The 109,350-nt window shown below is 39.1% G+C and overlaps 4 protein-coding genes across 6 annotated transcripts; 3 read left to right on the top strand and 1 right to left on the bottom strand.

The window, feature by feature from the left end:
* Window positions 1-895: 895 nt before the first annotated feature.
* NGR-A22 (neuropeptide receptor A22) lies at window positions 896-12,429 on the top strand. The gene is made up of 6 exons (XM_028170201.2): window positions 896-1,539; window positions 1,867-2,065; window positions 2,735-2,803; window positions 2,885-3,043; window positions 11,118-11,205; window positions 11,960-12,429. The coding sequence occupies exons 1-6, from the start codon at window positions 896-898 to the stop codon at window positions 12,142-12,144; spliced, it is 1,344 nt and encodes a 447-aa protein (XP_028026002.2). The 3' UTR covers window positions 12,145-12,429.
* Window positions 12,430-31,669: 19,240 nt separating this feature from the next.
* Window positions 31,670-108,779, bottom strand: NGR-A19 (neuropeptide receptor A19). Of its 3 annotated transcripts, none has more exons than XM_028170092.2 (8): window positions 108,505-108,778; window positions 52,203-52,365; window positions 51,392-52,118; window positions 51,112-51,310; window positions 49,428-49,496; window positions 45,593-45,751; window positions 39,914-40,001; window positions 31,670-32,333 (listed from the first exon to the last, which is right to left on the bottom strand). In XM_028170092.2, the coding sequence occupies exons 3-8, from the start codon at window positions 52,039-52,041 to the stop codon at window positions 32,158-32,160; spliced, it is 1,341 nt and encodes a 446-aa protein (XP_028025893.2). In that variant the 5' UTR covers window positions 52,042-52,118; window positions 52,203-52,365; window positions 108,505-108,778; the 3' UTR covers window positions 31,670-32,157. The 3 variants fall into 3 exon arrangements, with proteins under 3 accessions (XP_028025893.2, XP_028025894.2, XP_089586213.1); XM_028170093.2 differs by having other exon boundaries at window positions 108,639-108,776; XM_089730087.1 differs by lacking the exon at window positions 52,203-52,365 and having other exon boundaries at window positions 108,505-108,779.
* LOC114239735 (uncharacterized) lies at window positions 47,230-49,133 on the top strand. Its single transcript, XM_028170094.2, has one exon. The coding sequence runs from the start codon at window positions 47,733-47,735 to the stop codon at window positions 48,948-48,950; it is 1,218 nt and encodes a 405-aa protein (XP_028025895.2). The 5' UTR covers window positions 47,230-47,732; the 3' UTR covers window positions 48,951-49,133.
* On the top strand, window positions 76,843-79,560 carry LOC149502384 (uncharacterized). Its single transcript, XM_089729992.1, has 4 exons — window positions 76,843-76,875; window positions 77,876-77,968; window positions 78,317-78,563; window positions 79,199-79,560. Exons 1-4 carry the CDS (start codon window positions 76,843-76,845, stop codon window positions 79,558-79,560), a joined length of 735 nt encoding a protein of 244 aa, XP_089586118.1.
* Window positions 108,780-109,350: the final 571 nt, after the last annotated feature.

Genomic DNA, 109,350 nt, shown 5'->3' with positions numbered 1-109,350 from the left:
CACCCTTAACATTTGGGGGGACGAAAAATAGATGTTGTTCCATTCTCAACCCTGACCAATATGCACGCTAAGATTCACGAAAATCGGTCTAGCCGTTTCGGAGGAGTTCAATCACGCACACCGTGACATGAGAACTTTATATATTATTAGATTTCATTAATTTTCGTGAATTAAACTTAAACGATTGCTGAACATGTTGGACTTATACTAGCTATCCAACAATTTTAACATCGAGGAAACAGTTAACTCTAACCATCTTAGTTAACTAAATAGTAGGGTTACGCCGATATATATGATTACAAAAGTTACACTAAATTAATGTAACATGAAATGTCTTGACATTGATATTTTTGGCTTAATAACTTAAAATACATACAATAAAATTAGCTTTATTATACCTACTTCAAGAACTTATTTCATTATAATTAAGCTTGATGATAAATGATTTAAAAAGTATAACAAATAAATATTTAAAATATAAAAAAAAAATGCCTGAAATAATGATTTAGTCTCATTTTTCTTTCCATAATCATTAAAATTCTGATGACTTTTTAATTAAATTATCAATATCATTGTTAGAAAATATTTTGGTTTAAATGGCAACTTGTAATTAGTTTATTTGTCTCTACTACTGAAACTACGGTGAAATTACGGTGGATACCGAGAAAAGTTCGCAGCAACTACGGGAACGATTTTCATAAAACAATGTTTCAACTCTTTTTTTGTAGAAAAATGCATAAGATTACATTAATATAGTTATGTAGTTAAGGTTATGAATTTTTATTTTTATCAGTTTCAGTTTGACTAAGTATTTTGAAGTTTGTATTTTGTTTCAGGTATCGATTGCAACATACGAAGTGTTACTAGAGATGGTGTGAAATCGTCGGCTGTATCTATGAGTATGGATCAATCCGAAGAACTATCAAATGACATCAATTATAAAGCCACATACGCCGCCAATGTCCACCACCGAAACGACACTATATTTAACCAGTCTGCATATAACGATACCTGGCCTTCTCATGAACTTTTTTGCATATATGAATCATCCTCGGAAGACTTCCTATCTTCTCCTGTTTTTCAAATTTGTGTATATTTCATGTATAGTGCAGTGTTTTTAGTCGCCCTTTTGGGAAATGGATTAGTATGTTTCATTGTTCACACATCTCCTCGTATGAAGACTGTCACGAATTATTTTATAGTAAACCTGGCAGTCGGAGATATCCTGATGACGTTGTTCTGTGTGCCGTTTTCTTTCGTGTCAATGCTTGTGCTGCGGTATTGGCCCTTTGGTGCGGTTATGTGCAAAGTTGTAAACTTCTCACAAGCGGTTTCAGTACTAGTCAGCGCATACACGCTACTCGCCATATCCATTGACAGATACATAGTTATAATGCGGCCATTAAAGCCTCGACTTGGGAAAGGTGCAGCTAAAATGGTCGTCGCTGCTGTTTGGGGAGGAGCCATTATAACGGCAGCGCCGATTCCTATAGTTTCTCAGCTACAGCGACCTTCGCCTTGGCATGAGGCTTGTAAAGTGTAAGTTTTATATTTATCATGTATGTATTGATTTCAGTTTCAGTTACATGATGTCAGATGATCTCAGATGTCAGATATTTCAGTAAATTTTTTTTCTATTGATTTTCTATTTTTGTGTATTTGAAGTAAGCTGTTTTATTCTTTGCACGAGGAGCACCTCTGCTTGAGATACAGGTTTTATCAACTAGTTCAAGCACAGATGAAAATTATGATTGTGTTTCTGCTTCTATGTTAACAATAAATAAAAAAAATTATTCAGTATGAATTTCACGTATCAAAATTATCATTTGTTTTCATATTTTAAGCTACAAAACGTTCATGTTTTAGCGACATCTGCAGCGAACAGTGGGCCGATGGAAAACAAAGCGAGCATTATACGTTTGCTTTATTGACACTGCAATTTACTTTGCCATTGACCGCTCTTGTTTACACGTACGGGCGAATAGCGCATTTTGTATGGGGCGGTCGACCTCCTGGAGAAGCAGAAAGTGGTCGGGACTCGCGGTTGCAACTCTCCAAAAGGAAAGTAAGTATTAACGTGAATTTTTTTGAATAGATATTAGTATAATAATAATTGAACGTTTTTGAAATTAAATTAATTATATTGAAATAAATAAAAAAGCGAATCATTAAAGTTATGGACATGGAAACTCTGGGTCTATGGAGGATCTCAGTGTATTTTGTACCGCATGTTCCGTGGCGAGTTTTTTTATTTATTGCTTAGATGGGTGGACGTGCTTACAGTCCACTTGGTGTTAAGTGGTCACTGGAGCTCATAGACATCTGCAACGTAAATGCGCCACCCACCTTGAGATATAAGTTCTAAGGTCTCAGTATAGTTACAACGGCTGCCCCACCCTTCAAACCGAAACGCATTACTGCTTCACGGCAGAAATATGCGGGGTGGTGGTATCTACCCGTGCGGACTCAAAAAAATCTTAAATAATTTCAATTTTTATATGTCCCTACTGGCGCTTGCCCAAACCGATAGTCAACTTGCGTTTCGTTCACCTTGACACATGGGTGATACCTACTATATAGTTGCACGACGGTGGAACGCGGTCGAAATAGGATTCTAACACCGACTAACTAATACGAAACTTATAGTTAATATCTATGTGAACTTTTCACCTATTTCATTATATCGATGATACAAATTAGTTGAGACGGTTCATAACAACGTTTTTTATTGCAGATGATCAAAATGATGGTCACAGTAGTGGCGGTGTTTGTAGTTTGCTGGTTACCGCTCAATATCTTTATTGTAAGTAGCATTTGTTTCTTAATTGTACTAGTATAGTAAGGGGAGAGATGTTGTACGAGTATATCTCATTTGTTTCGCTAGGTCCTATGGACATTGCACGAGGGAGATGAAGATTGGGCAGTTTGGCCGGGAATGCCCTACGTTTGGTTCGCGAGCCATTGGCTGGCTATGTCACATTCCTGCTACAACCCATTAATATACTGCTATATGAACGCAAAATATCGACATGGGTTTAAACAGGTACACACACACACACGAACACACACCCACACACACTATCTTACCCTTTTTTTATTCTGGGCAATCTAAATATATAGATACCCTGCCACGAGAGTAACCGGCCAGGATATGTCGGACACTATTTTATTTTTGGCTACTATTTTGTTAAACCTTCAATGAAAACGTTGTTGACAAAACAGAACTATAATTATAGCAACAGACCAAAAGTACAGCATTTCATCAAAAAAAGCACCTTTGCCAAAATAAGGGAGAACCTAAGGTTTCTTGCAAAATTTTAAAACAGCATTTCAAAATGAGAAAAAGCTGAAACTGGTAATTTCAATTTGGTCCTATATCAACATCTCAACGTGCCACAACAATTGGAATTTGGAATAAAATTAGGTTGGTTCGAATTATAAAAAAAACCAGCGCCGATCAGCCAGTGACACGTCATTCGCATTCACATTTACATTTAAATCGAACTTACTAAATGGCTGCTTTCTATATGTCAATAATTGAACAAAAAAGGTTTTGATATCAAAATAGGCCCTTTAACTTATAAACACAAATGAAATTTTGAAAGATAACTGCTCTGGGCAAGATACGTTAAACATACATCGAAATATGGGATATTCTTGCCTATAACAAAAAACTTTACGAAATTGTTAGTTTGCTTCGAATTTTAAGACTCGAATATGGATATTCACTGCTTACTCTGAGACACACTTTCTCGTTATGTTTTACCATTTGTACTCCAAAAGGCGCTATGATCTTATTCTTAAATACTTTGAAGTCATAATTTTGGTTTTAAAAAAAATATAATTTTGGACTATTCATTTCAAAGCGTTTAAGCCACTAATCTGGCTATATCATTCTGGTTGTACGATTATATATAATATTTATTATCTACTTATATGCACGTAGGTACTAATTATTTCTTTTAAAATAATTAAATTTTGAAAATATCTTACGTGAGCTCAAATATGTAGAGTAGTTTACACGAACATAATTATATGAACATGGTACCGGTATGAATTAAATATTTTGGGTACAAAACTGAACTTTTTAGGTAGGGTATAACAGCGCTACTAATACGAGTATACTCGTAAAAGTCAAACTTTTGTGTAACTATTTTCCCGTTCCCTCCAACCTCTATCCATGCCTCATATTTATCTAATAATGAACCGCTCCTGCTATCCTTACCTGCGTTTAAAATGTTCGTCTCTTCGTCGTCACTCATTAAACTCCAAACACGTAATTACGGATACTCCCGATCCATTAACGGTGCTTTTAGGTATCAAAAACCACCGGTCACCGTCCTCGTCGAACCCGTCGCTCGCGACGTAGGGCTCGACGAGTGAATTAATCCATAGACACAGCCCACTGAGTTTCTCGCCGGATCTTCTCAGTGGGTCGCGCTTCCGCTCCGGTGGTAGATTCTGCGAAGCAACGTCGTCAGGTTTGAGCCCCGCGAGCTCACCTACTAATTAAGGTTACGCTGAAATAGCCTCTCAAGGCTATCAGCATATGTAGGAAAAAAAAATGCATCAACATCAAATTTAGTTTTACTAAGGCACTAATTCAGAGAACTCGTTAAAATTAATACTGCAGTAGAACACAAAACAATATTCTCTGATACCTAATTGCCATATTATCAATTAGTGGAAATTGGCATGCAGTGTCGGGAAACATCGTGGAGGGGAGCTCATTCCATAGCCGGATGGTACGTGGCAAAAAAGACCTCTGGAAACGCACTCTGGATGACCGCAGTGGCTCCAGGTAGTATGGATGAACTTTACTCCGGTTGCGGGCGGTGCGATGGTAAAAACGAGATGTCGGTATCATCTCGAACAATTCCTCAGAGCAGAGCACTCCCCATGGAACATACGGTACAAAATACAGAGGGAACCGAAGTCCCTCCGTAGACCCAGAGGTTCCAAACGATCCGTGAGAATGGGATTCTTTCACGTGCACTTTTATAATGATTGTTACCTTATTATTGATTCAGAATGCAGTTTTACCACTGAGAAGAATCAGTATGTTTGTCTCCCTCTACCTATTCGCTGGTAGCCTAAGGCTATTCCAACATCTCGCGGACGGGGGGAGTTACTAAGAAACTCAAGGCGTACTTTTTCCTAAATATCTAAGCCACATTGAAAACTTACAAATTAGTAGATAAAAGGATGGCTGGAATTAAAACAGAAGCAGCTCTCCGTTACCGAACATCGGCCAAAGATTGTAGGTACTTGCTGTATGGAGCACAAATTCAAACCTATGTTATTTCATATATTAGTTATTACGTTCGTATATACTTTTAGGATTAATTCTATATTTTAGTACCCACTCATCGTCTGCTCTTATGGTACGTAATTAATAAAATAAATTATTTCACTACATCAGAACATTGAGGCCATAAGTCAGCAACTTCTCTTCCATAAATCAAAATGCTGGAAAGAATGGTCATTTATAATACACGCTATCCCCATTATTCGTGTGACATTTTCAGTGGTTCACATTAAGTTTGAATTTTTGCAGACCAAAATTTTTTGTAACAGTGACCGTCGATCTGGAAATAAAAAATTACTCTATAGTAATCGGTGTTGATCATTCTAAAACAAAACAAAATCGGTCTACCAAAATCGATAACATAAAATTTATGATATTCTCTAATAATACAAATATAAACGTGAAACAATGTCATCAATTTGCATATTAAATTATCAGACGCTTGATTCACACTCGTAATCGCGTTTCGACAAATACATACAAAACATTTGCGTGAACAAATATTGAGGTTTGGCTGGTATTCGGCTTATTGAAATTTAATGGATTAAATTTACTACAATAGAGAAATGTTTTTTTTCTCCTACCTACGCCGAAAGTTTGGTTTTCCTCCTGCTGTACAAGGAAAAAAGTCTGACTTTTCCTCCCGCTGTACAGGGAAGAAAGTGTAACCATTACCTCCTTGGGTACTGACAAGTGCGCATGCGCGTTAGTGTCTACGTCTGCTCTCACGCACCTAAAATTCTCCGCCATTGTTGTGCTCGGGTAATTTGCAATATTGTGTTTTGTGTAAAAGTGAAATAAAAGGCAATAAAATTTAATAGTGAAGTATTAAACAAAGATGAGTTCATCAGACAGTTCTTATTCAATTAGTAGTAGTTTATTTAAAAATTAAAAAACAGTTAAATTGTTTTTTTATGAGTATGTTTAGTGAGCACAATCTCCCGCAGCTTCTCAACTAGCAGGTCCGCCTTTACCTCTTTTTCATCCCGGTACACGTGCGATCCCCTGGGACGCCCTTGGGTCTGGTCACCCACCAGCCACTAATCTCCTCACCAGGCGTCGGAGCTTGAGAGTATGATGAAGGAAAAAGAAAAGGGGTTGAAAAAAAATTTGGTGCGCATGCAAATTGGTACACGTGAAAGAAGTGAAACTTCTTTTGGCGGTGTGTAATATCGTGGTTTTCTTCATTTTTTATCCTTAAATCAAATATCTTTTGTAACAGAGAATGCTGTACTTAAGAGAAACGACCTACCTCGCTTTGTCTTTTCACTCTTGTCAGTCGAGCGGTTCGCGAGACACTGTCTATTTTCTCACTTTCGCTCACCCTAAATTGTATCTTTTCTTACTAGCCGTAACGAAATTGTCGCGAGTTAAATTTTACTCTCAACGCGCCTAAAGAAGTTTCACTTCAAAAACAACGAAGAAGACAAACATACTCAAAACAAACGAAAACAAAATTAAAGCCAACAAAAAGACAGTAAAAACAAACTCAAAATAATAAGGAAGAACACCCCCGGAAGAAATAGCCTTCAAATAGGTGAAGGGTGCGGAGAGCCCGGTACTCCCTGCTGGTTTTAGTCCGCGTCGCCCAGTCTCTTTCGCCATGAAAACGACGAGAGAAACCGGGCGGTGCTCCTGGGATGCCCAGAAGTATGGACCGCGTCCGTAGGTGGCGGATACCGTTATCCGCCCAGTGGAAATCCAGTAACTCCCCTACAGACGGAACCCACAGCAATACAGAATGCGCACCGGGAGCCCGTCCACGACCGGGAGATCGATATACTTAAAGAAATAAATATACACCATTATTGTTATTATACATGGATGACCGTGACTATAGCCGTGAGGTATTTCAAAACTTTCAAAATATTATGCCAACATAAAAAGCGAGATTCGATTATAAGAATCGTTTCAATTTTGTTTACGACATGCGAAAATCGAAGACAACACTCTACATAAAGATATCTGTTTTTGTTAATTGAGATATCATAAATTAGGTATCTCAAAAAATTATTAGATCAATGAGAATAATAATGATTAGGAAGATTTTTTTTTATTTTTTTTATTGCCATTGTAGGCAGACGAGCATACGGCCCACCTGATGGTAAGTGGTCACCGTCGCTCATGGACGTCAGCAATGCCAGGGGCAGAGCCAAGCCGCTGCCTACCTATGGTTTCTTTGTTAGTTTAAATATGAAATATTTAATCGAAATATAATATAAACATAAAGACGAGATTACTTTCATGGGCAAGCCTTAATTTTTATGCGCATTCAATATATTTTTTAGTTACGAAACCTTTTTTTTTACATAATTATACATACAAAATGTACCGCTAGAATACAATTTATTTTTCCTATCCAACCTTAATATAACGATGTAAGTATGAGCGGGTAATCTCTAAATTTTGTACAAAACATAGGTATTTTATCTACATAAATTACGTTAAGGAAAACAGAAAGCTTAGAGTTAATAATGTAGTTAGTCACAGATGTTTGAACAATGACATTTTTGAGTTGTGAAATTTAATATTCAATTTAACATCATGTTCTTCGAATTCCATTACTCTTAAAAGGAAATTCATTTGCTTTTGGTGCCAAAGATGACAGGGAATGATATTTTATTAGATTTTGTTAAAATGTATTCAGAGCTCGTGCTCGTAATGTGCGACGCTAAAATCGCTTCACATTTCCTGATTTGTTGACAACTCGCAAATTGATGTTTTGGGGTGTGAATAAAAATATTAGGTTCGGAACAAATATTCTTTCCGGGTGATCTTGATTTTTGTATATTTGAAAATGTAAGTGAATCAAAATCAAATTACACGGTTCTTATACATAACGTAACGTTCGCAACAAAAGCATGGATAGGTATGCACATTAGCAACAGTACAATTTACCATCTGGCATAGTTAATATATATATTTTATTGTAATAAGTATTGTCACACAGTAAAAACTTTTCTTTTAGAATGCTGGCCACAAAAAAGTTTATTGAATTCGAATTTCGAATTGTTCATGAAAATAAAAATGTATACTTTTAGAACAGTGATTCTCAACCACTGTTCCGCGGCACTTTTGTGTGCCGCCAAATTTCAAAAGTGTGCCGCCAAATTTTGCGAATATATAATAATGTTAATATTATTAAATTACATCATTTGAAAAGAAAAATATTTTAAACATGGATATATATTTAAATCCACAAAAAAAAATACAGTATATTTTAGTTTATTTCGTATATTAAAATTTTTTGATAAACTATTTATGCAGTGTGTTGTAGTAAGTAAATTTTTTTTTTTTTTTTTGTGTGCCGACAAATTTTGAAATCTTTAAATATGTGCCGCAACAAAAAAAGGTTGAGAATCACTGTTTTAGAATTTTACTCAATTTTAAATATGGAGTGGACGCTTAAAGAAGACCGTGTTGCAGTTATTGCGTTGCATCGTTGCGGTTACGCGCCAATTGAAATTTTTAACATACTGAAAAATTTGAATATAACCAAAAGATTCGTTTATCGTACCATCAAACGATACAATGAAGACTAGTGTAGATGACAGGTCAAGAAGTGGTCGCCCTCGGTCTGTTAGGACTCCAGCAGTGATAAAAGCTGTGAAGGCGCGAATTCAAAGAAATCCCAAACGTAAGCAGAAACTGTTGGCCCTTCAGATGGGGTTAAGCAGAACCACGGTGAAAAGGGTGTTAAATGAAGACTTAGGGCTTCGGGCATATCGAAGAAAAACAGGACATCGTTTGTATGCTCGTCTAATGGACCTGAGACTGAAGAGATGCCGCGCTTTGTTGAAGCGGTACGCGGGAAAAATATATCGGGAAATTCTTTTTTCGGATGAAAACATTTTTACCGTAGAAGAGAGCTACAACAAACAAAATGATAAGGTGTACGCACACAGTAGTGAAGAAGCGAGCAACCGTATTCCGCGTGTCCAACGAGGTCATTTTCCATCCTCGCTCATGGTATGGTTGGGAGTTTCTTATTGGGGCTTAACAGAGGTACATTTTTGTGAGAAAGGTGTAAAAACGAATGCAGTTGTGTATCAAAATACAGTCCTGACGAACCTTGTGGAACCTGTTTCTCATACCATGTTCAATAACAGGCACTGGGTATTCCAACAAGATTCGGCGCCAGCTCATAGAGCGAAGAGCACACAAGACTGGCTGGCGGCGCGTGAATTCGACTTCATCCGGCACGAAGACTGGCCCTCCTCCAGTAGATTTGAATCCGTTAGATTACAAGATATGGCAACACTTGGAGGAAAAGGCGTGCTCAAAGCCTCATCCCAATTTGGAGTCACTCAAGACATCCTTGATTAAGGCAGCCGCCGATATTGACATGGACCTCGTTCGTGCTGCGATAGACGACTGGCCGCGCAGATTGAAGGCCTGTATTCAAAATCACGGAGGTCATTTTGAATAAACTTTAGTGTCATAAGAATCTATGTTTTGTTAAGTTCATTTTGGTATATGAATGGTTACATAATGAATAAACTTGTTTCAATTATTTTACATTAAACATGTGACAGAATTTATGACCTGACTAGGTACTTATGAGTCTACTCTGTAGTCCAACGATTATAAAACGGTGTCTGTGTAAATCTTTTTAAAGTGACATTGGTAATTCATGGTACCTTTTGATATAACTTAAAAATATAATACACAGTTGCCAGATGGGGGGGATTCCCTGCAAATTCGGGGGTCCTTCGACCTCGAGGGGGAGATTCGGGGGAATGATTTTTTGGGGGGAAGTTCGGGGGAAAAGGTTAGTTGGGAGAAATTTCGGAGGTTTTTTGAGTACCGATAATTCATCCACAAACACAATTCCCATTACTATTAGAATAATTATAGTCTACTATACTATTCACAAGTCCATATTATAAAGGACAAATTACGCAACCGAATGCCAATAAAAACTGCCGAAGCGGTTCTCAGGATTCGATTTTCACTGCCAAATAGATGCTATTTTGTTCCCACATCGGATATGTTAAATATCTTTAACTTCGAAAATAATAATAACGAAAATGCTTTAAATAATAATAACGAAAGTGAATATAATTGTAATAATTGCTTAGAGATGGTTGAAGTTATGAGAGAGCTTGATTAAAAAATAAAAGAATCCTTTTCGTTTTTATTTCTTCTTTGAAATAAGTAAAAACTGTTTTGGGGTTTTTTTTTCTTCAAAAAGCTAATTTTGGGGGGTTTTCGAAAAAAGTTGGGGTAAATTGTCATTGGGGTCATCTGGCAACACTGAGATAATACAATCTCCCACAACAACAAATACATCTTACAATTGACCCAAACTGAACGTATGTAAATAGGCATGTCCTGATTTTCCATAAAAATCTTTTTGTAATAGTAAGCACCAATATTGAAATAGTACACTTCTCTAAATTGACAAGGAGCCTCTGTGTGGTAGTGCAGTATATTTATTTCAGGGATTTGTTCCAGAGATTAACGGCAAATTAATGGCGACGAAAGATGCGAACGAACACGAAGTAACGTCGACTTCTTTTCCCCGCTCATGCCTTAGACAAATTATGATTGTTTCTGATCAAAATTGAGTTCAGTCTAGTTTTTTTAACTCTACCTCGAAGCAGAAGAGGAGATTTATTAATCTTCATTTTAATTAGAAAGGCAATCATATTTTTCACACATTTCGTTAACGAGTATGTACAATGCCAATTTTATTTATTCATGAGCTTTCGTTCAGAGAACCACAAGAGATTCCTTGCAAGTTGATATTTATTCATATAAGTTGTAGAGCATGACTTTGAAAAATAATGAAAAATGCTTTTCGTAGGTATTGAGTGGACTGTTTTGCTTGAAGCTGAATGAGTCAAAGCGTTCCTGTCAACGATCTAGTCTGTGTGAGAGGATACCTCTCTCGGGTGAGTTAATCATCTTTCATTCTTATTCCTTTTCATTGAAAAAATAATAATAAAATAGTTTGGTATTTAAAAAACGTCAAAACGTTTTCACCTTTTCTATGTTTTCATTAACTACACATTCAGAGTCAGTCATCTGGGAAATGTAATGTACATAGCAATGGCTACATCCGAAATCAACGTATTCTCGCGACCTACGCATATTATTACTGCAATTTCATACGAATTAGTTAAATTATTGTGTGCACAAACAATTAATCATTTCACTAAGTCATTGAAATGTTCCTCATAAATAAATAAGTGTTAATTTACATTAGAATCCGAACAAGTAATAGTAACAACAACGTTTTATCAATATTTTGTCTTTGACTTCGGAGTCAAGGCCTGTAATCTTTGAACGACATAATAATATTCTGTTTAATATTATTATGTTCGTAATTTCTTGGCTAACGATATAAATTTCCGTATCCTTTGTTTAAAATATCAAATGAGCAATCTTTTGTTGAATACAAGAGATGGCTCATTTCAGTTTTTATAATGTGTTTTTACAATGCTCTTTCTGCGAAAGTTCCTCCTCCTAAAGCATTGGGAGGTTCTGAATTACTTTTTCGTGAGTAACTTTGAAGATTTGTTTTTCATACTTATGACCTAACCCTTCAAATATGAAATGTTAAATAGCAGTTTAATGAAAGCAGAAGTGGGTACGGTAATAATAATGGGTAGGTTAGGTTATTTGTTTTATTATAATTATTTTCAGAAATCGTTGGTACCACTGGTTCAATGAATCGTCGGAGGATAACATGCAGGTGTTGTCTTCGAAGCGGACCCCATACGGACGGTGGCAAATGTTCGAACTGCATCTCTGTTCCACAGCTGAAGGTCGAAGGCATCAGAGCCACACCACCGACGCGAGTACTATCTGTTCGTTCACGCATCATCTAAAAGTACTTGTGATTGTTAAGGCGCTGTCTAATAGCTATTTTCATTAAGATTTGCATCCCCTAAGCGACATTAATTTAAAGCTAAAAATCGCATGTCCAAAAAAATACTGCACCTGAATTTTTTTTTTATTGCTTAGATTGGTGGACGAGCTCACAGCCCACCTGGTGTTAAGGGGCTACTGGAGCCCATAGACATCTACAGCGTAAATGCGCCACCCACCTTGAGATGTAAGTTCCAAGGTCTCAAGTGTAGTTGCAACGGCTGCTCCACTCTTCAAACCGAAACGCATTACTGCTTCACGGCAAAAATGGGCAGTGTGGTGGTACCTACCCGTGCGGACTCACAAGAGGTCCTACTACAAGTAATTACGCAAATTATAATTTTGCGGGTTCGATTTTTATTACACGATGTTATTCCTTCACCGTGGAAGTCAATCGTGAACATTTGATGAGTACGTATTTCCTTAGAAAAATTGGTACCCGCCTGGGATTCGAACACCGGTGCATCACTCAACACGAATGCACCGGACGTTTTATTCTTTAGGCCACGACGACTTCTGTCAATCTTTGTAGCATTAATTGCAACTCACTTATCAATTAAAAAAAAACCCTTAATCCAATACGCCTATCATCATCGAATTATCAATTTTTCTTTGAAAATTATAAGTAGATCGCAATTATTGAACCACATGCGCTTTGTGTACAGACGGCGCCTAGAGAAAGATTGCTTTAAACTGAGTATGAATGGATTGTCTAGTATAAGAGTTATTGGAGAAATATGGCATTGGTGGCTCAGGGTATCATGCGTGTGTTTCTTGTGAGAGGTCAGGTTTGAATCGCGATATATATGTATGTAATTCTATGTATGAAGGCCAGTGCATTCGACAAGGTTTTACGATCATTCCTTCACCGTTCAAGCTATTCGTTTGTGGAATGCACTCCCGGTACGTATACGACATGGTGAAACATTAAATTCGTTCAAGCCCCTCATTAAGGAGCATTTTGTTAATTTACAAATGATTATTTTCCACTTGATAGTGCGGTAGAGATCGCTCTTAGCGATAAGACCGCCAATTGTACTTTTTTTTTGTATTTAATGTTTCGCATTGTTTATTTTGTTGGTGTTCAATAAAGAACACTCTCTTTCTTTCTATCTCTCTCTCTCTCTCTCTCTAATGTTTGAATATGTCGCGTTTCGCGTTAGTTTTCAGTTATTATAAAAAACTATATTTGTGTATGGTGAATATGCATTATTATCTCTTATTGTAAGAAATAAAAAAAGGTAAGTCGAATTGCATTTTGAAAATATTTTGTTTTATTGCAAGATTTTCATTTGAATAGAATATCTATCGTCTTATATAAACTTTTGAATTTAATTTAATAACTTTACCTTAGTGTACATTTTGCACATTGTTAAGAAGTTTGAGAACGTATTTAAAAAATACGTTTTGAGCAATGACTAGTTCTGCCTTAAGAAGAACAAAAAAAAATCAGAGTTACATCAACAGGTCTTTTTGCAAAAATGCGGTATGACTACGCGAGCTGGTAATATTATTGTTAAAAGTCTTATAAAATAGATAAATGTAATTTAGGTGAGCATTATTAAAACATGCCCTAGTAATTTAAGCAGTTCAAATATGATTTTTTTTAGAATCGAATTAAAAAGTTACTGTCATGGTTTTCAAAACGCATTGAGAGTAATTTACTACTCCTGTAATTTATTTATAGGCGAGGATTTGTTAAAACCTTATGAAAATCTTGTTAAAATTCAACGAACGTTCACTAATTACCGTAAATTGTAATAAAGTAGAAAATGTAAATATCAGCAGTGACTATTGTTGGTTCGATGAATAGTTTATTCAAACAAAAAATATATTCTTTAGAGTTTATCGTAAAACCTTATTGCATTATATTTATATATCTGCAACAGATTCCGAATGTATTAAGTGTAATCCCAAGATAGTCAGGTCATAAATTCTGTCACATGTTTAATGTAAAATAATTGAAACAAGTTTATTCATTATGTAACCATTCATATACCAAAATAAACTTAACAAAACGTAGATTCTTATGACACTAAAGTTTATTCAAAATGACCTCCGTGATTTTGAATACAGGCCTTCAATCTGCGCGGCCAGTCGTCTATCGCAGCGTGAACGAGGTCCATGTCAATAATATCGGCGGCTGCCTTAATCAAGGATGTCTTGAGTGACTCCAAATTGGGATGAGGCTTTGAGCACGCCTTTTCCTCCAAGTGTTGCCATATCTTGTAATCTAACGGATTCAAATCTGGACTGGAGGAGGGCCTATCTTCGTGCCGGATGAAGTCGATTTCAAGCGCCGCCAGCCAGTCTTGTGTGCTCTTCGCTCTATGAGCTGGCACCGAATCTTGTTGGAATACCCAGTGCCCGTTATTGAACATGGTATGAGAAACAGGTTCCACAAGGTTCGTCAGGACTGTATTTTAATACACAACTGCATTCGTTTTTACACCTTTCTCACAAAAATGTACCTCTGTTAAGCCCCAATAAGAAACTCCCAACCATACCATGAGCGAGGATGCAAAATGACCTCGTTGGACACGCGGAATACGGTTGCTTGCTTCTTCACTACTATGTGCGTACACCTTATCATTTTGTTTGTTGTAGCTCTCTTCTACGGTAAAAATTTTTTCATCCGAAAAAAGAATTTCCCGATATTTTTTTCCCGCGTACCGCTTCAACAAAGCGCGGCATCTCTTCAGTCTCAGGTCCATTAGACGAGCATTCAAACGATGTCCTGTTTTTCTTCGATATGCCCGAAGCCCTAAGTCTTCATTTAACACCCTTTTCACCGTGGTTCTGCTTAACCCCATCTGAAGGGCCAACAGTTTCTGCTTACGTTTGGGATTTCTTTGAATTCGCGCCTTCACAGCTTTTATCACTGCTGGAGTCCTAACAGACCGAGGGCGACCACTTCTTGACCTGTCATCTACACTAGAGTCTTCATTGTATCGTTTGATGGTACGATAAACGAATCTTTTGGTTTTATTCAAATTTTTCAGTATGTTAAAAATTTGAATTGGCGCGTAATCGCAACGATGCAACGCAATAACTGCAACACGGTCTTCTTTAAGCGTCCACTCCATATTTAAAAATGAGTAAAATTCTAAAAGTATACATTTTTATTTTCATGAACAATTCGAAATTCGAATTCAATAAACTTTTTTGTGGCCAGCATTCTAAGAGAAAAGTTTTTACTGTGTGACAATACTTATGACCTGACTAGTTATAATTTATTTCGGAGAGGACTTTCATTTTATTAAATCTAGTTAATCGTAGGTCAAAAGTGTCATTTTGGGAAACATTATTTTGGATTACGGAAATTTTAGGACATGAGGTTAACTAACAGCAGTTTCGTAGAATTACCCGCCGCAAGTTATAATATACATAGTTCCAGTTTTGGGTTGGGGAATTCATTTTCAGAAATTACTTTCACATGCAGCATAATTTAATACCATACAATAAACGGACATTGTTTTCTAAGCATTTTATTCTTAAAGAAACTATATTAGAACAATAATATAAAACATAAGTATAGCTTTTACGTAGGAAAACCACATTTTACTTTTTTTTGTATTTACTTGCATATTTATTGTATTTATTTGTATTTAATCGTATATAAGTGTATATAAGTATTTATTTTTATGTAAGTTTATTAAGATACCACCGTCCAGTTTACTCATTCCTCTCCCTGCAAGCTTGCCTGGAAGAGATCGCTTTCAGCGATATGACCGCCAATTTATGTCACCGACTATTATTTGTTTCATATGCTTACTCTGTACATGTGGTGTTAAATAAATAGTTATATTATTATTATTATTATTTTGCTATCTTTGAAAACATTATAATGTTACTTTCTGAAAAAATCTTAAATGATACTAAAATGATTATGTATATGGTGTTTATGTTGTCTTACTATTTCAATTTCTCTTATGAACGGATAGTCTGACGAATTATACACATAATGAACGAGAAATATTTATTTAATTATTTATTACATTTCATGTAAAATTTACATTGTCGGACTTAATGCCTAAGGCATTCTCTACCAGTCAACCAAAGTAGTGCAGAGTGAATAGTGGTAGGTGCAATGAAATTTATATTAATTTACATACATACATACACACAAAAAAAGTATATACATACATATATACATACATGCATACATACACAAATACATACATACATACATACATACATATAATAGTTTATACGGTATTCAAAGGAATATATTAATAAATTTACACATAGAATGAAATCTATTTTATTTTCCATCAATTTTAAGGCAATAATAGTACATTGTGCCCATAATGTATTGAATTTATTTGATTAAACGGTGATGTACACTTTACCTTTACAGCGTTGTATAGAATGGTAAATATTATGTACCTACATTATAATTTTTTAATGTGATGCAGTTTTATTTGATACTCATTTTCTTTTTCCTGTGTATTAAATTAAGCATTACAAATGCGCAGTACTGAATAAAAGTTTGCGCGATTTTATTTTAAGTTTTAGCATCAGGTGACCAGGGTATTTGGGCCTATGATTGGCAACCTTGTCATCCAAAAGAGCCAAATATAGATAGTACGAGTAGGTACCATCACTCTGCCTATTTCTGCCGTGAAGCAGTAATGTGTTTCGGTCTGAAGGTAGGGGCAGCCGTTGTACTATAACAACTGAGACCTTAGAGCTTAGACGTCTCGAAGTGGGTGATGACATTTACGTTGTAGATGTCTATGAGCTGCTGTAACCACTTAACACCAGGTGAGTCGTGAGCTCGTCCACCCATAAGAAATATAAAAAAAGATGTGTGGTGTCGTGGGACATCGGATAGGAACGAAGTTCCTTAATATAAAAATATTAATTTTAAGTTCTATTCGAGGTATAAAGAAAATAAAACTGGAGGTTTCGCAACAACCCACAGACATTCGGTAACATGCGAACTTATTGTGGTACACTTCATTCACGGTTGTTTGCATAAGATTTAGTGTATTGCGCAAACGAACGCTCTGAGATCGTGGTCAATGAATCATAAAAAATATGTAATTTTTTGTACGTTATTACAAAGTTAAGTCGTACACTGTGTGCATTACTAATTTGTAGGTTATTACAAAGTTAAGTCGTACACTGTGTGCATTACTAATGAAAATCTTACGTTACGGACGTTTTTTCCCAGTTAGGGTACCCCTCCGCATCGTACCATAAGGAACTTGGTTCCAAAAAAACATCCACAATCTTTTTAGAACCATTTTTTGAAATATAGCCGTGCGTTTCAAAAATGTCTCGTCTCTTACAAGGCAAGATAATAAGATATATTACTTGGATGAACTAAGCATTTCGCGGAAGAGGTGTAGCCAACGAGTCAAAGAGCAATATGAGACTCGCAATAAGCGATAAGATAATGTGTAATTTCATGGAATGATCTGTCTCGGTTCTAATTCAAACTTCTAGTGAAACGCGTACCGACCACGTTTTCACGATCGACTTCAAAGATAAAGAAACATTATCTTTAAAAAAAAAAGATGTGTGGTGTCGTGGGACACCGGATAGGAACGAAGATCCTTGTTATAAAAATATTAATTTTAAGTTCTATTCGAGGTATAAAGAAAATAATTATTCGGGTATAAATTTTTTACTACGATTTTTTTATTGATAAAAGAAAACTACCTTACAAAGTTATCAACTTTATTTTATTCACAATGATTTATAAAAAAATATATAATAATAATATACAAAGAAACGGCTTTTTATATGAATAATAATAATAATCGTCATCACGTAGACTATACATTAGATACTGTATAGCCATCATACTAAGGCTATACATAAATAATAAAAATCTTACGTTACGGACGTTTTTTCCCGGTTAGGGTACCCCTCCGCATCGTCCCATAAGGAACTTCGTTACCAAAAGATATCTGTACAATTTGACTAACAAACTGCCTGTTTCTGTCACAAACTAGATGTGTATTCCGGTATGAAGAGTAAGGCAGTCGTTATACATTCGAGTTCAGACTTCAATCTCGTGTCTAAATATGGGTTTCAAGCGGCCTTCAAGGTGTGATATTTATTTGCACCGGTAACGACTTAACATCGGGTCGGGGAGTGACCTCCCCCACCTACTCAAAACAAAAATAAATATATTTCATTGTTCCGATTGCTCATAAAGCAATGTATTTTTCAAACTAAAGTGATAAGGGGACAAACTAAGTGAAATTCCTGTGTGTAAGGCTGTATATTTATTACACTAGTAGTGATCGAAATTCGACCTTAAGCAATGACTCCTCAGGACTTAGATTATTTTTATTTGTTAAAATACTTTAGGAAAAATCTTTTTTGTTACTGTACATGCAAAGTCAAGAAATATTTTAACATAGTTTATTTACATTTAATTATAATGTATGTGCCATTTTGTTCGATAGTTATTGAATTTTGTTACCATTTTGTAGGTAGTAAGTAACATAATCCCATTGTTGTGGACAATTTGGTAGGACACAGAGCCATCACCTTAATATGAGTTAATTGGGGTTCGCTATGTTCTATGGAGCTCGACTGCGCTTTGAGTATGTTTTTTTAGCACTTTTTTGTCGTAGGAAATCCTCTTTTTACATCAATCACCATTGATCAATCTCTTCGATAACGGTACGGTTTCATTACGTTTTAATTGATTCATTAGATCCGGCGAACCGCTATGGCACCCAAAAAATTTGCGATTTTTTGGAAATCTAGACTTTTTTAAACAAGTGAAAACTGTTTTGTGGTCTACTTCTACCTATGTTATAGCTATTGACTTGAATATGATTGACATCAATATTTTCGGAGTGAAAAGGCTAAAATTAATTCTGTGCCCCTTTTACTGAGAACACGTGAAGTCCATAAACGTCACATTTTTTCGCGTTTTCCGTCACTTTTTTGTAATAAATTTTAAAATGTATTGAACTCTATCGTTGCATTCGATAGCAAAATGGCTAGATATTGTTTTAAAATTTTGTATGTATATATTTGAAAATATCCTCTATATATTTAATGGAATCAAAGCCAACCAGATAGAAACAGAACAACTAAAGAGATTTTCGCTTTAAATTTTGTTAGAAAAAGAAAATGCTGTGTAAAAAAAATTATATGATATAACTAAAGTTTGCTTGTAGCTATTAAATAAAAAAGTAATTTGTTTGGTAATTAGTGTTTTGTTTTCCTACATTTGTATCTTATCATGGATACGATAAAAGTAAGAGTATCGATGAATACTAATTCCGTCGCGGTAGTGATACTAAATTTAGCGTTGAATTAGCTCTTTGGGAATTTGAAATATTTTGGCATTTGCGAAGAAAAATGTTTTTTTTATAGCTATGCAATACAGCAAACGTAACTTACTCTTAAAAAAGCTATGATCAACTTGGGTGATTAACTCCTATCGTCAACTGATATGGTGAATGGTGGCTTAGTGCCGAAATAATCCATCATAGCTTCTTACCAAATGGCACCAGTATTACTGTGGACGTGTACTGCGAAGAAATGGACACAATGATGGAGAAGCTCGCGAATCTCCGGCCAGCCTTCGTTAATCGTTTGTCCTCGCTGTCTCTACATGACAACGGTCGACGTCTTACGGCACAACAGACGGTCTCTAAACTACAAGAGCCAGGGTTGGAAGTTTTGCGTCATCCACTGTACTCACCAGATCTTGCGCCAACTTCTGCTTTTCGGAAGTTTGGACTATAACCTCTTGGCAGGAAACGAAATCAATACCAGAGAGGCTGAACAGAGGGAGAACTTTGAATAATTTGTTGTATTGTTGTTGTCGTGGCCTAAAGGATAAGACGTCCGGTGCATTCGTATGTAGCGATGCAACGGTGTTTGAATCCCGCAGGCGGGTACCAATTTTTCTAATGAAATACGTTTTTTTTTTATTGCCTTTGTAGGCAGACGAGCATACGGCCCATCTGATGGTAAGTGGTCACCGTCGCTCATGGACGTCAGCAATGCCAGGGGCAGAGCCAAGCCGCTGCCTACCATAAACAACAAATGTTAACTGTACTTAACAAATGTTCACGATTGACTTCCACGGTGAAGGAATAACATCGTGTAATAAAAATGAAACCCGCAAAATTATAATTTGCGTAATCACTGGTGGTAGGACCTCTTGTGAGTCCGCATGGGTAGGTACCACCACCCCGCCTATTTCTGCCGTGAAGCAGTAATGCGTTTCGGTTTGAAGGGTGGGGTAGTCGTTGTAACTATAGTTGAGACCTTAGAACTTATATCTCAAGGTGGGTGGCGCATTTACGTTGTAGATGTCTATGGGCTCCAGTAACCACTTAACACCAGGTGGGCTGAGAGCTCGTCCACCCATCTAAGCAATAAAAAAAAAAACTCCCTTACAACTGAATTCTTCAAGAAGGATATCGAACAATTACCATTGCGTTGGTAGAGATGCATCAATACCAAAAATAAAATATAAAAATTACTTTATTTTATAAAATTTATTTTATTTTCTATATACAAAACGGCAATTACGTAGGTCCTGTAAGGACCTAATAATATTGTACTCCAGAGTTAAGCAAAAGCTTAACAAGTACCTTTAAGCTAACAAGAAGTAAAAGATTTCTTAATTTTTCCTCCTTGAACTTACCAAGCTGTGCTTTAAACAAAACCGAAAAAAGTTACTCAAGCTACCTTTAGTTCTTGAAGCAGTGCCTCGCGATCCATAAATAATAATAAAACGCTACGCTGTCAGCAAGCAGCAGTACCGTGGGTTCATTTCGATTAATAGAAGAAAAATACTGTGTGGTGGTAGGACCTCTTGGGAGTCCGCACGGGTAGGTACCACCACCCCGCCTATTTCCGCCGTGAAGCAGTAATGCGTTTCGGTTTGAAGGGTGGGGCAGCCGTTGTAACTATACTTGAGACCTTAGAACTTATATCTCAAGATGGGTGGCGCATTTACGTTGTAGATGTCTATGGTCTCCAGTAACCACTTAATACCAGGTGGGCTGTGAGCTCGTCCACCCATTAAGCAATAAAAATAAATAAAAAAAGTAATATTTTCTGTATACTTAATGGAAACTTCATAGGTAAAGACCTAAAATATACATTATTCAACGAAAGTTTATACAGGCGTAATGAAAGCTAACAAGACAATGATCCGGGCTTAAAAGTGTTTCTATAAACGAAGAAGATTTTCCTTTTCTATTTTACCATATATACAGAAATTTTAGGTGTTTTAGACAAGTGCAAACAAAAATATATCCTTACATATTAATTTTCATTGTGTGCAACTTGGCAGTTGTATTTTAGTTATTGTGTTTAAGTGGGCTGAGAGTTTTGTATAATCTAAAGAGAAAATGTCAGCTGTCGTTTGGTTGAAATCACGGATTCACATAATTTAAACTTCCTTATTAAGAATCGAGAAACCTTAGAAGAATAAATATGTTTTCTGTTTGTACCGGGGCGTTGAAACAGTTCCTTAATACGGTTTAAATAAAAACTAATATAAATATTCAGTGTTCGCATACATAGATATCTAAATCTAGATATCTAAATTCAACCTAAAACTCCCGTGGTAGGCCAATTTTTTTTTTAAAATAGATGTTCTGGGCAGCTTCTGAAATTTACTTCACGAAAATATTTTCAAATTAAAGATACACTATCCCGGTTTGAGAGAAACTTACATATCTATAAATAAGATTACGTAATTTCCTTAAAACAAGTTTTCAGAATATAAGTTTGAGGTTTTTCCAGACGTATTAATTGCTTCAGGTGAGTGATCAAAAGCTTCTCAGTGTCTCGAGAATTGAGGCGCCAATGAATAACTGTAATAACTAAGAAGAAACTGTGATAACTAAGAAGAAAAGTAATAAAAATAGCGAAAGAGTAACCAAAGAAGAGCAATGGAACACAAACCAGAGGAAAAAAGTAATGACAATAGCAAAAGGGTAACCAATGAAGAGGAACAGAACACAGACCAGCGGGAAAAAAGTAGTAACGATAGCGAAATGATAACCAAATAAGAGCAATGGAACACAAACCAGCGATTTTTATTAGTAATTTCTGTTTGTGTGTTTGTCTGTACGCAGACATCTCGGGGATTACAGGACGCGTTTTGATGTAGCTTACACGGGTAACCGAGGTTTATTTAGATCCGAATATAGCATATTTATTTCAATTGCTGTTGGAATTTACTTTTCTACTGTAAGATGTTAGAAGTTACAAAAGTATAAAAAATTAAGAATATGACAGTACTGTCCGTGTGTCAGTTACGTCCCCCCACCCCCTACCAGTGAATCGTTTTTGACGAAATTCGTTATGAAAATAGTTTGAACGCTATAATAGAATATGGGTTATTTTTTTTATTCCACTGCTGAATACGGATCCTTGCCCATAGGATATAACGCGGGCGGGCGAAGCTAGTATGAAATACATACGTTGAACTCTGTGATCTTTGGACATTGTTTAGCGGCGACGGGGTAATATTATTAGATAAATAAAGGATACATACATACAATATTGTAAAAAGGATCAGTAACGCCTCGAGGCCTATGTCTCATCGAATCTCTTCGGAATTATGTTTAAAAACAAATTATGCGGTATTCATACATTTTTACTGGTGGTAGGAACTTTTGTAGGGCCGCATGGGTAGGAACCACCACCCTGCCTATTTTTGCCGTGAAGCAGTAATGCGTTTCGGTTTGAAGGGTGGGGCAGCCGTTGTAACTATACTGAGATCTTAGAACTCATATCTCAAGGTGGGTGGTGGCATTTACGTTGTAGATGTCTATTGGCTCCGGTAATCACTTCACATCAGGTGGGCCGTGAGCTCGTCCAACCATCTAAGCAATAAAAAAAGCATAAACTAACAATAATTTCTTTTTTCAAAATATTTCGGCAATTAATTTTCTCAACATAGGGTGATCCAAGATAGAGTATGGTAATTAAATTATACTCAAGTTCACGTACAATACATGAGTTCGTAGAATTTGAGCCAATTAAAATGAAACAAATCTACAAGCATTCCCACACTCAGGCACTAATGATATATTTCAGTAAAGTGCTTAGTTACTGAAAAGCTTATGTATGCATCAAACTTAATTTACTTGAATATTGAATTCCTAAGTGAGCTAGACAGACGAAATCAGTGAAATTCGAAATAGTTTCTTAATAAAACTTTAATGTGACTTGATTAATAATTAATTGAAATTAGTCTGAGCGAATTGTATTTTGGCTAGAGATTACAAACGTACGAACGATAACCATTCAAGTCATTGTCTCAGTGCGCAAAATGTACGCAAATGATATGCCCCCTCGGGTGGTTTGGCCTTTAGCCTTTGGTGTCTTGGGGAGTGGTTTTTGAGGCCCATCAATTCTTTTTACGGGTCTGAATGGATTTGTCGTTTTGGAGATAGAATCGTGTTGCTGTACATAGAGGAAAGCCATGGAAATCCACTCTATCATGTTACTGGAGATTCATAGATTGCTGAAACACCTTTGGCGACCCGCATCTTTACCACTTGGTCAGGATCGGACCCGATCGGAGGAGGAGTACGGCTTCAGTGACGACCTCACACTCGTAAATGCAAACATTTGCGTGCAGGCCTCCGCAGAGGAAACTGTCTCTCGGGGTAGGTTTTTTTTAATTTTTTTTATTGCTTAGATGTGTGGACGAGCTCACCGCCCACCTGGTGTTAAGTGGTTACTGGAGCCCATAGACATCTACAACGTAAATGCGCCACACACCTTGAGATATAAGTTCTAAGGTCTCAGTATAGTTACAACGGCTGCCCCACTCTTCAAACCGAAACGCATTACTGCTTCACGGCAGAAACAGAAGGGGTGGTGGTACCTACCCGTGCGGACTCACAAGAGGTCCTACCACCAGTTCTTGATCGTATTGCTCGACATCGCCAACAAATCTAACATCTTAGTCTGGTCTGTGTTAGGGGAGATTCTGGAAAGAAACAGAATTTCCTTACGTTCGTTTATTGATCGGTTTCTATTACGAGTTCAGGTCAACTGTCTGCACCGGACATAAAGTCATTGTGGCCTACCCTTTCTCGGAAATTTCCTGTCTATAAGGTATTTATTCCTGTCCTCGCTCGTTCGTCGCAATTTCATGAGTGCCTAAAATAGATTTATGTACAGATTAATGTGTTAAATATATTTATTAAGCGTACATCCTTTTCTTTCATTTATGTTGAAACGCTATTATGTCCAAAGAAAAACAAAATAAAGGAAAAAAATTCTTTATGTAATCCATACACCAAAGAAATTAACTTTTAGATAAATAAAACACTTCTATATTTATATATTTCACGAAGGTATTTAGGTTTTACGTTCACTTCATATTCCATTTATAAACTGAATTTTACCAGATATAAAGCTCTCTGGAAAATTCATTTCATCTTATCAACTTATCAAGTTCCCCGTTATGGGTATTAGAGCAGAAAAGCTTCTAGAAAAATTACGATACAAGAAGATATTAGTTAAAATATGTACCAAACTTTCAATAAGATTTTGATATTCTTTTCTGTCTGGATTAATCCGATCAACTAATTTCTTATCTTTAGATTAAAGAAGTAGGTATCCGACATTTCACTCCGCTTAAATTTTAATTAAGAATGAATTAAACACGTATACAAGTATGTATACACGGAAGACACAGTTTGGGTAGGCAAGATGGACCGACGATGTCAAGGAACGTTTGTGAGCGATGGTGATGATGATGATCACGATGATGATGACGTTACATTTTCCAAGAATAAATATTTGCTTATATCGCTCTCTGGTTTATAAAGTACAAGTTCATCGCTAATTGATAGCCGGGCGTATTGTGAATTCGATATCCAATCACCACTCAAGTTACTATAACCCTGCTTATTACAGCGGCGAATCTGTCAAGTGTTCCGGTTTGAAAGGTGGTGGCAGTCGTTAGACAATTCAATTGAAATTTCAACTTTATCTCTCAAGCCTGGCGGTGGTATTTACATTGTCACGTTTATGGATTGCTGTAATCGCTTTCACCAGGAAGGGGGGTGCGTAGTTCGTTCGCCAATCTAAGAAAAATAATAGCTTCGAATTAAATGCAATATTTATAACGTCTTGAATAGTAGACAAGCTGAAAATATGAAATGCAAATTCGTACCGTAAAAATAGTTTTAATCAAAGGAGAAAAATTTAGCTTGTGGCTTTTTAACATGGTACGCCAAAAAGGTCCTAATACCTTTTTGACGTTTTTGCTTGCAGCTTTGTGGGCAGCTTTTGTTTGTAAATTTAAAACTCGGTGAATACTCGTACTTTCACGTTTTTTAGAGTTTGAAATGTCTATACTACTGTCATGAAGTTGGCTAATCTCTATAATTAGTCGGGAAAAAAGTTTCTTCGCATATTAACAAACAAATTGCAGGTATTCTCATCATAGTACTTATACTTGACTTATAACTATACTTGAGACCTTAGAACTTATATATCAAGGTGGGTGGCGCATTTATGTCGTAGATGTCTATGGGCTCCAGTAACCACTTAACACCAGGTGATCTGTGAGCTCGTCCACCCATCTAAGCAATAAAAAATATAAAAAAATAGTCTATTTGATTGGAATATTTATGAATAGTTTTGTCCGAAAAGTTGTTGCCATTTTATTGGTAGCGACATAATCCCATTTCTATAGTAATTTTAGCAGTTTTCGGAATAATCAAAAGATAGGTAAAGATAAAATAGAGTAGGTTTGACAGTTCTGTTTTGATATTTCTCTTTTCAGTCTTAGGTAGTCGTACCACTTTAGGTAGGACTACTCTCTCTTACATATGTAGGTAAAGATTTAACGGTACAAGGTAAGGTGAATGATATGTATGAATTATAGGTGAAAACATTAACCATTCGATACATTAACCGTTTTGTGGCTATTTTCTAGATATTCAAGCTACATTATAACTAATTAAATGCAGAGCCTGCTCTACTTAAAAAAAGAAGCATGAAATTTATCCTTACATGGTTGAGCGGAGCGAGTTTCATTTTTGAGACAAAACTACTGGAATGAAACCGATTTTGAACGGATGAACCAATTTTGTGCATAAAAAAAAGGAAATAGAGAGACCTATAATACCACTGAGCTCTTATCTGGTTGTGTAATTACCGATCTATGAATTTCAATACCAGTCGTCACACAAGCTCGTAAGTCCGTAACAATGTTACGGTCTTGTGGGATGACTGTGGAACATGAAATTTTTATTTTAAAACTCATAAAACATCGTCGTAAAAACTAAAGACAGGAAGCACCTTATACTAATCAAAAATAGTTTTATTGATCTGTTTACGGTATTGAACAGCCGTTCAATGAGCAAGTGCTGTTAAATAAAAGGAATTGAAGACACAAGATACCGTAAATCGTTTTCGTAATTTAGATGTTATGAATAAAAACATAATTATAATTAATAATAAACTAAAACAGTATATTATAAAATTAAACACAATATAGTTAAAGTATTTCTAATTAATTTATTCTTCATGATAGTTAAATTATTAAGCAGGTGTGCTTTACTCGTGAACAGATTACGATAGATATAGTAGTATACTTAGTCTGGCCATAAATACTGTTACAATTAAAAATAAACAAAATATTACATTTGAATTTGGAATCTCTCATTTTTATATGGTTGCTCATTGAGTTTTCTCATTTTGGCGCCAATACATTATACAATATTTTGCGATATTAAAATGGAGTGGGGTGATAAAGAGAACCGAATCGCTGTGATTGCATTACACAAAGTAGGTATGGAGCCAAATGCAATTTTTAAAACTCTCCATACGCTTGGTATTAGTAAAATGTTTGTGTACCGGGCTATTAATAGGTGCAATGAGACCTCCTCTGTTTGTGACAGAAAAAGATCTGGCTGTTCACGTAGTGTTCGTACGAAAAAGGTGGTCAAAGCAGTAAGGGAAAGAATTCGAAGAAATCCTGTCGGAAAGTAAAAGATTTTATCTCGGGGGATGAAGATAGCACCTAGAACCATGTCGCGTATTTTAAAAGATGATTCAGGACTTGCAGCCTATAAGAGACGTACTGGTCATTTCTTAACTGATAATTTAAAAGAGAATAGGGCGGTACGCAATGGGAGGTAATAGAAAAAAATTGTTTACGGATGAGTTTTTTTTTACAATTGAGCAACATTTTAACAAACGAAATGATCATATTTATGCTCAAAGCTCTAAGGAAGCTTCCCAATTAGTCGTCAGAGTGCAACGTGGGCACTATCCGACTTCAGTGATGGTTTGGTGAGGTATTAGCTATGAAGGAGTGACTGAGCCATACTTTATGTGAAAAAGATATCAAAACATCGGCACAAGTGTATCAAGATACCATTCTTGAGAAGGTAGTGAAGCCCCTTAACAACACCATGTTCAATAATCAAGAATGGTCCTTCCAGCAAAACTCGGCGCCAGGTCATAAAGCTCGGTCTACGCAGTCTTGGTTGGAAACAAACGTTTCGGACTTCATCAGAGCTGAAGACTGGCCGTCGTCTAGTCCCGATCTTAATCCGCTGGATTATGATTTATGGTCAGTTTTAGAGAGTACGGCTTGCTCTAAACGCCATGATAATTTGGAGTCCCTAAAACAATCCGTACGATTGGCAGTGAAAATTTTTCCCATGGAAAGAGTGCGTGCTTCTATTGATAACTGGCCTCAACGTTTAAAGGACTGTATTGTAGCCAATGGAGACCACTTCGAATAAGCTATACTTATATAATAATATTATATATAGCTATACTTTAAATTTTTTTATATTGGTATATTAAGCTAACACACTGTAAAAGTAATAAATGTTATTTGCAATAGAATTTTTTTTTCCTTTGTCTCAGTATTTATGGCAAGACTAAGTAGATTACTACTGAAGACTGCTTGGCTGTTGCATAGGAGTCTCTTGTGATCTATAAGTGCGCGGGATCTCTTATCGACAATAAAAACTATGGAGTCTTTAGATTCTATAACATCTCAATCGTTTTATTGACCATATTTTTTTGTGGTAAGAATTTGTAGGGTTGTCGACTGCCATACATAACCGTGCAGGGATTTAAGAAGTTATTTCCAGTGACGAAATTACACTTTTTTGTTCCTTTATCATGAAATTCGATTGTGGACACGATTTCCTATTAGAATTAATAAGACCTACCCCATAATCCAAACCACAGTAAATTCCTAATTACATGCATCCATACACTCCAAAAATACGGTTTGTTAAAATAGATCTTAAAGGTCAATTTTACAAATCTCATAGAGTTCGTAACTGTCTTTAATAACTAATGAAAATAATAATTTTTATTATAGCTTATTTAATATAGCTTTTATGTAAATTGTTCTCGATTATCAAAGAATTATTAATGAAGCATTATCGGGGAAAATACCGATGTTTAAGAGGAGGACACGTCAACGAAGCCGTAAATATTAATTCTGTTCGGAAGATACTGGCTATTTTATTGTCCTATAAAAGTTCTTTGTACGCCTTCGAACGACCCAATAAAACCTAAGTCAAAATAATTAAATGTAATCTGTTAAGGGACCGACTTTTAGGGTACTTATCTGTAAAATGTAATGCTAAAAATAGTATAAGAAAATCGTTGTTCTTGAGTAGAAATTTACAACATTTCAACTAAAATGTTTTTTTTTATTGCTTAGATGGGTGGACGAGCTCACAGCTCACCTGGTGTTAAGTGGTTACTGGAGCCCATAGACATCTACTACGTAAATGCGCCACCCACCTTGAGATATAAGTGCTAAGTTCTCAGTATATTACAACGGCTACCCCTCCCTTCAAACAGAAACGCATTACGGCTTCTCGGTAGAAATAGGCAGAGTGGTAGTACCTACCCGTGCGGATTCACAAGAGGCCCTACCACCAGCTTGAACGACTCACTCGATTTTGTTGTGATAAGAAATTGGCAAGACTTCAGCACATGGGTCAATATAAAATTCTGTCAGTCCCGATTTTAGTAACCGAATCAAATTTTTTTTTTTTCCAAAAAATGGCAACACCGCGTACTATAGCAGCATTTTAACTATAGAGGTCTTAGACATTTTGAATGATTAAACAAAGTCTAAACTAATATCGCTTTATATCTTAGAAACTATATCTTTTGAAGGATTATTGGTAATTTTAATATACCGTCAATCAATTTTCTTGTAGTTAGTTAATGATTACAAGTCAATATGAATTCGATACCACAACATTCCTTTGATCTTTCAATTCTCATCCATAAATATCTCAAGATAAACGTAAACTAAATTACTTTCATCAAATTTTAATAACAATAGCAGAACGGATATGACGAAAATCTACATTGTTAACATTGTGAAAAACATTGTTATTTTGGCAACTAAATTATTTAAGGAATAAATCATTGAATCCACCTTAGTTTATGGGTGCTTAACTCACCCGTATCTCGTTGTTCCAGTATATTTAACTTCACTATCTTGCAATTTTTTTTCCTACCTAAGCTGATAACCTTGAGAGGCTATTTCAGCGTAACTTTACTAGTAGGTGAGCTTACGGGGCTCAAACCGGAGTGATGCTAAAACTGACCCTAGTAAGAGCAGTGCTTCGCAGAATCTACCACCGGATCAGAAACGCGACCCATTGAGAAGATCTGGCGAGGAACTCAGGGGGCTGTGTCTATGGGTTAATTCACTCGTAGAGCCCTTCGTCGCAAGCGACGGGTTCGACGAGAACGGTGACCGGTGCTTGTGGTGCCTAAAAGTACCGTTAATGGATCAGGAGGATCGGTAATGACGTGTTTTGGGCCTCGTCGACTGTTTACCATTCGGTCTACAGGATCGGGTATGTAGTTTCCAGCGGCCACGACAAGAGTGTTCTCATGTCGTGCCGCCTTTTCAAAGTAGCGCAATGGTGCCAACTGTAGATACTTACTGACCGAGTCAAATTCCAGGTCATCATGGAGATCCAGGTTCCACGTGCTCCGACGGCTATCCTGTAAAATCGGGATTGAATAACCTGAAGGGGTTTCAAGTTAGTGCGGGCCGCGTGAGCGAGAGAGAGCTACCTTATTACGGAGGGACAGTTTGCGTCGCTTGCAAAGCATAGGGTAAAGACGTCCTAATATGAAGGCGGCACGATCGCGTGCCGTTTTAATATGGAGACGGAATTTCATCCCTCTGTCGAGGGAGACGCCTAGGTATTTGACCTTCGAGGCCCACGGTATGGGCTGGCCAAAGAGAGTGATGGGGCTAACGGCAGAGGTGTTAACGCGCCTATTAGGGAGTGGTATGCTCGAAGTGGTATTCGGAAGGTGACCCCTTTTGATGTCAATGTGGGGTTGATGTCAATGCGATCTTGCAATTATCGACCGTTGATTGTACTAGATTTTGTTAACCTCACTGACGTTCCTGAGAATGGGATGAAGAGGTAGAAGAAGCTAAAACATATTCGACAAAATTCTACTGGTAGGACGTCTTGTGAGTCCGCACGGGTGGGTACCACCACCCTGCCCATTTCTGCCGTGAAGCAGTAATGCGTTTCGGTTTGATGGGTAGAACAGCCGTTTTATATAAAACTGAATCTTATCTGCCTTATCTACTCATGTCTCAAGGTGGGTGGTGGCATTTACGTTGTTGATATCTATAGGCTCCTGTAACCATTTACCACCAGATGGTATGTGAGCTCATTCACCTATCAAAGCAAAGAAAAGATCTTTGTCGTAAGAATATATGTCTGAATATGTAGTTTTTTTGTCTCTCCATGTCACTGCATCGCGCATCGAGCCCAGGGCCGCAATAAAGGTCTCGTTCGTATACCTAAAAGTTTCAAGTCCCCCTCTGTTGCCAATTTGAGGACCGATAAGGGAAACTATAGAAGACGGTGTGTAAACTGCTCTAGACGCATCTGGTGGTGGCGTTTAAACGGCGGGCGTCAGGGAATCCGTCGACCATGAGGCCCGAGGATCGTGGCACTAAGGCCTCATTCGCACGGGAGTTTTTTTTTAACGCGCGTTAAAAAAGCGTTCAAATAGAACAGATGCATTTCCTAGTATATGTTCATACGTTAGCGCTTTTAAAAAGCGACGCTATTTTATTGCGCAGTGTTGCATTTTGAGCGCTAAGCATTGGGCGTCACAGATTACGTCACATCGAGAAGGTTATAAAAGCGCCAAGGCCGAGTTTTAACGCAACGATTTTAAAACGCCCGTGCGAATGAGGGCTAAAGGTCATGACGCTCATGACCCCTTGTTCAGTATACTTATGGCTCAGTATGGTTCTGGGTATATATACAGTTGGGGAAGAACATGTGCTGCCAGCTTAGTGGATCACATTGCTCCTCGTCTACCTTGGTTAAGTTCGATGTCACCTGAGGTTCGGACTCAGGTTAGTGGCCTACAGGAGCTTAAGTCAGCTCAGTTCGGTAGAACCGAGACAAATTTTATTTTATGTGTTCCTTTTATAGGGCAATAATCAAATTTATGAGAAAAAAAAGAAGGTGAAATTTTAAAACTATTTATTATATTACAAGTACATTTATTTTCGATTTGCTTACGACACAAAATAACAGCACTAAAACCGTTACAACGTTCTTACAGTACATTCAAAATTTCTGGTCTTAATATCAACATTTATGAAACAGCTACACAAAAAAAATATAGATATATCACATAATTTGAGAGATTGTTCGTTTGATTATTGCGTGAGAATTCAGACCTCAAGCACTGGTCACCGTCCTCGCCGAAACTGTCGCTCGCGACGAAGTGCTCGACGAGTAAATTAACCTATAAACACAGTTCACTGAGTTTCGCGCCGGATCTTCTCAGTGGGTAGCGTTTCACCGATCCGGAGGTAGATTCTGCGAGGCATTGCTCTTGCTAGGGCCAGTGTTGGCAACACTCCCGGCTTGAGCCCCGTGAGCTACACGTCAAGAAGAAGCTGAAATAGCGTCTCGAGGCTATCAGCATAGGTAGGATGAAACAAAGAGGATTCAGTTGAAGTGTGTGCGCACGGAGAGGGCCCGTATTGGCGGCACGGGAGTCGTGAAGCCGCCGGCGACGCCACGTCTAACAGATGCACAGGAGGAACACGTCGGAGCCCGCTGCAGACGACTCACACAGCTGCTTGACGTGCCGCGTCTCACAATGCCGTTCACACCCACCATCTCTGTATATCATTTAGATTACATATTAAAAACATTTATAACTACATATTATAAGTAACGGTAGACATAACTAGTGAGTATGTGTAACTAAGGAATTTATAGGAGAATGGGAAGCAATGTTCTTTGAGCATTATATCAGTGTACTGCGATTATTGACAGAGATTGAAGAGATTGATAAGCCCGCGCTACTTCCATCTTCACAATTCTACATTCTTTCTGTTTCTAGCGGAAAGCAGTCATGCGCTCCAGTTTAGAAAGCACGTCGATTTTTATTCAATACAAATAAGACTGTAACTCCTTGTCTCAAAGTGGGTAACTACTATCAGATTGCGATGTGGTAGGACCCCTTGTGAGTCCGCACGGGTAGGTACCATCGCACCGATTATTTCTGCCGTGAAGCAGTAATGCGTTTCGGCTTGAAGGGTGGGGCAGCCGTTGTAACTATACTGAGACCTTAGAACTCATATCTCAAGGTGGGTGTCGCATTTACGTTGTAAATGTCTATGAGCTCCAATAACCACTTAACACCAGGTGGGCTGTGAGCTCGTCCACCCATCTAAGCAATAAAAAAAATAAGACGAATTACTTCGGTCGATCTTGGATAAATCGTATTGTGTAGACGATTGTACTCATTTGTACTCACACAACTTGTACTAATTTTGTACTTATAGACCCACCTAACCATATTAAGTGGATGTCTGAATCGTATTCTATAGAATGGTTAGATTATTTGGAACGGTTGGCTTAATGAATTTAAATTTTTATGATCGTCATATTATTGTAGTATGTTTTTGTACTTAATATCACATAAATATATAATCTTTTTAATTTTTTTTATGAGCTAAAGCAAATTTTTAAGAGAATCAGATTACGGATTACTTGATTGGTGGGTTTTAATTAAAATCGATTTTATTTATTTGTGAAACAAACAAGAAAACCTCCTTATAATGTGTTAAGCGTAGGTACAACACATGAGCAAATTTTGGAAATTACATAAGAAAAAACGATACATTAATAAGTCTAGGCGCATATTATTATCTCCGAGATGCCTATTTCTATTAAGAAATCGGAATTTCGTACTAGCGCAATTGATTGAAATGGGCAATCCGGCATGTTGCCTGCGATTTGCGAGTCTGCTACAATATGTACGAGAAACTAAAAAATCGATTCTTTGATGGCAAGCCCAACTAATAATAATCATTTTTTATCCTGAAGATTACGCTGAAGTAATAAAATAATTGTACTGTTATCGACCTTTGAAACGTGTGAAATTTTCAATCATCTTGTAATTGGTAAAATTCACGTTGAATTATTCCGTTATAATATAATAGATAGTTGAGTCTAATTTTTGTAACTGCGCATTAATTGTGGAATTATTCGAAACATATAAGATCTCTTAGTAACTGTGAAAAACCAAAATTCCAGTTTCAAATTGAAAACAATCATTCATCATTTTCATCAAAAACAATCACACAAAACGTACCTTTATTTCCTAAGATAAATGTCGCGTATTAAGCGAAATGTCGCTTAAGCCATATAGCCTTTCACCCCTCGATATGATAATTATATCTTCCTTTAAACGAGAGAAATTCTTAACCATCATTCTATCTGATGATTTGCAAGCGAAGTAAATTGTCCCTTCGTAATAAGGTGACACTCTAAAAAACTTGCATACGTTCGGTCATGACCTATGCAAATGTAGCATTCGCTCACGCGGCCCGCGCTAACTTGAAACCCCTTCAAACCATCCCACCGGACCGGAAACGCGACCCACTGAGAAGATCCGGCGAGAAACTCAGTGGGCAACACTGCTCTTGCTAGGATTAGTGTTAGCAACGTCATCAGGTTTGAGCCTCGTGAGCTCACCTACTAATTCGGTGAATCTAGAATAACCCCTCGAGGTTACTCGAGGTAGATACGAAAAAAAAAGCATCAAACATATTCCAATAAGAAATACGCTATTAAATCGGACAAGTACTTTCAACAATGCCTATTAGCCGTGAAAACCAAAAATATATTCATTCTATTACTACTAAGTAAAAAAGCCATTGATCAAACTAACACTGAACAGTCTAGCTGAACAATTCACGAGCCGTTGATTGATTGAAGGCGTCCTTACGTTCGTTTCACACATTTCATTGTACGTTTGTAACGAAATTTGAAGAAATATTGATACATACCAACCTCGATTAAACTTCAAAGGAAATCGTTCATCCATTATTTTAACAAGATCATGATGTACGTAGGGCTGAGATATATCTTAAAAATTTATTTTCAACGCCACTTAAATCACATTTGATTGATGTTTTATTTTAGAGAAACAAAATACTCTTTAAATACCCTTTTCAAGTTATCGTCGGTTAAATAAAAGAAAAAAAAAGACGTGTGGCACTCGGAGACTGCCGCGATTAAGCTATTGCATAGCATTTTTTATCAACTTATGCAATTATAAATCAACAATAATAATTTAATATTAAAACAACAATAAAATAAGGTGCGGCGAGAAACTCAGTGGGCTAACTTTCAATGAATCTGCTACATTTGAGTATTCCATTTTGATTGCGCACTCACTAGAGGGTGCTACATGGGATAGAGACACGCCTTTGGATGCTAGTTGTAACTATCATTCGGTTTACCTAGTTTATTTTTAATGCCACTCCAATCACTGAATGAGTAGTAGGAGTAGTAATAAAATTCTTCGACTAAGCGATAGAAAATGGCACACCCAACGCATTGTAATGTGATATAATTTTCTATTTTACAATTCCGTTTGTCGCCGATAGGTGGCGCTTGACGCAAACGCTGAATCGCGCTGTCGTTGTTACCCACGAAAATATATCACATATTTTGATAGTACATAAACCGGTGTTTAGACTTCTTACTTTAAACACTACACAAGCGCAACGTGTGAATGTGTTGAGTGAGGAATGGAAGGTTTTTTTTGTTACGAATTTCACGATTCTGCTCTCAAGCCGCGCTCAAGGCCCGCGATAAAATCTATGCAATAGCTTAGTAATAGTACTAGCAAAAACGACCGATGTACTAGCACGAAACGAAGCGAATATCTTGGGTCTCCCATAGATAAGTACAAACTTTCTCAAGAAATTAAGTCCATACGGATCCATCAGATCGGATAACTTGCATTAGATGCCTTCGGTTCTAACCACGGAATAGACTTATTTATCTATTCCGTGGTTCTAACACTACGAGCAGGCTTAGGGACTCATAAACGTACTCGTTTGAATACGGCAAAGAGTTCCTTCATAACAAACACAACTAAAGAAATAAGGTCGATTTCGATAATCAAGAAAATGGTTTGGCTGTGTGGCATCGGTCTAGCGTGGTAGAGCCCCAGTAGGCTTACTCCAGAAACCACTTAACATACTGATGTTAATTGGTTTCAGATCCAATTTCAGAAACCACTTAACATACTGATGTTAATTGGTTTCTGGAGCCCATACACATCACACCGTTAACGCCACTACCCGCCTTGTAACAAAATGTCGAATCTATACTAATATTATAAAGAGGAAAGATTTGTTTGTTTGTTTGTTTCGAATAGGCTCCGAAATTACTGGACCGATTTGAAAAATTCTTTTTCCATTAGAAGCCGACATTGTTCCTGATGAACATAGGCTACTTTTTTAAATTTTATTTTATTTTATTTTTTTGGTTTCATGTGTGTTTTAATATTTCCGAAGCGAAGCGAGGGCGGGTCGCTAGTTTAATTATAAAGCAGTTGTTTGTCTTTACGGCAGAAGCGACAAAGAAGTGCTAGCAACCTATACAGGCTCACGATACATGGATACAATACAATATTTATAATAAATATAAGTAACAGTTTATTTTTACAATAGATCAGACACTCGGGTTATTAGCATATAAAATAATGTAGAATATTACCAATCTCCTAAGAGATCGAACGCTTAGTTTGCTTTTAAGGCTTGAATAGAAAATTCATTGTTTATTCATGATTTCAGAATAGCCTTTTTAGCTTTTATGTGTAAATAGCTGTGCGCCCGAGTCTTAGGAGTCGTTTCACACTTTATTGTGATTTTTTATCGATACGAATATTGTTTGTATTTTAGACTTTTACGTATTAATAATAACGACCTTTCCATATTACTGTCAACATTCTTAAATCTTCACACTTTGATTTTTGTATATTGTGCTCTACTCTGTTATGCCCATAATTCAGTAACATCGTTCGTACATAAATAACAGGTATCTATATATTAATACGTGATGCAAAAACTTTGTATCCCTTTTTACGAAAATGAATTTTACGGAGAAGTATGAAATTTTCCACACTTATAGAGAATATAGAGAAGAATGCACAATGCAATGCAATTTTTTTTTAAATAATGCATAAAAAATACATTAAATCAATAAAGAAAACATTACACACACTACATACCATGTTTCTGACGCACACACGCATGCATACTATTTATTGTCAAACTTTTGTTCTTGACGTCTGTGATCAAATTGAAAATAGATTAAATATTGTTTGTCTTTATTAATATTTTTTATAGAGTAGCCTTGGCGAAATTTGTGATTATACAACTATAAAATACAATCATAATAGTGTACAAACTTACAATTCCAATTAATTATAGGCGAATTTCGACTACTGCGGGACCTCTAGTATACAGTATTTAGTGACAATTTACTATTAGAAAATAAATCGTATTTAAATTAAGAACTTATTGTACGGAATAGTTGTGGAATTTGAATAGACGATCAGTAATTATTTGGCCTCTAGCCAACATCGAATTCATTGAAATCAGAGATTCAGTTGGTTCGATTGTTTTCGAGGATTAGAATATATCTACAAAGTTCTTAATTGGATCTAGACCTTCAAGCAATTCAACCGTAATAGTAACTGGTATCAAACAAGTAATCCGTGAGCAATTCGTAAAGGTGATAATAGTGGAAAATTACGTAGCTCCAACAATTTATTTCTATATAACAAAGACGGTTGAATAAGTTCTTGAATCCAGAATATGTATGGTGGTGATCATGTTCAAGTCATGTTCTACATGGCATTCTATGTTTATCGATGCCAATGGATGTCCAAACGTAAATTCCGTCATCAGCCTTGAAATATAAAGGCATGAGACGTAAGGAAAACCTAATTCTCACGGATGACGGTTGTTACATATACTAGAGTGTGTATAAATTCTAGGATTTGGTGAATTAATACATTTGTGTCGTAGCAGTGCTCTTTGTCAAGAATGAAAATAAGTATTAAAGAAAAATTAAATTATAATATAAATTTGATATTAAAGGAGTATTCTTGATATTGATAAAATACGTAAATTATTATTTTTTTCTTTGAAAGCCATTTGTTCTAAAATTATTTATTTAATATAGATTATAATATATAGGTACACATTCTTAATAATTTTGTGATCGTAGTTTCCATATAGTCAAATCATATAGCCTTTACAACTAGCCAATTTCCTATTTCGTTAAACCGTTTCATGGTGATTCCGTCAGCTCTCCGGATCTGGTTTTCTTTCGTCTTAATAATATGTTGTGATTTATAAACAGAATGAATTTCTATAATCAACTTGTAATTGGTTTTCCAAATTACGAGATTAATATCAGTACGTCCTCAATGTGTTAATGATGGAATTAATTTAAAATCGGCTTTTTTCCTGACTCTCAAATTTTTGATTAAGGTTGTCCCGAGTGACATCTGTGTACCCAATTGTACGAGTCAAAAAAAAAGACGTGCGGCCCTCGGGGACTGCCGCGGTAAAGCTATTGCAAAGCATTTTTTACCAACTTATGCAATTAAAATTAGACAATAATATTTTAATATTAAAACAATAATAAAAATAAAACCACGCTATATTTATAAACATTAACAAAAGCAAAACATTAACTGTCCCCTTCACCATCATAAGCTAGACCGCGTGAGAGAGAGATGGGCAGACTTCTCATGATGCTCATGCAATGCGACGTCACGCCGCGCGCTTATTCACAAACACTATACCAGCGCAACGTCTGAATGTGTTGAACGCGAGCTACATAGTGTAATGTAATGGGGGTGTCAGGTTATTTTCGTTACGGAATTTCTTGATTCAGTCGCCGCGCTCAAGGCCCGCAATAGAAGCTATGCAATAGCTTAAAAAAAGTAAATACTCCTAAAAGATTAAGGTCGCCCCTTCTCTTCTCGGTGAATATTACATGGCGATCGGAGGGATTTGCAGCACACTAATTGCGTTCTAGAACATTGCACTAGTAGATCAACAACTGTTTAAGAGCGACCCGTTGGCGGTGTATCGCGTTTCGATCGAACAACCTAACTCCGGTCCAGCAGGGTGTCACGGACTGTCAGCGGCCCCCAGCGTTGGATGGGCCGCAGCCACAAAAAAACCTCAACCTCAGCTCTTAATCCCTTATATTCTAACCTCAACAACTCAAACGGAAAACGGTCATATGAAGCTACTTACGGACTTTACAGAAGCGAAAGACGTTAAATTACTACTTCTGGATGAATGCCCAAGAATCAAACCCAAACAATTCGAAAAAAATTCGTGATCAAGCAAATAGCGCTGCTGTTTTCAACTCTAAATGTTCTAATAAAACAGAGAACAAAATCTAATAGGAAATAAGTGAATAAGTAAACAAAAGCGTTCGGATAACTATATGAATAATAAATTGTAATGCGACTAATCATTCGGTCACTGACTTTAAACCACTTCATGGTTTATATGGCATAGATCATCATTAAAGAGATGTTAACCTCTCATCGGCGGAATTACGACCCTCAGTAATAAGGAATACGACGTGAGGAGTAGCAGATGTCACAATATTGCCGAATGAATTAAAATGAAAAATATGAAATGGTGGCTTATACTTGAAATTACAATAATAATCAAGAGACATTCGATGATGAAAAAAGCATTATCAATTTAAAGTGAGACTAACGGAGAGATTCGGTGTGTCGGTATACGACAAAAGAAAAGAAAAATCCTGGAAATGGTTTTGTAATGGGTAGAAAACGAGTAACAAATTAAGTAAGTAAGATAAGTAATAAAGACAAATATAACAAACTTTGTAACGTCACGATACATAACAGAGCAGCCCCGCTAAAACGTACAAGTTTGTTAAACATTGCCTGATTCTGGTTGTATTTTCATTTCGACTTCCACGAACAGCATAAGATTTATATTGCGAAAATTCAATCATTGATATTAGGAGATAAATTGCAACGTTTTCATTTCATTATCTCCGCGACTTTGTTATGACTATTCAAATTTCTGCTCTTTCGAAATCATTTATACCTTTCGCCGTGTTTGTTATGATTACAATATGATGATTGTAAAATACAAATATTTCTTTAAATCGTTTATCTGTAAAATTGATATTATAAAATTATCAATAAAAAAACGTGCTTAGAATTATATGACACTTGGATATTTCAGGTGGAAGTAACAACTATATTGTGTAACAACTGTCTCGCCGGAACCGGAAACTAAGCTTGCATCGCGACAGAAACAGACAAATTGTACTTGGATGTTGTTTTCTTATTTTTATTATATTGTGGATAATATAGATAACATCTCACCTGACATTTGCATTCCTTCACAGATGCTGGAATGATGACAGCGTGGAGATGTTGTTTCAAACCGAACGCGGAAGAACCATCCTAAGGCCTTTAAAAAGAAGAAGACTGTGAATTATTATTTTTTTGCCTAAAAGCGGAACAGGAATTAACCATCTTTTTTTTTGACGTAAATGGACCAATATTGTTGTGATGCTAACGTTGAAAGCTACTACTAACCCAGCGGTAGATTGAGTATCTTCAGTATCGCGTTTTGATTTTAGTTTCAGGGCGACCATGGGTTTCAAGGTTTTAAATCAAAATTTCCAAATCGGATTCTATACCAATTTCCATAACTTCAAACCAATAACGAGTCGTGCGTTCGTTTGTAGTGTTCACTCCGTATACGTCATCAATTTTGTGGTGAGCCGTGTGTACGGGATTGCTACCGCGACGGAACTCACATTCCATAATTACTCGTATTTTGATCGTGTCCATATTGATGAAAAAGGTACAAGTGTAGTGAAAACAAATCATATAACAAATAACCTACGAATAACACAATTTGAAAATAGAATTCCATAGTTTTAAAATAAAACTCATTTCAATTTAGCATCCAAACAAAATACCAGCCATATAATTTTTTTAAATGGCCACTATTTTAAAATGGCAACTTCATAGGACTTCATAGGACCTATGAACGATCATGGACGCTGTATTCGCGGAATTCCTCCGACTTCGCCACCCACAGCTCGCCTCAGAGTTTCTGGCCTTCAAGGCCAATCACACTGCGAGCCCTCTCGAGGACTCCGCCGCGCTCGCTGCTCCTGCGTCGCCTGTACCTGCGTGCAGAGCTTCTGCATTGAGCACCGCAGCCTCTGTCGTGCCTGCCGCTCCCGTGTCGCCTATACTGGCGAGAAAAGCTGCTGCGTCGTCCGCCGTGACCATCGTTTCAGCTGAGCGATCATCCGCGGCCTCCGTCGCGCCCTCTAAAACACCTACACTTGCTCGTAGGTCGCCTGCACCCGCCTCCTCGTGCTCCGACTCTGACTCGGACATGGAGGTCGACCTCGCCCCCGCCTCATCGACGGATGGATTCACCCTGGTACAGAAGGGTAAGAAGCGTGCCGCGGAGTCTCGAGCTCCCGCGGCCGCTAAAATTAGCAAAGCCGTGAACGCGTCGCGCCCCCGCCCTCAGACTCCCGTTGCGCCCCCAGCCCGTGCCACTCCGTCGCCGCGTCCGGTGGCACAAAATAAAACCCAGACCCCTCCCCCGGTTATCCTTCAGGAGAAGGCAGCTTGGGATCGAGTTTGCCTGGCCCTTAAGGCCAAAAATATAAATTTCACGAATGCCCGTAACCTCGCGAACGGCATTCAAATTAAGGTTCAAACACCTGACGACCATAGGGCCCTTTCTTCTTACCTCCGTAAGGAACGTATAAGTTTCCATACTTATACGCTCCAGGAGAAGCGCGAACTCCGCGTTGTAATACGCGGAATCCCTAAAGAGTTAGATGTAGAGCTCGTTAAGGCCGATCTGTTAGAACAGGGCTTTCCAGTGAATTCTGTGCACCGTATGCACACCGGTCGCGGTAGGGAGCCATATAATATGGTTCTAGTCACCCTCCAGCCTACCCCCGAGGGTAAGAAAATCTTCAACACACAGACCGTCTGTAGGCTCTCCGGTATCGCCATCGAAGCCCCCCATAAAAAAGGCACTCCTAGCCAGTGCCATAACTGTCAATTGTACGGGCACTCTTCCCGTAACTGTCACGCGCGCCCCCGATGTGTTAAGTGTTTGGGCGATCACGCCACGGCCCTCTGCGCTCGCGACCAAAAAACCGCGACGGAACCGCCTAGCTGCGTCCTGTGTCGAACACAGGGTCACCCCGCGAATTACCGTGGTTGCCCCCGAGCCCCTAAAATAAATCGCCGCGTCGCCCGCCAAAACCGCCTCCGAGCTTCCGGCCCAGACATCAAAGCCTCGGCACCCTCTGCGTCGCAGGCTAAGCCAGCGTTCGTTCCGGCGGCGGTGCCCAGTGTCTCGGCCTGGGCAAAACCGCTGCCGTACACGAACACGGCTACAACTCCCTCCTCCGCGATTCGTCCCGCCCCCGCGACTCGTCCCTCTCCCGCGACTTGCCCTCCGACCGCGTCCAAAAATCTCGCTTTAGCGATCGACTTCTTTCAGTCGATCAACTTTGAGCGCGTTAACGCTTTGGGCGACGCCATTCGCGCTGCCTCCACTGCACAACACTTTATCGCCGTTGTGCAAGAATACGCCGACGTATACGCGTCATTAAATACGTACGTCCTCCCCTCACTCCGCCGGTAATCAATGGCGTATATAAGTAGAATAAAGCCCCTATCCGTAACGATAGGATTTTTTAACGCTTACGGTCTCGCAAATCAACGTGATCAGGTTTCTGACTTTTTGCGTGACCATCAAATTGATATCTTTTTAGTGCAGGAGACCCTACTTAAGCCCGCGCGCCGTGACCCTAAAATCGCGAACTATAACATGGTCAGGAACGACAGGCTCTCTGCCCGTGGTGGTGGTACCGTCATTTACTATAGAAGAGCCCTGCATTGCGTCCCGCTCGATCCTCCCGCGCTCGCTAATATCGAAGCATCAGTGTGCCGAATCTCACTGACGGGACACGCGCCGATCGTTATCGCGTCCGTTTATCTTCCACCGGATAAGATCGTTCTAAGCAGTGATATTGAGGCGCTGCTCGGTATGGGGAGCTCTGTCATTCTGGCGGGCGACCTAAATTGTAAACACATCAGGTGGAACTCACACACCACAACCCCGAATGGCAGGCGGCTTGACGCGTTAGTCGATGATCTCGCCTTCGATATCGTCGCTCCGTTAACCCCGACTCACTACCCGCTAAATATCGCGCATCGCCCGGATATACTCGACATAGCGTTATTAAAAAACGTAACTCTGCGCTTACACTCGATCGAAGTAGTTTCAGAGTTAGATTCAGACCACCATCCCGTCGTTATGAAGCTCGGTCGCGCTCCCGATTCCGTTCCCGTCACGAGGACTGTGGTGGATTGGCACACGCTGGGCATCAGCCTGGCTGAATCTGATCCACCATCGCTCCCGTTTAACCCGGACTCTATCCCGTCTCCTCAGGATACCGCTGAAGCCATAGACATCTTAACGTCACACATCACCTCGACATTAGATAGGTCATCGAAACAAGTTGTAGCGGAGGACTTCCTTCACCGCTTCAAATTGTCCGACGATATTAGGGAACTCCTTAGAGCTAAGAACGCCTCGATACGCGCCTACGACAGGTATCCTACCGCGGAAAATCGTATTCGAATGCGTGCCCTACAACGCGACGTAAAGTCTCGCATCGCCGAAGTCCGAGATGCCAGATGGTCTGATTTCTTAGAAGGACTCGCGCCCTCCCAAAGGTCTTACTACCGCTTAGCTCGTACTCTCAAATCGGATACGGTAGCAACTATGCCTCCCCTCGTAGGCCCCTCAGGCCGACTCGCGGCGTTTGATGATGACGAAAAAGCAGAGCTGCTGGCCGATACATTGCAAGCCCAGTGCACGCCCAGCACTCAATCCGTGGACCCTGTTCATGTAGAATTAGTAGACAGTGAGGTAGAACGCAGAGCCTCCTTGCCACCATCGGATGCGTTACCACCCGTCACCCCGATAGAAGTTAAAGACTTGATCAAAGACCTACGTCCTCGCAAGGCTCCCGGTTCCGACGGTATATCTAACCGCGTTATTAAACTTCTACCCGTCCAACTCATCGTGATGTTGGCATCTATTTTCAATGCCGCTATGGCGAACTGTATCTTTCCCGCGGTGTGGAAAGAAGCGGACGTTATCGGCATACATAAACCCGGTAAACCAAAAAATCATCCGACGAGCTACCGCCCGATTAGCCTCCTCATGTCTCTAGGCAAGCTGTATGAGCGTCTGCTCTACAAGCGCCTCAGAGATTTCGTCTCATCCAAGGGCATTCCCATCGATGAACAATTCGGATTCCGTACAAATCACTCATGCGTTCAACAGGTGCACCGCCTCACGGAGCACATTCTTGTGGGGCTTAATCGACCAAAACCGTTATACACGGGAGCTCTCTTCTTCGACGTCGCAAAAGCGTTCGACAAAGTCTGGCACAATGGTTTGATTTTCAAACTATTCAACATGGGCGTGCCGGATAGCCTCGTGCTCATCATACGGGACTTCTTGTCGAACCGCTCTTTTCGATATCGAGTCGAGGGAACCCGCTCCTCCCCACGACCTCTCACAGCTGGAGCCCCGCAAGGCTCTGTCCTCTCACCCCTCCTATTTAGCTTATTCGTCAACGATATTCCCCGGTCGCCGCCGACCCATTTAGCTTTATTCGCCGACGACACGACTGTTTACTATTCTAGTAGAAATAAGTCCCTAATCGCGAAGAAGCTTCAGAGCGCAGCCCTAGCCCTAGGACAGTGGTTCCGAAAATGGCGCATAGACATCAACCCAGCGAAAAGTACTGCGGTGCTATTTCAGAGGGGAAGCTCCACACGGATTTCCTCCCGGATTAGGAGGAGGAATCTCACACCCCCGATTACTCTCTTTAGACAACCCATACCCTGGGCCAGGAAGGTCAAGTACCTGGGCGTTACCCTGGATGCATCGATGACATTCCGCCCGCATATAAAATCAGTCCGTGACCGTGCCGCGTTTATTCTCGGTAGACTCTACCCCATGATCTGTAAGCGGAGTAAAATGTCCCTTCGGAACAAGGTGACACTTTACAAAACTTGCATAAGGCCCGTCATGACTTACGCGAGTGTGGTGTTCGCTCACGCGGCCCGCACACACATAGACACCTTCCAATCCCTACAATCCCGCTTTTGCAGGTTAGCTGTCGGGGCTCCGTGGTTCGTGAGGAACGTTGACCTACACGACGACCTGGGCCTCGAATCAATTCGGAAATACATGAAGTCAGCGTCGGAACGATACTTCGATAAGGCTATGCGTCATGATAATCGCCTTATCGTTGCCGCCGCTGACTACTCCCCGAATCCTGATCATGCAGGAGCCAGTCACCGTCGACGCCCTAGACACGTCGTTACGGATCCATCAGATCCAATAACCTTTGCATTAGATGCCTTCAGCTCTAATACTAGGGGCAGGCTTAGGGACCCCGGTAACCGTACTCGTCGAACTCGACAAAGAGGTCGACGTGCAACCTAACCCATGCATCAGCCCGCTGAGTTTCTCGCCGGATCTTCTCAGCGGGTCGCGATTCCGATCCGGTAGTAGATTCATTCGCGAAACAATTGCTCTTGAGTTGTTAGGTCTCCTTCGGAGGCGCTCGGGCAGTTGTTAGCAAATCCCACCCCTCTTGGCTGAGCCTTTGCTCGCCCACCTGTCCTGGTGAAACTGGAAAGGCCTTCGGGCCACCAGTAAAGTTTCAATCATAAAAAAAAAAAAAAAAAAAAAAAAAAAAAGGACCTATGAAATTGCTTTTATGGCGCATCCGGGCTATGAATAAAATTATTCAATGAGACAAAAACATTGATAAACGTTGATATAGAGCCTAAATGGGGTAGAATTAAAACAAAATCAGCCTGTACTTCTGCCCGATCATATTATCGAGTTGATCATATTCAATCTGAGAACATAAATATAGCCGAACGTAGTAATAATCTGACTTATTAAGATGTTGTTTGTACCTGTTTGAAGCCGCGTCGATACCTTGTGTTCATGTAGCAATATATGATGGGGTTGTAGCAGGAATGTGACATCGCCAGCCAGTGGCTCGCGAACCAAACATAGGGCATACCTGGCCATGCAGCCCACTCATCATCTCCTTCATGTAGCGTCCATAATACCTGAATAAAAGAATATTTCGTTAGGTAATGACTGACTCAGTGGTTCAGTATTTAGCGCCCCTGACTGTTGAGCCGAGGGTCGTGGGTTCGATTCCCACATCGGGCACATACCTAGTCAGGTCATAAATTCTGTCACATGTTAAATGTAAAATAATTGAAACAAGTTTATTCATTATGTAACCATTCATATACCAAAATGAACTTAACAAAACATATATTCTTATGACACTAAAGTTTATTCAAAATGACCTCCGTGATTTTGAATACAGGCCTTCAATCTGCGCGGCCAGTCGTCTATCGCAGCACGAACGAGGTCCATGTCAATATCGGCAGCTGCCTTAATCAAAGATGTCTTGAGTGACTCCAAATTGGGATGAGGCTTTGAGCACGCCTTTTCCTCCAAGTGTTGCCATATCTTGTAATCTAACGGATTCAAATCTGGACTGGAGGAGGGCCAGTCTTCGTGCCGGATGAAGTCGATTTCACGCGCCGCCAGCCAGTCTTGTGTGCTCTTCGCTCTATGAGCTGGCGCCGAATCTTGTTGGAATACCCAGTGCCTGTTATTGAACATGGTATGAGAAACAAGTTCCACAAGGTTCGTCAGGAATGTATTTTGATACACAACTGCATTCGTTTTTACACCTTTCTCACAAAAATGTACCTCTGTTAAGCCCCAATAAGAAACTCCCAACCATACCATGAGCGAGGATGGAAAATGACCTCGTTGGACACGCGGAATACGGTTGCTCGCTTCTTCACTACTGTATGCGTACACCTTATCATTTTGTTTGTTGTAGCTCTCTTCTACGGTAAAAATTTTTTCATCCGAAAAAAGAATTTCCCGATATTTTTTTCCCGCGTACCGCTACAACAAAGCGCGACATCTCTTCACTCTCAGGTCCATTAGACGAGCATTCAAACGATGTCCTGTTTTTCTTCGATATGCCCGAAGCCCTAAATCTTCATTTAACACCCTTTTCACCGTGGTTCTGCTTAACCCCATCTGAAGGGCCAACAGTTTCTGCTTACGTTTGGGATTTCTTTGAATTCGCGCCTTCACAGCTTTTATCACTGCTGGAGTCCTAACAGACCGAGGGCGACCACTTCTTGACCTGTCATCTACACTAGAGTCTTCATTGTATCGTTTGATGGTACGATAAACGAACCTTTTGGTTATATTCAAAATTTTCAGTATATTAAAAATTTGAATTGGCGCGTAGCCGTAACGATGCAACGCAATAACTGCAACACGGTCTTCTTTAAGCGTCCACTCCATATTTAAAAATGAGTAAAATTCTAAAAGTATACATTTTTATTTTCATGAACAATTCGAAATTCGAATTCAATAAACTTTTTTGTGGCCAGCATTCTAAAAGAAAAGTTTTTACTGTGTGACAATACTTATGACCTGACTAGTTATAAATGTGATGAACAGGCTTTGATAATTTTTCCACAATTTGCAACTCATTACGTACCACCGAAAATGTACGATATATGTATTGATTAAATTTTTAACTGATAGCCACCGTGGCCTATATTTTTACCACCATAATTTACATTTCTATTGCTATTAATAAGATACAAATTGATATCACAAGGCGAATACCAACACCCGACTCGAAACTAAATCAAAGCCGGAACATGTTACAACACGAATGGCTCCACCTACAGAAGATGCGGTTGTCTTAATCGTATTGCGAAATGGCTGTGCCACCCTTCAAACCGAAGCGAAAAGGAACACAATACAGTTGAGACTTCGGCTTCATGGGGACAGCATACTGCGACGGCTATGAGCACCAGGAATTGCTTAACATTAGATGAGTAACCTCATCAGCTTTATCTATATAATGAATAAATAAAATATACCATTCATAATGCGTTTTACACGAAAAAGTTTTCTCCAATTTCCTTAACAAAAAAAAAACAAAAGATATGTCGTTTGTGTCAAATTTGTTCATGACAGCAGTGAATCAAGTCTAAAATGAAAGTGTTAAAATTGAATCTCTTAATTCTATTGATTCACGTTTGTTGTGGCCATAAAGATGTGCTACCAACGTTTTTATTGGATCACAGCAATGTTTTAAAAGATATTGATATACCACCAAATCCCTTCAGCACTATGAGCTCTGCAAAGTTTGCTGACATAATACGGGAAACAATCAAACGTACCGAAGGTATAATAATTTTCGTTGAGGAACTCTTGAGTTTTGAGGAAATCACCGCAAAAGATAAATTGGGAACTCCGTTTACTCATTTACACAGAGGTTTGATTGAAAGAAAAGTCAAATTCTTTCCAGCTGTTATTGAGCCGTATAAAGTACTCGCTCAAATCTTTCATTCCCTACATTACAATACTTTTCATTTAGATTCTGCGTACAATTTATCACTCAAGAGCGCCAGCTATATCTACGTATTTTTTAACGACTACGAAAACGAAACTAGGACTATGGCTCTCAGGAGACACGATACCATCATAAGAGATGTTTACATGAACATGCAAGGGTTACAACGAGGGCCTATTGTAGCATTCTACACCGGCAAAATCAATCCGGCCGTTATAGAGAAACCGCGCTTCATATCGATAGAGCCAATGCCTTCAGTCAATAATTTGGATGTTACGGTTGTTTCTGAAGGCGCCATGTTCCGATTTTCGGGAGTGACTGTTGCGACTCCAACACGTCGAGCTACTTTTAATCAAATGCCCGTTGTAGCCGAGGAAACGTGGAGCCGAAATAAATTATCAACGAAAGTGGCGTATACCGACTTTGAATTATTATTTAATTTCGATTTGACGCGACAAGACGAGTGGGTACTTGAAAATATAGCCCTTTTAGAGGCAGGTGAAGAAGTCGGTCGGACTAACGTTTTTGCCAAAGCTCCGTGGAACTGGTCTTATGCTTGTGGTGAACCTTTGCTGATAGTAAACACACGTGACGGCAGCTCCATAGCTATACCGCGTTATCGAATTCAGCCTCTTGGATCGTCCATAATTCTTCGAAATGGATCTAGTAGCAATGTGACTTTTGGACCGACAGTGAACTGCTGCCCTTACTTCAGTGTCCCAATATTATCGTGCCTTGCTATTTCTTTGTTGTGCTTAATGTTTCTTGCGCAAGGCATTACAGTTTTATTTAACTGCGCATCAAATAGTAAATTTGATGACCCTCATAATCCACCATTAGTGTACGAAACTCAGTAATTATAGTACACCAATTACCGATGATATTCTAATACATTATAATGTAATTGGTTGTAATTTAAGATTGGACATTTTATGTGGTGAAAACATTTTATTTTTTATAATTAAGTCAATGAACCGAAAATAGTTCTGTGCTATTTATTAGTGAAAATTAAATGCTTCATCAAAATGAGATTATTTTTGATTATTTGTCTTTGTAAACGGTATTTTTACTCAAATCGAAATATCATTTTAAGAACGACTTAATTGATGATGTAAAAAGACATCAATTAAAACATATTTTAGCTGCTAATTTGTGCTTTTAACTGAAAACGATTATGTCCATTGACGTCAGTTGATAACGTGACATCCTTTTCTGGCACAAGTCAATATTAGTCAGATATGACATGGGGGTAATAAAACCGGCCGAGAGGACTATTTAACGAACATCAATCAACTGAAACATCGTGATTATTGTTTTTGACAGTTAATACTTGCAATAAAAATGTTCAGTGGGAGCCAGCAAACCGTGAATACTGCTACAACAATCACCATCATTTTGATCATCTGAAAACCAGAAAGTATTAATATTAAAATTGAAAAAAAAACCTTTAGTATTACCGGCTATTTCTATGTGCATATGACTCGAACACCAAAAGCTCCAATTAAAGTATAGATAGGGCTTTACAGCGCCTTAATTTGCATGACACGGCCACGTGATTGCATTAAAACATGCACATGTCATTAGCATCGGCTTGCACAGGTTTCCGTACTTTGAAAATCTTCTGATTTTCAAATTGTGTTATATAGATTAAATCGATTTGATTATTGAGATTAACAAATTGTCGTAGTAATGTTTTAAAATAAATTACATCACCTTTTCGCATTAAAAGTGTACAATTTCCAAAAATATTCGAAATTGAGTTAATGTGCGTAAACATTTCGTATCACCAGTATTTTTCTCATAAATACTGTCAAAAGAGCTTAGTTTAGTTTTCATTTTTTTTTAAGTTTACCTATGTTTTGACCACTATTAACAAAATTAATACATAATTTTATCTTACTTTAAAAGACAGATAATGTAACTGATAAAAAAAGTACGTGCGTACAAAGTACACATGTCAGAAGTGAAACTTTTTTGGCGAAGTAATTTATAATTCTTGCTTATATTTATACAAATCTGAAACTTTAAATTTCCGAGACTTAGAGGAAGGGAAAAAGGAAGATATGTTCCCGGCAAAAGTCTGCCAAATGTCAATCTTTTTTTTAAGCTATTTTATGACCTGGTAACTAAGACCTTTAAGTCATGTCTTATTTTAATTTATATTCTTATTTTTATGAAAAATGATAATATGGAGTGAAATAAAATGAAATGAAGATGATTAATTTGAGACATTTATCAAATGGGATTAAATTAAATTAAATGAGATGATATGGGATGAAATAGAATCTCAGTAAAATGGTGGTCATTTGCTGAGATTTTTTCAGTGGACTTTTTGGAGGATCCCGAGGAGTTACGTCCAGCAGCTTTGTTTCATTTTCCCACATTAATGCACTTTCACATATATTAAACAGTTAATAAACCACCGTTATTACACATTTAAACCTGAAGAAAGACTAAATAGACAAAATAAAACAAAAAACACAACTTCACTACTCGCGTTCCCGCCAAAAAGCCAAATGTCAATCTCAAACCTCAGTGTTGACAGTCACATTATGTTTAAATTTCTAAATTGTAAATGACTAATATTTTGCCAATTGAATTGACTAATTTAATTTCATGCTATTTGATTAATGTTCCAAATTCTTTTCATTTCATTTCAATTCCTATTAACATTTTTCACAAAAAAAATATAAAATATTAGGCTGTATGGTATGATACATTTGCCTTTCCAGTTGGAAAAATACAACAACTACTACTACTACTGACATTTGACAAGTACTTAATAGTAGTTTGATGTCACTTGCGTTGCATACCTGCGTGACGTTCTGTAAAAATTTTACCATCATGCGCCTAAAGAAGTTTCACTTCAATAAAAAATAAATGTTGCAAATATGATTAATATTAAAAATATTACACGTTAAACCTTTAAAACACTCTCCTATAAAATTAGTAAGTTTTGAGATTATACAGTTTGAATGCGAGAAGACGATATGTCTTTATACATTGTGAGGATCCTACCTTTCTTTTTGATCGTTGCATCCTGGAATCTCTTGTACTTTCGGCTTCACCGGGTGGTCGTCCGCCCCAGACTACGTGGGCAATGCGAGCATATGTACACACAAGAGCGCTAAGTGGCAATACAAACTGAAGCACCAACAGCGCACAGGTGTAACGCTCACTCTGTTCCACGTGGTCCCATTCTTCGTGGCAAATATCTCTGCAAACACCATATTTGTTATATTCGAGAATCTTCGTCTTAATATTTGTATAATATAGCTTTCACGTTTGTTTTACTCACAGTTGACAGTATTTATGCCACTCTGCAGGTCTCTCCAATTTTGATACTACGTATATAGGGGTGGCGGTCGCAATAGCACCTCCCCACACGCCAGCGACAACCATTTTTGCTGCGGTTTTACCCATCCTAGGTTTCAATGGGCGCATTATTGCCATGTATCGGTCAATCGATATAGCTAGTAAAGTGTATGCGCTCACGAGCACTGAAACCGCTTGTGAGAAGTTGACAACTTTGCACATAATACCACCAAAGGGCCAATACCGCAGCACAAGCATTGATACGAAAGAAAACGGCACACAGAACAACGTCATCAGGATATCGCCCACTGCCAGGTTTACTATGAAATAATTTGTGACCGTTTTCATCCGAGGCGATGTTTGTACAACGAAGCAGACTAGTCCGTTTCCAACAAGTGCCACAACAAAAACGATGCAGTACATGAAATAAACGCATGTTTGGAATGTCGCAGAAGTAAAGAAGCTCTCTGAGGATGTACTCGGATTGCATATAGCGTCGTAATCCAGTTTCGTTAAGTTGGACGAGGCTGTAGCATTTATATAGTATTCACTGGATGTGACGTTGCGTATAAGGAAGTCTGACAGCGTACTAGAATCAAAGTCTATCGATTCCGACTCATACATGTCCAACATAATTAATAGTATTTCGTCATTTTTTACATCCTCAGAACATGTAACTTCAGTGTTGCTCTTTATTTATGAGATTTAATCTGAAACAAAACAAAACTTTAATTGTTTATCGAAGCGCGTAAATTGTTTACTCTTTCAGAAGTTTATGATTCATTGAAACCTACCAAGATATGCCATTAACTTTTCATCCTGACGATGTTGACGTAAGTGGAATCCGGCTCGCTCCACCAGTGCATCGCACAGCGAATGTACTCATATATTAGCATAATTTATGACGCAAACTCACAACTTCCACAGACATGACATGTTTGTATTACCGTACTGTACCTGTTAAGGTAAAAGTGGAGGTCAAAATATATAGAAGCCTTACAAGGTATTAAGCGATCTTTGATAATCAGTATAGCTTTTTGTAACTAATCAAATATCGTAAGTAAGCCTTTGATTAAGTTTTTAGCTTTTACATAACAACTGAATATACGATGCTACGGTAATTTATTCCGTGTGACTGATTTTTACCGACTCTATTCATAAAATAGGTACATAGAATCAAATAATTATGCTTATTTCACGATCTTTGAGGACCAATATAACATGGTTTAAAAGCTAATATTATAAATACATAATAATATGCATATGCCCATTGTACTGTGCAGAATATCAACTGCGACTGTGAGCAACAAAAGATGAAAAAAAAAAACCATTAAATGAATCTAAATTCTCCGACGAGCATGAAAATAGCTTTTTTTACGACATGGCAACACAAACGTTTTGTTTCAAACGCTTGTTCATAAAATGTAATGTGTTTTCAATAACAACATACAGTTCCGTAACTAAAGGTTGGTTATTTTAAATTTTCTGATGTATTAAAGATATTTTGTGGTGTCGATCTAGCCACAGCACAACCCCATCCCTTCCCGTAGGTGTTGTAGGTGTGACTAAGGAATTCACAGGAGAATGGGCAGTAATGTTCTTTGAGCATTATAACAGTGTACTGCGATTGTCGACAGAGATTGAAGAGATTGATAAGCCTGCGCTACTTCCAATCTGCACAATTCGACATTCTTCCTGTTCCTAGCGGCAAGCAGTCATACGCTCCAGTTTAGAAAGCACGTCGATTTTTATTCAATATAGTTAAGAGTTTAACTCCTTGTCTCAAAGTGGGTGATGACTAACAGATTGCGATGTGGTAGGACCTCTTGTGAGTCCGCACGGGTAGGTACCACCGCCCCGTCTATTTCTGCCGTGAAGCAGTAATGCGTTTTTTATTTTTATTTTTTATTGCTTAGATAGGTGGACGAGCTGACAGCCCACTTGATGTTAAGTGGTTACCGGAGCCCATAGACATCTACAATGTAAATGCGCCACCCACCTTGAGTTCTAAGAACTCAGTATAGTTACAACGGCTGCCCCACCCTTCAAGCCGAAACGAAATTTCTTACTGGTGGTAGGACCTCTTGTGAGTCCGCACGGGTAGGTACCACCGCCTATTTCTGCCGTGAAGCAGTAATGGGTTTCGGTTTGAAGGGTGGAGTAGCCGTTGTAACTATACTGAGACCTTTAGAACTTATATCTCAAGGTGGGTGGCGCATTTACGTTGTAGATGTCTATGGGCTTCAGTAACCACTTAACACCAGGTGGGCTGTGAGCTTATCCACCCATCTAAGCAATAAAAAACAAGGAAGATGTCTATGGGATACCAGTATTCACTTAATACAAGATCGGTCACATGAGCTTGCTTAGTCATCAATTCAGTAGAGAAAATACTTCATTAATAACGCATTTTATATCAAAAAGTTTTCATGAGATTCGAACAAAAAACATCCGTTGGATACGTTATTTATTCATGAGTAATGATGAACGTTTTAAAATTGAATCTCTCTATTCTACTAAACAAAGTGATTACTTTACATTCAAGATTACACATTGTCCGTTTCTTTCTTCGCACGTCTCCGGAACTACTAAACAGATTTTATTAATGTAGTATTTTTTCGGAATTCTGTTGATCGTAGTCATATAATTAAGACTGTTCTTATGGTTTATATGTGAACGTAGCTTAGCACATGTAGCAGATATTAATATGAAACAGATTTTTTTTTCCTTAGATGAGTGGACGAGCTCACAACCCACCTGGTGTTAAGTAGTTACTTGAGCCCATAGACATTCTACGACGTAAATGCGCAACTCACCTTGAGATATCAGTTTTAAGGACTCAAGTATAGTTACAACGGCTGCCCTACCCTTTAAACCGAAACGCATTACTGCTTCACGGCAGAAATAGGCAGGGTGCCTGTCCGCGCGGATCTTGCAAGAGGTCTTACCACCAGAATGTATGTTTTGTTTCTTTTAAACAAGATATTAAAAAAGTCTTTGGAATTTTATTTTCTGCTTCTAAGTTACATACCAAATTAAATATTATAAATGCGAAAATAACTAATTTTATCAGTTACGTTTTCACGCCCAAACTATAAAATTCTAGTTTGAAGCTTAATACGCCGCTGGACACGAACAATAAAGTTCGCGGGCAAAGCTGCGTAGGAAAGCTATTTTTAAAATGAAATATTTAAGTTACTACAAGAGCAAATTTTTTTGTAAAAATAACGAGCTACTCCATTAAAAACTAAACGCACAAAACAATACTGTTTCTATTTCAAAATATATATTTAAACGCCCAGAAAACAACGTTACGTAAACATTTAATTTTAAACTGGAGTAAACAGCTTGAAGTGATGTTAGATGTTCTACACAGGCAAATAAAACAATAATATGTTTAGAAAAATAAATAGATTCAGTTCTTTGGAATATCACATTGAGAGCCACTGATATTTTCTATCAACTGCCACTGAAGTTCAATGATTGACATGTTTAGATTACCGTCATGATCCTACTTATAAAAATATTTTCAAAAGATATGCCGCATTCGTATCATATTATTTTTACTTTTCTATTTAGAAATTATTATGATATACTAGCTGACCCGGCAGACTTCGTAGAGCCTCAATCTATAAATAAGATACCTAAACTTTTGTATAAAATAAACTTAAAACAAACAAACGAAATCCGTCCGACGGGAGACACGTCAAAGAGAAAAAGAAAATTATTATTTTTATTTAATTCCGAGCATTTTCATATTTATTTACCTTTTAAACCTTCTCTGGACTTCCACAAATAATTCAAGACCAAAATTACCCAAATCGGTCCAGCCGTTCTCGAGTTTTAGCGAGACTAACGAACCGCAATTCATTTTTATATACATACATAGATTTTATGAAAAATTTAATCTGGACTAAGGTTTAAACATTTATTTTAAGCATTCATTAAATAATTTGCCTACAGAAGAGAGATCATAATGATTATTAACGGGTAAATATTTAATTAATCTTAACCTTGTACAATGTAAGCGCCCCTTATACTTCATTTAGGGATGAATCGGCAAAGCCACTGTTGTAATAGCAATTTATTATTTTCCGTAATAGAACCAAAGCTATTATTGATGAATTTGCCATATCTTCTTGCAGATGTATTGTGTTTTTTTTTTCGAAATCACTCATACAAAAGAAATACGGCCCTGCGTAGTAAAAAAACAAATTGAACAGTCTGATTAATAAAATCTTTAGAATCCTTCTCATCAGAATTCTAAGAAATATGTTTTGTTAAAAAAAATACAAAAATATAGCTAAATATACACGAACTATTTAATTATAATCCTCTACCGATGTTGAGCCAGGAAAATTGCTGTAAAAATGGGTAAGGACATTGACGGTATGAGATTTGTGTCAAGAGACATTAACCAAGGATATTGTAGGCGAGACAAGGACATCTTTTTATTACAGCTTTATATTACAAGATCTCGAAACAGTTTACAAGCTGCGTACCCCTCTGAGCTAGTTACTAGCTATTACCAATCCAAACTAATAGTTCCACTATTTTTATTCCTAATTTAACTATCGAGTCCAAAGTATTTTGTTGGTAAAGAAGGTTGTTGTCGGGTGGTCAGTACATTACTAGCGGTAAATTATTAGTTCCGGCTTGGAAGACATAAAAACAATTACAGAATGTTAATGACACTTCGATTTCGCCCCTCCAGGATAGGATTTCTAACGCTATCACGAAAATTACAGCATTACGTAACAACCACAGCTTAGTGAGACAAGAGAAAATGAAATATTGTGATATATAAACAGAACCCAAGTTCGTGAGCTACATCTAGCAAAGTCTCACATGTAATTTGTAAGTGACACATGTTTTGGAACTAAACCCTCGCCCTTTATCAGTGTAAGTTATCCGCAACATATAAGCTGTCCTTGAAATTCTTTTGACGATGCTACGCTTCTGTTAATTTATATTCTGTTTATTTATATTAAACAAGAATATAAAACGCTGGGTAAGTCTATAGCATTTTTGCATCTTATGTAATTACATGTTACTTCTTTTTTAATTATGTATTTTGCAAAATTGACATTTCAAAAGTATCTAGTTCAACTACATGTGCAAAGACGAAATTAGCTAATAGATTATTTTTTCAAGCCACCTAGATATGATCGAGGTGTAAAAAATATTTATTAATAGTAATAAATTTTAAAATCTTCATATTTCTGCATATACATACATATACAGTATCACATATCTACATATTATATAGGAGTATGTGTTTACGATATATTATATATAAAATTTAATATGTATTACCTTCTACGTCTCCATTTGCCTTTTATCTACATTACGCCATAAATGTGATAGCCATTTGTAGTATCCTTAATTAAATCCGTAATTAAATCCTTAATATTAAACCTTAAACATTTAAAACTTTTTAAATAAATAATAATAAAAATAAATGATTGGGAACAAATCCCAGACGATCATGCGGCCCCAATTTACGATTCCCGGTAATGCGTACCAGATACTAATATAGATAGTTATATACGTTTTTCAGACAAAGAGCAAATAAACCTGTTCATCACACGAACGCTTGGCCGAAATGGGAATCGAAGCTACGACCCTCGGCGAAACAATCAGAGGCGCTAACTACTGCATTACTGAGTCAGAGAGAGAAACGATAAAAATAAATACGTCAGCATAACAGCGAAGAGAGTTACTCTGCTCGTTGATAAAAAAAACCTGGTATGGGATGGGGATGGGAGTTACGGGATGTGGGAATGACCACATTTTGTTTCGTTGGTAGCCTAAGGGGCTATTCCAGCTACACGCGGACCGGTAGATGATCTCACGGGCTTAAACTGAGAGAGTTTGCTGACAATGGCCCTAGCAAGAGCAGTGCTTCACAGAATCTACCACCGGGTCTGAATCGCGGCCCACGGAGAAGATGCAGCGAGAAATTTAGTGGGTTTTTCTATGGGCTAGTTCGTACGGCGAGCTCATCGTCGTAATCGGCGAGTTCGACGAGGGCGGTGATCGGGGCTTGAACAGCTTAAAAGCACTTAGAGCGGATCCGACATGCTTAGGGCGACGGGGGTTTTACGTTGCTCCATCGCCTGGGTCGTATATGTACCGGTCACCGTCTTCGTCGAACTCGTCGCATGCGACGAAGGGCTCGACGAGCGAATTAACCCATAGACACAGCCCACTGAATTTCTCGCCGGATCTTCTCAGTGGGTCGCGTTTCCGATCCGGTGGTAGATTCTGCGAAGCACTGCTCTTGCTAGGGTCAGTGTTAGCATCACTTCGGTTTGAGCCCCGTGAGCTCACCTACTAGTTAAGGTTACGCTGAAATAGCCTCTCAAGGCTATCAGCTTAGGTAAAAAAAAGAAGAGTATATGTAATTAGCGGCGGCCAAGATAAGAGTTATTGTGTCGCGTCGCTTTTTCTAAGTAGCAAACCACAATGACACTGCTTGTACAGTAAATTAGCTGCCATATCGGCTAGATGCGTGCTTAAAAGAGTAACTCTGGCTTTCTCAAGAATATTTGCCACTAGAATATTTGATCTGGTGCGATCAAGGCGGTCACGCAGACAATTATATTGACCTTTACATATTAGGTCTTATAATTTTTTTGAGTAAAATTGACATTTCCATGAATAAAAGAGTATTGAATCATACATTAAAATCAGTAGGAAGACATTAAGCATTTAAAAAATAATTTGCTCAACGTCGACAATCTAAATTACATTTAATTTTGGATTAGATAATGAAATTCTTCAAGCGTAATCTCGCCTTTTCATTATGAGTATACATGTACGATGACAAAACTTTTTAATCGTATGAGTCGACAAAGGTATTAAATTTACAACATACTCGATATTGAGTACTTATCTAATATGTGAAGCAAAAACTTTGTATCCCTTTTTACGAAAATTGCGCGGACGGAACAGCATGAAATTTCCCACACTTATAGAGAATATAGGGAGGGAGTGTAGAATGCTATTATTTTTACATTATGTATAAAAAATGCATTAACTCTATAAAAAAACATTACACAAACTACCATGTATTTGACGCACCACATAATTATATACTCTTTGTTTATTGTCAAACTTTTGATATTGTTTAAAGTTTGTAGTGAAATTGAGAATAGATTAATATTGTTTGTTTTTAATATTAATATTTAATTTTGTCTATAGTCTATTAGTGGCAAAACCTATGATTATAGAAATATAGTCTTTGACAATAGAACTAACTATAGCTATGTTCAAATTTATAATTTCAATTAATTATAGTCGAATTTCGACTACTGGGGTACCACTAGTTTTCATAAACATACATCAATTAATAACGATAAAGAAATTCGGGATACATAAAAAAACTAATCAAACATCTAAGCAATGCTAATAAATTACGAGCTCTTTTAACACGCTTGACGAAACTAGCATATGATTTAAAAAAAACTTGTGATTGAGTTTTTTTTCTTTTTTTTTCTTAGATGGATGGACGAGCTCACAGCCCACCTGATGTTAAGTGGTTACTGGAGCCCATAGACATCTACAACGTAAATCCGCCACCCACTTTGAGATACAAGTTCTAAGGTCTCAGTATAGTTACAACGGCTACCCCACCCTTCGAACCGAAACGCATTACTGCTTCACGGCGAAAATAGGCGGGGTGGTGGTACCTACCCGTGCGACTCCCAAGAGGTCCTACCACCAGTGATTACACAAATTAAAATTTTGCGGGTTTGGTTTTTATTACACGATGTTATTCCTTCACCGTGGAAATTAATCGTGAACATTTGTTGAGTACGTATTTCATTAGAAAAATTGGTACCCACCTGCGGGATTCGAACACCGGTGCATCGCTACATACGCACATATGCACCGGACTACTTATCCTTTAGGCCATGACGACTTCAAACTAAAAGCTGTGAGAAAACTCAGCCTAGAACCAGCGATCTAATAGTAGAAGTCTGATAATCTAGTAGTCTGTGTAAAATAGGGAATTTATTTGTTTTTTGCGCGTTCACCATTTAAACTATTATAAGTAAACTCGGCATACATCAGGGCCATATAGCTAATTTAATTTGAGCAATAAATGCCTTCATGACACACCTTCACTTGGTCCAAACATTTGAAATGGCAATTGATAGAAAATGGCAAGATATTTTCTATTCGGTGTCGAAGTGGATGGTTTAGGATATCAATATCACAGGAAACAATTCTAGTTTCGAAATTGTTATTGTAATAAACAAAGTGGTGGTGGTGGTGGTGACGTCATGAGGTAACTATATCGCGTTCTCGCGGATCGCTTGAAATCTACAAAGGGACTTCGACTCTTTGTGTTTTTTGCACTGTATGTTCCATAGTGAGTGCTCTGAGGAATTGTTCGAGATTATCCCTACATCTCCTTTTTACCCTCACACCTCCTGCCCCCGGATTATACATCAACCACGCTATCTGGAACCGTTGCAGTCATCCAGAAATCTTTTTTGCCACGTACCATTCGGCTCTGGAATAAACATCCCTTTAACGTTTTTCCAGAGCGCCATCGCATGTCCGTTTTTAAACGAGGTTTGTAGAAAGTCCTCAGCAGTAGGCAGCGGCTTGGCGTTACCCTTGACATTGCTGATGTCCATAAGCTTTAACTACTATCAGGTGAGCTAACAAAGTCAATAAAAAAAACTCCGATAACCATTTACCATCAAGCGGCGCTTTAGCACTACTGCGCACGGACAGCAAAAATATAAATATCAACCTTTAAAAATGATTGTGCTGGGATTGATTTATTTAATGAATTTGAAGCTGTCGTGAAACAAAGATTTATAAAAAAAAGACTGGTTTTTCTATAAATATAACTCAGCAAATTTCATTAAAAAGTTATTTCAATAAAACGGTTATCCAGTAAGCTAAAATGATTCTTTCAAAGTAACTTAGCAAAATTATACTAGAAAGTTAATATATAAAGAGGATTAACTGCGACCCGCAGCATTCACTGAAACGTGCCCCATGTCGTTGACTTTGTGTTTAAGCTCGTAGTACATATTACAAGAAAAGTTTATTTTCGAAATACATGAAAAATACTTTTTGACGTGACAATGTCTTATAATTCGATGGAGCCGGCTGCACGCACGAAAAAACATGACTCATGCGGCGTTACCTCGCTCTGAGGCGTTCCATTTAAGGCTTGAAGTGCAAGCGAGAGCGTGCAACGAGCGACAAAGAGGCACAATCGGCCTCCGCGTTCGGCAGCGTTCGACATCTGTCTCTCTCCTACTTGAGTGGGCGATGCATCCGCGTGGACAGCTGCTATTCAAATAATACATTTACATATTTTCGCCAAGTATGAAGTTCAGTGAAAAGTGAATGTGGTGTCAATTGTTTATAGCAACGATAATTGCGATAATTAAAAAATGAAACCATTCCATCAGTATTTTCTTATGACGTTGTCACGTTCAACTATCGTCAGTAAGCCGACTTTACAGACAACCGATTTTTTTCTCCTAACATTATTATCTGATAATCAAGTAAATACGTGCCTATCACGTCTATGTTATATTTTTGAGTAGCATTTATTTAGTGTTTGGCTGTGTGATAAAGCCATCTCTTCCCGTGTGTGCCATAAATGAACTAAGAGATTCACGGGTATTATGTGGGGCCGGTGCAGCATCAGAATGCCCTCTTATCGTATATAGGAATCATATCATATCATCATCATCATCATATCATGCATAAGAATTTGGCATTTTTGGGTTATATTACCATTACATTGCATTTGCCATTTACAAACTACCACCAGAGTTCGTACTCTAAGCCAGGACGGAAAGCTACACTAATCCTGGCTATTTCCATTGCGAAGTGGTTATGTGCTCCAGTTTGAAGGAGTTTGACTTCGATCTCATGTCTCAAGGTAGGCGACGGGAATCACGTTTTGGATATCTGTGTAACTACATTATTATTTTTTATTACTTAGATGGGTGGACGAGCTCACAGCCCACCTGGTGTTAAGTGGTTACTGAAGCCCATAAACATCTACAACGTAAATGCGCCACCCACCTTGAGATAAGTTCTAAGGTATCAGTATAGTTACAACGGCTGCCCTACCCTTCAAACCGAAACGCATTACTGCTTCACGGCAGAAATAGGCAGAGTGGTGGTACCTACCTGCGCGGACTCACAAGAGGCCCTACCACCAGTAAAAACTCGTACATTACTCGTTAGCCCCGTAAACTTATCTACGTAACAAGTAAAGTAAAAAATTCAATTAAATAATAAAACTGTCAAATGCAATTCTAATTTTTTTTTTTTTTTTTTTAAGAGATTTTATGACCTGGTAACTAAGACCTTTAAGTCATGTCTTATTTTACTTTATTTTCTTAATTCTATGAAAAATGATAATATGGAGTGAAATGAAATGAAGATGATTAATTTGAGACATTAATCAACTGGGATGAAATTTAATGAAATGAGATGATATGGGATGAAATATAATCGCAGTAAAATGGTGGTCATTTACTGAGATTTTTTCAGTGGACTTTTTGGAGGAACCCGAGAAGTTACGTCCAGCAGCTTTGTTTCATTTTCCCACATTTGTGCACTTTCACAGATATTAAACAGTTAATAAACCACCATTATTACACATTTAAACCTGAAGAAACACTAAATAGACAAAATAAAACAAATCACACAACTTCACTCCTCGCGTTCCCGCCAAAAAGTCTTCTAATTTTTGTGACAAGCAATGATACCAACTTGGGAATTTTCTTCCTAAATTCAAGAAGTTTTCAAGGTAACGTTTTTGAAGATTCCGTTGTATAAATACGCTAGTCTACTAATTTTTACGAAGGTCTTATTATTTATAATATTTTTATTGCCTAATGTAAGAATGAGTCTCTTAAAGAAATAGAAACGGCATAATCTGAAACATTTAGGAACCGCTTTTCCATGCGAAAAATTGTCTCCGTCTAGCAACACATATTTTTTCAGGTAGAAAAATTAAACTAAATCTAACTAACAGAACACCGCGCTGCTGTGGCTCAATAAAAATAAGAAATTTATAATAAAATGTATCTTTTCAATGAGTAATTTATGTTGTTTTTACAGGAAGTCTAAGTTTGCGCTGCGTTAAAATAACACGTCGAGATCACGGCGCAATATATGGAATGATCAATCATATTATAAAAACCGCCAATAATAAATAAATTTTTGCTGATTTACTAGACAGAGCACGTCGATATTTCACTACCGATTCAACCGGAAGTAAAGAATCAATCATACACAAACTAATTTAAAGTATCATAGATCATTTCTAAAAGTAATGTTGGCATCGACGCAGATTGAATTTAGAGCCGTGGATTGGAATAAGCGCCAGACAGACTTCCGAAAATATTCCCTATGTTGTATTATTGGTACATCTAATATAATAATATGCTATATTATTGATGTGAATACTCCGCACGAAACATTTTTTTTTTTGCTCTGTAAGCGTTTTTAAACCAGTCATCCGATTGCGATCAAAGGTAATATAGCTAATTCAACAAAGAATGTAAAAAATGCGCAGCGCATTATTAAAATTAAAGTCGAAATAGTCACAGCGAGGGTTTTTTTTTTGCTTAGATGGGCACACGAGCTCACAGCCCACCTGGTGTTAAGTGGTTACTGGAGCCCATTGACATCTACAACGTAAATGCGCCACCCACCTTGAGATATAACTTCTAAGGCCTCAGTATAGTTACAACGGATGCCCCGCCCTTCAAGTCGAAACGCATTACTGCTTCACGGCAGAAATAGGCAGGGCGGTCGTACCTACCCGCGCGGACTCACAAGAGGTCCTACCACTAGTAAAAATAGCCGGGTATCACTTGTAAGTTTTTTGGTGATTAGCATATTATATTGCCGGTATTCCGCCTACACGTTGGGGACGGTAGGCGTAATTTGTGAAAGATAAAGCGGCTAAAACCCCTTGTCACACAATAACTTGCGAACACAGCTTAAGGGCCAAAGTGAAGATTCGTGCTGAGCATATGTTCCCCGCCACTCCTTCACACCAGATACCGAACCGGCGATGGTTGTCAGACGAGCTTCATGCCCACCCAGTATTAAGATAAATTTACTAATTTGGTACGACTTCGAGGTATTTGTAAATAAATACGTGTTAAATAAAATAACATTTAGCTAGGAAAACTTATGGACAATTACAACCAGGTTCAACGGGCTACCGATTTATGATACAAAAACTCCAAATTTGTGGTAACGACCTGTAAGTACGTACGGTCTCAACGTTCTAAGCATATCTGCAGCAAAATAGTTAGGAGTTGAAGGGCATTTAAAGGGTAAAACCGCGAATTTCAAATAGAACCTTGACCTGAGTTACCTTAAAACTATATATTTTTTTTTTTTGGTCAGGAGGAAATCGCCGGACTTCCGCCCTCCACTGGGGACGGCGGGCGGAGCATGTCGGAGTCGAACCGACTAAAACCTCCTGTCGCTCAACAACCAACGTCCAAACCTCACATGAGACAGAACTCATGAAAAGGCAAAGGGGGGAAAGTGAAGTGTTTAGTGCGGAGCACATCTCTCCCTTCACCCTCCCCCTCGGGACGCCGGACTGGCGGTCGTCGGCGCCACGACCACCAGCCCTCTCGGTCGGCAGGCTATCCGGAGCCCGCCTAGATGGCGCCGGTTAGAGTGAGCTATCCTACGGAATACCCCGCTGGGTCAGAACCAGCGTGGGTCGAGGATAGCCGGCCTTCCATCACCCGGATGCTCTTGCGTAAAACGCGTGCAGAGCAGCTTGCACGACGTCTTCTTAGGTCCCCCTCGCCGGTCCCCAGACCGACATATGAGCGGGACCCGAAACACTTAGAGGGCCAGGGCTTGGGCGATATCCGCCTCCCTGGCCCCCGCTCGACGGCGGCGGGCTTGCGCGTCTCTAACGCGCCCCGCCGCCTCCTTCTGCGAGATGGTGCACTCGCAGAAGTCGAGCATCGCCTTCCACGACTCGTCGTCGCCGAGCATCGATGCCACAACACTCGGCAACGACAAGTCGTTTCCTATTTTTGCGACGAGGACACGGCGCCACCCCTCCCATGCGGGGCAGGCGACGAGCGTATGCTCTGCCGTGTCCAAGTCGCAATCACAATGGTGGCACTCTGCCGTCGGCTCGGCTCTGATCCGGTGCAGGAACTCACCGAAGCAACCATGCCCAGTGAGAACCTGCGTGAGCCGGAAAGTGAGGCGTCCTCTGTCACGATTCACCCAATCCACAAGGACTGGGCGAATCGCCTCGACGGTCCAACGACCAGCCGAAGGATCGGCCAGCCGCCTGGACCATGATTCCAGCACGGACCGCCGAGATTGGGCCCTCCGCGCTCTGACCACACTGGGGCTGGGACGCGCCACGCCCCGGGCACGAAGGTCAGCCCGCCACTGATAGTCAGCGGCGAGCGCCTCCGCTTCCAGAACCCAAGGCGGCGTCCCAGCCAGTACACACGCCGCCTCGAAGGAGATGGTGCGATAACCACGAATGACCCTGACCGCGATGGTGCGTTGCGGCTTTTGCAGCAGCCTCGCCACCCCCACGGCCAGGGACTGGCCCCACAGGGGCGCCCCGTATAGGGCCATTGATCGCACCACTCCTGTATAGAGACGGCGCGTCACCTGGTCAGGCCCCCCGATGTTGGGCAGAAGCCGGCTTAACGCGCCGGCCACCCCCAACAAACGAGGGACCAGGTTCTGAAAGTGAGCACGGAAGGTCCAACGACTGTCCAGAATGAGGCCGAGATACTTCAGCTGCACCCCGACCCCGATACGGACGCCTCCAACCACGATATGGGCATCGACAGGTGGCACTCTCCGGGGCCTGTGAAACCACATGGCCTCGGATTTACTGAGCGCTACGTCGAGGCCCAATCTCCTGATTTTGCCGACGACATGCGCCACCCCAGCGGTGGCAAGACGGGCAGACTCAGCAAAACTCCCTCCCCGGGCCACGACCAACGTGTCGTCTGCGTAACAGATTACGCTCAGGCCCGGGAGGAGGGCACCCCTCAGCACCCAGTCATACCCGATATTCCACAAAAGAGGGCCGAGCACCGACCCCTGTGGAACACCGCGCACGACCGGGAACCGGTGCACGATCCCACCGTGTCCGGTACATGTGACCGATCTGTCTTCCAAATAGGAACCCACCAGCCGGCGAAGGTAGGGGGGCACTCCGTGTCTTTCTAGCGCCGCCCCTATCACGGACCAGGACAGGGTGTTAAATGCATTGGCGATATCGAGCGACACCGCCAAAGCCACCCCGCCCCTGGAGATGGCCTCCTCCGAGAGGGCCCGCACGCGAAGGATCGCGTCCACCGTTGAGCGGCCCTCTCGGACCTTAAAACTATTTATGATGATTCCGTATTCTATTACCAACCGCCCATGTGCACCAACGAAAACAAATTACAAATTAAAATAAAATTAAGTAATCAGAATATACCTAAGGTTTTCGTATGAAACATTCATTTAAATTAATGGTTGACGAAATACAGGATGACGTCAAACCGGGGCGTTCATTGGAATATGAGGCGGAAAACAGCTTTGACGGGTTCGTTGCATGCAAATCTAACAGCTTTAATAGATCATATTTATTTATATACTGCATAGTAAAGTTTACAAACAAGTTAATGCAATAAACAAATATATGCAAGAATTTATTTAAAAAGACGATTTCCAAATAATTAAATTTGACAAAAGCAAATAAAACATATTTTCATATTTCAAATAACAGCTTAAGATTTAATTTAATTCGAAGAGAACAAACTTCATAAGTTACGATCTTACGAGCACTGGACCGAAAAGTTTCGGTCTTCACTGAATTTATGTCAAGTTTCAATATATTGTTGTTTATAAATAACCGGAACATCCCAACCACGTTCCGCTGGGACGCTCGCTAAATATAGTATGAACTGCTATTTGCTCGAGGCTAAAAGTAACGTAAGGACGTAAACAGCGAATGTACAATAGTTCCAACTTAATTGAATTATCAACGCGCAAATGCGTTTTGTACTACTCGTATGCTCTTCGATTAGATTGGATATTACAATGAGATAAATAATACTAGTGTTCGCCTAATGATCGAATTGACCGTAATCATTAATATCTCAAGATTTGTTTTTATTTATTTATTGTTTAGGTAGGTGATCAAGCTCACGGCCTACATGGTTTTGTATTGTTACCGGAGTCGGATTACCTTAAGATTTGAGATATATGTTTCAAACGAATTTCTTTCATTTATTAATTATATTATAATATATCGAAAACCTAGTGCACATTCGGCTTTTGGGCTCTGAAGTAGGAAACTTCCGAAAGAGTAAGAATTTTCGAAAGAAGAAATTTATTGTGTTTAAATTTGCAATTGTGTTTAAAATGTTTTTGAAGATTAAAATGAATTATTAAATAAAATGATTATATGCCTAAATTGTAATCTAAATTACGTTAAAAATTTTGAATAGTCGACTCCGTGAGAGCTGTATAAAATTATTTGTATGAATGAAAATTTGTGGATTCAATCATAAAAACTGAAAAGTAAAAATACAAAGCATTTTTCTTGTGTTAAGGTCACCGGAAACACGTACGAGACAGGGACACGTCTACTCAGAACCCGAAACTATACAAATAAAATACGTACGTAAAGTAAAATACGAAACCGTAGAAAAGCTGTGATAGATTTTCTTTTTTGCAAACAATATTTACAACCTTAAGAATGAAAATCTTTTTTTATTTATTTTTTTATTTCGTCGATGGATGGACGAGCTCACAGCCCACCTGGTGTTAAGTGGTTACTGAAGCCCATAGACATCTACAACGTCAATGCGCCACCCACCTCGAGATATAAGTTCTAAGGTCTCAGTATAGTCACAATGAATGAAATTTAACTTTGATTTTGAAATGTTTGTCGCGTTTATCTCGCATGGTGTATGTTTGTTCGAGCGCGCATCATATTGCGCAAAGGTAAAGGGTGATTTTTTAATATCTATAGGAAATGATTTAAAAAAAAAACACATCAAATTAAAAAAAAATCATGATATCTTTATTTGAATCGATAGTACGGTTCGTATAATTTAATGTTTGAAGATTATTTCATGAAAATGTTGACCACGGCTGCGCCTCAAACGGTCCATCCGCTTAGTCCAATTTAGGCATACTCTTTCCAACATTTCGGCTGGTATCTCACGAATAAATGCTTCAATGTTGTCTTTCCATGCGTTGATTGAAGCGAGCTTATCAGCATAGACATGAGCCTTAACATAGCCCCACAAAAAATAGTCTAAAGGCGTTAAATCGCACGATCTAGGCGACCAATTGACCGGTCCCAAACGTGTAATAAAAAAGTGGATCTTCCGTCAACTTTTCAAGAGCCCATTCACCAAAAATTCTGCGTTGTGGTAGGTCTTTCGGCTGCAATTCTTGCACCAGCTGTATTTTGAAAGGCTTCACACCTAAATCCTTTCACAAAATTTTCCACGTTGTTGAGTAACAGAGGCCCAATTGCTGCGAACGTCGCCGAATCGATAATTGATGGTCATCGCTAACACTGGCCGATACAGCTGCGGTATTTTCTTCAGTTCGCACTGTACGTAAGCGTGATGGTGGTTTAATGTCCAACAATGTCAATTTGATGCGAAATTTAGTCATAATAGCCCGAATAGCCGCTTCAGTGGGTCGATTAAACTGACCATAAAATGGAAGAACCACGCGAGATGAACTTTTTTAACAGAGCACGCATTTGGTAATAAAATTTAATGAATTGTAAGCGTTGTTCGTTTGTAAGACGATTCATGGTTAAATTATATACCAAGCTGAAGATGTTTGACAATAACACAAAACACGAAACATACGTGAGCTTTCAAAATCAGTGTTGCCAAAAAGAAAATAGCTAAAAAATCACCCTTTATATTGCAATTTAACTTTTTTCCTACCTAATCTGGTAGCCTTGAGAGGCTATGCCAGCGTAACCGTTCGAACGTCAACTTTCTGAACAATGTGAAACCTTAATTAGTCGTTACCACGATACAATAATATAGGGACTTGTTCCGAGACACAATTACAAAAAATAATCGTAGAAACTATTTAATCATATTAAGGAACAATAGACATGGCATTTTAATAAATTGTAGTTTCTTTTTTTTGTTAGATGGGTGGACGAACTCACGGCCAACCTGATTTTAAGTAGTTACCGGAGCCCATAGAAATCCACAACGTAAATGCGCCACCCTAAGGTCTCAAGTATAGTTTCAACGGCTGCCCCACCCTTCAAACCGAAACGCATTACTGCTTCACGGCAGAAATAGGCAGGGTGATGGTACCCACCCGCGCGGACTCACAAGAGGTCCTACCACCAGTAAAGACGCAATGTTATTACACGATGCTATTCCTTCACCGTGGAAGTCAATTGTGAACGTTTGTTGAGTACGTATTTCATTAGAAAAATTGGTACCCGCTTGAGATTCGAACACCGGTGCATCGCTCAACACGAATGCGCCGGACGTCTTATCCGTTAGGCCACGACGACTAACCGCTAACCAGCTGCTAAAATCTTCATACTTTTACAATATAAATCCCTTAGAAACACCTATTTAGATTGATGTAGAATGAGGTATTGTAATGTAACTCTAACGTTCAGTTTCTAATATAATCCTATTTAGCTTTACGAAATACCGTTGGATTTTTTTGCAGATCCCTTATTTTATCTCAATATTGCCTCAAGCAGGTTTAGAATTTATCTGATATGCCTAAGTTTAACACTGTTGATACAGATGTTGAACAGTGTCAATTAGTACGCCCGGGGGGACGTTCGACTTTGAATAATTAAATCTTAGCAATGACGTCTTCGTAATCAAAAGAGACACGCGAGTAACCAATTTTCTTATTCGAACCTAAAGAAATTTATTTAAAACTGAGTTTATTAAAAATATGAACTTGATGAATCGAAACAAACATAGACGATTACAACTCAGACCGAAAATACGCTTAAGAAAATAGTTTAAAACCTATAATCATATTCTTTCATAAGCACATATTATTATAAGGGTATTTAAAAAAAAAATCTTCAATTAAACTACTGTCGTTATCCTTATGTATGTTTTGCTCTTATTTAGTTTTACTGGAAAAACGTTGTGATATAAATATTTAAAAAAAGGCATGGCAGCCGTATAGTATTTAATCATCCCAGTGAGGTTATATATTTCTGTTGCCTCGTGAGTTTACACATGAAACGAATGAGCAATTTTCTTAGTATGCGTCTGAAAATATGAGACTTTCAAAGTTAAATAAGCTTTCGACTAATCAAATCTATTGTTACAACAACGAAGAAAGCAAGCATACGTATCTCGGGAATCTAGTCCGGGTATTATCTTTGTTCATAGTTTGGTTTAGAGGCTCATATTTCAGGTTGCTATGTGAAAAAAATAAGTGAAAATTAGTGTTGTTGTGAATCAGAATACTGTTCTTACAACTTACAACGATTGGGCCTTATTTAACACAGACTAAGCCCGTATGATAACAAAATACGGTAACATTTGGACACAAAAGTCTATGATAAAACTGATCATAATTTGGATAATAGATAATTCTGCTATGGTTGGATCTGAACCGTAGCTTACTCGTGCCTTAATCGACAATTGGCTTCTGATTTGGAGGGCCTGTATTTAAAATCATATCCAATAACTTTAATAGACTAGAGTAGATTTTATTGAAAACGTTAAAGATCGGAAAATTTTGTACAATTTAATGTCGCGCTTGTGACAAAACTCATGCCCCACCTAGTTTTAAAACTTGTAGCACACAATACAACAGTGTTATGTGTATGTTTTCCCTTAAATACGCACTCACCATGGTTGTTTACGTGAATCGTTATAATTAATAAATATTCTGTACTAGTTACCGCCCCATAAATAACTTATCTTTATTTACGCAATAACTTATACATCGTTTACAACAACATGTAACAACAACGCCTGTTGCTGTTCCGAAATTGTAAGGTTGATTCCATTTATTTTTGTAGAAACATTTTCTTCTTTACGCGCTATTTTATTGTTATCGTTCCGCGGTGAGAGCAAACGAGTGTTATTTTCCATTTTGTATTTTTACGTTATTCTATTGAGTTTTATGAGACCGATTGCATGCATTAGGTTTCTTGAGAATGTTACTGTAACAGGGATAGCGAGTTAGAACATAGATATTGCCTAGATATACCCACTTTTTTTCACCAAAACCCTACACAAGCGAACACGTGAAATAGGACAAATCAATGGTAAATTTCTTGGCGTTCATGCTGTAATATCTATGAGTTCCAGCAGTACCCACTTTGCAAGAAATGGGCCATGAGACTTACCAATTTACGCAAAAAAAAATTAAAGCATTAAAAAGTCGTTACAAATATTTAATACAAAAACATTCTGCATTACATAATGTTCTTTTCATAAATGTACACAAAATATCCCATTGCAGTGAGAAAGAGTTTTTCGCCGATTTCGTATTGATCGGAATTGGTTTTAAACTAGTCTATTATACTACATTTCTTAAAAATAATGATCAATCTGCGTTTTTGAATTTTTATTTCTTCCTTAGACGTTTTTGGACGGACGAAGGTCGTGGCCGACCTAGTGTTAGGTGATTACCGGATCCCATAGGCATCTATAACGTAAATGCCGCCACTCACCTCGAGACATGAGTTCCAAGGTCTCTGTTTTTACGGCACAGTTTGTTTAATGTAAATAGTACGCACGTTCTCTGCGGTAATAACAATTTTAATACTAATGATACAGTGGTTTTAGAAAAGCTTTTTGACTCTGGTTTCCCACTAAGAATTTCTATCACAATGAAAAAAATACATGTATAGTAAGATTTTTAAAGTAATATCTACGAGCTCCAAATCAGAGGTTATAATTTTTTCTTGACATATTTAAACAACACTAGAGGTCCCGCAGTAGTCGAAATTCGACTATAATTAATTGGAATTGTAAGTTTGTACACTATTATGATTGTATTTTATACTTCTATAATCACAAATTTCGCCAAGACTACACTATAAAAAATATTAACAAAGACAAACAATACTTAATCTATTCTCAATTTGACAGCAGACGTCAAGAACAAAAGTTTGACAGTAAATAATATGCATGCATGCGTGTGTGCGTCAAATACATGGTAGGTAGTGTGTGTAATGTTTTCCTTATTGATTTAATGTAACTTTTATGCATTTTTTTTTTAATATTAGCATTGTGCACTTCTTCTCTATATTCTTTATAGGTGTGGAAAATTTCATACTCCTCCGTCCGCGCAATTTTCGTAAAAAGGGATACAAAGTTTTTGCTTCACGTATTATTTAAACAACATGTATAAAAGTGTAGGGGAAATAAGGTACTCCGTAACAGAAAAAAACCTTTTGAAACAAATTTTGTGTTAAACATCTTACATTGTTTGGTATAAAAGTTTATTTCCAAGCAATGACTTAAGGTGAGCGCGGACGGAATCACGGGCGCAGCTAGTAAAAATATAAAAGTACGATAAAAAAAAGAATCTTTGAAACAAACGTTTAGGGACTTTAGATTTAGACTAGTGATGTAATATCTAAAAGAATATACTAAATTATTTACCAGCCAATTTTCTTGTTACACAAGCAGTTGATTTAACGCCCGAAATAAAATTTGACAAAACACTTCCAGTCACGAAATGTCTACATCATTTTAACACATTTCAATATTTACTCGTAATTTTGCTCCACGAACCAAAAATTTTAGACGTAACTGAAAATAAATATTGTAGATTTTACAAAAACGAATAAAACTGGAATAAAAATAACATTAGGGTTTTATTCATTTTCCATTTACACTATCATCACATTTATATTTACAAACATTACAGATTACATTACATATCGAAATATCTTTGAACAATTTTCGTGGCTCCGTTATGATTTAATCTCGATTTCAAATTGTAAAATTTGAAATACGCTAGTTTTTCAATTTTTATTTATTTAAAATCTAATATGTCTAACTCGGTGGCGCAGTTATTAGCGCCTCAGTTTACTGGGTTGACAGTTGTGGGGTCTTTGTTAAATATCCAAAATACATTCAAATAATACCAATACATGTATGTATTTGGACGTATTTAAGTATGTATATCAGTCTCTGGTTCCCATAGTAAAGGGAATTCCAGTAGGGGGTCCAGATGATCGTGCGTGACTTTTTACCAGCCAATATTATTTAGTGATGGTAGGTAAATTGTAAGCTCGCTCGGTTAGATCACCTGTTCAGATTTATAAATTAGAATTTTTAGATTTTAAGAGTTGTTATTACAATATCACAATACAATCGACCTTTGGTATGCAATTGACACCAGATGGACCCTAAGCTCGCCTGCAAGAAACGAATACAGATCTATATTTGAAAACCTCATACAACTACCTATTTAGATAATTATTTGCATACGCGGAAATTATTGGTACTAAATGCTCTCTTTACACTTAGAAATACTCCATCACATATTCTACACTGCAAATACACATGAAACTAGCCAATGCTCCTAAGAAATATCAAGAGATTTTTAGATATTAATTGAATTGATTTGATTACAGAATCTATTACTTCTATCGAGAGTTGTAATCAATATCAAATATACATATATTCTGTATTCGGAACCATATTGTAACGGAGTATTTTTTTTATTTTTTTTATTGCCTTTGTAGGCAGACGGGCATACGGCCCACCTGATGGTGAGTGGTTACCGTCGCCCATGGACTTCAGCAATGCCAGGGGCAGAGCCAAGCCGCTGCCTACCGCTTAATACTCTCCACAAGCCTCGTTTGAAGAAGGACATGTCATAGCGCTCGGGAAACACCGTGGAGGGGAGCTCATTCCATAGCCGGATGGTACGTGGCAAAAAAGATCTCTGGAAACGCACTGTGGATGATCGCAGTGGCTCCAGGTAGTATGGATGAACTCTACTCCGGTGGCGGGCGGTGCGATGGTAAAAACGAGATGCTGGTATCATCTCGAACAATTCCTCAGAGCACTCCCCATGGAACATACGGTGCAAAATACAGAGGGAACCGAAGTCCCTCCGCAGACCCAGAGGCTCCAAACGAAACGAGTATGGTAACATCAAGCTAACAGCGAGCATAACATGATATTCCCATTTAAGTCGGTCATGTAACGTTTTGCGATTGCTGAGTTACGAACAGAAAGTGCATCCTCTAGTCACATAATTTCTGACATGATAAATGCGTGGATTATTAATAAATTATTTCATCATTGAATCTCGTATCTTTTATAATAATAAATCATTCATAGCCTTCCACACAGGTTTAGAATATTATAGGTAAATAAATAAAAGGTGAAAGAATAACATCGTGTAATAAAAATCAAACCCGCAAAATTATAATTTGCGTAATTACTCGTGGTAGGACCTCTTGTGAGTTCGCGCGGGTAGGTACCACCACCCTGCCTATTTCTGCCATGAAGCAGTAATGCGTTTCGGTTTGAAGGGTAGGGCAGCCGTTGTAACTATTCTTGAGACCTTAGAGCTTATATCTCAAAGTGGGTGGCGCTGTAGGGTGACGTTGTAGATCTCTATGGGCTCCAGTAACCACTTAACACCAGGTGGGCTGTGAGCTCTTCCATCCAACTAACCACCTAAGCACTAAAATAAAAGCGGGAAAGGAAGTGACTCAGCTGATGCCATTCAAAGTGGCTGCATGGAACAGCGCTGGTTTTCAGTCACCCCGTTCCCCTTGGGTTTGAAGGATTTAAGGCTGGTAAGGTTACGTGTGCACAGACTTACTAAACGTGGTATAAATTACAATAACAATAAGAAGCAAAGATAAAAATTAAATTAAAAGGTGAACTCAAATACAAAACACACACCACTGTAAGAAAGCCCCGGGAAAACAAAGTTATGAACACAGAACAAAAGCTCTACCTACTAGTGGGTGGTACTACCTACTAATACTACCTAGTGGGTGGCGCATTTACATTGTAGATGTCTATGGGCTCCAGTAACCACTTAACAGCAGGTGGGCTGTGAGCTCGTCCACCCATTAAAGCAATAAAAAAAAACTACTAAAAAGTTTTTTTACTGTTTAAATAGAATTCATCATGCAAGTGGCGAAACTTTCGTGCATTCAGGTCATTAATAGTATAATTAATAACTTAGTTGTTCATTAAGTCGCTTCCGTTCCGTGATGCCTTGAAAGCTGTGATTTTTTCGACTACATATCTTCTCAATTTCTGGTTAGGCGTCATTTTCTTTTCTCGTTTTGCAGGAAGAAAAGGGAAATCTAAATTCCTACGCATCCTAATGTAATGTGTAAAATTTCAGGACAAAAAACCCTCGAGTAGCCTAAACCACGATATGCAAACAACAAATTCTGATAAATGCGTAATAATTCCTTCATAAGTCCAAGGTAAATATTCGAGAAAACCTAACATGCGTTTGAAATAACAAAGCATTTATTTTCAGTATTTCTCGTTCCAAAATAAAGAAAACGTTTGTAAACGAAAAACCAAGAAAGATGAAAGTTCCCCTTTCAATCAGCCCTGTGTGACGTATTCAGGCAGTGTGGGATTAAAATTGGTTGAAATCAAGCAATTTTATACAAAGCTTCAATTAATTCGACCGACCAATAAAGATTTGAGAATGAACTGTCCAAATTACTAATAGATATCTTTGAAAAAAAAAAAACATTTTTATCCATTGTTCTTAAACACGAATTTGTTAAAACATTCTTCAAATTTTAGGTCCATTGATAATTTTTTAAATGAAATCTATTATGTCCATACTATAAGCAGAAAACAAAAAGAAAACGCTTTGTGTAATTTGCTGTCTAATCAGTGACATTTTAAGATTAAGTTTCATTTAAATTATATATTTTTCCTCTTTTCTTTCCTATCTTGTTTTGTTATTAATAACACGAAAAAAATGTACAATAACTAATAACTAAACAAAAAGAAAAGAAAATCGATTGATAACATAGGAGAAAATGGTACCCAATATAGATAAAGTTTCTTGCTTTGTCGAAACTGTCAGCACTCGGTAGAACTGTCGCAAACATAACAGACTGTTTTAGCTCTTCGGATGTTAAAAAGATATTAATCATGTATTGAGAAACTTAAATACCTATATATATTTTAAATACGTAAGTACCTTGCCACAAGAGTGTACCAATTATTAACAGTTTCATGAAGAGAAATTGAGTACTATTTTGATTTTAAATTAGTGGTAAAATATAATTATGAAAACAAATCACATTACTCACTTAATAACTCTGTAACGTTTTAATAGTGGATTTCGGTTTGTTATTAAAATTCCGAGAAAGAAAATATTCGCCCTTCATAAATCATTTGTGTCCAAGATCACCCTTCAACTGTTCGTGAGCAAATGGACGCGAACAAGGAAAGGGTTTTTGGCAAAACACCGCATTTAGTTAGAATGATGAATATGTTTATAAAACTGTAATTGAATTTGAATCTGAATGATCCACCCAGTGGTCCTTGTTATCTGTAAACAATAGATGACTTGTCTGTAACAGACATTTTATGTAAAGTCCGGGACGCTTCATTATAGATGCCTGTAAAGGTTAATGTGAACGTGGCAGAACACGTGACTGACATATAGATTTGGTAGTTTCTTAGTAGACTAAAGGCTCTTTCTGCCAAATTTTAAAACGCCTTCCTTGAATTGCACCAATGGCCTTCCTATGTCTTCTTCCCCGTGTGCTATTTCGAGAGAGAAATAATCAAGAAAAGTTCATGCAGGTGATTATGCTCTAGCAAGTGCAGACACTAATGCGGCATCTAAGTAAGGCCTCCAAACTCGTCATATAAACAAGACCCTTTCGTTTGTCACTTTGTATCTCTGGGCAATTCCAACGAAATTGTGAAATGAACGAATAAAGAAGGTATACTCGTAGAAGCTCCTGGGTTCTTTATTTTTGGGCAAGTATTTTGATTTAACGCGACTGATATACATTGTGTTAATGTAATACAGTAAATGTAGCACATCTATATTAGAAGTATCGGAGAATGGCAGAGAAGAACCTCAATAAACTGCTCACCACTAAATATTTCTCGCTATTAATTTCCTCTTATGTTATTAGTAGAATGGAGTAAGCCATGTAGGATACGCCACCATAATAGATATGTCTATTGCAATTGACATATCGTATTTGTGTCTCTTTCTGTCTAGTATGGAATGAAATATGAAATAGTATTAATGTTCGACCGTGATAAATTTTATTATCTCGCACTACCGGAACTATTAGTGTTTTTTTTATGATCAACAAAACGACCAGTACGTGTACAAAGATCGTTACCAACAGCCGCTGACGATATCCAATATATTACATATTGATATTTCTTCAACAACACAAGGTCAATAATGGAACATAAAGCTAATGGAACTTTCGGGACGGCACGTTACGCGAATTCCCGACCTAGTCGTTCGGTTTTAAGTGCAGTATACCGATGTTTATAAATTCTGAGAATTTTGAAATTACGGATGGGATCAGACCTTACACTGACTTGTTATATTGCGCTTAAAACATCAGCTTTATTCGACCAGGTTTTCTTTGTTTAGGTAAGTGAACGAGATCCTCGGCCCACCTGTGTTAAATGGTTAGCGAAGCCTATAGGCATCAACAACGTAATTGCGACATAAGTTCTAAGTCTCAGTTTTACAGTATGGCTATAATGGCTGCGCCATCCTTCAAACTGAAACCCAATACTGTTTCACGGCAGAAATAGATAGGGTGGTTGTATTTATCCGCGCTGGCTCATAAGACGCCCTGCCACAAGTAATAATTATAAAAATTATAATTTTTTAGGGTTTGATTTTTTTTACACCATAGTAATCATTAAAGAACATTTGTTAAGTACGTATTTCATTAGAATAAATAATTATTATATTTTAAATTAAATTATTAAATGAATTATTGATCTTAATGTGCTAACACATTTTTCACTAAACGCAAGGAACATCTTATAAGATACAAAAGTGGAAACTGCAAAACATAAGTATATAATTTTTTATCCAATGACATAAAATTAAAAACTGCAAATCATCCCGGGTGAACCCTTAGTCCAGCAAAACCGTTTATTACAGCATTACATACGCAATCAAACAAGAAATTCCAAACTTGTTACGAAAATTAAATGGCATATGATTGAGAGCACAGAATGTGGTGAAAAATGTAGAAAACAAGTAGTAAATAAAATGATAGAAATTAAAAATATGAGTGGACGAACGGTGAATGAATGTTGGAATGAAATGGCTGAGTGCATAAGGAATGTGGCAAAAAGTGTGTTTGGGGTGTCAACAGGAAAGAAAAACAAAGATAAATAGACCTGGTGGTGGAGCGACGACGTTCAAAAAGCGCTTAAAGAAAAGAAAAAAGACTTTTCATGAATTTCAGAACACAGATTTGGTCACGAAAGAGAAGTTGAAGACAGCATATAAAGAAAGCAAGAAAATTGCTAAAAAGGCTGTAGCTATTGCCAGGGCTAAGGCACAAGTTGCATTATAGTCACTAGAAATATCTGAAGGACAAAATCACCTGTATAGGATAGCCAAAGCAAGAGAGAAGGATAGAAGAGATTTTAACCACATTAAGTGCGTGAAAGATAGTGCTGGAAGAGTGTTAACAAATGATGAGGAAATAAGATATAGATGGATGAAGTATTTTGAAAGGCTGATGAATGAAGAAAATGACTGGAGTGGTGAACTACAAAATGTTCCGATAAATACTGGCGTAGTAAGGGAAATAAGTATGCAAGAAGTACGAAAGTTTGTACAAGATATAAAAAATGAAAAATCTACTGGATATCATGATATCCCAATTTTGGATGTTTCGAAGTTTCTGAAAGTCGATGGATGGACGTGGCTGACTTTATTCTTCAATAAATTGTTCCAAGAAGAGGCCATGCCTGACGAGTGGTGCAAAAACTCACTCGTACCTGTATTCAAGAACAAAGGTGACGTACAGGTATGCAATAACTATAGGGGAATAAAGCTCTTGTCACATAGTATGAAGGCTTGGGAGAAAGTGATAGCGAGAAGAATGAGAGAGGAGAGTGAGGACCAGTTCGGATTCATGCTGGGACGTAATACAACGGACGCCATTTTGTCGCCGCACAAGTAAAAAACTTCAGAGGTGTCAAGGGACACCCGGATGGAACGAAGTTCCTTTCGATTAATTAGTGAAGGAATTGTAAATTTTTTTTTAAGTTATAATAATAAATTACGGCATTATGAAGAAGAAAAACCAATACTATGAACTAAATTACTATTGTTGAAACGCTATCTCGAGAAACTGTACTCATTACGCGGACCAATCGGATACGAGCAATGTCACGCGATAAGCGCCTACACGTTGATTGGTCAGAATGATGGATCTAAAAAGTGTCGTGACAACTTTTCGTAAGAATTTTTTCCGTCTAGCCCCTTTCACAACGCGCGATAAGGAACTTCGTTCCAAAACTTGCACACGGTGTTTGTTGATTTGGAAAAAGCGTATGATAGGGTTCCCCGTGAAGTTCTGTGGTGAAACATGAAAGTGAAAGGAGTGCCAGGAAAATACCAGCGACTAGTTCGAGCTATGTACGGTAGAACCAGTACTTATGTATGCTCCACAGCTGGTGATAACGACAAGTTCAGTTTCGCGGTACAACCAGGTTACACCAGGGATCAGCTTTAAGCCCTTACCTGTTCATCGTAATAATGGATACCCTAACATCAGACATGCCGGAAGAGGCGCCCTGGTGTATGCTATTCGCCGACGACATTGTTCTCGTTGGAGAAGAAAGGCCTGAATTACAGAGGAGACTGGCAAAATGGAAAGAAAGGTTAGAAAACGTGGGTTTGAAGATCAGTCGAACAAAAACCGAGCATATATTCTGTGATTTTGGTGGTTCTTCAGACTTCACGCCAATCGCCTTAGATGGTGTATCCTTGCCAGTCTGCTCCGACTTCAAATACCTTAGCTCTATACTCCAGAACGACAGCAACATAGACCGCGACGTAGCGAGCCGAATAAACGCTGGTTGGGTGAAATGGCGACAGGTCTCTGCAACAGCATGTCATCGTAGAATACCCCTTTAGCTCAAGGGAAAATTTTTCAAAACGATATACCTGTCTTGCTGTATGGATCTGAATGCTGGACGACGAAAGTAAAATATGAAAGAGGAGTGCATGCGGCAGATTTGCGAATTTTGAGATAGATGTGTGGAGTGACAAGAATGGATAAGATAAGGAATGAGTATAACAGAGGAAGTGTGAAAGTAGCCTCGCTGATTGATAAATTAAAGAGCGGATGGCTAGCGTGGTATGGACATGTGATGCGTAGAGTGGAGATGCATGTAGTTACTAGGACGTGTATGGAAATGGAAGTGCAAGGTAGAGGGGGAAGAGGTCGACCGAAGAAGACATGGATGGAGTGTGTTAATGAATAGAATAGAAGAAGATTGATCTTAATGTAAGTTTATTTCATAAGACGCCGGCCTCCTTTTAATACAGACACTATTGTGTATTTGGACGACGAAATTGGTCTCTAAGGGTTATTGTTATAATTTAGAACAAAAACTGAAAACCAACCAAACAAAACTCGTACATCTATAGCCGTGAAAAGTTCATAAAATCACCTGTTTAATTTAGCTACTCTCGTATTCTATGTATGAAGTAGATAAATTAATTCAATACGACAACGCTATCTAGCGCTTATTGAACCGTATACAGTGAAGAGGTTCGGAAGAGTGGAATGAGAGCGGTCCAAACAAAGTTTCGCTTTAAATAAACGTATGAGAATATTATAGCAAGTGCTTCACAGTCAATGTGAAAAACAGTTCTCACGGCGGACGCTAAATCTTCCTAAATCTATAAATCTCTAAAGCTCTAAATTGTTTTCAAACGAAAATAAATATTTAACATTAACCGTATTCTAGTACAGTCTATGTAATTACATATGTAATCAATGAAATCAAAGGAAATACAATAAAATCATGTATAATCTACATAATATTAGGATCTTCAAGGACAACTACTTATCAGAGCTTCTTAAGCCTTCTTTTACTTTCTTATCTTTTCCTTTACCATATTAATCATTTATATTTGCTTCAACCTATTGATCATACAATTATCATTAATCATTTGGGTTACACGAATTTAGAAACTTCCACCAATAGTCATTCCAAAAAGGCAACGAAAAACGGAATTTTTACAAATAACATAAGTAACATGGTATTCAGACAGATTGACGGGCTAGTCATTACAAAGGTTTAGTTTTCTTTCAATTGGCTACAGATCGCCAAAGTGAAAGTAAATTATTTTTTGGTTGCAAACAAAACAAGATAAACCCAACTTCGAAGATACTTTCAAAGTAGTTAAGTGAAGCAGCATTTCGGTAAAATTTCAAGTTTATCGAATGTAAAAAGGAGAACGAGGATCCCTAGAGTTTGTCCGTTTTCTGATAGTTTATTCGGTTCTAAATATATTTTTACGCGCTGGGGCTCGGGATAAATAAATGTTCCACCAAAGTACAATATAAAATTTAATGATCACTTAGAACACACACACTTTAAATTTCTCAATTCGCTTCTTCCGCTTCGCTTCAAATGATCCGTTCGCTGTTTCGCTTCGAGTAGTTTCGATTACTAACTGACTGCGTGCCATCTCTATAGCGCTTTTATAGCCGATACCACATCCCTAGAATTGTCGAGAACATTCCTCACAAGTCGAGTATTTTCGATATATTACTGGCGGTAGGACCTCTTGTGAGTCCGCCGCACGGGTAGGTACCACCGCCCTGCCTATTTCTGCCGTGAAGCAGTAATGCATTTCGGTCTGAAGGGTAGGGCAGCCGTTGTAACTATACTGAGATCTTAGAACTTATATCTCAAGGTGGGTGGCGCATTTACGTTGTAGTTGTGTATGGGCGCCAGTAACCACATAACACCAGGTGGGCTGTAAAAGTAATAAATGTTATTTGCAATAGAATTTTTTATTATTTTTTATTGTAACAGTATTTGTGGCCAGACTACGTAGATATGTTATTATCTTTCGCCGAAACAAGAACACTTCATAGTTTTTATTGTTCAAAATGCAAATATAGTGTACTTGTTTGGCGAACCAAGAATGAGCTGCGCTTTGTTCGCCCCGAATCTAAATTAACTGGGTTCGTTTTTCAATTCGCAGGTGGTATAAATGGGATAAATATCCAAATTTTTGGATATTTTGTTTTAGCAAGATCTTGCGAAATAAATTTGGATAGGGTATTTCAGTGTTTTATTTTTATCAGACATTACTCCTCTTAAATCCAGAAGCTCCAAAAGGTCTTTGCTATTAGGAATACCGACATTCCTAACAGCCCTCTCTAAAACGGAGTTGAAAGAAAGCACCGCGCATTTAAGAGGCCGACCTGGAGATTATATTAATAATGTACATACACTAGTGCCCTACTTACAATACACAACCATGAACAAATCTGCAATAATTCCATTTTCATTGGACAACCATAAGTACCCAATGAAACAATTGGTTAAATTTATCTTTTCAAATTAATAATTACATTCGTACAATGTTAAGCATTTATTCAGGTTTTGATATGGGCTCTTTACAGAAATTATTTCATGAACATAACATGAATGTCTATTTCCGAATATCTATTGTTACTCTGTCACGCCTTTACCTCTATACGTTAAGGTAATTGTTACTCGTTAATTAATTTAATAATAATTGAATCATAACATGAAGGATATTGTTTGGTGAAAGGATAATATATTAATTAAGATTTTGTTGTAATTTGACATGTTCATCTAGAATTATTTTTAATAATTAATCTAAAAAAAATATCAAAGTAATGATAATTTTACTCTGTATAATTTATCGCGTTATCGAGAAAAACTTTTTAGAGATTTCTTGTGACGGTCTCATTAATTTAATCCGCGGATTATTGAAGAAAACTGTCAATGAAGTTCAAAAACCATTAATTTCGTCGTTATTAAAAAATAATTTGATATAAATTTAATTCACACTTTGTAGAATCCTTTTATAATACCCTATTATTTACAAATCCTCTTATTCAAATGAGGTACATAGAAGCGACTTTATCTATTTAAAGCTATCGCGACCCGTTTACATCACGTAGATCTCAAGTTCTTCCGCTTGAGCATCATTTTCAACTTTATCTATATATTAATACGTGAAGCAAAAAATTTGTATCCCTTTTTACGAAAATTACGCTGACGGAGGAGGCTGAAATTTTCCATATTTATAGAGAATATAGAGAAGAAGTGCACAATGCTAATATTTTTTTTAAATAATGCATAAAAGATACATTAAATCAATAAAGAAAACATTACACACACCACATACCATGTATTTGACGCACACAACACACGCATGCATACTATTTATTGTCAAACTTTTGTTTTTGACGTCTGTGGTCAAATTGAGAATAGATTAAATATTGTTTGTCTTTATTAATATTTTTTTATAGTGTAGCCTTGGCGAAATTTGTGATTATAGTATGTGTACACACTTACAATTCCAATTAATTATAGTCGAATTTCGACTACTGTGGGATCTCTAGTAGAACATAAATAAGTAGGTACTACGATACTTTTAATAAGTTTTAACGTGATCTTTGGATGTTTTAACAAATACGAGGAAAAAACGCACTTGCACTTCAATATAATTTTAATAAATGCATTTAAATATTTCCACATTTTTTTCAATTTAAAAGTAAAATTTTAAAAAAGAACTGTTTGTCGTAAAACTTTACTATTTGCACACGACCTATAGTTTTTTACGATCAATGATTCGTAGCTCAATAAGTAAAAAACTTCCTTTCTTTCTTCTTTCTTAAAAAGCTAAGGAAAAGATACCTTACTGTGAATTTATAGAATAATGCAATTAACGAAAAAATGCTAAGCGTATTTAAAAAAAACCAACATTATTTGTGATAGCTTGAAGAAAACCATTTTTACATTTTAAACAAACTTCCGATATTTATTACCAATCTTAATAGTATAAATTATTGTTATAAATTAGGCCGCCAATTTATGTCACCGACTATTATTTGTTTTTATATGCTTACTTTGTACATATGGTGTAAATAAAGTGTTATATTATTATTATTATTATTATTATTATTGTAGTTTAGTTTAGTGAGCTAAGTATTTTTATCTGTATTAAATACAAAAATTGAAGAAGAGAAAAGTGCAAAACAAGAAGTGAAGAAGTGATACTGAGAAGTGAAGAAAGAAGTCAAAAGAAAGAGAAGAGAAATGGCTAGATAAGGAATAAGGAAGTAGATTTTCACAAGCCAATCTCAACTACAACTTAGTTACGGGCAAAAAATAGCCCTGCCCTGCTGGAAGGCTGAAAGAATAGAGCTCGGGCAAAAGGGGATATCCCGAGCCCTATTCTGTGCCCCCGTAAGGGTTCACGATGACCCGATGAGAGATCTATGTACCATCCTGCTCTGTGATATGTATACCCTCTTAATGTTCCTGGAATATGTTTTGTTATAAGCTATTTGAATAGTGAGTAGCCCTGAAGCCATAAATATCACAATTCATTTTGTTAGGTCTGTTTTTTGTCGTTAAAACTTTTTACAGCTGTGGATGGTATATAGGTAGGTAAGTTTCTGGTAGTATCTTCAAAGTACGGTGCGCAATTACTTTCAACAATCATATTATGCTATGGCTTACTGAACTCGATTCGCGTGCCACCTATTTGTGTATGTGGGTCACATAATTAGCGAGAGTAGGAATTAAAAGTAGTTGGAAGACGTAACTTCACTCCACGATTACTTCAGTACAAGGTCACGAAATGCATACGTGTATGGTAATAAAATATTTTTATTTTTTTATTGCCTAGTTGTGTGGACGAGCTCACAGCCCACCTGGTGTTAAGTGGTTACTGGAACCCATAAACATCTACAGCGTAAATGCGCCACACACCTTGAGATATAAGTTCTAAGGTCTCAGTATAGTTACAACGGCTGCCCCACCCTTCAAACCGAAACGCATTACTGCTTCACGGCAGAAATAGGCGGGGCGGTGGTACCTACCCGTGCGGACTCACAAGAGGTCCTACCACCAGTAATTACGCAAATTATAATTTTGCGGGTTTGATTTTTATTTTACGATGTTATTCCTTCCCCGTGAAAGTCAATCGTGAACAATTGTTAAGTACGTATTTCATTAGAAAAATTGGTACCCGCCTGCGGGATTCGTACACCGGTGCATCGCTATATACGAATGCACCGGACGTCTTATCCTTTAGGCCACGACGACTTTAATATAACCATACCTATACCAACCCATCTACAAAACCATTTCTTTTGTTATAAAAATATTTGAATACAAACTGCATACATTTTAAAACGTAAACATAATCTCCCCAGATATGAATAAATGGGTGTTTACATTAATAGTAAATTACAAGTTACGAGCGTTGTTGGCTGCAATTTTTTGCTCAGAAAATAGATGATGATGTTAAAACGTAAAACATACCGGTACATACGGTGAACAATTCAGAACAAAAAATGGAGAATATTACGGATAAAAACTCTGAATGTAAATTAGGAAAAGTCTGTGATGCAAATTACACGAATGCAGTAAACGTTTTCAATGACACAAAAATTGCACATTGTACTTTTTTAACTATATATTAATACGTGAAGCAAAAACTTTGTATCCTTTTTTACGAAAATTGCGCGGACGAAGGAGTATGAAATTTTCCACACTTATACGGAATATAGAGAAGAAGTGCACAATGCTAATATTTTTTTTGATAATGCATAAAAGATACATTAAATCAATAAAGAAACATTACACACACTGCCATGTATTGGACACAACACATATAAATAAATATACTCTTTGTTTATTGTCCATTGTCAAACTTTTGTTAGTGTTTAAAGTCTGTGGTCAAATTGAGAATAGATGAATATTGTTTGTCTTTATTATTATTTATGTATAGTGTAGTTTTGGCGAAATCTGTGATTATATTATATAAGTATAATAGTATTTGACAATAGAACCTTAATAATGTTTAAACATAAAATTTCAATTGATTAAAGTCGAACTTCGACTACTGCGGGACCACTATTATTATATAGATAGCCAATAATAATAATTGACATAATTGGATTTTGTAAAATATTAATTACTTAAATAGAATACATTTTTCATTATTTTAGTCCTGCGATTATTTTAAGATTTGACAAAAAACATGTTTATGTTATATATTATACTTACATGTTTACATACATGTTAATGTTATATACTATATTTGCTATACTATTATATACTATATTTCATTAAAATAAATAGAAAGCGTACATAATACATAAATTAATATGCAGAATTATTTAAGCCGTAAGTCATTATTCAGGATCGTTTATACAGAGCCGTAGTGTGGGTAGACTATGGACAACATACTGGCCCAGTTCTGACGTAATGAAAATAGGCTTCATTTGGCGTCAGACAATATTTACCAATCCTCAATAGCAGTCATTAGCTGTACAGATAGTCAATTCGTGAACGTAAACCATGATTCCTTTACTTTTTCACTGTAATATTTAATTAGTGCGGGAGCTGTTATAACGATAGTGTTTTGTTTTTAATAATTTTAAACAGGAAGCAAGATGGTCATCGAAAACAGTGGTGAAAAAAGAAATTGCAGTTTTTTTAATTCAAGTTTATTTAATTTCTAACTAGGGATTAAAACAAAATGGGTATTTCATTCGGAATTGTTTCATCAATAATTTGGAAATATTTTAATAACTAATAAAAGTTATGAGTCTTATTTTTAATTGCATTGCGATTGCATGTTTTATTTTATTTGCCAATACTTTTTTGAAAAAAATTATGAACATCGATTTAGTATTAAATTATATTAAATTTAGTATCGATAAAAATTTAGTATTATAGATATTAAAAACGAACACGTTTTTTTTTTAAATATTGTGTGTTGTTTTAATTTATCCAATTTCCTGATCAAATTCGCACCGCGCTTATTAATGACAGTATTGTTAAAATTCAATGATATTTGGATTAATCTGAAGGAAGCTGGTTAGTTATTAAGAGTATGTCTCAGTTTCAGTTTTATCTATGTGTAATTTATTTTGATTTCTATTTCCTCGATATATATTTCATGAATTCGAAGCTGTGCTGACCAGGAATAAATAGAGATGGCTCAATTTAACATCGAACCAGTTGAATGATAAATAATACTTAATTCGAGATTAATTTACCTGCTTGTTATGAGACCGTGCGTTTCGTTAATTTTCACGATTCTACGTCAATGAAAATTACCCTATTCAGTTTGATGAGCTGATATGCGAGTATCAATCGAATGGACGTATTAAATAATATAAAATTTACTGGTGGTACGACCTCTTGCGAGACCGCGCGGGCAGGTACCACCACCCTGCCTATTTCTGCCGTGAAGCAATAATGCGTTTCGGTTTGAAGGGTAGGGCAGCCGTTGTAACTATACTTGAGACCATAGAACTTATATCTCGAGGCACATAATATATGTGGCGCATTTACGTTCCAGATGTCTATGGGCTCCGGTAACCACTTAATACCAGGTGGGCTGTGAGCTCGTTCATTCATTTAGGTAATAAAAAAAATAAAAATATATATATTATATTATATAGGTAATGACCGCGTTTGCATTGATTTAGAAACATGTTTTTTTTTCCACGAGGAGATCGAAGTCTTTATGTCGGAGGCTATATGTCCTACAGATAAGCTGATAGTCAAGTCATTGAAGAAATGTGATTTTTTTGCCTTTGAAGTACGGAAATTGAACAACACTATCCGAACTTACTCAGCGTTATCAAATTGAAAAAACCTTTTCACACCGATTTGATTTGATTTGATTCACGCATTTTATACGAAACCACAATAGTCCACTATTCTATTTATTCATTTACGATCGCATTAACTATAAAATAAAAATTATTGTATCACTTCAATTTCTAAAATGTTCCAACGCGTGTACATTTTTAACATAGTAAATGCCACTAATACATATAGGCCACTGCGAACTTCCTAGTGAATTTATGATCATAATTTAAAAAAAATTTTTCAAAGATATTCTCAATAAATAAAAAACTTATATATAAACAATATTAACTATAAACCTAAAAATAAATAATATTAAAAATAAATAATATTAACTATAAACCAGTCTGTCATTGACCTGCACAGATCTATTCTGATAATTAAAAAGTATTAAATTTGTCCAGGCCCAAATCCAACACAAACTGAACAATCTCTTTTTAACGAGATTTCTTCACCTTAGGAGAACATACTCAAGGGGTCTGAGTGCTTTTGCCGCGGCGAATAAAGGGCTCGTCGAGATAATCGGACGAAAGGTAAATTTATTAAGGAGGAGGCTATTAGACAAATAACGCAACTTTGCGTTAATTACAACCCACTACTTAAACACAACCTTAGGATTGAATAAATTCGGAATAAATAGCAAAGTCAAAGTCAAATCATGATTATATTACTGCAATGTGCTTTCTAAAAACTCGTAATTTTTTTCTGTTTGACAGTAATCGAAATTAATTTTAAGCTAATTTGAAGGGCGAAGCAGCCGTGGTAACCATACTGAGACCTTAGATCTTATATCTCAAAGCGGGTGGCGCATTTACGTTGTAGATGTCTATGGCCTCCAGTAACCACTTAACACCAGGTGGGCTGTGAGCTCTTGTACCCATTTAAATAATTAAAAAGAAAAAACAAAAAAAAATTGTTCAACAATTGTTGTTAATCGAAATTACTAACATTTCATAATTTCGCGTTGACGCAATTTGCGCCGCAATATATGTAGTTGCGTTAGCCGGGTAGACAAGCTCATGATTCGTCTGATCTCAAATCATTATCGGAGCCCGTGAGCATTTCGCGAAAACCGCCGCCTATCTTAAGCCATGAGATTGAATACACACATTTTCACTATTTAATTTAAAGCCTAATAAACATTCCTCCATTCTCGCTCACGACTCGGTCGTGCGCGGACGTGCTTTCCGATCCGTGGCCCGCTTGCGAGCTGCGTCTCTGAACTCACAGCTGTGCTCGACAGTGTAGTGACCGTGAATACATCGTGCGTACAATTCGGTAGTGCGGACGTGCCGATCCGTTGGTCGCTTGCGATTTGCGTCTCGGAGTCCATTTTTGTGCGCTAAAGTTTTGTAACCGCGAACCCACCCTTACCAACTGCCTTTTTCAAGGCAAAACCAATCGCTACGTTCAGGCTTCCTGTGGCACTCACAGGCTAGCGATTTCCTAACCCTTCCCAAAACAACAGTCTTTTTCAAGACTAGACCCCCGCTCGCGATTCTGCCTGCTGTAGCACTGTACAGCCCGAGCGGGTTCCTTTCCTTTTCCCCGCCGATTGCCGTTTTCACGGCATAGGCATTCCCCCCCCCCTGCTCCTTGCTGTCCTGCAGCACAGGGGGTTACAAATCCTATCCGGGGCCTCGCCTTTCGGCGAGTTCAACAAAAGTCCCGGGGCCGCCCCCCCGGGCAAGAAGACCGAAGAAATGGAGCAAGAAGACGTTAGGGATATTGTCGGGTTCCTCCGGGATAGGTACCCGTCAATTAGGGCCGAGTACTTAGAGTATAGGGCCGCCCGTGGCAATCCCTCCCCCCCGCGTCCGTCGCCGCGTATTTCAAACGTGCCTCGGAGGCACGCCGCGCGCCCCCCGCCGCCGCGTTAAGTTCGAGCGCACGTTCCGACGATGCGACTCATGAAGCGCCTAGCGCTGCCCCCACCCCCGCGCCCGCGTCGACTACGTCATCGCGCGTCTCGTCCGTCGCGACCTCGATCGTTTCGAGTTCAGGCTCCGATACCGAATCGGAGATGGATTTCGAATCCGCGTCAAGCCCTCAGCCTGGAACTTCGGATGGGTTCCAAACCGTAACGCGCGGTAAAAAGCGTACTCGCGCCGTGGAGTCCCGGAGCTCCACGACGAAGCAGACAAAATCCGCGACCGCCTCCCGCCCGCAGGTAGTCGTGACACCGGAGTCGGACTCCGCTCGCCGCGTAACCCCGCCGCCGCGTCCCAAGCCCGCGCCCGCTCCTAAAGCAGCTGCCCCGCCCCCGCTGATTCTCCAGGAAAAAACTGCGTGGAACCGCGTTTCCCAGGCCCTTCAGGCAAATAAAATCAACTACACCCATGCGCGTAACGTCGCGGTTCAGATCAAGGTCGCAACGCCGGGCGACCATAGGGCCCTCTCAGCATACCTCCGAAAGGAGAACATAGGTTTCCACACCTATGCTCTTCAGGAGGACCGCGAGCTCCGTGTAGTAATACGCGGAGTACCGAAAGAGCTAGACATAGACTACGTTAAGGAGGACCTGATCGCTCAGGCACTCCCTATAGTTAGTGTGCATCGGATGCACAGCGGGCGGGGCAAGCAGCCCTACAACATGATACTCGTCGCGTTGGAGCCAACCCCGGAGGCCAAGAAAAAGATCTCATGCCTCTCGACAGTCTGCGGCCTATCCGGGGTCTCCATCGAAGCCCCCCATAAACGTGGCACTCCCGGGCAGTGCTACAGATGTCAGCTTTACGGCCACTCGGCTCGTAATTGCCACGCGCGCCCCCGCTGCGTAAAGTGCCTCGGCGACCACGCCACACTAGATTGCTCGCGTGTTAGGGAAACCGCGACCGAACCTCCAAGCTGTGTCCTATGCCTTAAGCAAGGGCACCCCGCGAACTACCGTGGATGTCCTAGGGCTCCGCGAAAACGTCCGACCCACCCAGCCCCCCGAACCGTCGGCCCAAAGACTTCGGCGCCTTCAGTGCCGAAACCCGCCTTCGTGCCGGCTGCAGTTCCCACGGTGTCGGCGTGGAAAAAACCGCTGCCGTATACGAAGGCGGGAACGGAAACCGCACCCCCGCTCCCGCTCGTGACACGCCCCGCGCCCCAGCCCCTGCTCGCACCTCGCCCCGCGCCCGCGTTCCGTCCCCCGCAACCCTCTGCCGTCAACGACTTCGCGCTCGTGCGTGACTTCGTCACCGCAGTCAACTTCGACCGTCTGCGATCGTTCGCAGACGCGATACGTAGGTCGGTAACCCCCGAACAGCGGCTCGCGGCCGCTTTCGATCACATGGACGTCTACGAGTCCGTGTCGCGTACGTTATAAAATCTTTACCGATAATCAATGGCGCAAAAAGGTAGAGAAAAACCGTATTCCCTTACGTTAGCATTCTATAATGCTAACGGACTCGCGCGGCAACGCGATCAAATTTTTGAATACCTCCGCGATAATCTTGTAGATATTCTATTAGTGCAGGAAACCTGTCTGAAGCCCTCGCGTCGCGACCCGAAAGTCGCGAACTACGTCATGGTTAGGAATGACAGACTCACCGCCTCCAAAGGCGGGACTGCCATTTACTATAGACGGGCCCTGCACGTTGTCCCTCTCGATACTCCCTCGCTCTTACATATCGAGGCGTCAGTGTGCCGTATCTCGCTGACGGGACACCAGCCGATCGTCATCGCATCCGTTTATCTCCCCCGGACAAGCCCCTTCTGAGCAGTGACATCGAGTCACTGTTCGGCATGGGAGACTCTGTCATCCTGGCAGGCGATCTAAATTGCCACCACACTAGGTGGAACTGCCATCGTACAAACGTCAACGGTAGGCGTCTCGACGCGTTTATAGACGACCTCACCTTTGAAATAGTCGGTCCCCCAACTCCAACATGTTATCCGTATAACATCGCGCTCCGTCCGAGCACTATAGACCTGGCATTGCTTAGGAACGTAACTCTGCGCTTACGTTCCATCGAAGCAATGTCAGAGCTCGACTCAGACCACCGACCTGTCGTTATGCAGCTCGGTCGCCCTCACAACCCAGTCACTGTTACGAGGACCATGGTGGATTGGAATAAGCTGGGCACGTGCCTAGCCGACGCCGCTCCGCCAATCCTCCCTTGCGGCCCGGATTCGAATCCATCCCCCGAGGACACCGTCGAATCCATAAACATCATTACCGATCACATCTCTTCCGCGATCATTAGATCTTCAAAGAAGTCGATGTGGAGGACAGCTTCCACCGCATCAGACTGTCCCCCGATCTTAGGAATCTCTTAAGAGTTAGGAACGCGGCAATCCGGGCCTACGATCGTCTTCCCACGCATTCAAACCGGATTCGGATGCGTCGTCTACAACGCGAAGTCCACTCCCGCTTAAGCGACGCGCGTAACGATAATTGGCATAGTTATTTAGAACAACTCGCGCCCTCCCACCAAGCATACTGGCGACTAGCTAGGACTCTCAAATCCGAAACTACCGCTACTATGCCTCACCTCGTACGCCCTTCAGGCCAACCACCGGCATTCGATGACGATGACAAGGCTGAGCTGCTGGCCGATGCACTGCAAGAGCAGTGCACCACCAGCACTCAACACGCGGACCCCGAACACACCGAGTTAGTCGACAGGGAGGTCGATCGCAGAGCTTCCCTGCCGCCCTCGGACGCGTTACCCCCCATTACCACTGACGAAGTTAGAGACGCGATCCACAACCTACAACCTAGGAAGGCACCCGGCTCCGACGGCATCCACAACCGCGCGCTAAAACTCTTGCCAGTCCAACTGATAGCAATGTTGGCTACAATTTTAAATGCCGCTATGACGCACTGCATCTTTCCCGCGGTGTGGAAAGAAGCGGACGTTATCGGTATACATAAGCCGGGCAAACCGACAAACGAAACTTCCAGTTACCGTCCGATTAGTCTCCTCTCGACGATAGGAAAAATTTACGAACGGCTCCTTAGGAAACGCCTCTGGGATTTTGTTACCGCGAACAAAATCCTCATAGACGAACAGTTCGGATTCCGCTCTAAACACTCGTGCGTACAACAAGTGCACCGCCTCACGGAGCACATTCTGATAGGACTAAATAGGCGTAAACAAATCCCGACCGGCGCCCTCTTCTTCGACATCGCGAAGGCGTTCGACAAACTCTGGCACAACGGTTTAATTTATAAACTGTACAACATGGGAGTGCCAGACAGACTCGTGCTCATCATACGAGACTTCTTGTCGAACCGTTCGTTTCGATATCGAGTAGAGGGAACTCGTTCTCGTCCCCGTCAACTGACCGCCGGAGTCCCGCAAGGCTCCGCGCTCTCCCCGTTATTATTTAGTTTGTATATCAATGATATACCCCGGTCTCCGGAGACCCATCTAGCGCTCTTCGCCGATGACACGGCTATCTACTACTCGTGTAGGAAGATGTCGCTGCTTCATCGGCGACTCCAGATCGCAGTAGCCACCATGGGACAGTGGTTCCGGAAGTGGCGAATAGACATTAACCCCACGAAAAGCGCAGCGGTGCTCTTCAAAAGGGGTCGCCCTCCGAACATCACTTCGAGCATCCCACTCCGTAGTAGGCGCGCAAACACCTCCGCCGTTAGTCCCATCACTCTCTTTGGCCAGCCCATTCCGTGGGTCTCGAAGGTCAAATATCTAGGCGTCACCCTCGACAGAGGGATGACATTCCGTCCCCATATAAAAACGGTACGCGACCGCGCCGCGTTTATTCTAGGACGACTCTATCCAATGCTTTGTAGTCGAAGCAAACTGTCCCTCCGTAATAAGGTAACTCTCTACAAAACTTGTATACGCCCCGTCATGACGTATGCAAGCGTAGTGTTCGCTCACGCAGCCCGCACCCACTTGAAATCCCTTCAGGTTATTCAATCACGATTCTGCAGGATAGCCGTCGGAGCGCCTTCGTTCCTTAGGAATGTGGATCTCCACGACGACCTGGAGCTCGACTCTTTTAGTAAGTATCTACAGTCGGCATCGCTGCGCCATTTTGAGAAGGCGGCACGACATGAGAACCCTCTCATCGTAGCCGCTGGAAATTACATACCCGACCCAGTAGACCGAATGGTAAACCGTCGACGTCGCCCAAAGCACGTCATTACGGATCCTCCTGATCCATTAACGGTGCTTTTAGGCACCACAAGCACCGGTCACCGTCCTCGTCGAACCCGTCGCTTGCGACGAAGGGCTCGACGAGCGAACTAACCCATAGACACAGCCCACTGAGTTTCTCGCCGGATCTTCTCAGTGGGTCGCGTTTCCGATCCGGTGGTAGATTCTGCGAAGCACTGCTCTTGCTAGGGTCAGTGTTAGCAACTCTCCGGTTGAGCCCCGCGAGCTCACCTACTAACGTTAGGGTGAAGCTGAAATAGCCTCTCAAGGCTATCAGCATAGGTAGGAAAAAAAAAAAAAAAAAAAAAAAAAAAAAAAACATTCCTTTTGATCCTCTAGCCACTGATGTAATCGGATTCTTTACGTACTTGCCTAGCGGAATGTGTTTTTATAGATACGCGGCGGTTTTAAGGAGTATTTAAATATCGCTTTCAAGAAACACAACATTCGTACCACTTCAAAAGTTAATTGTCAATAAAAGAAACTGACCAATGCTCTTTTATGACCAATACAGTTTTACGATGACTGTAGTTTTTAATAGTTTCGTTTTTATAGCTCCGGCTCTGACTAATGACAGTTACGGCAAAAATTAGCAACAACTTACAGATTCCAGTTGTTGCGATGAAAACCAAAAGGAAATCATAATTATTATTATTATTTTTAAAAGCTTTGTTAACTTTCTTCGTCTTTAATAAAACTTATAAACGAGAGTATAGTAGTATAATTTTATAAACGAGATTATTTTATTTTATTGCGTAGTAGGGTGGACGAGTGGTTTACGTAGCCCATAGACATCTACAAGGTAAATGCGCCACCCACCTTGAGATATAAGTTCTAAGATCTCAGTATAATTACAACGGCTGCCACGCCCTTAAAATAGAAACACATTACTGCTTCACGTTAGAAATAGGCAGGGCGGTGGTACCTACCCGTGCGGACTCACAAGAGGTCCTACCACCAGTATCTTGTTCCGATAGAGGCTTAGTGGTGGCGATTTTCGGTTTCAGTTACACCCGGATAATATATGCTTTTTAATACATATGTTTCACATACGTTACAAATCTACGCTATTCCAGAATTTTCGGGGCTTGGCTAGAAACCACACTGCACAAACTAGACAAAACAAAATATCGGTGAAAGATTCAAGTATACAAAAATGTATTTATAATTTCTTGAGATTTAAAAAGTTTATAGCCGACTTAACCTAATAGGTGTATGGCTCTAATAAAGAATTAAAAAAAAAAGTTTATAAGAGAGCTACACTAAATATAAAACATTTATTATGTAGTGACCATAGACTAATGGATAAGACGACCCGTGTTATCGTATCAAGTAATGCGAGATAATAATACGTACCGTACATCCTTGCCAAGATTCTAGAAATAACAAAGGCATTTATTTACCTATTAGTAGGCCCTTCTTACAGCCCTGTTTGTCTCTGACGCGGAGCAGACATGCGTTCTGATTTCAAAGTGAATTAAATCTGTATTGTGTCTTGGAGATGGACTATAACCAGCTCATTTCGGGTCTGCCGTCAGCACATTTGACAAATCAAAGTGAAAAAACGATTACGGGAAAAAGTATTAGATACCTATTATTATGATAGCAACATATTTAACATAATTATAAAATAATACGACGAATCGTAAAATTTTCAGTCTAGTCGTGGCAATTAAAACCACACAAATATTTTCAAACATCACGGAACCCTCACAAAATCCATTTTATGGTATAGCCACACCATCTGTCTTAAATTGTGCTTTACTCTACTAATTAACTCTCCTATTAGCCTGAAAATTTCACTCAAAAATAAATAAGTCCAACACTATTCTAGAATCACTCATAATGTGGTAGTGTACAGTAGAAGTTAAGCACTAGTTGATGCTGTTTATATTAAATTACGAAGATATTATTTTTAATTTAGACATAAATTTTAATTAATTTTTGAAGGTATTTTTATTAGAGAACATAATTATAATATAACTGTAACAGGTCTGGTATACCAAAACCTTGTGTAAACATGTGTCGAAATATGAAACTTAAAAAAATAAAGTAATTAAAAACCAAATTTAATTTAAACATTCATTATATTATCATGTTGAATGAAACCTTCTCTGTCCAAAGATAGTTAGGATTTCGGTCACTGAATAAATACATGCTGGATACTAAATAAATAGTTAAATACATACGCTTAGGTATTGGTTTTAAAAGTTCATTCGAGGTCACTTTCTCATTAATATTCTTTGTTTTTTTAATTAATTTAAAGTTGAAGTACTGGTGGCAGCCAAGGAAACTCTTTCAACAAAATCCATTGAATACATTGTTAACAGGGTGAGCAAATGTGAGCATCGGAAAATACAAATCGCCCTCCGTCCACATATTATTATGTTATATTTAAAAAAAACGTTTAATAGGTTCATGATATTGTTTTGTTAATTAAACTGTCTAAGAACCTAAACGTTGGTTCATTGGGATTATTCTCAAGTTCGGTTCCTTTATTTTACAAGTTTATTTATCTTCTATATATATAGATATATATAAATGAATTGCTGTTCGTTAGTCTCGCTAAAACTCAAGAACGGCTGGACCGATTTGGCTAATTTTGGTCTTGAATTATTTGTGGAAGTCCAGAGAAAGTTTAAAAGGTAGATAACAATTTTGTTTTTTCACTTTGATGTGTCCCGCGTCGGACGGGTTCCTTTTGTTTGTTTTAAGTTTATTTTATACAAAAGTTTAGGTCTTTTATTTGTCGATTGAGGCACTACGAACTCTGCTAGTTTATTATAAAAACCTAAGCCTTGCCTATGGAAATCTTGTTTGTTATAAAAAAATACCCTTGGTTTTGTGTATGTGTTGCATGTATACATATGTTTTTTTTTTTTTTTTTTTTTTTTTTTTTTTTTTTTTTTTTTTTTTTTTTTTTTTTTTTTTTTTTTTTTTTTTTTTTATGATTGAAAGTTTACTGGTGGCCCGAAGGCCTTTCCAGTTTCACCAGGACACGTGGGCGAGCAAAGGCTCAGCCAGGAGAGGTGGGATTTGCTAACAGCTACCCGAGCGCCTCCGAAGGAGACCTAACAGCTCAAGAGTAGCTGCTTCGCGAATGAATCTACTACCGGATCGGAATCGCGACCCGCTGAGAAGATCCGGCGAGAAACTCAGCGGGCTGATGCATAGATTAGGTTGCACGTCGACCTCTTTGTCGAGTTCGACGAGTACGGTTACCGGGGTCCCTAAGCCTGCCTCTAGTATTAGAGCTGAAGGCATCTAATGCAAAGGTTATTGGATCTGATGGATCCGTAAGGACGTGTCTAGGGCGTCGACGGTGACTGGCTCCTGCATGATCAGGATTCGGGGAGTAGTCAGCGGCGGCAACGATAAGGCGATTATCATGACGCATAGCCTTATCGAAGTATCGTTCCGACGCTGACTTCATGTATTTCCGAATTGATTCGAGGCCCAGGTCGTCGTGTAGGTCAACGTTCCTCACGAACCACGGAGCCCCGACAGCTAACCTGCAAAAGCGGGATTGTAGGGATTGGAGGGTGTCTATGTGTGTGCGGGCCGCGTGAGCGAACACCACACTCGCGTAAGTCATGACGGGCCTTATGCAAGTTTTGTAAAGTGTCACCTTGTTCCGAAGGGACATTTTACTCCGCTTACAGATCATGGGGTAGAGTCTACCGAGAATAAACGCGGCACGGTCACGGACTGATTTTATATGCGGGCGGAATGTCATCGATGCATCCAGGGTAACGCCCAGGTACTTGACCTTCCTGGCCCAGGGTATGGGTTGTCTAAAGAGAGTAATCGGGGGTGTGAGATTCCTCCTCCTAATCCGGGAGGAAATCCGTGTGGAGCTTCCCCTCTGAAATAGCACCGCAGTACTTTTCGCTGGGTTGATGTCTATGCGCCATTTTCGGAACCACTGTCCTAGAGCTAGGGCTGCGCTCTGAAGCTTCTTCGCGATTAGGGACTTATTTCTACTAGAATAGTAAACAGTCGTGTCGTCGGCGAATAAAGCTAAATGGGTCGGCGGCGACCGGGGAATATCGTTGACGAATAAGCTAAATAGGAGGGGTGAGAGGACAGAGCCTTGCGGGACTCCAGCTGTGAGAGGTCGTGGGGAGGAGCGGGTTCCCTCGACTCGATATCGAAAAGAGCGGTTCGACAAGAAGTCTCGTATGATGAGCACGAGACTATCCGGCACGCCCATGTTGAATAGTTTGAAAATCAAACCATTGTGCCAGACTTTGTCGAACGCTTTTGCGACGTCGAAGAAGAGAGCTCCCGTGTATAACGGTTTTGGTCGATTAAGCCCCACAAGAATGTGCTCCGTGAGGCGGTGCACCTGTTGAACGCATGAGTGATTTGTACGGAATCCGAATTGTTCATCGATGAGAATGCCCTTGGATGAGACGAAATCTCTGAGGCGCTTGTAGAGCAGACGCTCATACAGCTTGCCTAGAGACATGAGGAGGCTAATCGGGCGGTAGCTCGTCGGATGATTTTTTGGTTTACCGGGTTTATGTATGCCGATAACGTCCGCTTCTTTCCACACCGCGGGAAAGATACAGTTCGCCATAGCGGCATTGAAAATAGATGCCAACATCACGATGAGTTGGACGGGTAGAAGTTTAATAACGCGGTTAGATATACCGTCGGAACCGGGAGCCTTGCGAGGACGTAGGTCTTTGATCAAGTCTTTAACTTCCATCGGGGTGATGGGTGGTAACGCATCCGAGGGTAGCAAGGAGGCTCTGCGTTCTACCTCACTGTCTACTAATTCTACATGAACAGGGTCCACGGATTGAGTGCTGGGCGTGCACTGGGTTTGCAATGTATCGGCCAGCAGCTCTGCTTTTTCGTCATCATCAAAGGCCGCGAGTCGGCCTGAGGGGCCTACGAGAGGGGGCATAGTTACTACCGTATCCGATTTGAGAGTACGAGCTAAGCGGTAGTAAGACCTTTGGGAGGGCGCGAGTCCTTCTAAGAAATCAGACCATCTGGCATCTCGGACTTCGGCGATGCGAGACTTTACGTCGCGTTGTAGGGCACGCATTCGAGTACGATTATCCGCGGTAGGATACCTGTCGTAGGCCCGTATCGAGGCGTTCTTAGCTCTAAGGAGTTCCCTAATATCGTCGGACAATTTGAAGCGGTGAAGGAAGTCCTCCGCTACAACTTGTTTCGATGACCTATCTAATGTCGAGGTGATGTGTGATGTTAAGATGTCTATGGCTTCAGCGGTATCCTGAGGAGACGGGGTAGAGTCCGGGTTAAACGGGAGCGATGGTGGATCAGATTCAGCCAGGCTGATGCCCAGCGTGTGCCAATCCACCACAGTCCTCGTGACGGGAACGGAATCGGGAGCGCGACCGAGCTTCATAACGACGGGACGGTGGTCTGAATCTAACTCTGAAACTACTTCGATCGAGTGTAAGCGCAGAGTTACGTTTTTTAATAACGCTATGTCGAGTATATCCGGGCGATGCGCGATATTTAGCGGGTAGTGAGTCGGGGTTAACGGAGCGACGATATCGAAGGCGAGATCATCGACTAACGCGTCAAGCCGCCTGCCATTCGGGGTTGTGGTGTGTGAGTTCCACCTGATGTGTTTACAATTTAGGTCGCCCGCCAGAATGACAGAGCTCCCCATACCGAGCAGCGCCTCGATATCACTGCTTAGAACGATCTTATCCGGTGGAAGATAAACGGACGCGATAACGATCGGCGCGTGTCCCGTCTGTGAGATTCGGCACACTGATGCTTCGATATTAGCGAGCGCGGGAGGATCGAGCGGGACACAATGCAGGGCTCTTCTATAGTAAATGACGGTACCACCACCACGGGCAGAGAGCCTGTCGTTCCTGACCATGTTGTAGTTCGCGATTTTAGGGTCACGGCGCGCGGGCTTAAGTAGGGTCTCCTGCACTAAAAAGATATCAATTTGATGGTCACGCAAAAAGTCAGAAACCTGATCACGTTGATTTGCGAGACCGTAAGCGTTAAAAAATCCTATCGTTACGGATAGGGGCTTTATTCTACTTATATACGCCATTGATTACCGGCGGAGTGAGGGGAGGACGTACGTATTTAATGACGCGTATACGTCGGCGTATTCTTGCACAACGGCGATAAAGTGTTGTGCAGTGGAGGCAGCGCGAATGGCGTCGCCCAAAGCGTTAACGCGCTCAAAGTTGATCGACTGAAAGAAGTCGATCGCTAAAGCGAGATTGTCGGACGCGGTCGGAGGGCAAGTCGCGGGAGAGGGACGAGTTGCGGGGGCGGGACGAATCGCGGAGGAGGGAGTTGTAACCGTGTTCGTGTACGGCAGCGGTTTCGCCCAAGCCGAGACACTGGGCACCGGCGCCGAAACGAACGCTGGCTTAGCCTGCGACACAGAGGGTGCCGAGGCTTTGATGTCTGGGCCGGAAGCTCGGAGGCGGTTTTGGCGGGCGACGCGGCGATTTATTTTCGGGGCTCGGGGGCATCCGCGGTAATTTGCGGGGTGACCCTGTGTACGACACAGGACGCAGCTAGGCGGTTCCGTCGCGGTTTTTTGATCGCGAGTGCAGAGGGCCGTGGCGTGATCTCCTAAACACTTGACGCATCGGGGGCGCGCGTGACAGTTACGGGAAGAATGCCCGTATAATTGGCAGTTATGGCACTGGCTAGGTGTGCCTTTCTTGTGTGGGGTTTCGACGGCGATTCCGGAAAGGCTACAGACCGTTCGGATGTTGAATATTTGCTTACCCTCGGGGGTAGGCTGGAGGGCGACGAGAACCATGTTATATGGCTCCCTTCCGCGACCTGTGTGCATGCGGTGTACGGAGTTAACCGGTAGGCCTTGTTCGAGAAGGTCGGCCTTGACTAGCTCGGCATCCAACTCTTTAGGGATGCCACGTATGACGGCACGGAGTTCGCGCTCCTCCTGGAGCGTATACGTGTAGAAACTTATACGCTCCTTACGGAGGTAAGAAGAGAGGGCCCTATGGTCGTCGGGTGTTCGAACCTTAATTTGAATGCCGTTCGCGAGGTTACGGGCATTCGTGAAGTTGATATTTTTGGCCTTAAGGGCCAGGGAAACTCGATCCCAAGCTGCCTTCTCTTGGAGGATTACCGGGGGAGGGGGAGGGGTTTTATTTTGTGCCACCGGACGCGGCGACGGAGTGGCACGGGCTGGAGGCGCAACGGGAGTCTGAGGGCGGGGGCGCGACGCGTTCGCGGCTTTGCTAATTTTAGCGGCCGCGGGAGCTCGAGACTCCGCGGCACGCTTCTTACCCTTTTGTACCAGGGTGAATCCATCCGTCGAGGAGACGGGAGCGAGGTCGACCTCCATCTCCGAGTCAGAGTCGGAGGACGAGGAGGCGGGCGCAGGTGACCTACGAGCAGGTGTTTTGGAGGGCACGACGGAGGCTGCGGATGATCGCGCTGCTGGAACGGTGGCCACGGCGGACGACGCAGCAGTTTTACTCGCCAGTATAGGTGACGCGGGAACGGCAGGCACGACGGAGGCTGCGGTGCTCGATGCAGAAGCTTTGCACGCAGGTACAGGCGACGCAGGAGCAGCGAGCTCGGCGGAGTCCACGAGAGGGCTCGCGGTGTGATCGGCCTTGAAGGCCAGAAACTCTGAGGCGAGCTGTGGGTGGCGAAGTCGGAGGAATTCCGCGAATACAGCGTCCATGATCGCTGAGTGCCCAGGTGGGGCGGCCCCGGGTCTTGAAAACACTCGCCTTGCGGCGAGGCCCCAACTTCTCGGACCTGAGCGGTTCTATTGAACACAGGTGGCGATGCGGCACGATTACTACAGGACAAAGAAAAAACACAACAAAACGGAAATAACAAAAAGAAACAGAACAATTAAACACTTCCAGGAAAACAGTTTGTCGGCAGATGTACCACGAACACAGAAACAACAAAAGGAAACAAAACAAATAAAAACTTCCAGGAAGAGCACTTAGTCGGCAGATGTACCACAAACACAGGCCGCGCGAACAATGGCCGGGCTAACAAAAGTCAGGCGAACAAAGACCGGGCGATCGAGTGGTCGATGAGCACGTCCGCACGTGACGGGTGCCTCTATCGGAATGTATACATATGTATGAAGGCAAGCTAACAAAGCTAAACAATAACTTTCCTTTATCATACGAAGTTGAATTTTTATATACTGTTTCAATTTCGGTTACAATGGAGTTAGCCGAAGCAGAGGCACGATATATTTATTGTATAAGCATTCTGTCTGGCATACGGTTAATATGCCTCGGTTGGTGCATACTACCTACTTATGAAGGCGAAATAAGTGGCGCGTACCTCCAAACGCCCATGTCAAGGTGAGGCTATGCCGAGGACCGAGTCGCATCAGGGCTATATCTAACGTAATATCATGAGCGAGCAACTTCAGGACACCGAAGTGAATCTAGTCATATAAAGCTCTTACTCTTCTCAAAAAAAAACTGCGAAAGTATTAACAGGAAAATTAGAATTATGTTTGTTCCATTTTCAACCAAGGTGAGTGAGAATAAATTGAATAATTACCATTTATTGATTCAGCGTTTACATGAATAATCTAATCTAGTATATTTGGTAAAAAAAAGTAGATGATTCTTAGCACTTTAATAAAAAATACATTAATGAATACACTCATACAAGATTTCTTTATCATTAAGCCTTTTTTGTTATTTATAATACTACCCTTCCCTTGATCAAAAACATTGCGCTAGTCGTACCAGTCTGCAATAAAGTGATTGTTTAGGATCAACGTGAACAAAGACAAACTTCAAACTCATGAATTCCGAAGTAGTGACCAAATCAATATCAACCATGACTGAATCTAACTGTTAACGTAATATTGCAAAGCTTGATCGAAGTTTTTGCGCCATAGTGTTCGATATTTTAGCGTCGAGTTCGAATTAAATTACTTTAGACGTATTTTATAAAAGTTGTTTTTTTATTGCTTAGATGGGTGGACGAGCCCACAGTCCAGCTGGGGTGAAATGGTTACTGGAGCCCATAGACATTTACAACGTAAATGCGTCACCCACCTTGAGATATAAGCTCTAAGGTCTCAAGTATAGTTACAACGGCTGCTCCACCCTTGAAACCGAAACGCATTGCTGTTTCACGGCAGAAATAGGCAGGGCGGTGGTACCTACCCGCGCGGACTCTCAAGAGGTCCTACCACCAGTAAGAAATGGGATTGAATTGTTCCTCCAGTAAGCCTCCAGCATCCACGCTATAGACATTAAATGTAAATTCCGTCTTCCGCCTTGAGACATTAGATCGAAGTCCTAACTGTATTTTGTAAACGGCCATCTTATCGTTAAAGCGTTGATTCGTGGTTGCTTCACATCGGAAATAGTACGGATTCTGATAATCGTGTAGGCTCACAATACGCACAAATCAACACTAAGAACATATAAATCATTGAATATTAGGGTTTTTATGCAATAATACTTATGAATAAAGATCTGATTATTAATAACTTTACACAATGACGTACCGTTAATTCGTTTCATAACAAAATTGATATCTTAACGTGGTGTTCGAATGCCGCAGGCAAGTACCAATTTTTGTAATGAAATACGTACTTAACAATTGTTCACGATTGAGTTCCACGGTGAAAGAATAACATCGTATAATAAAAATCAAAATCGGCAAAATAATAATTTGGGTAATTTGCGTACTGGTGGTAGAACGTCTTGTTAGTCCGCACGAGTAGGTACCACCACCCTGCCTATTCCTGCCGTGAAGCCGTAATGCGTTTCGGTTTAAATGGTGAGGCAGCCGTTGTACTGTAAGAACTGAGACCTTAGGACTCATATCTCAAGCTAGGTTACGTCGTAGACGTCTATGGGCTCCGGTAACCACTTAACACCAGTTAGGCCGTGAGCTCGTCCACACGCCTAAGCAAAAAAAAATTAAAAAAAAAAAATGTTTAAAACAAAGTTTACTTAATTAGTAGTAGTAATTAAGTAAAGATTTTTGTAAACTATTTATTTTTTACGTTTTTTTAATCATATTTACGAGTATTATGTTAATTTTGTTATTTTTATTACTGTAAGCCGTTCGAATAAATATTCATCATATTCGATATGTCAGATACGTTTTCGTGGTCAAGGTGGACTATGCTGTTTATTATTCGAAATTTGAAAATTGCGTTAAATGTCGTCGGTTTTTTTATATAAATTTATAATTTAGGTTAAATTGTAAAAGTATTTATAATTATGTATCTCTACGAATCGGGAAAACCAAAGAAAATACTAAGGCATTTGCTCTTTAGCCTTGTGCCAATTAATATATTTATTTAAACAATCATCTATCTCTGACAAAAGTGCTCACCGTGTTCTTATATTCAGACTGAATTATTTCTATATTTTCTAATATTATTTCTAACCCTGGATAGCATCCTAATTTGAATTATAAAAATAAACAATACGTACGTACAAAAAATAACATCACATATTCAACATCACATGTCAAATTGACATCAAATGCTATTCATATTAAATTGCTTAGCCCTATAATGTGAGACATTCGATTTGCGTTATATCACGCCTCGCCAAAATACACGAGATAAACTCTATTGGAACCGCAGCTTACATAATTGCTTCATCCAAGCTCATTTGACTTCTTAGAACTTTCGCAATAAATAAATTAGAAACTAAGTGTATAATACAATTTGTTTTTTTTACCTACCTTATCGTTAGTAGCTTAAGGCACTATTCCAACTACGCGCGGGTAGGTGAGCTCACGGGCTCAACATGACAGAGTTGCTAGGTAGCACTAGCCCTAGGAAGATCAGAGTACTTCGCTGAATCTACCACAGGATCAGAACCGAGACCCTCTCAGGAGATCCGCCGAGAAACTCAGTGAGTTGTGTCTCTGAGCTAGTTCGAACTCTTCGTCGCAAACTACTGTGGCGGTAGCCATCATACAACACAAGATATTTGACAAATGCCTGAACTACGCTTACGACATTTTCAGGATAAGCAAATATATACAAGTTCCGAACACCAACATTCGGATCGTCGGTCTACCGAGAAATATCACCCGCGAGTTTCTCACTGAATCTTCTCAGTGGGTCGCGTTTCCGATCCGGTGGTAGATTTTGCGAAGCACTGCTCTTGCAAGGACCAGTGTTAGCAATACTCCCGGCTTGAGCCCCGTGAGCTACACGTCAAGAAGGAGCTGAAATAGCCTCTCAGGGCTATCAGCATAGGTAGGAAAAAAAAAGAAAAAGAAAAAACCATTCGAAAGATCGTCCTTTCGTTGTAAACCTACATGGACGAGTTCGACGAGCACGGTGAACGGTGTTCGAAGAGTCTTAACTACGATTTGCTTCACTTTTATGAATCTACACACAACTACATGTGACTACCGGTAAATCATATTTCGACTAGCTTGATTTCTGATTGACATTCACAATATTCACAAACCAAATCGTGCCGAATTCTCGTAGATTTTATTCTCATAGTACTAAATGTTTTTGTAGTATTTGACACGCGTATTTTATCAGTGAGAATTGGAGTAAGTGCATGAAAAAATTTTTACCGTAGAAGAGAGCTACAACAAACAAAATGATAAGGTGTACGGACACAGTAGTGAAGAAGCGAGCAACCGTATTCCGCGTGTCCAACGAGGTCATTTTCCATCGTCGCTCATGGTATGTTTGGGAGTTTCTTATTGGGGCTTAACAGAGGTACATTTTTGTGAGAAAGGTGTAAAAACGAATGCAGTTGTGTATCAAAATACAGTCCTGACGAACCTTGTGGAACCTGTTTCTCATACCATGTTCAATAACAGGCACTGGGTATTCCAACAAGATTCGGTGCCAGCTCATAGAGCGAAGAGCACACAAGACTGGCTGGCGGCCCGTGAAATCGACTTCGGAATCGATCGAATCGGCACGAAGACTGGCCCTCCTCCAGTCCAGATTTGAATCCGTTAGATTACAAGATATGACAACACTTGGAGGAAAAGGCGTGCTCAAAGCCTCATCCCAATTTGGAGTCACTCAAGACATCCTTGATTAAGGCAGCCGCCGATATTGACATGGACCTCGTTCGTGCTGCGATAGACGACTGGCCGCGCAGATTGAAGGCCTGTATTCAAAATCACGGAGGTAATTTTGAATAAACTTTAGTGTCATAAGAATCTATGTGTTGTTAAGTTCATTTTGGTATATGAATAGTTACATAATGAATAAACTTGTTTCAATTATTTTACATTAAACATGTGACAGAATTTATGACCTGACTAGGTATTTAGTTCAATTAAATGTACTTTATTTCAATTTTATGCATTGTATGCATAACAAATGTTTCAACAATGAATATAAAAAATTAAACTACATAAATGAAACGAACATTAAAGATTTTTTTTTATTGCCTTAATGTGTGGACGAGCTCACAGCCCACCTGGTGTTAAGTGGTTACTGAAACCCACGTCCGGTGCATTCGTATACAGCGATGCAACGGTGTTCGAATACCGCAGGCGGGTACCAATTTTTCTAATGAAATACGTAGGTACTTAACAATTGTTCACGATTGACTTCCACGGTGAAGGAATAACATCGTGTAATAAAAATCAAACCCGCAAAATTATAATTTGCGTAATTACTGATGGTAGGACCTCTTGTGAGTCCACACAGGTAAGTACCTCCACCCTGCCTATTATACTGAGCCCTTAGAACTTATACGTTGTAGACGTATGGACTCCAGTAACAACTTCACACCAGGTGGGCTGTAAGCTCGTCCACACATCTAAGCAATAAAAAAAATGTTTTTTTTAACGTATATACGATAGCCTCGATGAAAATCGTAGCAAACTTAGCGATTTATTTGGACATGTTATGTGCGCTGAACGTGAGCTGTCCCAAAAAAAGGTTTGTTAACACGTCGTAAATTCAAATTACGCCATATTTAAAAAAAGGTTGTGGCATTCCTAAAGTTCAGGTCACGTCACTAAGGTAAGAATTAATTTCTACATTTTATAAGAGACTAGCTGACCCGGCAGACTTCGTAGTGTCTCGATCGATAAATAAAAGACACATCAAGGGGACACATCAAAGGAAAAACAAAATTGTTTGTTTTTATATAATTCCGAGCGTTTTTATATTTTCTAAATTCAAGACCAAAATTAGCCAAATCGGTCCAGCCGTTCTCGAGTTTTAGCGAGACTAAAGACATATTTATATATGTATAGAGATAATTTAATTTTATATACGGATCCCTTTCATTGTTCAACATTTACTTCAGAATAATACAATAACCATCTAGAAAACAATGTGTTCATAAAACTATTTAGCGATAAAAATATCTAATGGGAAAAGTAAAATTTCATAACGTAGATGAGCAGACCAGATCCAATTTAGTTTCAAGTTTTTAATCTTATTAAAATAAAGACTATAATTCTGCAAACAAGAACCCTTGACGACACGACAACGGGTTTTTAAAAACAACGACCATTTTATCTTGAGATATATATTTACGTTTTGCATAAATCTCCACGTCTAGCTCAAGACTACACACTTTGCATTCAAAATGTACATTGAAATTTCGAAGGGACAGAAAAAATAAGAAAAACCAGTGTTTCCCAAACATTTAGCTTATCAATTTGGAACTCGATTATCCATTGTCCCTCGTAAACAATTATCACGTAATCTGTATTGCTTAGTGAATTGGAAATTAGCGGAGTTGTCAACCAACAAAGCTTTTGTACAGAATAAAGTCATTAGGGAACATGGGCGAGCGACACGTGACAACTTTATTCCAGGGTAATTAGGTCAATATATTTTTTTGCTCTAAATGGACAGATGGGCTTAGCCCGCCTGGCGTTAAGCGATTACCATCTAGTCATTATAGTTTGAATAACACCATCCAATTTGAGACATGAGGTCAAAATGTCAGTAGGATTGAATAGCAGCTTCATTTTCCTTAAAACTGGAAAGCATAGCTGCTTTGCGGAAAATGTAGGCACCTCGAAATAGTGTATGAAATAAATTCATAATTCATAATTTAACGTCCATCTGGTGTAGTGGTAAGTGACATGGTCAGTACACTAGGGGGTCGCGGGTTCGAATCCCGCCAAAGGAAGATATTTGTGTGATAAATATAAATGTCTTTTCCAGGGTTATGGATGTATATTAAATATATGTATGTTCATAATAAAAATCTTACATTTATTTCCGATATCTGGTACCTGTAACATAAGTTCTTTACGAACTTATCACGGGACCAGTTAACGTGGCGTGATTGTTAGTAAAATATTTATTTATGATGAATAAAGTAAAAAAATTGACGAACGCAATTCTTTAATTCAAAGCGAACGTTTCGTTCCTATTTTTATGAGGGAGTTTTGTAATCTTGACGCACGTACCTTTTTTATGTTATTTGCATGTACCTAAACACCGACCATAAAAACTTTTAACGTATACACGAGTGATTTTACTTTACATTGTAGGACTAATACGAGTAGGTACCGAAACATTTTTCTTCTTCATAATATCCTTCATTAGAGGTGACACCTAAATTTCACGCTGATGGGAACTTTTAGTGCGTGAGTAATTTCGCTGTATGTTTATTTTGGGTATAATTCACTAATGTGCGACTGTGCACATAAGCCACGCCTTTTACTTTCAGCTGAAACATTTTAATTCAAGAGCAGGTCTAGCAATATCAAAGACTGATACTATAAACTGTAGACTGTTTAAATTATATTTAATTCATGATCTTAGGAAAATATTTACAAGCAAACTGAAACTCTGAAAGTAAAATTCAACTATAAAATACACAAGCGTATGTTTTCTTTAGCGATAAATAAAATTTATAATTACATATCTCAAAAGTTGATATTCGCTATTCATTAATCAATTTTTTTAGAGAGTTTTAACTGTAACAATGTTTAGATCAATATTACCTCAATCTAGATAAAGATGTCTGTTTATTTTTATTTTTTTATTGAAGTAAATCTCATATATGAGATTCTTAATAATAATCTCATATATAAATATTCATATCTCATATATTAAAAAAAACCTCAAAATTATCAATTTTCAGAAAACAACTCACCTTTCAAATCAAATAAAGTAACATATAACCAAATAATCACCAAAACAATTAACAAACAACTTTCCACTGGCGTACGTTATTTTGAAACGCGAATAAAAAAAAGTTTAAATCTGTTCATTTAAACTATCACTCACTTTATTCATGAGCTACGGATAATTTGGCGATGCTGAACAGAGACGACGCGAAGCAAAGCGGCCAGTCGACACGCTCAAAATTTTCGTCTGTAATGGTTCGACCCTCGGGCGCTAAACGTGGAAACGCCGAGACTTGGGGCTGGCGCGCGCCGACAGTGCAATCTCGTCAAATTTTCACTGAAGAAAACGATAGTATGCATACACACGCGTATTAAATTATTTTATTCCATGTTATTCGAGTGTTTGAATTACATTTATATGATTATTAAATGTGAATACGTATATATAATTAAAAATATATATAGTATAGTATATAGAATATTATTATATATAGTATATATGATAATATACTATATATACATATAGTATACTAGCGACCCGCCCTCGCATCGCTTCGGAAACATTAAATTTTATTATTGATAGCCGAGTCCCGCGATGTTACCCGCGGTTATTTTCGTACCGTGGGTGACCCCGCGGGGCCAAGCTAGTCTAAAAAAAGTAGCCTAAGTTACTCTTTACATCATCAGCTACCTATCTGTGAAAGTGTCGTCAAAATCGGTCCAGCCGTTCCAAAGATTAGCCGGAACAAACAGACAGACAGACATACAAAAATTGTAAAAAATGTTATTTTGGTATATGTACCATATATATATTCACATGCATGTAGTAAAAAGCGGTTATTTCAATATTACAAACAGACACTCCAATTTTA

This window comes from Bombyx mandarina, chromosome 09, assembly GCF_030267445.1.
Source record: "Bombyx mandarina strain Sakado chromosome 09, ASM3026744v2".
Taxonomy (NCBI): Eukaryota; Metazoa; Arthropoda; class Insecta; order Lepidoptera; family Bombycidae; genus Bombyx; species Bombyx mandarina.
Note: the sequence above shows the minus strand (reverse complement) of the source record. Positions and strands in the feature narration are given on the sequence as shown.

Excerpts from the sequence above, each read along its gene's own strand:
- NGR-A22 (XM_028170201.2), top strand. The coding sequence starts at position 896 with ATGAGTATGGATCAATCCGAAGAACTATCAAATGACATCAATTATAAA. Across the intron at positions 2,066-2,734 it reads TGCAACTCTCCAAAAGGAAA|ATGATCAAAATGATGGTCAC; the intron begins GTAAGTATTAAC and ends TTTTTATTGCAG. Across the intron at positions 2,804-2,884 it reads TACCGCTCAATATCTTTATT|GTCCTATGGACATTGCACGA; the intron begins GTAAGTAGCATT and ends TTGTTTCGCTAG.
- LOC114239735 (XM_028170094.2), top strand. The coding sequence starts at position 47,733 with ATGAAAGTGTTAAAATTGAATCTCTTAATTCTATTGATTCACGTTTGT.
- NGR-A19 (XM_089730087.1), bottom strand. The coding sequence starts at position 52,041 with ATGTTGGACATGTATGAGTCGGAATCGATAGACTTTGATTCTAGTACG. Across the intron at positions 51,311-51,391 it reads TGGCATAAATACTGTCAACT|AGATATTTGCCACGAAGAAT; the intron begins GTGAGTAAAACA and ends TGGTGTTTGCAG. Across the intron at positions 49,497-51,111 it reads TGCAACGATCAAAAAGAAAG|ATGATCAAAATGATGGTGAT; the intron begins GTAGGATCCTCA and ends TCTGGTTTTCAG.
- LOC149502384 (XM_089729992.1), top strand. The coding sequence starts at position 76,843 with ATGGAACATAAAGCTAATGGAACTTTCGGGACG. Across the intron at positions 76,876-77,875 it reads CTAATGGAACTTTCGGGACG|AACACAGATTTGGTCACGAA; the intron begins GCACGTTACGCG and ends CATGAATTTCAG. Across the intron at positions 77,969-78,316 it reads TAGCTATTGCCAGGGCTAAG|TTTCTGAAAGTCGATGGATG; the intron begins GCACAAGTTGCA and ends GATGTTTCGAAG.